A 144179-nucleotide genomic window follows, 5' to 3' on the forward strand; every position below is an offset into this window, starting at 1 on the left:
GAGGGAACGGGGGAGAGTGAAGGCTCTGGAAAACGGGGATTTGAGATGAGCGCTCCAGTTGGCTGCTATAACCAGAAGCTGCCAAGGATGACTGAGGAGAGATGTAGACAGGTCTGGAGTCTGGGCCACCAGCTGTGGTTCCTATGTGTTACTGTGCCAGCAATATCCACTTGGTTCATGGTAGCTTACAGGGAAGATGAAGATAATTATGTCAATAGTTAATTGTGCAGTAAGGGCTTTGCTAAGCATCCTCCATGCATCAGTTCATCTGACCCTCTTTATCCTGGGCAAGGGGGCTACTACTGTGATTCCCATTCATCAGGTGAGGACACTGGAGCACCTCTGTGCAACTAAGTAATGGAGCTGGATGACCTGCTTGATGCCAAAGTTCAGGCTGTTGAGTTCATCCTCTTGTGGCTCTGTGAGAGCCTCTGCAGACGCAAAGGATGCCCTTGACTGACTCTGCTTGCTCCAGACTTGCGTCTGCCTAGCTCAGTTCCACCCTTTCTTCTCTGGAGCAAAATTGGCCACAGATATTAAGTTTTAATGTGTGTGTGTAACTTTAAATTGTATGATGAAAAATATTAAGCAGAAATCAGGGAGGCAGGATTGTATAACACACCTCTATCCATGCACCCTTTGCTCTGCTTAAAAAATTATTAACTAGTGCCCAATCTTGTTTTTATGTAAGCTCTACACGCTTCCTCTCTCCTCCTTGTATTATTTTGAAGCAAACTCTAAATATTATTTCCTCTCTAAATGCTTCAGTATATATATCTTTAAGATACAGATTGTTTCTTAAAAATAAACAAAACACTTTGATCATATCCAAATATATTAATAACCATTCTTTATTATCTAATCTGCTCAAATTCCCTAACCTTATTATATAATTTTGAAAGTAATTTGTTTGTTTGAATCAGTATCAAAATATGGTCTATATATTGCAATTAATTTATAGGTATTTAAAGTCTCTTTTGACCTATTTTCTTCCCCTTGAGATTTACTTGTTAAAAAAAAAAACTGGGTTGTTTGTCTTAAAGAATTCCTCACCGTCTGCATTTTGCTGTTTGCATTTTAGTGGTGTGGTTAAACATGATGTTCCTTTGCCCCCTGGTTTTTCCTGTAAATTAGAAGTTAGATCTAGAATTCTGATCAGATTCAGGTTTTGGTTTTTGGCAGACATACTTCATACTTCATGGTACAGTGTACTGAATATTAGAAAGTCTGGTTGACTCTTCTGATGGTAGCAACCACCAATGATCGTTTTAATCAACAATACTTTTAACCCCATCATTCTTTCTCATTCATTTTCTGAATCTCTTTTTAAAGAAAAGCTTCTTCTCATCAACTATTTATCGTCCAAAGATAGAGTTTATATGGGAAAGACAAATTAATGATTGCATTTCTTTCCCTTTATTTTCTAGTTTTCAAAATAATGAGCTGGTTCTCCAGCATTCAATGTGGGACACCAGTGAGCTTATTTTGTTATGACTCTCGTTTTGCACGCATGGATTTGAAAGTATTGGATGGATTTCAACCCGTCACAGTTGTTCTCTCACTGAGATCAAATTCTCTTGCGGACAATGCTTTAAGTTCACTTCTGAGTCCTTCTGACATGACTGCATGATTTTCCATAGTTTCTTGCTGTCTGGTTTCATGATATAGTCCAGACTCATCTTGTATGGTTTCTCTTCCAAACTAGACAGTCCTTGTTTCTTTCAGTGGAGAATGACATTTAGACACCCACAATTTGGGTTTCAAGGTGTTCATTGCTATTGGGTTTACCATGGTTTCAAAGGCTTTTCAGTGAATGCATGTTGGGCATAACATACTTTTAAATGGAAAATACTTCTTGAGCTTTCACTGAAACTTGGATCTAAGAAATGACATTATTTTTACTCACCTTTTTTGATCTTATATCTGCATTTCCTATTTCTTTTGTTGAATAATATTCCAGTTCCCAAAGGCAAACACACGTGTTTTATACCAACTCAACTGTCCCAGAATAACGCCTTCACCAATGGCATGATTATTGAATATACTCTAAATTTTATTTTATTTTTTAAATTCGCTTAGGCTGGGTATATCCCACAGGGGATGAAGAGTCTGATTACTGTATCTTAAAATCACTTGACATAGTTCTATCTGTGTGATTGTGATTGTACCACTAGCTCAATACGTAGATGTATTTGCTGAATTTGTTTATTTTTTAATAAGGATTGCCTTTAAAATTGCAACTGAAAATTATAACTTAATACATAAATAACACCCACTGATCTATAAAATTATTTATAACATTGTGTTATAATTATATAAAATGTCTTCATGGTTCCAAATCAAATCAACAAGACAGCATGTTCTACATGGACCCCTAAGTTCTCCAGAATTATGAAGCTCCAGTTACCCACCGTGGAAACTTGCTTGAAAACCTACACTTACTGGCTGTTTTTTCTCCCCCATCTCACTTTCTCCTAGTCTTACTCATTTTCTGGGATTATCTTTCAAATAAACTGCCTGTACTCGAATCTTATCTCCTGGTCTGCTTCTGAGTGTTAGTCACTCAGTCGTGTCTGACTTTCTGTGACGCCATGGACTGTAGCCTTCCAGGCTCCTCTGTCCATGGGATTCTCCAGGCAAGAATACTGAAGTGAGTTGCCATTCCCCTCTCCAGGGGATCTTCTGGATGCAGGGATCAAACTTAGGTCTCCTGCATTGCAGGCAGATTCTTTACCATCTGGGTCACCAGGGAAGCCTCCCTTCTAGTGTAATCCAAATAAAAGTGCACACTTTTCTCTGGTTTTGATGTAAAAATGTGCCCTAAATGTTGATCATTCCATGTTCTGTAGATCAGCACGACAGCTGTTACTGAGATTCCTTCCATGTTGCTGATAGGGACTTGAGGAACTGAAGTCCAGGCAGTCTCACTGGAGGAGACGCCACTGGAGGCCAGACTGTGGATCTGATGCAGTTTTTGCATAATGATGGACACCTGTTCTTTGTATAATAGGGCAGTGGCTAAGAGACTTGCTTTTTGTGCCAGGTTGGTCTGGGTTTGGATCCTGACCCTGGTGGATATTGCTCTGTGAGCTTAAGTTGCTTCACAACTCTGAACTTTGGTTTCCTCATTGGTTCAGTGAGCATAATGGTAGCACCTACCCTACGAGGTACATCGATGTGAAGCACAAGAAATAAAGTGTATGGCACAGGCACACCTTCTGTAGATGTTAGCTCTTATCATCATCTTAAAATAAGAGGCTTCTCTAATTCCTTTCTTCCTGAGCACAGATCATCTCTTTTTCAGGATCAGAGTTCTTGGTTCTTTGACGAAGTCTTTGCACTATATATGTCCTAGACTCTCTCCATTTTGGTCTGCTGTAACCAGACCAAGCTGTAAATCTACCATTAAGATGGCTTTAGGATATAGAAGCCATCCTCCCAGTGTGATGCATCTCAGGGAACTCAGTTTTAATTGCCACTGATCAAATTTCCTCATTAGAAATTCGAGAGAAATTCCCCTATTTTGAATTTGCCTGGAGGTTCTCTGCCCCTCGAGATCAGGGGACTGTCTGTCTGCTTCCAGCTCCCCACTGGCCCTTCCTCATGCCCCTGTCTGCCTTCCCGATAGCACAAATCTATCCTGGGTATCCCAGTAGAACTTTCCACCGTTTCTGAATTCTAGGTAGTTTCTCAGAATTGACCATGTCATGGTTTTAAGTGTTTTCATCCTTTAGTCTGAGTGGAAAGTCTGTCTTAAGGACACATTTGAGAAAGAAAGTGTGACATGACCTCCTTCTCGGGAAGCAAGCTCATCTGGCAGGCAGATAAGATGAAGGAAGAAAAAGAAGAGTATTTACAAATCTAACAAGATGGAATGGAGTTTCCTTGCTTTGCCATAGTCTATCCTGCAGGTATTTTGAGGGTTGCATCCTTAGAGGGCTCTGTAGCTATCTGCAGGCCAGAGTTCTCAGACTGGGGAGAAGGTACCTCAGATACAAAGTGGGACCTCCTAGGGCTTCTGCAGACCCCACACCCCAAACAACACCCTCACATGCCAGAAGTGGAAGAAATCTAGAGTTTTAGCTAAAATAACTTCTCAGAGGCTGAGCAGGAGGCTTGAGAAATCATCCCCAGCAAGAAAGAGCTTTGCAATATGAAATAAATGCACAGTTGTTCCTGGGAGTGGGGGTTTTGGAAGTGAGAGTTTAGTTTGTAAGGGATGACAGTGGCCAGGCAGGACAAAGCCACTGGACATGTGTTTTATAAGATCTAAAGATTCTTTGGATAACAGATACAACACCCTAACACTCAGATAGATGAAAGGTGAACTCTTTGTTATTTATGGCTCCAAATAAGAAAAGAAGAGAAGGCTTCCATGTAGGGACACACGGGGGATTACACATGGGGGCAAAGTCACAGCAAGCTGGAGCTGTAGGCGGGGCTTATGCATGGCAAGCGGAGTGGATTTTGAAAGCTTCCTGGAGATTGGATCTGTTGAGTAATTACAGGGGCACCTGGGCTTAGGGACTGTCCCTAGCTAGTTGGGCATCTGACCCTGGACCCCAGTAAGAGACAGGGTTGGTGTAGTTCTTGTTACTGTTCAGTTGCTAAGTTGCGTTTGACTATTTGCAACCCTGTAAACTGCAGCACACTAGGTTTCCCTGTCCTTCACCTTCTTCCGGAGCCTGCTCAAACTCATGTCCACTGAGTCAGTGATGCCATCCAACCATCTCATCCTTTGTTGCTCCCTTCTTCTCCTGCCCTCAGTCTTTCCCAGCATCAGGTCTTCTCCAATGAGTTGGCTCTTCACACCAGGTGGTCAAAGTACTAGAGCTTCAGCTTCGGCATCAGTTCTTCCAATGAATATTCCGGGTTGATTTTAGGATTGACTGGTTTTATTTCTTTGCTGTCCAAGCAACTCTCAAGTGTCGTCTCCAGCACCAGAATTCTAAAGCATCAATTCTTTATTGCTCAGCCTTCTTTATGGTCCAACTCTCACATCAGTACATGACTACTGGAAAAACCATTGCTTTGACTATATGGAAATTTGTTGGCAAAGTAATGTCTCTGCTTTTTAATTCACTTCGTGTAGAGGCTTAGCAAACTACCCATGAGGGGGAATTGAAAGTTTTTAGCCATGATTTCAAAACTAGGTCAAGGCAACACTTGTGAAATATTATATTATAGCATGTCAATTGGATTCAGGGCAGACTTTCTGCCTCTGGAGAAACTTAAGTTCACGTTGGGCTAAAACCCAGTCATAAGCCTTGGACCAAATTTTAGGAGTTAAAACAAGGAAACCAAATATGTGACATGTGGGCCATTACCACCCTTGCCCTTGATCGGAACAGACATTGCTAATCAAACACGACTTTGAGCCTACTCAACATGGAATCCCTTTCAAATATCACCCCTGACAAGTAACAAAGTTGGCATGCAATTTGAAACCCACTAACCAGTCTTCATCAGAAGAAGATACTAGTTAAAGGGCAAGTAGATGTCTGGGTCTCATGTAATTTGAAATCGATGGATAGTGATATAATTTCAGTTCCCACCTGTTGGTGGGCTGAGTCCTTCTTCTTATTAGCTTTGCTTAGGTGCTGAATAAGAAAAGGCTGGGCCCCATCCCAGAAGTTGTATGGAGCCAGAAAAGTCAGGGTCTAAAACTCTTCAAGTACGATGTCTAACCAAAAGAAAGTTAGCTCTAGTGGTGGAAATGTGGGCTGAGAGACCAGAGGAGGAGGCCTTTTCAGAAGTCCATGCTCCCACCATACAGACAGGCTAAGACTCATCTACAAAGCATGCTCTGGTGTGAAGTTTAGGCCAGCGTCTCAAGGTAGGAGAGAGGATATTTGATCTTTTTGGAAAACACAGCTGCCCAACCTCAACTTCTCCTCTAAGCTATGCTACATCTGTATCCTTTCCTGAACTATTTTATTAAACATTTCATCCATATTTCTTTTCACCTCAGACTTCAGATTTTGGTTTTCTCTGGTATTTATAGCAACACCTGTGGTTTCTCAAAGTGCAGAAGGCATGTTTTAGGATGAAGATATTTTCACAGAGGCTGGCTGGATATCTGAGATCCACCAACAGGCAGTCAGTTGACTCAGGTGAAATGAAGCCAAAGGGAAACCAAGCTTTATTTTCTCAATTGCTTTTCTTGCAGTGAGAAAGGACACCACTGGTCAATTTCAACACATGTCTCTTCTCCTTTAGTTATCCAGAGGTGATCAGTAAATATTTGTTAAGCCCCTACTATGATCCAGACTGTGTATGAAGCACTGGGATTACAATGCAGGAACAAAAGTAAACGTGGCTCCCACTCTCCTAGAGATCTCTTAGGAGAGAGAGACGGGTGAGTTAAATAATTCCAGAACAACATGTAAACTTGAGTCTGTTATTTTGAGAGAGAGGTGCATGGGGTTAAGAAAAATAGAGGATTTGATGTAGGGAGGGAAGACATTCAGAAGTGAATGATGATGAAGACTGCAGGAGGATCTGAAGGAATCAGTGAAATGAAGAATTACGTAGCAGGGAAGAAACTCCAGGCAGGGGGCACAGCCTGTGCAAAGGTCGGATAATGGGAAAAAAAAAAAAAAGCATGAACATTAGGTGAAAACACAAAGGCTGAGTGGCTGGAGAAGACTGAACAAAGAGGGATGTGACAAGCAATGAGTTGGAACAGATAACCAAGGACTGTCAAGGCAGGACCTTGTAAGGTAATCAGATGGGAGTTTACTGAGAAGCTAGTAACACTTCACTTTGGAGCCTCTTGTTTGCATATTTTTCTTTTCCGCCAAAGTCCCGCTCCATGGATGTTGCTCATTCAAATAGTACTTTAGTTGTTGTACAGGAAAACTTTTGAAGAGTCCTAAAATTTCATAGATCATATAGAAAATAAACTGGATAGAAGAATTCTCAAATTTATCAACAATCCAAAAATTTTTGGTGGCATTTCTAAGAAATCAGTAAAGCTGAAAGAATAACCCAGTTTCACTGTACCATGAGAGGGTGAAAATAATGCAGAAAGTCTGAGTTCACTTTGTTTTTTTCCCACAGAACTTATTACATACTCATCAACATATGAAAAGGAGATCAAAGAATATGCAGCCAGCCAAAGTTAAGAATTATTGTAGTGTTGCATCTGTGTGCTATTTAATACAAAGCTTATGTTATTTTCCAGCATTTTGTAATGTTGGTGTTATCTGTCACTTTTTAAAAAATGTAGTGTGTTGTAACTTATTTTTATACTCTAAATAACATGCAAGTTTGTGCCTAATTCTGAACCCAAGATTTTGTCTTCTTAGCTGATCTGCTCACTATTAGTCATTGATCACTATTATCAACCTCCTTTCCAAATGCCAGGGTGACTGTGCAGGGTAAGTCTTTCTCAGGTCTTAAAATCACTTGTGTTGAATCATACCCACCCAGAGATGGTCTATCTGTTTTCAGCTCTCAGAGCTGGTGGGTTCAGTCATTTGGAGCAGAGGGGCTTGGGGAAGACAAAGGCTGAGATGCCGGGTCTCTTTGTCTGGCCATCCCTATTTCAGGATCTTTCCAGCACATTTTGCTTTAAGCCAATAAAGACCCCTGAATGGGGTCCAGGAATCAAGATTGGACTACAGATCTCAATTTGAAGTCTGGTTCTCTTACTTACCTTGTGGCCAAGTCTCTGAATGTGTCAATCTGACTAAAAGATGCTGGGATGTAGCTACGTGAAGACAGTGATTGACAGGAAGACAGCAACAGACTGCATTAAAGATATAAGATTTTCTTAATAGCAAGTGAAATGGAAGAATCTTTTTACTGAAGCAAGAAATACAGAGCAGGAATGATATGTAAGGTCCTTTTTTATTTTTGTAATGCGACATTTACAAAATTTAGTACATAAACATGCAGGTCCCTTTATTAGAGAAATTGTACCTACTGGTGAGTATGACCAGTGCTCAGGCATATGGGTAAATTCTTTAACAATCAGAACCAATAATTAGGATAGATACTATGCTCTACTTTCATTGTTTAGTGTCTGCTGCAGTTATAGTCTATGGTTGGAATGCTGGTTTGTACACATTTCAAGAAAATTAGAAGATATATGTGAACACCCTTCCTTCCACACCAGTCTCAATGATTTTCTTCATCATCAGGCATGCCGGCCCAGCAGAACTGAACACACAGGAGGTGGTGGGCGATAGTGAAAAGTCAAAGAGTTATTCGCTCAGTCTTGTCTGACTCTTTGCAACCCCCATGGGCTGTAGCCTGAGAAGCTACTCTTTCCATTAAATTCTCTAGGCAAGGATACTGGAGTAGGTTGCTATTCCTTTCTTCAGGGGAGCTTCCTGACCCAGGAATTGGACCCGGGTCTCCTGCATCACAGGCCAATTCTTTACCATCTGAGCCACCATGGAAGATAGCAGTGATTTAAATGGTCACTGTCTTCTAATGAACTTGACTTCACATGTGCTCAACCGATAAAGGCTGCTGTTGCTCACTGTGGCTCACCACTGCAGCTGTGGGATCTGGTAATACTTAGATAAGTGATGTAAAGATCGTAAGTTCCGGTTTGCAAATGAGCACCATCAGTCTTAGCTCTATAAACTCCTACTGTTTTCCTTGCACTGAGGGAAACTTTATGTTTCCAGCAATCCACTCACTCCATACTCTTCCGTCTCTTCAGCTTTCCTTACCTCCTCCTCCTCTCTCTCTCCTCACATAATGCTGAACAGACCTGGAGACTGAGACTGGGTTTGCTGTCCAGGAATGGAATGGATGAGAAAGTAGAAGACAGAGAGTTGAGACACTGATGGGTTCTGACTTTGCAGTAGGACTTTTATTTAATCTTCACTCCTGAGAGAAGAAGGTACTCTTCCATTACGGATGAGGAAACTAAGAGGGGGGAGCTGACGTGAACAAGTTTGGATAACCACTAGGTGGCTGGACCTGGGTCCTAACCCGAGTTTTCTGAGTCTATATCTTAAGCTCCTTCTTCAATGCTGTGATCATTTCGTCTTTTGGGACCAGATGCCCCTATAAGGACTCAATGCCGACATTTCCAAACACATGTGTGCACATGTACACACAGACACATGCATTCACACACGTCACAACCTTACATACAAGCATATACACAACCATAGGCACACTTATTCACATAACAGACAGACAGAAAGACACACACAATCGTACATTGTATACGACTTGACACTTCCAGGCCTCTGCTATCTGGTGTAAGGACCCTCTCTCTACACTACGAACAGGAGAGGTACCTGGCTTTTGCAGACTTGCACCTTTTCTTCAAGTACACGGAATTAACTAATTACTGCTTGTGAAGTCCTGGGGAAATACCAAGTGCTTGTTCAATCCTAAATATGGTTATTAGTGAAGTTTTGATTTTAGAGAACAGCTAGGGAGCCCTGGAATAAGCAAATAATGGTTGTTCAGGGCGGCTGGTAGATGACGGGTATGCCGCGGTGTATAATCAAATGCTGCATGGCTCTCAAAGGTGCTCCAGCTCATCGCTGCTACATCTGTCTTCACGGGGCATTCACATATTTTCAGAGAAAAGGATGATTACTGTGCTGTGCTGTGCTTAGTTGCTCAGGCATGTTTGATGCTTTGTGACCCCATGGACTGTAGCCTGCCAGCCTCCTCTGTAGAATTTTCCAGGCAAGAATACTGGAGCGGGTTGCATGCTCTCCCCCAGGGGATCTTCCCAACCCAGGGAATCTTCCCAACCCAGGGATCGAATCCAGTTCTTCTGCATTGCAGGCAGATTCTTTACCTTCTGAGCCACCAGGGAAGCCCAAGAATACTGGAGTGTGTAGCCTATCCTTTATCCAGGGGAACTTCCTGACCCAGGAATTGAACCAGGGTCTCCTGCATTGCAGGCAGATTCTTTATGAGCTGAGCAGCCAGGGACGCCCTATGCACTACTGATTGACTATTTTTCTGAAGACCCCTGGGCTTTACTTTTACAGGTCCATTTACCTTTTTTCTGTCCCTTCTCCTACTCCATTCCCTCATTCACAGCAAATAAGTCTACTTCTCCTTTGGGGAAATAGGGTCTCCATCTCAATTTATTACTGTCAGCCCTGAATGTTTCTATCACATGCTAGCTGTCCCTCCTGACGTTAGGTCTTAGAGGAACTGGCTTCCTGGGCATGTGACCTGGGCTGTCACAAAGGTCCCTTTGTTCAGATTTCTCCCCTTGTTTGGTTTAATTTTCTGCTGTCACCATCTTAAAATTCTTAATAATTAAAAATAAAAGTAGGGCTCTGCATTTTGCAGTGGGCCCCACAAATTACATAGCCAGTCTAACCTCTACCAACTGAGTGTTCGAGGGGAGTCCCTCAAGTTGTACCTATGAATGTTGGCATGTATATACCATTTGGTGCGGAACATTTCCATTTGGGTTTTGATTGGAATTAAACTTCGATTGACAGACTGCTTTGGAGGAGATCTCTGTACTTCTTTCCAGAAAGGTGGGGAAAACGTGAACATCTTTTAAAAAAATATTTTAAAATTTTTTATTTATTTAATTTTGGCTAGGCTGGGTCTTCATTGCTGCGTGGCTTTTCTCTCCTCATGAAGAGCACACCATTGGTCAGACAGGCAGATCTTGATTCCAATCTTCGCTCAACCACTTAGCAGCTGTGTGATCTTGGGAAAGACCAGTAACCTTTTAATCTTCAGTTTCTTGCTACACAACAGAGTGTTAATGCCTGCTCAGTTAGTTGCTCAGTCATGTCTGACTCTTTGTGACCCCATGAACTGTAGCTTGCCAGGCTTTTCAGTCTATGAGCCTTTTCAGGCAAGAATGTTGGAGTAGTTTGCCATTTCCTCCTCCAGGGGATCTTCCCAACTCAAGGATCAAACCCATGTCTCTTGCGTCTCCTGCACTGGCAGGAAGATTCTTTACTGCTGAGCCACCTGGGAATCCTGGGATGGGGTGGGAGGGACTGGCAACTCTGAGGGAGGAGGCAGAGGGACACTGAGGCTGGGGCAGCAAGGAGGACACAGGCTGATCCCCACAGGGCCAGCTTGGCTCTGCCTTCCCGGGAAGTGACTTCAAAGCCCTTCATCGGAAGTGAGTCAAGATGTGTCGGTCCCTGGAGGTGTCCCTGGCCCTCGGAAGGCCTCTGCCAGGGTTTGATGAAGCACCTCCCGTGGCAGGTCTCGTAATTAACTGTGGCCACGCAGTGTGTTCTTGCAGATGTAAATCATCGGCACATACTTTGGGGCTTATCTACTAATGAAAACTCCATGGCATTTCTGTAAGCATATTATGGTCAATTACAATTAATTCAGTTTGCATCGACTGCCTTTTTCCTTATGCAAAGATTGTGCAAATCAAGTGTGTTGAGCCGAGGGCTCCGAGGCCTGTAAAATCCATAAATGGTTAGTTCTCAGAGATGGTGCGGGGTGGGGGTGGGGGGGTGAACGGGTGTGGGGGGTGGGGACGGGGGTGGAATAAAACCGTGGGTTGTTTGAAATTTAAATCAGAGCAAGGCTGGTCAATAGAAACGGGTTTGCTGCACTCATATTAGTGGGACCAGGATGTGAGGGGCTAGGAGGATGTTTTCCTGCTGCCTGAAGTTATAGCCACAGACTGTCCCCTCTTCCAAGCAGTTTTCTCCTTCGGGCTCCACCTCTGCATTCCTGGCGCAGACTCTCCAAGTCCCCAGGGACTCAATTTCCTGTCTGAAGACTCATAACCTCGTGATTCATGAGGACATATTACTGCTGCTCAAGGAGACATGAGGTTTCCTCTTTTTCTTTCTCATGGTTCCCAGAGCAAAGTTAAGAAAACAGCAGGTGTGAAATTAATTTTTGAAATTCTACTTTCTGGACCTGCTGCATTTGTTGAGTATTAACTCTGTGCCAAGGATTGTGCTCAGGGCTTCATGGGTGCTTTCTGAAAAGGTATGCGCATATTACAGGAGCCTATGGGGTTCAGTTCAGTTCAGTTTAGTCGCTCAGTCGTGTCTGACTCTTCGCGACCCCGTGAATTGCAGCATGCCACTGGGGTAGACCTTCCCATTTTTCAAATTTTATAGCTGACGCTTAAAGAGGGAGGGACCTGTGTGTGTTATACACATAGGAAAAGTTTGGTTTGAATCTAGGTTTCTAATCACCATCTTATATGGTCCCTTGGATGGCTGAGTCCTGTAGAAAGTGATGCTTGGTGTTTATTGGTTTTGCCATTAAACTCATCTGTTGCCAATGCCTGAAGATGAGAGAATGTTCTTTCCTGGAGGGGAAGCTGAGCCTGTGTGGCTTTCCGTGAAAGTCTGGGAGATGGGCTGGCTGAGTTTTCCTAGGCAGAAATGTGAGTCATGTGAAGCTCTAGCTATGAGCACTGTTGGGAACTTCTCTGAGAGGTGCCTCTCCTTTGAAAGGTAACACACACCTCAGATATCCAGAGAACCTCAGAGGCTGCCTGAACAGGGGATATAGCTATAGCTCTTGTAGATGTTGTTGGCTTCTTGTTCAAATTCCCTGGTTCTTACCACTTACATGCGTGCCAGCCTGACTTCCAACTGCCAGCCCCCTCATTTCTTTACATAAGGCTTTTCTCTATCTGTGATGGTTCACTTGTCCAGCTGTGTCAGAAGTGCCAGGGAATTAATGTTCCTCAGAAGCATCCTTTAACAGAGAGTGATGGAATTTGGTGTACAAATACCCCATCATCCTAACCCTCAGGTGAGATGCTCTTCAGCACGTGGCCCCCAGCAGATTACACTGTGGTTGCCCATGGTGGGATCACTTCTTCCCTCTTTTACTGGTAATTTCTAGAATCAATTCCCAAGTAAAACAGTTGCACCTGAATCCTTATCTCAATGTCTGCTTTTGGAGAAATCAAATTAGGTTAGTTTTTAACATTAGGCATAAGCCTATTGCAAATAATATTTTATGACTTTATGAATGGTTTATTTTTTATTGCACTAGGAAACATAAATATAATCTCACGAACTTTATAGTTACTTTCAAAGTCCCCCTTGACTTTCTTCCCCATTGACTTTTCTGCCCAGAAATGACCATTGTCATCATTTTAATATTTCTCCTCCAGACACTTTCTATTCATTTACACACACGCACACACACACACACACACACACACACACACACACACACAATCCACTTTGCATATAGACCTGCAATGTACTTTTTTGTTTTGGAGTTCTTTCTCACTTCTTTAAATGCTGTATAACACCACACGATGAAGCTAACAGTTTACTTCACTTCTCTCTTGTGCTGTGTTGCACTTAGTCACTCAGTCGTGTCTGACTCTTTGTGACCCCACAAACTGTAGCCCACCAGGCTCCTTTGTCCATGGGGATTCTCCAAGCAAGAGTAATGGAGTGGGTTGCCATGCGCTCCTTCAGGAGATTTTCCCAACCCAGGGATCGAACCCAGGTCTCTCACGTTGCAGGTGGAATCTTTACCCTCTGAGCCACCAGGGAAGTCCAAGAATACTGGGGTGGGTAGTCTATCTTTCTCCAGGGTATCTTCCCTATTCAGGAATCTAACTGGGGTCTCCTGCATTGCAGGCAGATTCTTTATGAGCTTAGCAACCAGGGAAGCCCTTAACTTCTCCCCTATTGTGGATATTTGGGTTATTCCCAGTTCCAATGTGGCTTCAACTTTGGGGGACTTCTTTTGAGTGTGGACTGTCTTAATGAGGGTCCATTTCCTCAAATTAAGGGCTCTTCAGTCACTCTCTCATGAATCCTGAAATAGCCACAAGGCTGGTTATAAAATGAAGATATTATGAAAACCAGAAAGAATTTCTGGGGAATTCCAGACAATATAACATGACTCTTCCAAGTCCCAAGAGGACTCGAACCAGACTCTGAAGAGGTGGATTGGCACAGAATGCTGGAGAGAGAAGGGGAGGGGAGCAAGCAGGGGGCATAAGGACTGAGGAAGAGGAGTCTTTTCAATCCCAGACTCTTGAAGCTCCATTTGCTAATTTATTATAAGACCACAGAAAAATTGATCCCTCCTGCTCCGTCCAGATGTTGCTTTCTTGAGTTCTGGCCTTGCCCCCATGGCTCTTACCACATCAAGGAGATGGATAGAAATTAAAAAAGAAAAAAAAAAAGCTTTTGCTTTAGTAGGATTGAAATCCCCTCTCTTGTGCTTTTTTTTTTTTTTGCACCATTTTAGTCACAGAACTTATTCTGGGAAGCATATATTAGGCTGAAACCATATGAAAGTGACATTTTCATAGGTCAAAATGGTCATATACCTTCAGTTTCATGTGGTTCAACTGAATTTTTGGGGAGCAATTCAAATTTATTTTTTTAGGTGATGGGGTTGGGATGACAGTGTGACTGAAACCTCATGATTGACCCTGAGCCAGAATCTCCCAGCTTATCAAGTTCTTTTATCTCTTAATGCCTCAGTCTCTTCATTTCTAGAATGAATGTTAGAATGGTAGCTCACAGGACCAACATAAAGAAATTGAAATAATATATGTCAAAGATGTAAAATCCTGCTTCTCTCTTGGAAAATCTTTATAAAGGATAAATACCACTGTCATCAGCATTATTGAGCAATAGGATACCAGTGAAAAAAGGTAAAGGGACTTAATATTTATTGAGTAACCATTAACTAATCAACATTGGATCTACATTTTACACAAACTTCATTAAGAGAAAACAATACTGTGTGAGACTATGAATATCTGTGAATTTTTTCAAAGGTTAAAATGAATCTCAGAATTATTAATTTATCAAAGATGAAAAATACAGAGACGTATGAGTCATATGAGACATGGTGAATACATATGTTTAGTTGGAATTACAGAAGATCAAAGAAGACAAAATGGAGCAGAAGCAACATTTAAGTGATTAATAGCCAAAAAATTTCCAAATGCAATGAAAGACATTATGTAATTAACCAAGAAAGTGAACCCAAAGAAAACCACACTTGGTGCATCACAGTGAAACTGATGAAAATAAAAACTGAAGAGAAAAGAAAATTGTAAAAGCAATCCAAGGAGAAAAAGGCATATTGCCTTCAAAGATACAAAAATAATACTTAGAACTGATTTCTTAGAAGTTATGCAAGCAGGAAACAAGGAAAAATGACTTTCTTATAGTAAAGAAAATAACTGCCAACGTAAAATTCTATATACAGAAAAATATTATTTAAACTCAAAGGAGAAATAAATATATTTTCACATGAACAGAACTTAATATAATTTGTATCAGTATGAACTAAAGGAAATGCTAAAGGACTTTCTTTAGGCAGTAGGTTAAATACTTCTAGACAAAATCATGGAAATTATGAAAGAATGAAGAACACCAGGAGGAGGAGATATGTGGGCTCATCTAAATAAATATTGACTATAAAATAAATGGCAAAAGTGTTTTGTCACTGCAACATTAAAGCAGAAGGGAAATAGAGAGATACATAGAATTATTGTATTCTAAGGTTCTCATAATACCTGGGAAGAGATAAAAGTAGTAACTTCAATAAAATGAATAATTCAAAGATGTTATAATCTCTAGGATAACTTCTAAAAGAAGAGTAAAGGAAAGTTTAGCTAAAAATGCAATTGAGGGGAAAATGGGATAATACAAAATACTAGATTAGTCCCAAAGAAGGCACGAAAGGAGAGACAAGTGAACGTAAGATAGATGGGAAAACTGTAAAGTGTTGGAGTTAGGTCAAAGTATATCAGTAATTCTATTAAATGTGTATGGCATAAATTCTGCAATTAAAAGGGAAAATTTTAAAATAAAAGCATATGCAGCTTATAAAGTATTTGCTTCAAATATGAAGACACACAAGCTTTGAAAAGAAAGTGCAATAACGAACCAAAAATTAGCTAAAATCGTTATCCTTATATAAGACAAAACCTACTTTAAGAAAAGTAGTGCTACGAGATCTTAAGACAGACATTGCCTAAGGATGGAAGGGTCAAATCATTAGGATGATGTAACAATTTTAAGTTATATTTGCTTAACTAATATAATTTCAAGATATTTAAAACAGATACAACCATAATCATAGTGAGTGACTTTAATATAGTTTTCTCAGAATTGAGAGAAAAAACAGAAAAAAATTCTGTTATAGGCATACCTCGTTCTGTTGTGTTTCACTTTATTGCACTTGGCAGATGTTACATTTTTTCAAATGGAAAAATCCTGGATTGTGACAATCCTGCATCAAGCAAGTCTGTTGGCACCCTTTTTCCTACAGTATTTTCTCCCTTTGTGGATTTGTTTCACGGTTAGTTGCTCAGTCATGTCCCACTCTGTGACTGTTTGGACTGTAGCCTGTTAGGCTCCTCTGTCCATGGGATTTTTCAGGCAAGAATACTGGAGTGGGTTGCTATTTCCTTCTCCAGGGGATCTTCTGGACCTAGGAATCAAACCCACATCTCCTGTGTCTCCTGCATTACAGGCGGAGTCTTCACCCTCTGAGCCATCGGAAAGCTCTTATGTGTGCAGTAGTATTATGTCTAAAAAAACCAATTACATGCCTTATTATATACATACATATATATATATATATATATACTTTTGCTAAAAGATGCTAACCATCATCTGAATCTACTATTGTAAGAATTGCTAATTTTCACAATATTTTGAACTTTTAAAAATTATTATGTTTGTTATGGTGCACTGTGATCAGTGATCTTTGATGTTACTATTGTAATAATTTTGGAGGTGCCATGAACATTACTGTCTTATTTTAAGAAATTGCCTCAGCCACCCCAACTTTCAGCAACCATCACCCTCATCAGTCAACAGACATCACCACTGAGGCAAGACACTCCATCAGCAAAATGATTATAACCTACTGGAGGCTCAGATAATGGTTAGCATTTTTTAGCAAAAAAAATTTTTTTAAAATAATGTATGTGCACCGTTTTTTTTAGGCATAACACTATTGTACATGTAAGAGACCACAGTTAAGTGCAAGCATAACTTTTTTTTTTTAACTTTATTTTACTTTACAATACTGTATTGGTTTTGCCATACATCAACATGAATCCACCATGGGTGTACATGAGTTCCCAATCCTGAACCCCCCCTCCCACCTCCCTTCCCATACCATCTCTCTGGGTCATCCCAGTGCACCAGCCCCAAGCATCCTGTATCCTGCATCGAACCTAGACTGGTGATTTGTTTCTTACATGATATTATACATGTTTCAATGCCATTCTCCCAAATCATCCCACCCTCTCCCTCTCCCACAGAGTCCAAAAGACTGTTCTATACATCTGTGTCTCTTTTGCTGTCTCACATACAGGGTTATCATTACCATCTTTCTAAATTCCATATATATGTGTTAGTATACTGTATTGGTGTTTTTCTTTCTGGCTTACTTCACTCTGTATAATGGGCTCCAGTTTCATCCACCTCGTTAGAACTGATTCAAATGTATTCTTTTTAATGGCTGATTAATACTCCATTGTGTATATGTACCATAGCTTTCTTATCCATTCATCTGCTGATGGACATCTAGGTTGCTTCCATATCCTGGCTATTACAAACAATGCTGCGATGAACATTGGGGTACATGTGTCTCTTTCAGTTCTGGTTTCCTTGGTGTGTATGCCCAGAAGTGGGATTACTGGGTCAGAAGGCAGTTCTATTTCCAGTTTTTTAAGGAATCTCCACACTGTTCTCCATAGCGGCTGTACTAGTTTGCATTCCCACCGACAGTGTAAGAGGGTTCCCTTTTCTCCACACCCTCTCCAGCATTTATTGCTTGTAGACTTTTGGATCACAGCCATTCTGATTGGTGTGAAATGGTACTTCATTGTGGTCTTGATTTGCATTTCTCTGATAATGAGTGATGTTGAGCATCTTTTCATGTGTTTGTTAGCCATCTGTATGTCTTTTTTGGAGAAATGTCTACTTAGTTCTTTGGCCCATTTTTTTGATTGGATCATTTATTTTTCTGGAATTGAGCTGCATGAGTTGCTTGTATATTTTTGAGATTAGTTGTTTGTCAGTTGTTTCATTTGCTATTATTTTCTCCCATTCCGAAGGCTGTCTTTTCACCTTGCTTGTAGTTTCCTTTGTTGTGCAGAAGCTTTTAATTTTAATTAGATCCCATTTGTTTATTTTTGCTTTTATTTCCAGTATTCTGGGAGGTGGCTCATAGAGGATCCTGTTGTGATTTATGTCGGAGAGTGTTTTGCCTATGTTCTCCTCTAGGAGCTTTATAGTTTCTGGTCTTATGTTTAGATCTTTAATCCATTTGGAGTTTATTTTTGTGTGTGGTGTTAGAAAGTGATCTAGTTTCATTCTTTTACAAGTGGTTGACCAGTTTTCCCAGCACCACTTGTTAAAAAGATTGTCTTTACTCCATTGTATATTCTTGCCTCCTTTGTTGAAGATAAGGTGTCCATATGTGTGTGGATTTATCTCTGGGCTTTCTATTTTGTTCCATTGATCTATATTTCTGTCTTTGTGCCAGTACCATACTGTCTTGATGACTGTGGCTTTGTAGTAGAGCCTGAAGTCAGGCAGGTTGATTCCTCCAGTTCCATTCTTCTTTCTCAAGATTGCTTTGGCTATTCGAGGTTTTTTGTATTTCCATACAAATTGTGAAATTATTTGTTCTAGCTCTGAAAAATACCACTGGTAGCTTGATAGGGATTGCATTGAATCTGTAGATTGCTTTGGGTAGTATACTCATGTTCACTATATTGATTCTTCCAATCCATGAACATGGTATATTTCTCCATCTATTAGTGTCATCCTTGATTTCTTTCACCAGTGTTTTACAGTTTTCTATGTATAGGTCTTTAGTTTCTTTAGGTAGATATATTCCTAAGTATTTTATTCTTTTCATTGCAATGGTGAATGGAATTGTTTCCTTAATTTCTTTTTCTACTTTCTCATTATTAGTGTATAGGAAAGGCATAACTCTTTTTAAAGCATACTTTTTATATGCAATGGGAAACCAAAAAGTTGGTGAGACTTGCTTTATTTTGATATTCACTTTGCTAAACCTGTGATACCTAAGAGGTATACCTATAATGATGAAGAAGATGTGGTTAATATACATATCCTAATTTACATAAGCTAGCCTAGTTTTCTTAACTGACTAGACCTAATTGACTTGATTAAATAATAATTGAATATGAATAGAATGCTTTCTAACATCACACATGGACTATTTGGTAAAGTTCATTGTATATTGGGACAAAATCAAATTTCATCAAATTTAAAGCACTAAAACTATGGAGCACATGTCCTCTGACCAGAGTGAAATTGAACTAGAAATAAGTAACAAAATGAAAATGAGAAATGCTCAAATACTTAGGAATTAAACAATTGATTTCTAAAAAATCTGTGAATGAAAGAACAAATTATAGTGGAAATTATATATTATTCTGGAATGAATGATAGTAAAAATAAGATATATAAAACCATGGGGAATATACCTAAAGCTGTGGTAGAAGGAAATTTATAGTCCTATATCTACATAAGAGAAAGAGGAAAATTTAGAAGTTCATGATTTTAGTTTCCATATCAAAGGTTAGAAAAAAAATTAAACCCCAGGAATGTGCAATAGAGAAAATAATTAAAAAATAATAAATTAGAAAACAAATATACAATAGGAAAAAACTCCAAAATTGATTCTCTGAAAGACTAATAAAATAGATAAATCTCCAGCAAGGCTAATTAGACAAGAATTAGAAGGTGCAAATCATGATTTTATAGTGGGAAAGAGGATATTACTATGGATCATACAGATATAGAGAATAAAACACACAACTTTATGCTAGTATATATTTTTAAATGGGGAAGAAATATGAAAATTTCAAGAATGACATAAATAATCAAAGTTGACCAAGGAGAGACTATCTGAGTAGTCACATGTAAATAAAGATATTTAAATTGCAATTTAAAATCTTCCAACACACACAAAATCTTCAAGTGCTAATTAGTTTACCAATAAACTTAAAACTACTTATGGAAGAAATAATATCACTATAATACAAATACTTGCAAAAATTATAAACAGAAAAATATAGATACTATAAGATCAGTAAAACCTGACAAGAACATTATGCAAAGGGGAAGCTATAAAAAAATCATTCTGTATGGGTATAAAAATCCTAAACAAAATATTGGCAAATTAAATCAAGTCGTATATAAAGACCTTATATCTAGATAAAGTTGTATTTGTTTTAAGAATACAAGTAGATTTAACATTAAAAAACAATTATGTTATTTATCACACTGATGACATAAAAGAGAAAAAAATTTTGATCATCTCAATAGATGCAGTGAAAGCATTTGAAAAATTCAATACTTGATCATTATAAAAACTCTCAGCAATCTAAGAACAAAAGGAAATTCACAAAACCTGATAAATAATAGCTATAAAAATTCTTACAGCATATATCACATAATATTTGATAGTGGTACGTTGAAAGTTTTGTCCCTTCAATTGGTAATGAGCTGAGGATGGCCACTATTGCCATATCTAGACAAAATTGTGCTGGAGTTCCTATCCAAAGCAGTAAGTCAGGTAAAAGAAATAGGAGGAATAAAGATTTAGTGGAAAAAAAGGAAACTATCATTATATGTAAATGACATAGATGTATTGATACATGTAGAAAAATCAAAATACTATACAGAGATACTATAATATTTACTAATTAGATTTTGCATGACCTCTGAATAAAAAGTTAATAGTAAAAACCAATTATGTTTCTATCACTATGAACAAACAGAAAAGTAAAAAATTAAAGTGTTTACAATGTTTACAATGTCATCAGACCTCTCAAATATCCAAGTATAGGTCAAAAGATTTACAATACCTACCCATAGAAAACAATAAAACATGGTTCAGAAAAATGAAAGAAGTAAATAACCTAAGTGACTTAACATGCTTGAACACTGGAAGATTCAGTGGTGTAAAGACATAAATTAAAAAAACTGTCTATGGGTTTAATGCAATTTCACTCATAATCTTAGTGGGTTTTTTGGGTACGTCTGCATGGAATATGTGTGCATGTGAGAATGTGTGTATGCAGAATTAACAAGCTAATTCCAACATTTATTTGGAAATATAAAGGGTCCAGCATTCCCAAGTTAAATAATTGGCAATCAAACAAAGTTGGAAGACTTATACTCTCAACATGAAGATTTATTTTAATGCTACGGTAACTAAGACAGTATGGTATTGGGACAAGACAAAATGGAGAACAAATAGAGATCTATAAACAGATTCAAACATATATGTCCACTTGATTCATGACAATGGTGACACTGCATTGTAATGTGGAAAGGATGACCTTCAATAAATTATATTGGATATTCATATGGAAAAAAAATGAACCTGGTACTCTATCTCACATTATACACAAAAATCAATTTCATATGCATTATAGTTCTAAATGCAAAAATGATAAAACTTTATAAAGACAAATTTGAGAATATTTTCATGACTAGTAGTAAGTTCACATTTCTTAAGGAAGATAGAACACTGTCCATAAAATTTTTTTTTAAATTGATCTTCATTACAGTCAGACTTATGTTTATCAAAATACACCATCAAAAGAGTGAAAATGCAAGCAACAGTGTAAAAGATATTTAAAATACACGGATTCAACAATGGACTCTAAGCCAGAATATAGAAAGTGCTTCTAGAAATCAATAAGAAAATAAATTGACAACCCAAGAGGAAATAGAGCTTGAACATAAAATTTGAACAAACTTTTTACAAGAGAGGATATCTAAGTAGCCAATAATTGTATGAAAAGATGCTAATTTGTCAATGGCAAAATGCAAATTGAAATCACCATATCTCCACACTACTGCCAGAATGGCTGAAATGAGAAAGACAGACAGCTACCAAGTATTGGCGAAGATGTGGAGTATTTTAAACTTATACTCTTAGTAGATTCAATTAATCTCTCAGTTGTAATGATGAATGAGAAAAGGCAGACACAAAGGTTAGCATAAAAAAGGTAAAACTAATTGATGGCAAAGATGTAAAAGTGATTAAGCTGTAGACAGAGAAGGCAATGGCACCCCACTCCAGTACTCTTGCCTGGAAAATCCCATGGAAGGAGGAGCCTGGTAGGCTGCAGTCCATGGGATCCCTAAGAGTTGGACATGACAGAGCAACTTCACTTTCACTTTTCACTTTCATGCATTGGAGAAGGAAATGGCAACCCACTCCAGTGTTCTTGCCTGGAGAGTCCCAGGGATGGGGGAGCCTGGTGGGCTGCCGTCTATGGGGTCGCACAGACTCGGACACAGCTGAAGCGACTTAGCTGCAGCAGCAAGCTGTAGAGATGTTGGTTCTAGTCTGTTTCTTGATCTGGTGGTGACTCCATGGGTTTATGGAAGCTTTTTATTTGTGATCTCTGCACACTTTTATGTGTTTGTTATGCTATATTAATTATTTAAAATAAAGTTATCACTAAGTAAAGAACTTCAGACAGTTGAAGGAAAGGAATTCATCAGTTTCAAAAGGCTGAAATCTGGGACTTCCCTGGCTTGTCCAGTGGTTAAGAATCTATGTTTCCACTGCAGGGGGCACAGTGGGCATGGGTTCAATATCTGACTGGGGAACAAAGATCCTGCAAGCTGTGTGGTGTGGCCAAAAATAAAAAAAAATATTAAAATAAAAGGCTGAAATCTTTGTTGAAGAAATGCAGCCCAGGGGACATTCAACTGTGTGTCTGGGGAGGCAGCTGTTATCCCCAGACCTGTTGCCAATACTTTTCCATTATAACAAAACTCATCTGACTCACTTACAGCATTTTGAAGGCAACATCCTTGGAAGTTTGACAAGATCTCACTGCCTAGTTCTCCCAAGGCAACAGCATTATTTGGTACAGAAGGGAGGGACAAGGAGGGGGAAAATGGAGAGCTCTGCTTGCTAATCTAGTGCAGTGTTTCTCCAAGTTGAGTGCCCAACACAGCCTCCTGGAGGTTTCTTATCACACGGGTAGCTGGCCTCTGCTCTCAAAGTTTCTGACTCAGTAGAGGTTGTGAACTAAATATTTGTGACCCTCCCCTAAGGCCAAAATTTGTGTGTTGAAATCCTATCTCGCCACGGGATGATCTTATGAGGTGGAACTTAGGTGGTGTTAGTGGTAAAGAACCTGCCTGCCGATGCAGGAGATGCTAGAGATGCAGGTTTGATCCCTGGGTTGGGAAGATCCACCGCAGGAGGAAACGGCAACTCTCTCCAGTATTCTTGCCTGAAGAATTGTCCAGGCCTTGTCCATGGGGACATGGACAGAGGAGCCTGGGGGGCTATACAGTCCATAGGGTTGCAAAGAGTCGGACACAACTGAAGTGACTTAGCAGTAGCACTAGGTCATGAGTGGAGCTCTCAAAAATGGGATTAGTGCCCTTAAATGAAGAGGCAAGAGAACCTTCTCTCCCTCTCTGTCTGCTCTCTACATTGTGTAGACACAGTGAGAAGAAAGCCGTGTGCAAATCAGAAGAGAGCATCCCTAGACACAGGATCTGCTGGTGCCTTGATTTTGGTCTTCAAAGTCTCCAGAACTATGAGAAATAAATGTCTATTGTTTAAGCCATCCAGTCTCTGATGATATTCTGTTATAGCAGCCTGAACTGACTAAGGCAGGTCTGATCTGGCCTGCCAAGTTTGCATTTGTGCCAGTTCCCAGGGGATGTTGACACCAATGCTGCTGGTCCAGACACCACACTTGGAGACCCACTGATCTAGAGCACACAGAGTCCTTTACAGGAAGAGCCAGATATTATTACTGGTGGTGGAAACTGGGTCATTGTTCAGAGATATCCAGCCATGAGGCCCCAATTTCATTCATTTCATAGCTGGTTCTCCAGAAAGTCTCTTCCACCTCCAGAACTGGATTTTATGAGTTAATTACATGTGTTTTTAAAAGAGAGTTTCATTATAATGCCTCAATGCCTTGCTCTTATACCTGGTGAGTCACTGTGGGCAGAGAAACCTTTCATAAGTGAACATCCCTCCCTGCTCATGATTTCATTAGAAGTTTGGCATTTTGAATAGTTCAGCTGCAAACCCAGGGACATCTGAGCAGGTGACATAGTCTCTGTCTCTGGTGATGACTGTCCCCCATGGCAAGATGACTGTGACTTGATTTCTCTTTGTGTTAGAAAAACTGGCTTTATACTTGGCATAAGCACTAGTGTTGGGAGCAAGGGGTGAATGGGAATGGACAGGGAACAAAGAGGCTGCAGATCCAGCTGCCTGCTTCCCTGTCATGAGGTTTACTATGCAGTACATCATGTGTCTCAAAAAGATCAGCTGAGGCTGTTACATTTTCCATCCCCAAATGACTCTTTTGCTTTGCACATGCATTTCAAAGGCTTAGGGTTGTTTGCAAAACACTGTCGTAACCACAGAATTTCCCATCTTGCAGCTGGAGAGTCTTCTAGTCAAAAGGGTCTGGGACTTTCCAAGTGTGCAATGTCTTATCTTAGCAGTAGTCATCTCTCCTCTCTTGGGACTGACTTGCCATGAGACATTCTTAGCTTAAGATCAGCCATGGTGTCTTTGTTTGGCCTGGACACTGCCATTTTCTTTGGCACTCCAGTGTTACCAGATAAAGAATTATTTCCCCTGTTTACTCATCCATTCACAGCCATAAAAAAAGTCCTCTTTCCCAGAGACCTACTCTCTGTTGGTTCTCATCTAGAGGAAACTATTAGTGCTCCACTCCAACTTCAGTCTTTAAGTGTACTCTTACTGACTTTGAACTGCTAGGATCTGCTTCTCTGTGCCTAGGGTCTTTCCCTCCTAGAACCCTGAGCATTTGCTCTGCCTGTTTTAACAGCAGACCTGATGGACGTTCCAGAAACAGCTCTCAATCAGTGACTGTCAGGTACTGGTACACAAAGGCCCCAGACCATTTGCTTCTAGGGTGGGATAAGCTGTACTGTTTCCCAAATTTTCCCAAGGTAACCAGTTTAAAAATGCATTATTTATTTGTTTCCTTCCAAGCAAATGTGTATGCAACAGCTATTGAGTGACCATGGTTTGCCAGGTACTGTTCTAGACTCAGCATATGAAGGATGAGTGAAGTTGATGTGGTTCTTGCCATCTAGAGGGAGAAATGGATAATAAACAGCCTCACAAATATATGTATAATTTCAAAGTTGCACTCAGTCCTATTAGGACTCAAACAAGGTGCATGGTGGGTGGATTAAGTGATCAGTCTACATGAGGTGGTGGTGGAGGAAGGTCCCACTGGACAGGTGGTATTGAACCTGAGGTCTGAAGGATCCAAGAGGGTCAGCCATGTGAAGAGCTCAGGGAGCAGAGAGTGCGAAGGGATTAGAACAGGAAAGAATTGAGGATTTTCTTGAAATGGAAGGAGAGCTAAAAAAAGAAGAAAGAAGGGTGGTACTCAATTAAGTAGGGGAGACAGGTAGGGATTAGGGAGCATCCATGACCTTGAAGAGTGCCTAGGTGGATAGGCATGTGTGTGTATGTGCGCTTGTTTGCAGATGCCTTGTGAGCATGTGTGTGTAGCTGTTTTTTGTATTTCTGTACACCCAGTGGTATGTTATTGAATAGCAAGTATTTTCATCTTGCCTATGTCTTCACTCATGTGACTGCCTCTGTGTGTGTGTTTTTATTTTTAAGCACCATTCTGTTGATGTTTTCAAATGGAATTTCTGATATTTAGTTACAAATATATTTTCGTATATTTTAACCATGGTGACATCTGGAGCAGTGGGCCTGGTTATTTATGAGTATGTTTGTGAAACTATATGCATGAATGTATCATTGTGCATGAGAGCATGAACACTGGTGTGCATATTTGTGTGTGACTATATCTGTGTTGTGTTTTGTATATGTGAATGTGTAGCTGCCATGTGTGTGTGTGTTTTATGAGTATAGGATTGTATGGGTGTTTGTGTCTCTGTGTGAAGTTCTGGAAATAGTCTTGCCCTCAACCAGACCACAGAATCTTGGAATTTTTATAGCTCACATTTGCTAGCAAGATGCAAACTTTATTTGCAGTTACCGTAATGGCTGGTTTTATTTTATATTTTCAATATTTCTGGCCTTTTAAAATCTGGATTCTGAATACTTTATGTGAATGTGTGACTATGTGTGTGCATGTGTTTATTTCTCTTATTTCCAGTAAGTCAGCTTCAGCAAGGCCAAAATCCTTACCCCTGTCTTTATGAGTTAATATCTTTATTTAGAAGTGAGTTTCAGACCTGAAATAGAGTGATTTCCTTAGGCAGCATTTTTTTTTTTTCAGTTAATATCCTAGTTGTAAGAGGATACAGCAGCTTGATTATTGGAGTCCCATGGATGTTCTCCCAGACTGATGTCAGAGAACTGGAGACAATATCTCTCAGGGAAAGAGAATGGTGCTCAGCTTTTTGAATGGATGGTCCTTCAGTTGCTTGGTCCTGGGAATACATTCAAAATAATTCCTACATAATCATGAACAACAACTCTGGGCAATGACAAGGGCTCTGGATTAACTCTTCTTCATGCAGCTTCTCATGTGGGGGTGCCCTATTTGTTCTTCCAAGTAGAATTGTTGAGTGTGACAAGACTTATAAAGATCAGGCATTCTAGTCTGCACTACAGATTCTTATCTCATAAGCGGTCATTCATCTTCAATACAACTGTAATAGATCGACTATATTGGTGGCCCCAGTTAATGCCCTCCCTGTATCCATGCCCTTTTGAATTCTAATTTCGTAGTCCCCTCCCTTTCTGTCTCTGGGCTCAGCCATGTGACTTGGTTAGGCCCATGAGATGTTAGCTAACTTAATGCAAGCAGAAGTGTGAAGAAGCACTTATGAGTCTTTACTTCCTCTTTATTGTTTTCTGTGATTACCTTAAGAATAAGCCCATGCCATCCTGCTGGAGGATATGAGGCCACATGCAGGAGAGATGAGTTGCCCCAGCCTAGGCAATTTTAGACCAGCCATCCTTCAGCAAACTGACAGACTGAGGACAGACACATCTCACACTGGAGAGAGCCCAGTTAAGATCAACCCAGCCCAGCCCAGAATAGAACCATCCAGCCAACCCATAAACTCAAGAGAAATAATAAATGGTTGCTGTTTTAAGCCACTTGGTTTAGAGATGGCTTGTTATGCAGGTATAGCCAACTGATACAACAGCCAATGGTAGTTGCTTATTATCATTGGAAGAAGTCCATTTCATTGTATGTCAACTATGATTTGTTATAGAGGTAGGGTTGGAATCTGCTTCTTATAATTTCTGACTCTGCCCTTTGGGTGTCTGTGGAAGAAGCCCATTTCTTCTTCCACCATGACCTTCAAGAATGTGATGAAAATGATCACAGCAGATGACCGCAGCTGCCTCCAGTGTGGATTGCCCACTTCTTCTTTGGTCTACCTCTAATCCATTTGTGACAGAGCAGAAATGATCCTCTTAAACACAGTTATGTCACAGCTTGTTAAAAACCCTCCCATCAGTTCAGTTCAGTCGCTCAGTCATGTCCGACTCTTTGCAACCCCATGAATCGCAGCATGCCAGACCTCCCTGTCCATCACCGACTCCCAGAATTCACTCAGACTCGCGTCCATCGAGTCCATGATGCCATCCAGCCATCTCATCCTCGGTTGTCCCTTTCTCCTCCTGCCCCCAATCCCTCCCAGCATCAAAATCTTTTCCAATGAGTCAACTCTTCGCATGAGGTGGCCAAAGTACTGGAGTTTCAGCTTTAGCATCATTCCTTCCAAAGAAATCCCAGGGTTGATCTCCTTCAGAATGGACTGGTTGGATCTCCTTGCAGTCCAAGGGACTCTCAAGAGTCTTCTCCAACACCACAGTTCAAAAGCATCAATTCTTCGGCACTCAGCTTTCTTCACAGTCCAACTCTCACATCCATACATGACTACTGGAAACACCATAGCCTTGACTAGATGGACCTTAGTCGGCAAAGTACTGTCTCAGCTTTTGAATATACTATCTAGGTTGGTCATAACTTGTCTTCCGAGGAGTAAGCGTCTTTTAATTTCATGGCTGTAGTCACCATCTGCAGTGATTTTGGAGCCCCCCAAAATAAAGTCTGACACTGTTTCCACTGTTTCCCCATCTATTTCCCATGAAGTGATGGGACTGGATGCCATGATCTTAGTTTTCTGAATGTTGAGCTTTAAGCCAACTTTTTCACTCTCCTCTTTCACTTTCATCAAGAGGCTTCTTAGCTCCTCTTCACTTTCTGCCATAAGGGTGGTATCATCTGCATATCTGAGGTTATTGACATTTCTCCTGGCAATCTTGACTCCAGCTTATGTTTCTTCCAGTCCATAGTTTATAGCTTTTCATTATACTTAGGTTAAAATTTAGACTCCTCTCTATTACCCTGCAGTTTTCCGTCTCGGTTTACCCTCAGCTTCACCTTGACACACCTCTGCCTTTGCCCCTCTACTCTTGCCACTCAGCTTTCTTTAAGTTTCCTGATATAGCTCAGATTTTTCTCACTTGATGGTTCCATTTATCTATCTACAATCTATCTACTTATCTATAGAGTTTCAGCTATTGCAACCCTATCTGAGATGAATCCCAGTTTTTGGTGAATCCCATACAGTGTTTGGTGAATCCCATACAGTGTTTGGTGAGAGTTGGCAATTCTCTCTCAAAAGTCATTTAGCATTCAAGATAAATTCACATTGTTTAACTTCCAGTAAATAGACTTTAAATTATGTAAAACATAATTGATTGTGTAGTTCATGTATTGTTTTGAGTGCTTTATTTTTGAGAATAGAAAAAATATATAAGACCTTCAAAGGGTTTAATACTATTCTTGCCTTTATTAACCTTATTCTCCTCACAAGGCAGTAAGTTTTTCTGTTGTGAATTCTCTGACCATAGAGAGCTCTTGACAAGTCATCCTGGCTTTTGGGGAAAGCTTTCTAAAAAATGTGTTAGTTTAATACATAAGCACTTTTTAGTTCTCTTTCCCAAATTCTTTCACTACTTCAGCTCATTTGAGCAAGAAAATATTCCTATGAGGTAGATAGGGAAGACTTTATCATTCCTATTTTACAGATGATAAAACTAAATCAACTTGAAATCATATTGGTTGGACGCAAAATGAACTCACTATAGGCCAAGCATACCGAGAAAACTGTGAAGAAAAATGAGGCAGATTAACACTTTGACTCCATTCCCTGTCTCTTTCCAGTTAAATTACCTTGTTTTCCTTTCACTGCTACAAACTTGGCTTTGCTAGTGCAGACCTGACCTGAATCTGTCCATGTTTGGATCTGTCCACGCTTTTGCATAGAGGGATGGCCTTAATGTATTTGTGGAATCTACATGCTGTACACTGGAGGCCGTCTGGCAAATGCAAACACAGCAAATGGAAAATGCACTTCAGGTGCGGGTCAAAACTGTCCCAGCAAGATAAATAACTGCAGTGACGGGGATGCTGGCTGTCCAGATACATGCCGAACGTCTCTTTGAATTAAAAGCAGAGTGTTTGATGATTTCATGTCTTTCCCATCTGAAAATTTAATCTTCAGCGGGTGGAGGAAGTCATCTGGGTCACTGACTTTCTCAGCCAGATTCTCACCAGCAAAAAGGCATTATTTGGTTGAGTGGAAGTGATGGGAACCTTGGGAGAGGTGACAGAGTGAGGAGTTAAAACTGGGGACAGTCAGATGATGGGAAAGGGGAATTTAAAACAATTGAGAGAAAAAAAAAACAACACGTCAGCTTGAATCTGTGGGCTAAGGCTTCAAAATGCAGGGTGACAATGGCTGGAAAATCTCTCCAAAGGGCAATTCTGCCTGTGCAAATTTTTCCAGCAATGGAGACCATGGAGAAGTAACTGGAGAAACCAGTGTGGTTAGCCAGGGAACTCTGATGAATGCCAGTGCAGAAGAGACACCCAGAAAGATGGAAAGAAGGACTCAGGATCAAGAACAATATAGACGAGATGGCAGGGAAACAAGAAGACTGTCTCGGAGAGTCAGTTCAGCAGGATCTGAGGGTTAAAATTTGTCAAGGAAAGCATAACAGTCATCTTCCAAAAGGTGGTCTTTAGAAGATGCTCTTAAAAGCTCTAAAAGTCATTTTTCATGGAGGCAGTAGATCTTTGAAGGGATAAACTGGCTTTATGGTACTGATGGGGGATTGGAGAGAGAATTTAAGCCTGAACAATGTGGAAGACATCTTGATGGGGGGAAGAGGCACAAACCTCAAAATAGGAGAAGGAACTTGGAAAGAAGTCCCATGTCTTCCACCACCTCAGATCTCATGGTCTCCTCAAATACCCAGAGGACTTAGGAATGGGGTCCTTGAACATCACTAATGAACTTTGGAAGAATTCATGGAAAAAGGTAAGAGTAGTGGAAGACTGGAAAGAGCTAAGTGAAAGTGAGTGAAAGTAGCTCAGTCGTGTCTGACTCTGTGACCCCATGGACTATACAGTCCAGGGAATTCTCTAGGCCAGAAAGCTGGAGTGGGAAGCCTTTCCCTTCTTCAGGAGATCTTCCCAATCCAGGGATCGAACCCAAGTCTCCTACATTGCAGGCAGATTCTTTACCAGCTGAGCCACAAGGGAAGCCCAAGAATACTGGACTGGGGAGCCTATCCCTCCTCCAGTAGATCTTCCTGGACCAAGAATCAAACCAGGGTCTCCTGCATTGCAGGCAGATTTCTTTTTTACCAAATGAGCAATGAAGGAAGCCTGGAGACAGCTAAATGTCATCCCAAATTTCAACAGAGGAGGAGCAAGGTTTCCATGAACCTCCAGGAAATGAGTTTGTTGTTGATACCGAAAGATTTTAGACTAGATTATTAAAGGAGTTAATTTGTGAACACATGGAAGAGGAAAGTATGGTCACAGAGGCTCAGCTTGTGTTCCCTCAGAAGTTATAGCAGATCAGTTCTAACCTTTTCTTTTATAGTTACACACTGGTAGACTATGGAAGTGATTTTGTTCCTAGAATCTAGGAGGTCAGCTGGACATGTGAAAACACATCTTATAAAACCTCTTTGGACAAGATGGTTAAACATGGATTAGAAGACAATACAGCAATGATAATAGTGTTAACATTAATTTAGTGTTTGTGTGCTGTGCTTGTGTGCACAGTCACTCAGTCAACTCTTTGTGACCCCATGGACTGTCTTGCCTGCCAGGCTCCTCTGTCCATTGAATTTTCTAGGCAAGAGTACTAGAGTGGGTTGCCATGCCCTCCTCCAGGGGATCTTCCTGACTCAGGGATCAAACCCAGGCAGGTGGATTCTTTACCAGTGAGCCACCCAGGAGGCCTAGTGTTTACTGTAATATGTCAAACACTAAAGATTCAAGGCAGGAGGAGAAGGGGATGACAGAGGGTGAGATGGTTGGAGGGCATGACCAACTTGATGGACATGAGTTTGAGTAAGCTCTGGGAGGTGGTGATGAACAGGGAGGCCTGGCATGCTGCAGTCCATGGGGTCAAAAAGTGTTGGGCACGACTGAACAACTGAACTGAAACACTGTCAGGTTACTAAGCGTTTGGTAGTCTTCTATGTCAGTCAGAGCTTGCTAGGAAACAGAACTATCTATCTACCTACCTATCTATTTCCAGTCTCTATATGTGTATCTGCATCTAATCTACCTATCTATCTAAAGTATAAGAATTGTCTCCTGTGCATATGAGGCTGAGAAGGGCCACGATGCTCTGTCTGCAAGCTGAAGAACTAGGAAATCTGGTGGCATCATTCAGTCTGTGTTTGAAGACCTGAGGATCTTGTTGCTGATGGTGTAATCATGGTTTGAACTGGGAGCACAGTGTTTGAGAGCAGGAAGAGATGGGTGTCTCGGGTCAAGCAGAGAGAGTGAATTAGCCTTTCCTCCTCTGTTTCTGCTCAATTCACACCTTCAGTGGGTTGAATGATGCCCATCCATACAGATGAGGGTGCTTTACTCAGTCTACTGAGTCAAGTGCCAATCTCTTCTAGAAACATTCTCACAGACACACCCAGAAATAATGTTTCACCTGTTATCTGGACATCCCTTTTTCCCAGTTAAGTTGATACATGAAATACACACCATCACATCTGTGAACTACTGTCAGATACAAATAGAGTCATGTCAACTGGGAGAGCGATCTCCTGTGAGTCCCAGTGTCATGTCCTTGACCTTAATCCAATCAGCACCGTGATTCCTTCATCGAATGATTCTTCTTAGGAATGACATGAAGCTGGGAGAGAGGGAGAATAAACACTCCGGATGACAGTCAGAAATGGACAAAGAACTTGACAGGCAGGGATAATGGAATGAATCTAACGTGAAGGAAAGTTCCAGTAGTAACCACTCAGTTAGAAAAACTTCCTGCTTCACTGTAGAATAAAGAAGTGGGTGAACAGTTACTCAAATTAAGAAGCTAGAATTTCAGATGAAGACACAGTTTGTGTCAAAAAAATGGGATATTCCCCTGACAAAAATTGTTAATGAGAGTTCAGGTCATATTAATAGAAGTATAGTATCCATAATGTGGGAGGTGATAGTTCTCTGCTTAGCACTCATCATTTCTTACCTAGAGTATCTTGTTTGTGTTTTAGTGACAATACAAATAGTGATGGGGTTACACTTGTTTAATATCATTTCTCTGGTTTCCTTTGATAGTTTCATTATCATATTTACAAATCACATCCAAATTCCTTTCTGTGACACCTTTGAATCTTTCCCCTCTCCTCTCCACATCTACTACCTCAATTCATCCTGCTTCTCCCCTTATTCATTAAATTCTTTTGCTCCGAACAGGCTGAGTGTGTTCTCATCTTAATACCTTTTCAATTACTCTGTTCCCTACTTTGACACATTTTCCCCAGAAATTTCCCTGGTTCTATCCTTCATTTAATTCAAGTCTCTGCTTAATATCGTCTTCTGAAAAAAAAAGAAAGGTTTTTCTGACTTGTTTGTTTACAGAAGGACTCCATCATCTGTCTCTTTCCATGCTCTTTCACTTTTCACCAAAACACAGAGCACACTTACCATTACTCTGTATGTTTATGTGTTTATTATTGTCTGAGTCCCTCATTAGAACATATGCTGTAAGAAGTTGGAGACATAATGGTTTTAGCCACTCCTAGCACAGTGCCTAGTGTATTGAAGGCTCATAGTAGCTGCTCAATAAAAACATGTAATGAATGGTGAATAAATAATGAAATGAATGAACATCTGGTAGAACTCATGTTTCAAGGAACACATTTTGGCAAATGTTGTGTAAGGTGTTTAGCGCTTTCTACTTTGGACATAAGACAGAAGATAAAGCAGCAAAATAGAAAACGTCTGGGGAATTCTCTGATTTGCACCTATTGTGCTTGGCTTTAGTCCCTAACCCTTATCTTATATATTCCTAAAATCCCCCTCCCAGGAATTCTCTCTTACTTGGGCCCTGGAGGTAGGTCTTGCCCTTTCCTTTGGGACCCTCATAGGATGAAGACACTGTTATTTGCCATCTCTTATCATCTTGCAGCTCTTCTGAACTTGACATTGAAAGACCCATTTTCCCTAAACCTGCTTTTTCCTGTTCTGGGAAATTCCTCAGAAGTGAGTTCACTAGCTGATATTCCTTTGGGAAAAATGACAGATTACTCTCTATTTATTTTTTGTTAAGTAATGATCTTAAGTCTTCCAGTTTTATGATGTCAATAAGTTGCTTAAATGCACATTTAAAAAATCCAGCTCTTTGACTGTAGGAAGATGCCGTGTGTGTGTGTGTGTGTGTGTGTGTGTGTGTGTGTGTGTGTGTAAAATACAATATGTAACATAAAGTCTTAACAATAGCAAGGGTTGAGGATGTTTTTGCTGGCTTTCAGAATGGTTGGTGAAGGCTGTCTTGGTTAAAAAAGTGATGCAGGTATACTTAAGTTTCCCAGAGAGACCTGTTCATGAACGGATCTTCATTCCAGAGACATTCCTTTGTTGATGTAACAAACATTTACTGAATATTTCCATGTGCTTTCACACCCTGGCCTTACTATCCTGACTTGTGGCCTGTCCTCACACTTTCTCTTCATATCAGCTTGGAAAGAAAATTGTTTTATTTAGTATATACATTTCTCAACATACAAAAAATAAAATGCTGTGATTTTATTAAACGACCAGTAAGAAGTCCAACCACATAGTCCCTACCCCAGCTTAGTTCTTCATAATCACTGTGATGATTGCTATACAACCCTCAGAAAACCTGTAGCAAAAACTGAGATTGAAAATTGATTTCTGAAATGTTTGTCTTATGCCTTTTATTTAGGCAGTTACTTTATTAGTTTTGGCATTAAAAAATTATTTTGCTTTTTAATTTTTATTTTGTCATGTATATTTTTTATTGGAGTGTGGTTGGATTTACAGTGTTGTTAGTTTCAGGTGTACAGAAAAGTGATTCAGATACATGTGCACACACATATAAACACATATATGTTCTTTTAAATTATGTTATTATAAGATATTGAATATAGTTCCCTGTGCTATACAGGAGGTTCTTGTTATTTATCTATTTCATGTATAATAGTACGTATCTATTCATCCCAAACTCCTAATTTATCCCTCCCTCCTCCCAAGAAAGGGGCTGTTTTTAAAGAATCAGTTTTTCTTTGCTCACAGTCCCATTGAACACTGCCCAGAGAAGATATGATTTGCAATTATGTAAAAGTAATTACTGAACTCAGAAATTACTAAGCATCTTTTCTGTAATCCTCTGGTCTCATCCATTGGTGTTGTTTGGTTGATGAACATTTATTGTCAATCACCAGTAATTAATTTCCATGGATCTCTTGTCACTCATGGGTAGAGTTAGGAGCTGGAGTTAGATTGAGGGATTCAAATCCTAGTATGGTTGTTTCCTATGTGACCTTAATCAAGTTGCTTTCTGTCTATTTTTTTTTCCTCCAATTCCCTTATCTTTAAGAAGCAGGAAAATGATAAAACTTCTCTCGAAGGTATATTAGGAAAGCGGAAAGGGATAGAACATTGGAAGTACTTCGGAAGGGTAGTTGTAGTAATTGGTATGGCTCTTACCCTTTTGGAGCCATATGACATCACGTAGGGCTGATCAGAGGCAGTGGGAGATGATTTCTGATAGAAAAAGAAAAGGCCTTCATGGTACAATCACTTTGAAAGAAGTTTGGTGGTTTCTTACAAAACTAAAATACTCATCATACTGACCAGAGATCATGCTCCTTAGTATTTACGCAAAGGAGTTGAAAACGTACGTCCCCACAAACACCTGCACATGGATGTTTGTAGCAGTTTTCTTCCTAATTGCCAAAACTTGGAAGCAACCAAGATGTCCTTCAGTAGATAAGTGGATAAATACATTGGATGTAGTATATCCAGACAATTCACTGCTAAAGAGAAGTGACCTCTCAAGTCACGAAAAGACAGGGAGGAATCTTAAATGACTATCACTAGACTTCTGTGGTGGTCCAGTAGTTAAGAATACACCTTCCAATGCAGGGGGCATGGGTTCGATCCCTGGGATCTGGGAAGATCCCACATGGAGCAGGGCAACTGAGCTCACGCATCACAACTATAGAGCCTGCGCTCTAGAGCCTTCGAGAGCTCCAGCTACTGAAACTCATGAGTTTTAGGGCCTGTACTCTGTAACAAGAGAAGCCAGCACAGGGAGAAGCCCAGGCACCACAATGAAGAGCAGCCCCTACTCGCCGCAACTAGAGAAAGCCTGCTCACAGCAAGGAAGACTCAGTGCAGGCAAAAATAAATAAATAAATATATAACTAAAAAAATGACTATCACTAAGTGAAAGAAGTCAATTCAAAAGGGCTACATACTATACAGTTCCCACTAAATGACATTCTGAAAAAGGTAAATCTATGACAGCAAAAAGATGTGCGGTTGCCAGGGGTTGGGGGGGAGGAAGGTGAGTAGATGGAGCTCAGAGGATTTTTAGGGCAGTGAAAATACTCTGCATGATGTTTGCAGTGATGGATACATGTTATTATTACATTTTCCCAAACCCATAGAATACAGAACACCAAGAATGAACTATGAGGTAAACTAGGGACTTTGGGTGATTCTGATGGGTCCGCGTGTGTTCCGTTGTAACGAATGCACCACCATTGAAGGAATGTTGGTAATGGCAGAGGCTATGCATGTCTGGGGACAGAGGGTAAACACGAAAAGTCAGTACCCTCCACTCAATTTTGCTGTGAATCTAAAACTGCTCTCATAAGTTCTTAATTAAAAAAAAAAAAAAAAACCTTTTCAAGGTATTGTCAACTTATCCAGCAACAAAATCCATATGATCTGCTATTATTTCACTTGCGTGTGTGTGTGTTGAGGAGGTCATTTCCCAAGCTCCTCATTCTTCAAAGTCTTTATCCAACTTAATCCTGAAGGTATGTTGGTTCCATGCAACAAGGACACACTTGGTAATGAAGCCTCAAGGGATGGGAAGGAGTCCTACACATTCAGGGACCTGTTCATCCGTCTCTTCCTTCCTTCCTTCATAATTGCCTTCATGGTTGATGGATAACGACTTCGTGGCAGGTGGTGGAGTCCCCTCTTCCAGCTTCCACACGTGTATGTATGTATAGCTCACAGGCCATTTAACAGGGTGCATATCTGTCCCCCTACTCGGTACCCCAACCCTTCCAGATGTGCAGCTGTACTTGTCCCCATGGGCAAGAGGAACTATTCTAGAGTGTAAGCAAAGTCGTGATTGCAAAAGACTAAATGGGCAAGGAGATAGGACTGAAACAGGAGCCCGGAAGACCAGATTAGTCCCAGTTTCAAAGCCTGGTTCTTTCTCTTCATGGTTGTATAGACCTATTTGTACTGTCTCTCAGTTTCCCTGCCTTTAAAATGAGAGTCATCAACCTCTATCACATGAATACTATCTGAATCCAGTGAGAAAACAACACACGAGACAGTGACTGCAGGGTCTGGCACGGCCGAGATGTTCAGTAATGACTTCAGCACCTCTTCTTCTTGTAACGCTTTCTATTTGAGTTTTTTTTTTCCTGGCTGCACCACAAGGTTTGCAGGATCTTTAGTTCTCAGATTAGGAATGGAACCCAGACTCTTGGCAGTGAGGGTGCAGAGTCCTAACCACTGGTCCACCAGGGAACCCTCAATTCTTTATACTTGATTTAGGATGAGAGATGAGAAATGAGCCTCCCTGTGGCTCACCTGAGAGCAAAGTGGCTTTACTGCAGCTAATCTTCCAAGAAGACAGAAAGCTGTGTTCTCTGAGCCTCTGATCCTTGATTGTTTATTTAGGTTGGGGGAGAATTTGGTCAGGACATGGAGTCCTCTTGCTCACTTAGCATTTGAAAAACACTCACAGAGGGCACTGCTAGCTCTGGAAGAAGAACCTGGGGAGCAGGGAAAACACAAGGAGGAGCCCAAGACTCTAAGCCCGGCTATCCCAAGGCCACAAATTCCAGCTGCAGCCCTGTTCTTGGCTGGCCCCACCTGCCCATCTATAATTAAAGTCGTGTCTACAGTTAGGCAGATTATAAGGGGAGGGAAGAAGGATGTCAGCAAGTCATAATTTCCAGAATCAAAGCCCTTTCCTCCTCATCTTTTTTCCCTCCCTCTTCTGGATTTGGCAGCAGGATTCCTCAAAAGTAGGCCATGATGTCCTTTCCTCAAGTTCACTGCAAGTGGGCAAGGAGTGCCCCACAGGCTGCCAAGGCCTGGATTCTGGTTCTTGCAGGCATTGAGCAGGGAACTTTCCAGAACTTTCCTTGGACGCTCACCTCTGGCCAGGGAGGCAAACATTTGTCATGGAAGATTTTTCTTTCCTTTTTTTTCCCCCCTAAACAAGAGTTTGTAATAAATAAGGAATCCTTTGCAAATAGCCACATGTCTTGCCCAGTTTTATTTTTAATTGTAAAGGGCATGTGTGCTAATGCACAGTTGATGTAGGAAATAGGTTCAGATGTCAAGTTGGAAAGGTCTTTTGGGGAAGGGTCTTGGGATTTGAAGGTCTATTTGGAATCATCATCCCTTTGGTTACAGCCATCATGGAAAGAGAGCTTTTCAGACAGAGTGCGTGAAAAATATTGGATCTGGGTCGGGGGTCTATTGTCAATATTATTTTCATTAAAATAACCACGAGCCTGACCTAGCACTATGAGGCCACAGAAATGTTTCCTTAACAGAGGCTGCTGCCATCAAGAAAACGATAACCTTTAGGACACCCAAACAATGGGCCAATAGACAAGGCTGAGCCACCTTGAAGGTTCCTCTTTCGGTCAGGACACTCTGTGTGTTTGACATCATTAAGCTAGAGACATAAAAGCTATAAAGCAAGTTTCGAGAGAAATTTCAGACGATAAATAGATACCTGTGAATCATGGAGATTTCCTTCACTAAATTACAAGCCTAGCCTGAAAGTTGTATGTTGATCACTTCTCCCATATCCATGCTGATTGATTAGTGGCTGCCTGAAAGTGGTCATTTAGGGATGTCTGCTTTAGAGATGGAAGAGGGCAGGGATGGCTCCTGTGCTGTGTGTTCCAACCTGAGTGTGTCCCCAAGTGCAGTCTCTGGGACTTGCGGGGTCCCCATGACAACCAGGGATGACCTCACTCGTTGCCTTCCTCCTCTGCTTCTCTTCCTCCCCGCCTCCGCTCCCTCCTCCCTCTCCCCTCCCCATCCTGTCGTCCTCCTTCCTTTCTCCTCCCCCATGTCTTTCCTCCCCTTTCTTCTCTGTTCCCTTTCTCCCTTTCTTATCCTAGAAAGGAGACTCACTTTCTGCCAAACACCACTAAATCCTTTTACATTTATCATCTTATTTAATCCTTAAACAACCCTTAGATTGATAGTAATTCCGTTTCTAAAGACTGGAGAACAGGAGCACAGAGAGATCTGCCAAAATGACATAGCGTCAGAGCAGGAAGGGGCGCCAGGACTTTCTGAAGGTGTAGCTTCTGCCCGCCTTCACTGAGTCTGTGGTCCTGCCACTGTGCTCTCCACGGCCCCAAGGCTGCACCTCTCACGCTGCCCCATAGCTGTCAGCAGTGTTTTTGGTTCTTGAGTCATGAAAGATTGAGCTGGTTAATGAGAACTGTGGGAGTGGAGGTTTGTGATTATTATTTTTTAACTAAACAAAATTTCTCCTCTTGCATCTTCTTTGCTTCTATTTAAGCCGTGCTGCTAAAGGTAGCATTTTGACCAAATTAGCCCTCTGGTGGGAGCTTCCAAGAAGAATATTCTGGAGCAGCATCTGAGCATCTGACAATTCCCTGATCATCATGTTGGATGATGATGTTAACCAGCACCACTGGAGAGCAGATTCCCAAAGTTCAATTCCCCAGGGCAGAGTTGGGGTGGGCGGCTGGAAGAGAGTCGGTATTTTGGTTGATCTCTTCCAGACGCTGCTGGTTGGGTAGAGCAGCTGCCCTCACATGAGCTTGCTTTGCATCAGGGTAGATTTTGGGCCAGGAATGGACAGGCTCAGGGCTCTGTCAGATGAGGAGAAGGGCAGGTTGGCTGAGCTCAGTTCTCTAGAGACGTCATGGCAAGAGTGGTCCTATTCCTCCAGATTCTGTGTTGGCTCATGGCCTCACCCCTCCTGGCTAGCAGTTTGCTCTCCAATTGCCTCAGGTGAAGTTAAGTGACTGAGCGTTTCCCGTCAGGGCCAGAGGGAACGCATGTGCCCTCTGTTCCAATATTCTGATTTGTAAGGAGCACCATCTCAGTATCTGAGCCACGAGTCACGGTGCCAGTACACGTGTGTTCCCAGGTCTGCTTTCTCAGTTGGCAGGATGGCAACGTTCCTCTCCAGAGGCACAGTGTGAAGGGGCCAAACAGGACAAGGGGGCAGGAAAGATCTCAAGTAACTTACAAGATATACACTGCAGAGCCTGGTTGTTTGCTTGCTTGTATGTTTGTTTTGTTTTGATTTATAATCACATATCAATGATTCTTTTGCCGATATTCTAGCCCCAAGAAGCCAGATTAATAGAGAAGAAAGCTATCTTACTTTCTGGGTCTATTTCAGTGGTTCTTTGTTTTAAATGTATGTTGGTAATCTTCTAAGGGAGATTTGAAGAATATTGATGCCTGGGTCTCATCCCTAGAGATTCTGATATAATTGTTTAAGTTGAAGCTTTTATATCATGATTTAAAAGCTCCACAGGTGATTCCAAGGTTCAGCTAAACCTTGAGAACCCTTGGTTTATATGACACTTGATATTTGAGTGCAGGCAGAAAGTTTTAGAAGTCAAAACAATAGGGACTATCCTGGTGGCTCAGTGGTAAAGAATCCACCTGCCAAAGCAGGAGACACAAGCTCAATGCCTGGTCCGGGAAGATCCCACATGCAGCAGAGAAACTACACTCATGCGCCACAACTATTAAGCCTGTTCTCTAGAGCCTGGGAACCACAACTACTGAGCCCATGTGCCACAACCACCGAAACCCATGCAGCTGAAGTCTGTGCTCCGCAAAAGAGAAGTCATAGCAATGAGAAGCCCCAATACCGCAGCTAGAGAGTAGACCCCACTTGCCCCAACTAGAGAAAAAACCCATGCAGCCAGAAAGACCCAGCACAGCCAAAAATACATAAATGAATGAATGAATAAAATTATATAGAAGAGAAATCAAAACAGTAACCTAAATAGATAACTTTTCTTGCATATCCATATGCCAGACACTGTGGGAGGTACTTGGTCCCCATTTTCTCATTGACTTTTCAAAAACTGTATATCTGAGTCACCTGCAGGGCTTGTTAAAACACAGGGGTCTGATCCTCACCTCTGGGATTTCTGATTCAGTGGGTGTGACAGGCAGACATCACAATAGTCTTCCTTCCTGGTATTCTTGCTCTTGTGTCCCCTGGAGTGCGAACTGATCTTATTGATTGGCTTCTAAAGAATGGAATATGGGAAAAGAGATGGAGTACCATTTCTGCCATGAAGTTTTAAAAAATGCTGTGGATTCTGTCACTCTCTCTTGCTCTCTCCTACATCTCTCTTCCTGGTGGAAGACTTTGCTGTGTCATGAGGCAGTCCTAGGATGAGGTCCATATGGCAAGTGTGTCTAGATTTCTGACACACAGAAGCTGAGATACACTTGATTTTTTTAGCTGCTAAATTTTGGGGTCATTTGTTAAGCAGTGGCTCAGGGGATTTTCATTTCTAACACACTTCTAGGTGATGCTGAAGATGTCAATCAAGGGATTGTGCTTTGAGAATCACTGCCCTATAGCAATTTGATGAAAATACTATTATTCTACCCATTATACAGGTGGAGAAACTCTGCTGGAAGCTTTTTTTTTTAATATAAATTTATTTATTTATTTATTAACTAGTTTTTCTATTTATTTGAAGCACAGTAAAAAAAAATGGTACACTTTGGAAATTCAGTGGCACAGGTACACTGCTGTAACTTGAGGGACATTATACAGTTTAAAAAAAAAAAAAGGAAAAAACAGGAAAAAAATTCCCCTGTTGCAAACACTGCATTTCATAATTTTACCTGCCCCAACAAACCATTTACAAATATTAGGTCAATAAACTGCTAACATCCATAAAAAGGTTGCTTTCTTACTAAAATGCAAGACTTTAAAAGACTGGTTATCTAAACAAGAAAAGACAAAAACAAACTTGAATGAAAGCCTAGGGTCAGGGTCCTAGAGGAATGGGGCCTGGAACTCCAGCAGGATATGGTAGAGGGAGAGAAGAGTATGAAGGCCCAAACAAAACACTCCGATTTTAGATGTGATATCTAGGCTTTCAAATTTATTTATTTTAATTGGAGGTTAATTACTTTACAATATTGTATTGGTTTTGCCATATGTCAGCATGAATCCGCCACAGATATACATGTGTTCCCCATCCTGAACCCCCCTCCCACCTTCTTCCCCATACCATCCTTCTGGGTTGTCTCAGTGCACCAGCCCCAAGCATCCAGTATCATACATCGAACCTGGACTGGCGATTCATTTCATAGATGATATACAAAATGGAGTGTTACTCAGCCATTAAAAAGAACACATTTGAATCAGTTCTAATGAGGTGGATGAAACTGGAGCCTATTATACAGAGTGAAGTAAGCCAGAAAGCAAAACACCAATACAGTATACTAACACATATATATAGAATTTAGAAATATGGTAACAATAACCCTGTATGAGAGACAGCAAAAGAGACACAGATGTATAGAACAGTCTTTTGGACTCTGTGGGAGAGGGAGCGGGTGGGATGATTTGGGAGAATGGCATTGAAACATGTATAATATCATATAAGAAACGAATCACCAGTCCAGATTCGATGCAGGATACAGGATGCTTGGGAAGCTTTTTAAAAATAACCTGATGCAAGTCACATATATGAGTGGTAGTGGTGATGCTGGGATTCAAATGAAGAAAATCGAAGTCCCATACTGCGTGTCTGTATCTGTTATTCTATCTCTTCTTCTCACTGGGAAGTATGCCTGATGCCTGCTGTGTTGGTCATATTGATTGAATTGTACCTAATGGTGATGGATTGCCAATGGGGAACTTTGATTTTGGTCTTTGTTGGGGATTATGATTGAAGTGTCTTTTATCTAGGACACAAATGTTCTCCAAAATTAGGATTAAGGCTGGAAGTGAACCCAAGGACCACTTTATCTTTTGACAGAGAGGTTCTCAAACTTTAGCATGCTTCAGAATCACTTGGAAGTCTTGCTCTAATACAGAAGGGTGGGAACCGTCTCAAGAGTTTCTGACATAGCAAGGATGGGGTAGAATATGAAAATTTGCATTCTTAACAAGTTGCCAGCCAATGGATCCAAGGACCACCAAGAATCACACTTAGAGAAGCCTTGCCTAATCATTGGGCCACGATACTTACTGCATGTCGAAAGTCTTCAGGCTGAATCCTCTGAGCTGTTTAGTGCAGAGAAAAGAGTAGGCAAATGCAGAGCCCTGTCTCCCCCACCTACCACCCCCACAATGCATAATTTTACCCCACATGCCTTTCTGCTGTGGGTGGGACTTATGGTTGTAGGAACTGTGTTGCTAGGCTCTTTTCTACACCTTCTATGCATTCTAGGGTAGGCTCAGATTTCATTTAAATGATTGCTGGCAGAGGGTGGTCATACTCAGCCAACTGTTGCTTTGAGGGAGGTGTTGCTATTTGGATTAGGTCTTGAGAAACTGAAATGAGAACATTGGCATGTGACCGCTCAGGCTTGTCTCTCTGCATTACCTGTTAATACAGACAGGTTGGCCAGGTGGAGGTGATGGCTGTAGGCAAAGCCAAGATCAGCCAAGCCAACTACAGAACAAATGTTTCACACTGCAGATGCCAAGCAGCATTTCCCTTGCCAGTGGAATCTGTGTTTTTCTTTCTTTTTCCTCCAACTCTGATTATCCCTTTCACTCAATCTGCTGCTCTGTGGCCAGTTCTAGCCTGGCCAGGGTGGAGCTCAGGATACCAAAAATGTGATGGTTGAGCCTTGGCCATACTGGAATGTAGAACTGCTTCAAGGTATGGGGTGAGGAGATCTTACCTTCTTTGCACCAGCAGTGAACATGTGTAAGAGACACAGTTGCTGGACTAAACTGGGGGTGCCAACAAAAAGTTTGCCCCTCATACTATATCAACCATTCAGGAGAACCTAGAGTAGATATTAAGTTCTGTTTTTGAATGATCTTTAACAAATATACAGCCAGCCTTCTAAAGCACTAACAGGCCTGTGGTCATGTAGATTTGAGAGGGGACACTGTGGTAGAATGTATTATTTATTTACAATTTTTCAGGCCCTTCTAACCTTGTTATCCTTCCGTGGGGACAAAATATTCTCTTCATCCCATTAACTTTGGGTCTATCCAGTGTTCTTGCCTGGAGAATCCCAGGGACGGGGGAGCCTGGTGGGCTGCCGCCTATGGGGTCGCATAGAGTCGGACACGACTGAAGCGACTTAGCAGCAGCAGCGTGATGTGACTTACTTTGCCCAATGACCTGTTTACTCTGACTGCACAGAAGATTTTAGAACCATTGAAAATGTCCACTGTTCCTCTTACTCTGTCCCTCCACCATAAGACAAGCATTCGACAACCAGATGGAGATTGCTCCTTTAGCCTGATTCCTTAATGATCAAACTTGAAACTTACCCACAGTTTGGAACAGTCTCAGAGCCACAGCCAAGCCATAGCTAAAGTGTGAGGTCAGTGGCAAATATTTGTTTTCTAAGCTAAGACTTGAAGGTTGCTTTTTACATAGCAGAGCTTAGAAAAATCTGTCTTACACAGAGACACAGTCAGATCCTAGTTTAGAGTCTTCCCTGACTTCTCAAGGATCAAGTATTTCAAGTAGAGAGCTGAGCGTACTTTGTTTTATTAATTCAGAAACACTTACTGGAGTGATCTCTTTGAAATGTGATCTAAGTATAAAAAGTAAACAATTTTTAAATCTTCAAGGGTAAGTACAGGAGAATACTTATGTAACTTAGCAGTAGGAAAAGTTTTCAAAAAATAGGAATGATTGATAAATTGAGTAAGAGGAAATGAGAACTTTGTATAACAAAGATTACATAAGCAGAAAGAAAAATAGCCTAAGAAATGGAGAAGCTATTTTATATTTAATGTATATATAACATATAAAGGATTTCATATATAATGAAATCAGAATATGTAATGATATCATGTGCTGTGCTGTGCTTAGTTGCTCAGTTGTGTCTGACTCTTTCCGACCCCATGGACTGTAGCCTGCCAAGCTCCTCTGTCCATGAGGGTCTCCTGGCATAAATACTGGAGTGGGTTGCCATGCCCTTCTCCAGATCTTCCCAACCCAGGGATTGAACCCAGGTCTCCCACACTGCAGGTGGATTCTTTACCAGCTGAGCCACCAGGAAAGCCCAAAGTCGCTCAGTTGTGTCCAACTCTGTGACCCCATAAACCCCATACAGTCCATGGAATTCTCAAGGCCAAGATACTGGAGGGGATAGCCTTTCCCATCTCCAGGGATTCCTCCCAACCCAGGGATTGAACCCAGGTCTTCTGCATTGTGGGGGGGGATTCTTTAACAGCTGAGCCAGAAAGGAAGCCCAAGAATACTGGAGTGGGTAACCTATCCCTTTTCCAGAGGATCTTCCCGACCCAGGAATTGAACCAGGGTCTCCTGCATTGCATGAGGATTCTTTACCAACTGAGCTATCAGGAAAGCCCAATGATATAAATAGTTCCTGCAAGCCAACAAGAAGAAAAAGCAATAGGAAAAAGGGCAATGTCATCAGAAATTCATGGACGAGATAACAAGTGTGGCCCAAAACATGTACAATATGGTTAGTAATTAGAAGGATGTGAATGAGACCACAACAAGACATCATTTAACAACCATCAGACTCCCAAATTTAAAACTATGTCGGGTGTTGGTGAAAGTATCCTTTGTGCCAGTGACGAGAAATGCTCTGATACACACCTTGATCTTGAGGGACTTAGCACTGATTGCAGATAGCAGATGTATAAAGAGATGGCTATAAAACCTGTGGTCACTGAACTGATGGCATTTGTTACAGAGGAATCTGAGAAGGGATCTTGTTTCACTCAACCCATGGAAGTCTATCTAAACTCTACATAAAATGCACATGTATAAATAAACACACTTGTACAAATATGTATACAAATTGTACACAAATATGTGTACAAATAGGTGTCTGTGGATACATAGGTATATATGTACCTTTACACTTGCAAGTTGGAGAAGGCAATGGCATCCCACTCCAGTACTCTTGCCTGGAAACTCCCATGGACAGAGGAGCCTGGTAGGCTGCAGTCCATGGGGTCGCTAAGAGTTGGACTCGACTGAGCAACTTCACTTTCACTTTTCACTTTCATATATCGGAGAAGGAAATGGCAACCCACTTCAGTGTTCTTGCCTGGAGAATCCCAGGGACAGCGGAGCCCAATGGGCTGCTGTCTGTGGGGTCGCACAGAGTCGGACACGACTGAAGTGACTTAGCAGCAGCAGCAGCAGCAGCACATTTGCAAGTATGTGTGAATACGTATATATGTATTTGTACTAACAGCTCGCTCTTTTTTACTTAATTTTTACATTTCTATGTATATAGAAAGAAAGACTAACAGAATGACATAGAAAAGAGAGCCATCTGAAGTCTTAGCATTTTTAGTTACATTTTCATCTTTATTGTTTCTTTTATTACAATAATTTCCAAAATAGTCTGAATTTGCAGTTTTGATTTCTTACACAGGCTAATCATTACTTTGGAAGGTTTTATATTCTTCTGAAAGTTTTTTACATTTTGCCTTTAGGTCACATTTCCAAGTGACTGTTTTTTGAATTCACATTCTAGAAATGAATCTCTGGTTTTCCTCTGCTATGGTTGGAGAATAGACTGTAAGAGACTTTTCCTCTTTGGAACGTTTTGAGGTTTTCATCAAGGCCTAATTATGTAATCATATTTTTGTAAATGTTCTAGGAAAAGTTGTCCTGGAAGAGAAAGCTTTTTTTGGTTGTTTGATTTGAAGTACTGTATCTTCTCTAACACATGGTATCATCAGACTTTTAAAATTTGTGTAAATCTGATGGTTGCATAACAGTATCTCACTGTAGTTTATTTCACGTGTCTCTAACTGCTGAGAAATTGATCATCACTCAGATGCTTTTTTGGCTATTCTTACTTTCTCTTTCATGGCTTTCTGATTATAGTCTTTGCCCTTTTCTTACTGGTTTGTCTTTTAAAAAAATTGATTTAAAGGCATTCATTATATCTTCTGGATTTGATTTCCTATTAAATGAATTAGAAATAACTTCTGCATGTCTGCACCTTCTCTTTTTGCTTATATTCTTTTTTTTCATACAAAACTATACTTTAGTAAATTCATCAATCTTCCATGTTTTGTGCTTTTTATCTTTTGTTTAAGAAAATCTTTGTTACTGATTATAAAGGTATTTGCCTACAGCTTTCTTTTGAAGGTTTTAAACTTGCTTCTCACAACTAAGTTTTTTAATCCATAAAGAGCTGATGCTTACATATGGTGTGAGGTACGGAGTCTACTTCTTTTTTTTCTTTTTTTCCCGATTTGGATGGTGGCCAGTTGCTGCAATGTAATTAAAGAAATCTTCTCTTCTCTAAATTTGTAATGCCGCTATATATTGGTAAATTTTTCTTGGAGCATTTTCCTCAGTTCTGCCAGGTCAATTTATCTTTACCTGTAGCAATGCCACACTCTTTTTGTTCCTGTAGTTTCATAATAGGTTAGATAAATTACACAGCAAATCACCCATCAGTTTTTCTTCAAAATCATCTTGGTTTATATTGAATTTTTATTCTTTCATTTGCATTTTAACATTAGTTTATCAATCACCTGGGGATCTCTATTGTGACTTCATTAGAAAAATATATTTATAAATTAATTTAGGTGTCATCATTTCCTTTGCAAAAGTGAGGTCTTTTATGTATTGACATAGAATAGCTATCTCTGTATTTAGAATTCTTTTTTATGCCCTTAAAAATTTTTTATAATTTTCTTCATAAATGTTTTCTTTTCTGTCTTTCCTTTGCTACACTTATTCTTAGATATACCTTTTATAGGTCTTAATAATTATATTTTAAATTTTATTATAGTTTCTACTTTTATAGATGTGATGTTAATTTTAATATACTACTCTGGCAATAATGATAAATATTTTTAATAGTTGTAATACTTTTTTTTCCTATATTGCCTTATGTAATCAATGTTGTCTATCTGACTAGCAGGAAAGTTTATTTCTGTCTAATCCTTAAATGTTTTCTTGCTTTTCCTTGCATCCCTGCATTGACTAGAATGTAATGCTGTGTGGGTGCAATAATAGCATCCTTTTCCTCTGTCCTAACTTTAAAGAGAAGGCTGTTGGACTCACATCATTCCATACGATATGTGGTGGGCTTTTTAGAGCAAGATGTTACATACGCTGTACTGGGAAGCTATCCTTCTCTTCCCTCATCCCTACTTTGCTAGGACCATTTTTTTTTTTAATTGAGAAAGGCTATTAGATTTTATCCACTGCTTTTTGGGGACTCTTTTGAGATGCCTGTATGATTTACTTCTTTAACATGCTAATGAGGTGAATTTCATTAATGGATATTTCTAGCATTTAATTATGCTGGAGTTCCTGGCATAACTCCAACTTGATACACGCACATACATATACACACTTCTGTACCTGTTATATACTGCTGCGTTCAGTTTCCCAATGTTTTAAGAAGCTACTGTATATACAATCCACTATCTATATTTTTAATTCTAGAAGTTATATTCCAGAAAGGAATCAAGGAGTCTTTTTCAAATTTGCTTCATCTTTTTTGTATCCTCATCTTTTCTTTCATCACCATTTTCTTTAATCATCTGTAATATATTTAATTTACTCATCTCTTTCATAAAACTAGCTGGTACTTCCTATTTCTTTTGTTTCTTCGATCTGAGGAGTCACCACCATTGTGGTCCCAGTTCTTCATTTGGTCTGTGTTTTTTGCTTTCTAGCTCATCTTTAGCAATGGTTGAGAGTCTTCTGTCAGAATCCATCATGTCTTTGCAGTAGAAGTTTCCTTGCTGAATCTGCACAGTGATGCCTGAGCTTCAGAGTTTGAACAGCTTTTTGAGGATCTTGACCTTATGAAAGAAAGTGAAAGTGAAGTTGCTCAGTCGTGTCCGACTCTTTGCGACCCCATGAGACTGACTGTAGCCTACCAGGCTCCTCCGTCCATGGGATTTTCCAGGCAAGAATACTGGAGTCGGTTGCCATTTCCTTCTCCAGGGGATCTTCCCGACCCAGGGATTGAATCCGGGTCTTCCACATTGTAGGCAGATGCTTTACTGTCTGAGCCGCATAGCTAATTCTACCCCTTGGTTTGTCTTCAGTTGTGTATCCCCATCCTTCTGTGAACAGTGAAACTTCTGGGCACCTGAAACCTGTTTCCTAAACCTGAACCCCTTCTGGACCATTGCCACATCAGCTCATAGACCTCCCTCCCTTATCTTGGAACCATAGGGTTTCTTTTCTTTTCTTCAAGGATTTCTATGCATTAAAAAAAATCTTGCAATTTATCCAGGATTTCTATCCATTCATTGTAGGAAGAAATAGCTTTTCATCATTCTTAGTCTGTCATATTTTCAGAAGTTAAAAATCTTTTCATTTTATTTCAGATTTTGAAGTCATGTTGTTTATCTCTGCAGTTTTTCTAGATCTCATATCATCTTTGTGTCTGACTGCAATAGTTTCATAAATTCAATGTCCTTTTGATTTTTCTTATGAACAAAAATAATACTCTTTTTGCCTTGTTTATTAGTGATTTAATTTGATTCTTCTGAATACGCCTAATTTTTTGAATCAGAGTATATTTCCTTAGATTTAGCATCTTTTCACTCTTTATAAAACATTTTAGGAGAGTGCTCAACATATTGGCCACAGGTTGTCAGCAGTAGAATCATCTTGATTATTAAATTTTCCATGGCCTTCCTTTCATTAAACTGATTCAAGACCTTGGAAACAGAATCTTAGAATCTACAATTTAAATGAAAATTTTATACAACTGAAGAATTGCTATTGAAGAAGATCAGTGCTTGTCTAGCATTAGATCCTAGTTAAATAAGATATGATAGAGTTTTCTCATTTAGAGTCTCCTAAGTTTCTATATAGTCCTTTAGGTTGAAAGTTCAGAAATGTCTGGGTTGCTCTTACTTTCTGTTCCTGACTCAGACATCCAGAAGTTTCTGGTGATTCAGGAAGGAGCAAGAGCTAGAGACACGAGTGGGCCTGGTGGTTGCGCAGAAAAGGTCTTCATCAGTGGGACATACGATGTCTTCTCCATGTTGGCATGGCAACCAGAAATTGGCGAGAGTAGCATTCCACTCTCTGGTCTTACATACCAGTAGCTCTACTCTACATATGGCAGCTACCAGGGCCAGGAGAAGGTATAGAACCATCTAGAGCTGCAGTGGAGACAATCTTGCTAACCTCTTCTAGTGAGAAATTCCAAATGGAACACCCCTACTGCCTTTTGACTTGTCTTTTCTCTAGTTCGCAGCCCTATGAGTAGATTTCAGTTGAATATCTTCCATTCTCTCTCCAGATGGGCTGCCATATTATAGAGGAAATTGGAGCCTGGTTTCTTCTTGGCTCCCCTCCCATCTAGAATATTTCTGGGGCTGGTGCAGACTTTGCTTCATATTTACAATTTTTTGGGCATTTTATTGGGAATCTGAGAAGGCTTTATCAGATGCCTTTCTGTATGTGACTGAGTTTCTGGAAATATTTCCTTTGTTCTATAGAGTATGGGCAGGAGGAGGAGCTAGGAGAATTTTCAATATGAAGTCGAGTGATTTTTGCAGCTGAGTCTGACATCAATTAGAAAGATTTCTCTTATCTCTCATTATGACACCACCCTTATGGCAGAAAGTGAAGAAGAACTAAAGAGCCTCTTGATGAACGTGAAAGAGGAGAGTGAAAAAGTTGGCTTAAAGCTCAACTTTCAGAAAACTAAGATCATGGCATCCAGTCCCATCACTTCATGGCAAATAGATGGGGAAACAGTGTAAACAGTGGCTGACTTTATTTTTCTGGGCTCCAAAATCACTGCAGATGGTGATTGCCGCCATGAAATTAAAAGACACTCCTTGGAAGGAAAGTTATGACCAACCTAGACAGCATATTAAAAAGCAGAGACATTGCTTTGCCAACAAAGGTCTGTCTAGTCAAGGCTATGGTTTTTCCTGTGGTCATGTATGGATGTGAGAGTTGGACTATAAAGAAAACTGAGCACTGAAGAATTGATGCCTTTGAACTGTGGTGTTGGAGAAGACTCTTGAGAGTCCCTTGGAGTGCAAGGAGATCTAACCAGTCCATCCTAAAGGAGATCAGTCCTGGGTGTTCATTATGAGGATTGATGTTGAAGCTGAATCTCCAATACTTTGGCTACCTGATGCAAAGAGCTAACTCACTGGAAAAGACCCTGATGCTGGGAAAGATTGAGGGCAGGAGGAGAAGGGGACGACAGAGGATGAGATGGTTGGATGGCATCACTGACTCGAAGCACATGGGTTTGTGTGGACTCCAGGAGTTGGTGATGGACAGGGAGGCCTGGTGTGCTGTGGTTCATGGGGTCGCAAAGAGTCAGACACGGCTGGGCGACTGAACTGATGGCTTCTCAAATATTCACAAATCTAAAGTATGCAGGACTTCAATGGTGGTCAAGTGGTTGGGAGTCTGCCTGCCAATGCAGGGGACATGGGTTCGATCCCTAGTCCAGGAGGATTCCACATGCTGTGAGGGAACTGAGCTTGTGTGCCACAACTACTGAGGCCATACTCTGCAACAAAGAAGAGCCCCCACTTGCAGCAACTAGAGAAAGCCCTCACACAGCAATGAAGACCCAGCAAGGTCATAAATGAATGAATAAATAAAAATTTAAAAAGCTCTTAAAAAACCAAAGTATGCAAATCCTTTAAATTTTAGCCAAGTATAACTTAATGTATATAGAAATTCAGAAAACTTGAAAAGGCATTCAGTTAGTAAGTTTGTATTTATTTTCTAGGAAAGTAGTCAAGCATATTATAGTTTGGATCCAGTAAAATTTTCACATCATGACTAAAATAATAAAATTACTTTTATCTTGAAATAGAGGATATTAGCATTTCAAGAGACTCTAGAGAAAATTTCATCCATCTAGACGTCAAAAAATAAACACTGCAACTGGTTCAATTTCTCAAAGTTATCTATATTTTTACTTCTTTTTTCTCATGGCATCCACATTTCTGGACATTTTACTGTGAGTTGTCAAAAAGCCATTTGGCCTTTCAGCTCAAATCACAAATCCTCAGCTCTTACTTCCTTTCGGCTGCAATCTGAACACCTGCAATCGTGGCCAACTTCAAGCCAGAGTGAAAATGTTCTTTTCCTTTCATGCCTTTTGACGTTGTCCCAAATAACAGCCCTATGAGAGGGAAAATGTCAAGCTGAGGTGAACGGCGGCTCAGGTCTGATCTCTGAGCCATATTCCCTCGTACCAATGGGGGAACTTGGACAGCAGGCGTGATAACTCAGCCATTTCTAAAAGAGGAAAACGATAACAACCATAGGAGGGCCTGCCATGGAAAACAGCCCCGAGGGTGTGTGTGAACCAGTCAATCTGCTTCTGCTCAGGGGGATATCTTGGGTCTGGTTCAAAGACAGGCCTGCTCCGTGCCATGTGTCCTGCGAAAGTGAAAGTGGGTGGGAACTGGAGGCTGGTCTCAGTCTCCGTGTTTACTTAACAAGAGCCTGGCTTCCCAGAGAAACAAGCCGAGGCTCAGGGGTCCCAGGAGAGAGTCCCATGGACCTAAGTTGGTTGTGGCTTACGTTCAGGTCTTCTGTTTTCCTGGAGACTTTAGTTCATTTGCTCAGCCACAGTGGTCTCACAGAGGTGAGACCACCCATCTCTGCCCCCTGTTTGTACCCCATCCTTGCCATTCCTGTTGCCTCTGTACTTTCTTCATCAGCATGTTTACAAGGCTTTGAGATGGAGATAACCATGCTTATTTTGGAAAGGAAGAATGTCAGGCTTAGGTAAAGCCTTAGACCACCCTGCTTCTGAATCCTGAGTCTGGCTTAAAGTCCAGACCCAACAGCATGTGAAAAGATGCTCAGCATCACTAATCATCAGGGAAATTCCAATCAAAACCATAATCAGATATCACCTCAAAGCTGCTAGAATGACCAGCATCAAAAAGAACACAAAGAGCAAAAGTTGGTGAGGATGTGGAGAAAAGGGAACCCTTGTACACTGTGAGTAGGAATATAAATTGGTCCCCCCACTGTGGGAAACCATACAGAGGTTTCTCAAAAAAGTAAAAATAGAGTTACCATATGATCCAGCAATCCCACTCCTGGGTATATGTTCTCTCAAAACAAAAATACCAATGCAAAAAGATAAATGCACCCCAATGTTCAAGACTTCCAAGTGAAGTCTTTAGCCAGAGGAAGTCTGACACTTGCAAGGAAAAGCAGGAAGATACTGTGGCTGAAGTAGACTGAATGAAATGGAGAGTAGGAGAGGACAGGATATTGTTGGGGTGAACAGAGGGCATTGTCAGATGACAGAGATCTGGGGGGTCTTTATAGACCCACAGATGAAACATAAAAATACCCTTTGTTTGATGAAGGGCTGTTCAAATGTATGTGCTACAATGCGAAGAAAACACACAGCACCTGTTCTGGCATTTTGGTTCTAAAATCAGTCTCCATTATTGATGTTCACATCTTATTATTAGTTCTGAAGTCCTGGCTTACACAGAGCTTGTAGTTCCCAAATGGGACACCAGGGTTTGTGGTTGTCCATCCACCCCATTGTAGGCATGCTACCAAGTCTTGTCAGCATGTAATATACATTTTTGCTACAACTGGGTTTGTGGCTATCATGGCTATACATGGATTTTTAAGGCTGAATGGAATGATGATGACGTTTAATATCTTATGGTTAAGAGCTAGGAGTTACAACTTCATGCCAACCAGGAAAGACCTTGTTCTCCTGAAGTGCATGAGAATGTCACCTAGGGAGAAGGCCAGAGAGTGAATATTGCATTTCCAGGACAGTGCAGTAATGAAGGGAGAGAAAAGGCAATCCATGGAGTGTGAGTGCTTTTATAGATGTTTCAAGACAACTTTACAACATGGGAGTGACTCTGATATTTTTATGGTTGATGTTAAAATCCACTATTCAGAGATTTCAATCCTGCTAAGCACACTATGGACATTTCAAAGGATTCAAAGGGCATTCAAGGATTGGGAAACCTTGCTTGGGAACCTAGAGACCGTATGCCTGCACCTGCTGTGGGCGGATCACTTTTGGTACTGTGCAGTTTAGATCCATAAAGTGATGAGTTGGGTTTGACCTTTGCATTAAATGGATTATTTCCCTTTTATATTAGCTGGGTACTTGGTTTATAAAATATTCTACCTTTCATGATTCCATTTTATATCTTCCCCAAGCACTTGTGGGATAAGTAATATAGGGAATATTAACTTCATATCATAAGTGAGAAAAATGAGAAAACACAGATGGTGTGACTTGCCCAAGGTCACACTGCTATTTAGTGGCAACAGAGATGGGACATGAGTCCCAGTGACCCACAAATCCACCCTTCTTCTCTGCTCTAGACTGACTTCCAATTGATGACAACACCATAGAGGAAGACGGCTGGGCCGAACTGATTGCTTGCTTTCGTGTAGAAAAATAGCATTCCTATAGGTAGACACTTTGGATTTTAGCCAGTTAATAACCCCACACCTATGTGGAAGACCCAATGCTGCTCTAAAAATATATTCTCTTAATACAGTTGGATCACCTGGTATGTAGCTAAGGTTCATGCTCACCAATGTCCTAGAAGTTTCTCTAGTGTAAGGGTAAGCTGAACTGCAAGACCTGATGAAGTCCAGGAGGGGTGAGTGAAGGGTTGTGGTCAATATAAATACTTTACTTGGGGTTCTTTTATTTAATTATCATTAAGAAATGATCATTTCTGCCTTGTAGCTTTATTTTCTCAACTAGATTGACCTGTCAGAGGGCCATGTCTATTATTATTTTTTCAGTATTAGAAACCTCCCACCACTGTCTATTCTCTAGTGAGGCACTGTCCAGTAGAACTTTCTAGTATGATGGAAATGTTCTATATATGTACTTAGCAGTAGGTTAGCTAGCCACTAGCCACACGTGGCTACTGGGTAGTTAGCAGTGCAACTGAGGGGCTGATTTTTAAAATTTATTTAATTTTAATTCATGCAAATTTAAATAGTCATGTGTGGCTAGTGGTGGCCGTTGTGTGAACACAGGCAGCTCTAAGGACATTAAGATTTTGTGTATTTTGTTATTTTTTTGGCTATGTTGGGTCTTTGTGGCTGCTCGGGCTTTTCTCTAATTGTGGCCAGTGGGGGCTACTCTTTGTTGCGGTGTGTGGGCTTCTCATTGCGGTGTCTTCTCTTGTCTCTGAGCATAAGCCCCAGAGCGTGTGAGCTTCAGTAGTTGCCGCACGTGGGCTCAGTAGTTTCAGCCTGCGGGCTCCAGCTTCAGGCTCAATAGTTGTCGTACTTGGGCTTAGTTGCTCTGCAACATATAGAATCTTCCCAGGCCAGGGGTCAACCCAGAGTCCCCTGCACTGGCAGGTGGTTTCCTATCCACAGAGCCGCCAAGGAAGTCCTCGAGGCAAAGCTTTTAAGACTCTTGGGGAGTATACTGTCTTTTTAAAACCTGTTATTAATTTTTGGTTGAGCCAAGTCTTCATAGCTTCATGTGGGCTTTCTCTAGTTGGAGTGAACAAGTTTCTTATTGTGGAGGCTTCACTTGTTGCAGAACATGGGTTCTAGAGTACTGAGTACTTGTGGTGCACAGGCTCAGTTGCCCTAAGACATGTGGGATCTTTCCAGACCAGGGATGGAACCTGTGTGCCCTGCACTGGCAGGCAGATTCTTAACCACTGGACCACCAGAAAAGTCCTGTAACTTACTCTTATAGGTACTGGTGGCATTGGCAGCGGAGAGTCCTCTAGTGAATCCTCAGGAAGTTGCCGTCAGCCAAAGAAAGCCTCTTGGTCCAGGGTCATGTCACTTTTTGTGGAAACTTGCACCCAATGACCAATCAGTGCAGGCTGTAATGGTTTGTCCCTCTCACCCCAGTCTGGAACAGCTCTGAAAAGCGATCCCAGTTCCAAGACTCCTTATGGAACCGACTGATGCTTCTGTTGCAACTGCATCACAGTTCAATTTCTCCCCCGGCCAGTCTTGCTTCCTGTACCCCTTACAAGTCGATCTTGAGAGCACTCGCCAATAAACTGCATGTATGTGAATATCCATCTCAGAGGTGACTTCCTGGGAACTTGATCTGTGACACATCCGTGGTTCTGTGCATCTCGGATACAATCTGTTAAAAAAAATACATTAGAAAATTTTAATAGCTTTCAATTTTGTGTCACTGGACACGGTAACACAAAGAATAATAAGCAAACTCTTCTGAATGAAGGATTCATTTCTGCAAGTCAGTGGAAGAAAATATTTTATGAAAGATACCCTAGTCTGGATTTTGTCTCTTTCACTTCCTCCCAACCCTGCTACGTCCTTCCTTCAACAAACATGGATTGTGTATCTCCTGGACTCTAGACCCAAGTCAGGGTCTGGGAAAGATGGAAATTTTCAGAGGTGGAAACTCAGTATGATTTCTGAATTTTCATCTCTGAAAATGACTCATGTAGTGGCAGAATGAAAGGTTTAGCCATTTCGGTGCTTGGGTGCTTAGTCCAGCACCCAGATGGCTGTGTTTATGGTACCCTGGGACACTGGAAAAGCAGAGGAAGGAGGAAGTGTTTAGTGTTGGGGTCAAGAAACTATACCTTGTGAGCTATTTCAGCCCAATGCATATTTTTATATGAGTCACGGATTCAAAATGCTTTTTAAATTTTATCGGCTGAAAAATAATCAAAAATAATAGTATTTCATGTTACATAAAAATTATATGAAATTAAACCTTCAGTGTCCACAAATAATGATAGGCACTCAGCCATCCCATTTGTTGGCATATTGCCTATGGCTGCTATCACACTAAAATAGCACAGCAGAGTGGTTTCAACAGAGACTGTGAAACCCACAAAGCCTAAAACATTTACTCTGGCCCATTATAGGAAAAGTCTGCTGACTCCTGGATTAGTGTGATCAAGGAAGATCTTCCTATAAAGTATTGCAGTTGAATTGGGTTTTAAAGCATCCAGAGGAGTGTGCCAGGCAGGAAGGGGCCAGTTCAAGGTCATCCTGGCAGGAGAATTAGGATGTGCAAAGCTATAGAGGCTGGAAGTAGAAAGAGGAACAGTGCGTTTATAACTAATAAGAATCTCAATGTGTTTGGGACTTTGTGGTCAGTGGCCAGGATGATATTTTGAGGTCAATAGAAACTAAATATGAAATGCTTAGTTTTTAAAATCAAGTTATTATTTATAATTTTAAAAACATGTGAGAAAAAAAATGTCAAACAGCAGAGGACTGGTTATCATAGATTTAGCAATGGAGTACTATGTGACCATCAAAAATCAAGATTTAGAAGAGTATTTACTAAATGGGGAAATGTTCACAGTATATTTTTAGCAAAAAAGCATATTATCCCATTATATACTTATATATCTAGTATGACCTACATAGACATCTAAAATATATGCATAGATACAGACATAAAATATATGCTTTGTGTTATTAATATTTGGTTTCAAATCATATATATTCTAAATATACACATGCATGCTAACTATATATATTTAAATAATATATATATTATTATTTAAATATATATAATATATATATTTAAAATCAGTTCAGTTCAGTTCAGTCACTCAGTCGTGTCTGACTGTTTGTGACCCCATGAATCGCAGCACACCAGGCCTCCCTGTCCATCACCAACTCCCAGAGTTCACTCAGACTCACGTCCATCGAGTCCATGATGCCATCCAGTCATCTCATCCTCTGTCGTCCCCTTCTCCTCCTGCCCCCAATCCCTCCCAGCATCAGAGTTTTTTCTGCATCATTCCTTCCAAAGAACACCCAGGGCTGATCTCTTTCAGAATGGATTGGTTAAAATATGTATCATTAAAACCAAATTATAATAATATTATTAGGTAGAAAGTAATAAGTGATGGTGCTGAAGAAGACTCTTGAGAGCCCCTTGGACAGCAAGAAGATCAAGCCAGTCAATCCTAAAGGGAATCAACCCTGAATATTCTTTGGAAGGACTGATGCTGAAATTGAAGCTCCAATACTTTGGCCACCTGATGCAAAGAGCTGACTCACTGGAAAAAAAACCCTGATGCTGGGAAAGATTGAGGGCAGGAGGAGAAAGGGATGACAGGGGATGAGATGGTTGGATGTCATCACTGACTCAATGGACATGAGTTTGAGTAAGCTCCGGGAGACGGTGAAGGATAGGGAACCATGGTATGCTGCAGTTCATGAGGTCACAAAGCGTTGGACATGACTGAGTGACTGAACCATAAGAACAAAATCTCCTGAATTTTAAAAATTTTGTGCAAAGAATATATATTAGTTTTGCAACTTCAGAAAAAAAAAGCAGTGAAAAGAAAAATAAAACAATAAGGAATTTGCCCTTTATTTCCTACAGAATGGGGACTCATTGCAGGATGGGAAGCAGAGGGGTGGGTAGACTGATCCTTCTGAGTTTTGGGGAGATGATTCCAGAAGCCCATTGTTTAACTTAGCTAAGTTAAACAATGGTGCTTAGTTAAGCACCAAGGCTTAACTTAGGAGAGTGATGCAAGAATTCAAGTTCCTCTCTGAGTGCAGGACCCCAGAGTGTGAGGAGTTGAGGGAAAGTTTGTTGTGAAAGACTGGTGAGGGAGCAGGCCAGGATGTGGGGCAGGAAGAGGTGACGGAGGGAGAATGACTCAGAGGCGGAGGTGCTGTGTGTGGACAGGAAGCAAGACATGGCTGGGGGAGTGGGGTGATGGCTCGGAGATGTTGGGTTACTTTATGGGCTTTGCAGTGGGCAGAGCAGAGGAGTGACCGTGGAAACCCTGAACAATGGGGCCTTGGGAAATAAGGAGGTGGGATGCAGGGTGGGCCCAGGTTGGCAGTGGTCACGGTAATGAGGATAATATAATAACAATAGTGGAAGGTCAGAGGAGCTTCCTCTGAGACTGGCAAGATGAGGGAGGAGCTTGGTATCCTTCTCACTTTCATTATATGGGGTTGAAAGCAGTGGAAACCCAGCTTTGTTTGGTAGAAGCAGAGGTCAGCTGTTGCCAGAGGGGAAAAGGAGGTGGAGGCTGAGGTGGGATATTTTCCAAAGACAGGAACCAAGGTAAATACAGGAAATAAAATATAGGAAGAAAAATAAATATAGGAAATGGAAATTTCATGCTACTTGGGCTCAAACAAAGGGACACCACAATGACTTTGGTTGAGTTCCAATGATTCGTAGAGTTGGGTGGAATCATGGAGCAGCCTCTCCAGTCATGGGTCTATCTTTAACCCAGAGCCTGAGAATGAGCTGAGGGCTTAGAAGCCCCCTTCTGGCTCCCTGAACAAACTTGTGCACCTCCATTTTGGGAGACAGATGTAGGGAAAAATTTACTATTTTCATGATGAAGACTTGTCCATACAAAGCAATTCCATCAGAATCAATCCAAGACCAGAAAAGCTTGTCAAGAAACCAGGGGAAGCTGCTGTTTTGTGTCAGTTTGGTGATGGTGTCTGGCGGTGGTGGTGGTGGTGGTGGGCTGTGGACAGAAACTAGGATGGAGGGGCTCCTGAACAGGGACTTATGTGAAGGATAACATGGAGAGTCTAAGCCCTTTTTAACTTCTTTCTCATGGAGATGCATACATGATATTCTTATCAAGTGGTAGTAGATAATACTGTCTCACTGAATCCTCCCTAGCAACAATGTTATGCAGTCAAAACAAATATTAGCCCCATTTTACAGCTGGAGAAACTGAGACCAAGAGGAGGTAAAACTGTTTGAGTAAGTAAGTTGGAAAGCCAAATCGAAGCCAAAGTGATGGAACTTAAGGGAGACCCTGCTCTTTTGCGTCACTAGGGGAGCATGGCATGCTGGAGAGCGGCTGTCAGGTGAAGGTGATGGGACCCAGACACTCCTCAGACATCCAAGATGGGCAGCGGCCCTTTGGTAGGCTAGTTTGAAGAGCAGTGTCTAGAAATGTCACGAGGGTTTGCTAAAGTGGAGAAGAGAATCTCTCCCTTTTCTGTCATTTTCTGTATTTCAATATGGAGGAGGGTGGCTGGGCTGGGAGAAACGGGCCGGCTCTTGTGCTGTGTTGAGGAACAGAGTCAGAGTCGGATGTGGGAGGCGAGTGTGCACTGCGCGTGACTCTTTGATGGGCATGAGCTTTGCAGACTTGGTCTCTTTTGCTCCTCCCTCAGTGAACTGAGATAAGGGTTCCTATTGAAAAGTTCCATTTTACAGGAGATGAGACAGTGACTCAAAAAAGATATGTCATAGTCTAACAGCATGCAGGCAAATGATGGAGGTGGGATTCTAACCGAGGTTTGTCAAGCTCCAAGACTTTCCCCTAGCGATTATAAACACAGGCTCTTAAGCCAGACTATTTGGGTTCATATCCCTGATCTGCTAGCTGTGGGATTTTGCATAACTTTTCTGTGCATTAGTTTCCTTATCTAAAAAATTGGCATGCTGTTGGTGTCTACCTTATAAAGCTATATGAGAACTAAATAGATCAACAGTTTTCAGGTAAAGACCCAGGATATGTAACAATACATGACACGGTTATATTTAATGCTGTCACCACCAGCACCTCCATCAACATCATCATCATTATTTGATTGGGTTTCCTTCCTCCCATATTCAGGTTGTGCAGAAGCTGTGAGTGGATGGGGAAGGGAACCATCCAGGAAGACCTGAGTGAAGAATCCAACTTAGAGAAGGTCTGGGAAGCAGTGAGAAATAGCTCCTATCTGGTTCTTCTGACAATTATCTTTCTCCTACAGTTTCTTTTAAATACTTGTATTCACTTTTGGCTCTGCTGGGTCTTTGCCGCTGCACAGGCTTTTCTCTAGTTGCAGTAAGCAGGGGCTACTCTCCAGTTGCTTTGGCTCACGGGCTTAGTTGCTTCGTGGCATGTGGGATCTTTCGGGATCGAGGATTGAATCCACCTTTCTTGCACTAGCAAGCAGATTCTTAACTACTGAGCCACCAGGGAAGCCTTTCTGCATGGTTTCTTTCAAAGACTAAGAGGTTTCATTTCAGATTTCCCGAGTTTCCATACAATAGTGGTGACCTTTCTTTCATCTTTTACTTTGGGTGGAAAAGGAGAGTAATGAGATGAAGACCTTATTAGGAAATGAACACATCAAAATAACACAGGTTGGGACAGTACATTGGGAGAGTCTCAGAGATGCCCCAAGGAATGTGAAGGACCAGGCTGGAGCTATGCCCTAAACTCTAACACAGAGTCTCCAGCTGATCCTTTAGCAGAATTCAAGGTCCTTCTAGGGATGTTAGAGAGGAGGTGGGGTAGGGGGCTGTGTGAGAGAGGACTCCTAGACCATCTGAAAGGGGTCTTTGAAGTCATACTTTATATCCACTATGGAGCACCTATACATGTTCACGGCCAGCAACTCGGGATTGTTTTTCATTTTCTCTTAAGTGAACTGTACCTGTACCTCTTTCTATTTGGGCGGAACTGAGAGGTTGTGTGGTGACCTAATGATTCTTGGGAGGTTAAGAGTCACTCTTTTGATTTTTTTCTGAGGGAGAATATGTTATTAGGGCTCTGGGGGCTCCATGTGTCCATCCCTGCCAGCTCTCTGTTCGAGGACGCCCAGTTCTCTCTTTATGTTGACCCCCACTGGAGCTAGAGCTTTTGATACTAGAAATGGTGACAGATTGTGTCTAAGATATAAGCACCAAGACCAAAAAAGTGGGCTCCAGAGCTGGCCAGAGTGATGCAGGAACTTCAGTAACCTCCCACCTTTCTCATCCGGCTTTGAACTCCGTACTTCTCCAAACTCAGGACATCCTAAACCCATCTTCTCAGGAGAACCCAAGGGAGAAATGCTGGTCTCCCTCCAAGGCTGCTTGACTTCTTCTAGAACCCTCCAAAACCCAGAATCCAAGTCCCACTATAATGCATCAATTCAGGAAAGAATTGTGTGGTTTCTTTAAGAAGAAGCCAGCTCTGTGTGGAAACAAACAACTGCTGGGGGTTTTGAAGAGATTTGCTGTGATCAGCCTAGAAAAGTCAGACAATGGAAAACATTAAGTGCCCATAGGTGGCAGAACTCAGGTGAGTTCTGCAGAAAATAGGATGGGTGTAGAAACAGAAGGGAGGTAGTTCTGAATTTGACAAAAAGGCAATGAAAATCCTCCATCTGGACCCTGATCTTGCTATGAAAATATCCCCTCCTTTATTTCTACACACTCTGCCCACTCAGGACAAGGAGACTTCAGACATCTCAGGAAAATAGGAGAAATATTGGTTTTCTATTCTGGCACAGATGACTGATTGTATGAAGTTCAAAAAGATGGTTAAGTTCATAAAGGAAACAGAGGAACCTGGATGGGGAGGAGGAGAAGTTAGTGACCAATCTGCTAAAACCAGCTTTGGAAAGAATTTATGCTAAGAGAAATAATAAGAGATACGAGATTCCCAGTGCTAACTTTGAGTTCAAGATCTGGGCTGAAAGATAGTTACTTCCCATTGCTCTTGTGTTTATGCCATAAGAATATCTGTGATTTAACTTGATTAGGAAATCTTTATATACATGATTCCAGCAAGTAAAAAATAGACATTTATTGAGTGGTTACTAAGTGCCTTTCTGGAATAGACTTTCTCTCTGGACTCAGGAACAAAATTCTCAGGGCCTCTAGAGAGGTCATCAAATTATCAAGATCAGTGGTTCTCAAACTTTAACTTCTGGAAGAACCACCTGGAAAGCTTATTAAAATGCAGATTCTTGGACATCACCATCAGTAGGTGATCACAATTCAGTAGGTCTGGGCTGCGGCCTGAGAATTTGCATTCCTAATAACCTTCCAGGTGATTCCGCTGCTCTGGCTGGAGGACCACAGTTGGTGTAGCAGTGGCTTAGGTAGGTGGTTCAGAGAGCCAGGTTGTTGGTCTTTACATGCATCACAGTCAAAGACAGTGCAAAGCATTGAGAAGGCATTCTCATTAGGACTCCTATTTCTCAACGAACATTAAAGAAGATTGAATTCATGACCACAACACTGAGAGCAACAACTCCTGAAAGCAATTCTCTCAATCCTTGTAGCAGAGCTGGGATATTTCGTTTCATTCCTTCAACCCTCCCCAGAGAGCTCTGTCCTGCCCTCTTTCCCTCTCTCCCTTTTTCCTCCATCACTGATTCCCCAAATCCTAGGCTCTAGGCTGTCAAAGAGAAAATGCCTCCAGAGGGAGACATGCAGGGTGGAGCTGGTAAGGCAGATAACTCTCCAAGTTGATAAACCTGGTCTCTCTCAAACCTATGAATATTTCACATCTAAACTCTATGGGGGAAACTTCGCTAATCCAAAGTGACCTGCAACCACTCAAGAGAATGTTTCTTTTTTAAATAATTTAACTTTTTATGGTAGAAGAGCAAGGGCAGGGGTGTTCTGAGTAGCTCCATTAACTTATAGTTTTTCCTACAATACCACTGAAATTGGAAGTGTTGTCACTTTCAAAAGTCCACTGAATACAAACTTGTTGATTGTACTGTTCTATCTTATTTGAGTCTCTTCATCCAGGCTGATTTTTGCTCTTCATCAGAAAGAGGTATAGTTATATAGTATTATAGGCATGCGTGCATACATGCTAAGTCACTTCAGACGTGTCTGACTCTGTGCAATCTTTTGGACTGTCGCCCACCAGGCTCCTCTGTCCATGGGATTCTCCAGGCAAGAATACTGGAGTGGGTGGCCATGCCCTCCGCCAGGGGATCTTTGTGACCCAGGGACTGAACCCGTGTCTTGTATCTCCTGCATCGACAGCCAGGTTCTTTACCGCTAGCACTGCTTGGAAAATCCATCATATTATATACATTATATTATATATGTGCATTTTTAGAAACCTAAACATATGCTTTAGTTTTGGTGCTGGGGTTAAGAGGCAGAAATGGTACTAGAGCAGAGTCTGCGACTAAAAGAATTTAATAAAGTGGAACCCAAGTGAACACTTGTGTCAGAGGCTGCAGCCAACTGCTCAGAAGCATCAGCCTCAAAGTATCCACCAGTCTCCATGTCTCTTTTGTCTTAGTTTCACACCTGGACCTGGTGTCAGCTCCCCAGCTGCTCCCCAGGTCATGGCCAAAAGGACTCGGCCAGGCTGTGGGCACAACAGGTGCATGCTTCTCTACTGAGGGTCAGAGGCTGTCCAGCTCATCCTTGGCTGTCCGCCCAAGGATGCCTGGATCACTGCTGCCACGACTATGTCTGTCTGCGGGACCCAGGCCAGGTTCTGCTCATGGATGAAGCTTTTCTCTATATGACCTATATTCTGTAGGATATATACTTAAAATATATGTGTTCTATATGTAATACATGCATACTATGCATGCGTTCTCTAGAATACCTGTAGGAAGCTGAGTGTGTTTGAGTCTGGGTGGGCTGTGCTAAGTTGCTTCAGTTGTGCCCGACTCTTTGAGACCCAAGGACGGTAGCTCACCAGGCCCCTCTGTCCATGAGGATTCTCCAGGTAAGAAAACTGGAGGGGATTGCCATTGCCTCCTCCAGGGGATCTTCCAAACCTAGGGATCAAACCCGCCTCTGTTTTGTCTCCTGTATTGGCAAATGGGTTCTTTACTGCTGGCACCACCTGGGAAGCTCAGTGTTTGAATCTATATATAATAGATTAAGAATATGTATTATATGTTTAGCTTATATATAACATACAGTATGCATATTCAGTGCAACACGTGTCTTCGATATTGAGCACATGTATAATGAAAGAGTAAAACACACACAGCTTCCTATGCACCTGTGTCTTCCTGCCCAGACGTCTGACCACACACAGTAGAGCCTAAGGTGTTTAGATGCTCCTCTGGGAACTCTGTAACTAGTGATGCGCAGGCATTGGTAGAAAAATACCCCAGATCTGCCCCCTCAGTGGGGACAACACTTCTTTCCGGTGGGTCCCCAATGAGACTGAGTCCCAGCATCCACAGTGGTAACTGACATTATCACATCCTTCCACCTGCTTTCCTCCCTTCCCCACTTTCTCTCTGTGCTGCGTGTCTTGCCGAATAATCAACTCCCACCCCATCCTTTGGGTCTGCTCTTAGGGGAATTCAAATTGAGACAATACACCGCAGATAATCCCCACAGGTATCTGCCAAATTTGGCAAAAATCCATCCAGGCGTTATTTTTTTTTTTATCATGTGGTTCAGAGAGATGCTTCTCTTTATCTAGATCTGTCCATCACATTTGTATGAAGTTATCAGATTTATCTACATCTCTACTAAGTGTTCTTGCCATAAAATTATTGAAAAATAATTTCTCACTTCCTATTTTCAGTTATTTACAACTTTCAGGAGACTTTTGAATCTCATACATTTTCAGTTATTTTGTATGAAATCTCACTCTTTTTTCCCTTAAAAATTTTTATTTGGCTCAAGACTCTGCCTGTCCCATATGGTGAATGCGTGTAAAGTCCCACTGGTAGAAAGTGATTCTTTTTGAGTTGTTTTCCTGAAAATGTATTGTCAGAACATTTCTTTGGAGTATGTGCAATTCCTCTGGGGGTTAAGTGTAGGTGGTGAGCTGCTTAAAGAAATCCTACTTGGGACCCATCCTGGGCAGGGTTATTCTCTTATATTTGAGTACCTAGTTGATGCTAAATAAATGCTAATTAATAATAACCTAATAGGAAACTGGATTTAGGGCAAACAAATGCAATACACAATGACATCTTAGATTTTTCAAATAACATCCATCACATTTATTTTAGTCTTCTCAAACTCAAGCCAATATTTCACCTCAGTTCTGTAGCAAAGAGGAAGTTAGGTTTTGGTCCATTTTATTCCAGAATTCCTGGGCCAGGGTGGAGGTAGCTGTGTGCAGTGGGAAACATAGGATGTGATGGAAGGTTGCTCTGCAAGAATGGGGTCCTTTCTTCCCCAGAGAGGATATTCACTGGGATTTAGTGCGCCATCCAGGAAATTGTGTCATTCTAAGAGAAGATAAAGGTTTAATTTAATTAATAGGATGGATGAAGCCAAAGACTTCTTCGTTTATAACCTGGATTGGGGCCAAGACCAGAGTCAATAAGAAGAAGGCAAATGCGGTGTCAATATCTACTTCCCCTTAGTAACTTCATTTTAGTCCACCCTGATCCCCATATTTCCATAGAGACCATTTAGACTTGGTTATCCTGTGCCTTGCACTCACTTTCCCTCTCAGCCTTTCTTCCTGATTCTGGACCTGCCTGATCTTTCAGCTTCTGCATGTGTGTGGTCTGAACATATGGAATACCATTCAGCCATAAAATGAAGAAAATCCTGAGATACGTGAAAATATGGATGAATTGAGGCGACATCATTTTAAAGTGAAAAGCCAGCAGCAGCAGGACAACACTGCATCATTCCACTTCTATGAGGCATATAAAGTAGCCAAATATGGGGCTTCCCTGGCAGTCCAGTGGTTAATAAGACTCTGCATTTCTAATGCAGGGGACATGGGTTTGATCCCTGGTTGAGGAACTAAGATCCCACATGCTGCTCAGCATGTCCAAAAAGTTAAAATAAAAAGCCAAACACATACGAACAAAAGGTAAAATGGCGGTTGTCTGGAGCTGGGGAGGGAGATATAGGAAGTGGCTGTTTCCTGGGTATAAAGTTTCACTTATGCAAGATCTGTGTGTGTGTTCTCAGTCGCTCAGTCCTGTCTGACTCTTTGTAATCCCATGGATTGCATCCTGCCAGGCTCCTCTGTCAATGCGATTCTCCAGGCAAGAATATTGCCATTTCCCCCTCCTGGGGATCTTCCCCACCCAGGGATCGAACCCGCATCTCCTACATATCCTGTATAGGCAGAAGTATTCTTTACCGCTGCACCACTTGGGAAGTCCTTATGCAAGATGAGTAAGGTCTAAAGATGTACCCTACCACACTGTGCCTGTATTTAACAATATTGTACCGTACATGTAAATATCTGTGAAGAACATTGATCTCATGTTCAGGGTTCTTATCACAATAATTTAGCGGCTTCCTTGGTGGCTCAGACAGTAAAGAATCTGCCTGCAATGAGGAAGACCTGGGTTCGATCCCTGGGTTGGGAAAATCCCCTGGAGAAGGGCATGGCAATCCACTCCAGTATTCTTGTCTGGAGAATTCCATGGACAGAGGAGCCTGGAGGGCGGCAGTCCATGGGGTTGCAAAGAGTCAGACACGACTGAGTGAGTAAGAACAGCACACAGCACATCACAGTAATTAAAAATAAAAGAGAGCTCACTAAATTCTTTGCTGTGTTTCAATTCACTTCTCTAGGAATAGGGATTATGCCAACTCAGTGTCATTGTGAGAGCTAAGTGTGATGATGCTTATCCGATGTCTGGCACGTCCCTGTCAGTACATGAATATCAATTTTATATTCGTTAGAATGGCGTACGTAGCATAATGGTGAGCGTGGGCTTTGAAACCGGACTCCCTGAGTCTGAATTCTATCTTTCCCACTTGCTGGCTGTGTGATTTGGGGGAAAGTTATTGAGCTTCTCTGTGCCTCAGGTTCCCCACCAGTTAAACAGGGAGCAATAATACCATCTAATATAAAGGATTTCTATGAGAATCAAATAAGGCAGTGCCTGTAAAGTGCTTCATAAATGTTAGCCTTATTATTAGTAGTTTCCTAGGGATGTAAAGAGTCCCTCTTCGTTGTCAATTCAGTTTTGTTATTCTATGGTTCTTTCTTCCTGTGTGGAAAAATGAGTCTTCATTGCTAAACTTACTAAGGAAAGTGCTGATCTCCCAAAATAGCTATTGAGCAGTAATTTTCAAAATACATAGTAAACCCAAGCTAAACATGAAAGGCTCTTAAACTAGGTCATTGCCACAGGGCTGCTTAGAGAGGGTGCCGCTGGCGTGATTTATCTCTGGGGGGATTATTAATTAAACAGAAGAGGGTCTGTGTTTTTGAAAAATGCCTCTGCCACAAAAGAACTGTGCATGAAGAAACATAAAGGAACAGATGTGATCAAAGGGTATCTCTCTATCTTCCTATTTATCTATCTACCTATCTATTGTCTATCGATCTACCTGTTTGTCTATCTGTCTAAAAGATCATGCATTAAACAGATTATTTTTTCCCATCATTAACATGTTGGAAGTTTTCACAGATCTCTGTTTTGAGTTTGGACTACTTTGGCAGGCTTGCTGTATGAAATCATTTGCGCCTGTGAAATCACTGTGCCAATAAGGGATCAACATTTGTTTCTAAGGAGGAACCTCTGAAGGACACTATTTGTGTGTGTGGCACATGTATGCTGGTTCTAGATGTGTCTATTTAAAGATATGTGACCACTAGATATTTTTCCACCTAGGATATCTTTAGGGGAGCTTGCTAAGGATGGTTTTTTTTTTTTTTTTGGTAGGTAAAAAGTCTGTTGCTGGCTGTTGAATGTTTAAGTTGGGGTCATCTTCAAGAGCCCCCGCCACTTCCTTTTTTATTTCCTCCATAGCAACAGCCCCTTCTTTGCCATTGTGTTCTCAGGCTTTCTTTTTCCTCTGAATTCATTAATCTCAAACATGATTTCTCTTAATTTTATCTTCTGTTAAAGATGACAATATCTTTATTGATTTTTTCTTGTTATAAAAATAAGGCATAATTCTGGGAGTTTCTTATATATTTTCAGAATTAACCCCTTATCAGATAAATTCCATTCAGTTCAGTTCAGTTCAGTCTCTCAGTCGTGTCTGACTCTTTGCGACCCCATGAATCGCAGCACACCAGGCCTCCCTCTCCATCACCATCTCCTGGAGTTCACTTGGACCCACGTCCATCGAGTCCATGATGCCATCCAGCCATCTCATCCTCGGTAGTCCCCTTCTCCTCCTGCCCCCAATCCCTCCCAGCATCAGAGACTTTTCCAATGAGTCAACTCTTCGCATGAGGTGGCCAGAGTACTGGAGCTTCAGCTTTAGCATCATTCCTTCCAAAGAAGTCCCAGGGCTGTTCTCCTTCAGAATGGACTGGTTGGATCTCCTTGCAGTCCAAGGGACTCTCAAGAGTCTTCTCCAACATCACAGTTCAAATGCATCAATTCTTCAGCACTCAGCCTTCTTCACAGTCCAACTCTCACATCCATACATGACCACTGGAAAAACCATAGCCTTGACTAGACGGACCTTAGTCGGCAAAGTAACGTCTCTGCTTTTGAATATGCTATCTAGGTTGGTCGTAACTTTTCTTCCTAGGAGTAAGCATCTTTTAATTTCATGGCTGCAATCACCATCTGCAGTGTTTTCGGAGCCCCCCAAAATAAAGTCTGACACTGTTTCCACTGTTTCCCCATCTATTTCCCATGAAGTGATGGGACCAGTTGCCATGATCTTCGTTTTCTGAATGTTGAGCTTTAAGCCAACTTTCTCGCTCTCCTCTTTCACTTTCATCAAGAGGCTTCTTAGCTCCTCTTCACTTTCTACCATAAGAGTGGTGTCATCTGCATGTCTGAGGTTATTGATATTTCTCCCGGCAATCTTGACTCCAGCTTGTGTTTCTTCCAGTCCAGCGTTTCTCATGATGTACTCTGCATAGAAGTCAAATAAGCAGGGTGACAATAGACAGCCTTGATGTACTCCTTTTCCTATTTGGAACCAGTCTGTTGTTCCATGTCCAGTTCTAACTGTTGTTTCCTGACCTGCATACAGATTTCTCAAGAGGCAGGTCAGGTGGTCTGGTATTCCCATCTCTTTCAGAATTTTCCACAGTTTATTGCGATCCACACAGTCAAAGGCTTTGGCATAGTCAATAAAGCAGAAATAGATGTTTTTCTGGAACTCTCTTGCTTTTCCATGATCCAGCGGATGTTGGCAATTTGATCTCTGGTTCCTCTGCCTTTTCTAAAACCAGCTTGAACATCAGGAAGTTCATGGTTCATGTATTGCTGAAGCCTGGCTTGGAGAATTTTGAGCATTACTTTACTAGCATGTGAGATGAATGCAATTGTGCGGTAGTTTGAGCATTCTTTGGCATTGCCTTTCTTTGCGATTGGAATGAAAACTGACCTTTTCCAGTCCTGTGGCCACTGCTGAGTTTTCCAAATTTGCTGGCATATTGAGTGCAGCACTTTCACAGCATCATCTTTCAAGATTTGAAACAGCTCAACTGGAATTCCATCACCTCCACTAGCTTTGTTCATAGTGATGCTTTCTAAGGCCCACTTGACTTCACATTCCAAGATGTCTGGCTCTAGATTAGTGATCACATCATCATGATTATCTGGGTCATGAAGATCTTTTTGTACAGTTCTTCCATGTACTCTTGCCACCTCTTCTTAATATCTTCTGCTTCTGTTAGGTAGGTCCATACCGTTTCTGTCCTTTATTGAGCCCATCTTTGCATGAAATGTTCCCTTGGTATCTCTAATTTTCTTGAAGAGATCTCTAGTCTTTCCCATTCTGTTGTTTTCCTCTATTTCTTTGCATTGATCACTGAAGAAGGCTTTCTTATCTCTTCTTGCTATTCTTTGGAACTCTGCATTCAGATGCTTATATCTTTCCTGTTCTCCTTTGCTTTTCACCTCTCTTCTTTTCACAGCCATTTGTAAGGCCTCCCCAGACAGCCATTTTGCTTTTTTGCATTTCTTTTCCATGGGGATGGTCTTGATCCCTGTCTCCTGTACAATGTCACGAACCTCATTCCATAGTTCATCAGGCACTCTATCTATCAGATCTAGGCCCTTAAATCTGGTTCTCACTTCCACTGTATAATCATAAGGGATTTGATTTAGGTCATACCTGAACGGTCTAGTGGTTTTCCCTATTTTCTTTAATTTGAGTCTGAATTTGGCAATAAGGAGTTCATGATCTGAGCCACAGTCAGCTCCTGGTCTTGTTTTTGTTGCCCGTATAGAGCTTCTCCATCTTTGGCTGCAAAGAATATAATCAATCTGATTTCGGTGTTGACCGTCTGGTGATGTCCATGTGTAGAGTCTTCTCTTGTGTTGTTGGAAGAGGGTGTTTGCTATGACTAGTGCATTTTCTTGGCAAAACTCTATTAGTCTTTGCCCTGCTTCATTCTGCATTCCAAGGCCAAATTTGCTTGTTACTCCCAGTGTTTCCTGACTTCCTACTTTTGCATTGCAGTCCCCTATAATGAAAAGGACATCTTTTTTGGCTGTTAGTTTTAAAAGGTCTTGTAGGTCTTCATAAAACCATTCAGCTTCAGTTTCTTCAGCGTTACTGGTTGGGGCATAGTTGGATAACTGTGATATTGAATGGTTTGCCTTGGAGATGAACAGAGATCATTCTGTCGTTTTTGAGATTGCATCCAAGTACTGCATTTCGGACTCTTTGGTTGACCATGATGGCTACTCCATTTCTTCTGAGGGATTTCTGCCCGCAGTAGTAGATATAATGGGCATCTGAGTTAAATTCACCCATTCCAGTCCACCTTAGTCCGCTCATTCCTAGAATGTCGACGTGCGCCCTTGCCATCTCCTGTTTGACCACTTCCTTTCACTCTGTTTCCTTTGCCGTACATTTGATGTAGTCCTGCTTGTTTGTTTTTGCTGTTTGTACTAAATTAAGGACCTGAACAGCCATTTCTCTAAAGAGGACATACAAATGGCCAACAGGTAGATGACAAAATGCTCAATGTCACTATCATTAGGGAAATGTAAATCTAAACCACAATAAGATATCACCTCACACCTGTCAAGATGGTGATAATAAAAAAAAAAGAATCTAAAAAATGGTATAAATGAACATAGAAAACAAAATTAAGGTTACTAGAGGGGCTAGTGGGTGGAGTGAGGGAAGATGAATTAGGAGTTTGGGAATTTAGCTGCTGTTCAGTCACTAAGGCTTGTCTTTGCAACCCCATGCTCTGTAGACCCCCAGGCTCCTCTGTTCATAGGATACTGGAGTGGGTTGCCATTTCCTTCTTCAATATGTACACAGTACTATATGCCACCACCACCATCCATCTCAAAAGAAAACCCAATGTTTGAGTCTTGTTTTAATAACTTTTTTTAATTGGAGAAATGGTTAATTTACAATGTTGTATAAGTTTATGGTATACAGCAAAATGATTTAGATATAGATGCATATACAGATATTCTTTTTCAGAGCATTTTTCCATTATAGATTATTACAAGACATCGAATAGAGTTCCCTGCGCTATATAGTAAGTCATTGTTTATCTGTTCAATGTCTTGCAATAACCTTTGAAGGAAAAACAAATTCTGAAAAAAAATCTGTATCTACATCTATATCTAAATTATTTTGCTGTACACCATAAACTAATACAACCCTGTGAATTAACCATACCTCAGTAAAAAATGGTTATTGAAAAAAAAAAACCCAAACGTTATGTTTTGGAGAAATTTTTCTGGAACTGAATGGTGGTGATGGTTACACAACAATGTCAATGTGCTCGTGCCACTGAACTGTATATTTTTGAAAATAAAACAAAAGACAGGAAGTGCTGGTGAAGATATGGAGAAATCTTTGCATACTCGGTGGAGATACAAAATGGTACAGCTCCTACGGACAACAGTATGGTGGTCCCTCAAAAATTAAAAATAGAGCTATCATATGATACAACAGGGCTTCACTGGTAGCTCAGCTGGTAAAGAACTTGCCTGCAAAGCAGGAGACCCTGGTTCAATTACTCGGTTGGGAAGATCCCCTGGAGAAGGGATAGGTACCCACTCCAGTGTTCTTGGGCTTCCCTGGTGGCTCAGACAGCAAAGAATCTGCCTACAATTCAGGAGACCTGGGTTCAATCCCTCGGTTGGGAAGATCCTCTGGAGGAGGACATGGCAACCCACTCCAGTGTTCTTGCCTGGAGAATCCCCATGGACAGAGGAGCCTGGTGGACTGCAAAAGAGTCGGACATGACTGAGTGACTAAGCACAGCACAGCATGATATAGCAAACCCACTTCTGGGTAGTTATCCAAAAGACTTGAAATTAAGATCTTGAAAGGATATTAGTGCTCTTATAATCATTGTCAGACTATTCACACATAATAGCCAAGATGTGGAAACAACTTAATGCCCTTTGAGAGATGAATGGATAAAGAAAATATAGTTGATACACATAATGGAATACTACTCGGTCTTAAAAAGGCGGAAAATGGTGCAATATGAGGCAGCACAGGCAAATCTTGAGAATATTGTGCTAAATGAAAAAAGCCAGTTATAAGGATAAATATTGTATGATTCTACTTACATGAGGCATCTAAACCAGTCAAATCAAAGAATGGATTGGTGGTTGCCAGGGGTTGAAGGGAAGGGGAAATGCAAAGTTCCCAATCAACAAACGTCAAATTTAAGTTATGCAAGATGAATAGGCTCTACCTGTACCTGCTGTCAATAATCAAAACAGTTAAAACCTTTTTGGTGGTAGAACTCAAGTTTAAGACAATGAAGTACAATTGAAAGAGAACTAAAAACAAGGTATAATTGTAAAAATTTAATTGTGAATATGTAAAAACAATCACATCTAACAGCAGTCAGTACTGCTAATATTTTGGCATAAAGCCTTCCAGACTTTTCCTTTGTCTGTGTCCACACAAACCATTACATAAGCAGAATTTGGGAATTGCTATGGAGAAGGAAATGGCAATCCATTCCAGCGCTCTTGCCTGGAAAATCCCATGGACAGAGGAGCCTGATAGGTTACAGGCCATGGGGTTGCAAAGAGTCGGACACGACTGAGCAACTTCACTTTCACTTTCACTTACTCTCAGTTCATGGTTCAGTGTTACTACATCTCCCTGTCAGCATACATGGCTCTATCGCATTTATTTGAAAAGTTTCATGATGTGTTTGAATGCAATAATTTATTTGCCAGGCTTACAGGTAAATCTCCAGTTTTTATCCAATAAAGCTGTTATAAAACAACCTGTATGTGAACATCCACATACACACACCTTTGCACAATTGCCAGATCGTTTCCTTAGAATGAAGTCCTAGAAGGTTGGTGGCTGGAGTTAGATGGAGGAACACGTAATTTTGATTTATATATAGATAAATTGTGCTTCAGAAGGATTGTTCAAAGTCATTCATATTTCCACAGTAATTTCAGTTCAGTTCAGTCACTCAGTTGTGTCTGACTCTTTGTGACCCCATGAATTGCAGCATGCCAGGCCTCCCTGTTCATCACCATCTCCCAGAGTTCACTCAGACTCATGTCCATCAAGTCCGTGATGCCATCCAGCCATCTCATCCTCTGTCGTCCCCTTCTCCTCCTGCCCCCAAACCCTCCCAGCATCAGAGTCTTTTCCAATGAGTCAACTCTTCGCATGAGGTGGCCAAAGTACTGGAGCTTCAGCTTTAGCATCATTCCTTCCAAAGAAGTCCCAGGGTTGATCTCCTTCAGAATGGACTGGTTGGATCTCCTTGCAGTCCAAGGGACTCTCAAGAGTCTTCTCCAATATCACAGTTCAAAAGCATCAATTCTTCGGTACTCAGCCTTCTTCACAGTCCAACCCTCACATCCATACATGACCACAGGAAAAACCAAAGCCTTGACTAGATGGACCTTAGCTGGCAAAGTAATGTCTCTGCTTTTGAATATGCTATCTAGGTTGGTCATAACTTTTCTTCCAAGGAGTAAGCGTCTTTTAATTTCATGGCTGCAGTCACCATCTGCAGTGATTTTGGAGCCCCCCAAAATAAAATCTGACACTATGTCCACTGTTTCCCCATCTATTTCCCATGAAGTGATGGGACCGGATGCCATGATCTTCGTTTTCTGAATGTTGAGCTTTAAGCCAACTTTTTCGCTCTCTCTTTCACTTTCATCAAGAGGCTTTTGAGTTCCTCTTCACTTTCTGCCATAGGGTGGTGTCATCTGCATATCTGAGGTTATTGATATTTATCCCGGCAATCTTGATTCCAGCTTGTGTTTCTTTCAGTCCAGCGTTTCTCATGATGTACTCTGCATAGAAGTTAAATAAGTAAGGTGACAATATACAGCCTTGATGTACTCCTTTTCCTATTTGGAACCAGTCTGTTGTTCCATGTCCAGTTCTAACTGTTGTTTCCTGACCTGCATACAGATTTCTCAAGAGGCAGGTCAGGTGGTCTGTATTCCCATCTCCTGAAGAATTTTCCACAGTGTATTGTGATCCACACAGTCAAAGGCTTTGGCATAGTCAATGAAGCAGAAATAGATGTTTTTCTGGAACTCTCTTGCTTTTTCCATGATCCAGCGGATGTTGGCAATTTGATCTCTGGTTCCTCTGCCTTTTCTAAAACCAGCTTGAACACCAGGGAGTTCATGGTTCACGTATTTTTGAAGCCTGGCTTGGAGAATTTTGAGTATTACTTTACTAGCATGTGAGATGAGTGCAATTGTGCGGTAGTTTGAGCATTCTTTTGCATTGCCTTTCCTTGGAATTGGAATGAAAACTGACCTTTTCCAGTCCTGTGGCCACTGCACATTTCCCTGTATCCTTAACAATGTTGGATAACATTGATCTTTTTACTGTTTGACTACTTGAGGGCACAAAAAGGTATGCTGATGTTTAAATTTGCATTTCTTTGCCTATTACTGAGATGGAGCACCTTTTCCTTTGTGTATTCCCCTAGTATATGTCTTTGTGAATTGCCTGTTTGTGGTCTTTTTCCATGTTTTCTATTTGTTCATTTTAAAATTGCTTTGTATGATTTCTTTATTGTTTAAGAATATTAACTATTTTTCTGTCATATACCTTGACCATTGTTCCCTAAGTTTTATTTAATATTTTACATTTGGTTAACAGTGTTAGTTACTCAGTCATGTCAGACTCTTTGCGACCCCATGGACTGTGGACTGCCAGGCTCCTCTGTCCACAGGGTTTCCCATGCAAGAATACTAGAGTGGGTTGCCATTCCCTTCTATGGGATCTTCTTGAATGGGATCAAACCCCGGTCTCTTTGCATTGCAGGCAGATTCTTTACCATCTGAATCATAGTTAAAGAGAAAGAGGCTACAAATGGGCTTCCACTTACTAGGTCTTATCTTGTTCATGCTATGTCTGAATGCTCAACAAATCAGCAGCAGAAATGAATGCTGAACCCTTGTTATGACACAATTTTGACAGATTCCAAAAGACCACCTGGTGCAAGAGTGCTCCCATGGCCATGTGATCTACTGATCACAACACATACCACACCGTCCAGAATCAATAACTATATTGAGCCTCTTTCATCATAGAAGAGACAAGGGTTCATCCTCATTGGAAGAGTACTTACTGCGTCTAAAGGTTTACCTTTCTTGCCCACGGTGCTTCAGCCAGCACCATCATTCTGGATATTAGTGAATGTCTGTTCCACAGGCAAGATATTATCTCCCTCCTGAAGCTGAAGCTTAGAAAGGTTTCATAACTTTCCCAAGGTGACACGTCTAGAATGATTGAAAAGTGCAATTTAAACCCAAATCTAGGATCTCCCAAAAGCCCATTCTTGCTCTAGCCCAGCAGGGCCTGTGTATTAATATAATAGTTTCCTGCAGAAGACACCACATTGACTCAATTCTGGAGGACTTAGTTTGGCTTCTATGTAAAAGTGAATGCAGAGACAGTATCCCCTGAGACACTGGAGCACCTTGGGAAAAGCTTCCATGATTGTTTCATTCAAAGCAAAACAGAACAATAAACAGACATTTCCTTTTACTACATCAGATTATCCGAACATCAGGTGTGATACTGATGACTTTTTCTTCAGCTGCCCCAGACACTGGTGGATGATATGGAAAAAAATCTATACTAAACTCAGGCTCAGTGCAGCTCTTAAGGTTTTGATCTCCTTTTACTGTCTTTTTTTCAGTCCTCATCTGAAAAAAGAAGTTGCAGTTTAAACAACACCAGGTTGATATGTGTGCGGGTAGGTCTATCATCAAGTCTTACTTGTTCCCTCCTCCTAATCTCTGATGCCCATGTCTTAGAAATAGCCTTCTGTACTGGATTCTCTGTCTCACTCTTGTTGGGTCATCTACCTTGATTTCCCTCACCTTGTGATAGGCTTGTATTCAACACGGCTCTTCTGGTGGAAAGTAAGCTATCAGCCCACGCAAACAATTCCTCAAGTAGGCCTAGGGTCAGTAGGAATGAGCATCTTGAATGTCACCCAGACTCCTGTTCTGCGTCTCTCTTCTATGCTTCTTTCAGCCTATCAGCTTTATCCTTTCAGGATGGCTTCTTCCATCAGGCTGAAATCACTGCCCTTGGTAGTTCTCATGCCTCTCAACTTATACCTTTATTATTCTCAGCTTCAGTTTGAAAGCTTCAGGGATACGCTGATTGGGTAGGTTGGGGTTGGGGTGCCCACCCCTGGGCCAATGAAACACTGCCAAGAAGGTGGAGTACTATGATTGGCAGCTCCCCTGCAATCAGTGGAGGAGTAGCAGTTCTCCGAAAGAAGGAAGATGTTGGCAGCACAGAGGAGAGAATGTCGAGAAGGCAAAACAGTTACAGCCTAGTGACTTGACAATGAGCAAGTCAAACCAACAATGCTCCTACTAAATAATTACTTTTTTTTTTTTTCAAGGAAACGTTAATTTTGGAGCACAGTAATAGACGGTTGTGCTCACCTTTGCACTTTCCATGATGGTTAACACAGTGCCTTAAATTGAAGAGAGAAACAGAAAGAGGGGAAACAGAGCAGGCGATGAATTTCTCTGTTGAGATGATGACACATATTCGAGCCATCAATTCCTGACTGGGCATCTTCAGACGTTTCTTGGTTGTGCCTGCCTCCTCTTGCTCTGTCAGAAAAAAAAAAAAAGCAAATAGGATTTTTCACATGTTCCTTTAGCCTGTGGGTCTCCGGAGCTGCTTATGCACTGCATCATGGGTAAAATTTGAATTAAAGATAATTGTAAATATGGTATTGATATTAACTGATGTTTTCCCAACATTGCAATAATGCTTGTTTTGTTTGTTGGAGAGTTTATTACTTTTTGATCAATAGAATGTGAGATTTGTGGAGGAAATTAGCATAGTGAATAACAATTAGGCAAAAAAATCAATGGCAGTCAGACAAATACGGGACGTGGAAAAGTCCCGCAGGCACACCAACCTTCACACACGCGCGCATGCACATACACACACATTTTAAAAACTGTGATGCATCTCATTTACAATTCTAAAGCATGGGATGCGGGGTGAGGGGTATGTGTGGCTATTACAAACAGAAAAGGAACAGGTCCAGAGAAACTGTCTGTGGATTTTGTTTCCAGGAAACTCAAGAGACTTGCATGCTGAAAAACTTGAAACATCAATACCCACTAATTCTATTTGCTCTCTCTTTATTTTTGACTTAATTAAGAGTTACTGAATGCTTTCTCTTTGCTGGCTTTCTGGTGGTGCTGGGTGCTACGGGTAAGGGGTAAAGCAGATAGAGCTATGTGTTGTGCTGTGCTGTGCTTAGTCACTTGGTTGTGTCTGACTCTCTGCAACCCCATGGACTATAGCCCTCCAGGCTCCTCTGTCCATGGAGATTCTCCAGGCAAGAATACTGGAGTGGGTTGCCACGCCCTCCTCCAGGGCATCTTCCCAACCCAGGGATCAAACCCAGGTCTCCCATATTACAGACAGATTCTTTACCATCTGATCCACCAGGGAAGCTCAAGAATAATGGAGTGGGTAGCCTATCCCTTCTCCAGGGCAACTTCCAAACCCAGGGATCAAACTGGGGTCACCTCAATTGCAGGCAAATTGTTTACCAGTTGAGCTATCAGGGAAGCCCCAGATATATATAACTATAGTCCTCCCATGCTCTCACTTTTGTTCCTTTTCTTCCTTCAACATTATTCCATTGGTGGATAGAGCAAAGCATTTATAAACAAGTCATTGGATCAGAGCTAAATAAATTAGGATAGACTCCATTGGTCATCAGATCCAATTCAGTCTTAAACACAGGACAGAAATACCTGAAAGTACAGTGGATCTTCAATCCTTTGAACACTTCTGATTACAGGGAACTCATGATGCCCCCAGTGCAGACCACTGAAATATGGCACAGGTCTGATGATTAGAATGTACTTTCTAAGGATAAGGTAAAACTTGCTTCCACATATATTCTTTCATTGGTTCTGGTTGTACCTCTGGAGTTAGAAGGAACAAAAGAGGAAGGACACTGTGATTCGTTTATCGCTTTGTAAGAGGTTAGGCCACATCTTTTCTGCTTTAGGACAATTGGTCAAGATCAATTGTATCAGTTTTTGATTATCGCCAGTTGCCAGACACCAGGATAAGCACATTACATGCAAGTATCAGCTCCCTTGCTTTTGCGACAAACCTAGGAAGTAATTGCTATCATTAACCTTATAGTGGGTTAATGGAGAAAATAAGAACTGATGAGGTTAATTAATATGTCCTATAAAGTGTTAGAGCCAGGATTCAAATCTAGAAAATCTGATTTCAGAGCCCATGGTCGCAAATACTACACTCTATGAGCTTGTCCTTAGTACAGGGGGTAAAAATGTGTACTAAAGTCAAATGCATCTCAACATGTGAATTTGAATTGAAGTAGCCAGTTTTCCTTTGGCTATTGGATATGATGCGGACACCCTTGAAAGGAGCTATGTGGATGCATTTCCAAATTCCCCTCTTTCCTGCTTGGTAGACAGGAGAAGCCAAAGGAGTTTGGAGAATGGGAGGAAGAATTTCCACTTATTTAACAGATTTGTTTTTCTCCGAAGCTCAGAGAAATTCATGCCATGATTTACAGTTCTGTCCATCTTTTCTGTGGTCAAAAAGATGCCCCCACATTTCTGTGAAAGTCTCCTATCTGATGGGTGACTCTGTTGAAAGATTCGCAAAGGAGGACCCTCTCTTCCTATAGCCACATCCCTAGTAGCCATTCTGAATGAAAGGCTGCTTTAAGCTTCCTCAAGAAACACAACAGGTTCACTGTGAGCTCCTTGAGGCCATGTTTCCTTCTTGTCTCCTAAGCCTGCAGCAAATATAGATCAGAGAAGTTGCAAAGTATGTATTTGTTGGATTAAACACAATGATTGGCATACAATGCAGTTCTCAGTGTTTACATTTTATGGTACGTCTAAGAAGGATTCCCTGAGAACATTGGTAAAGTGTATTCACAGCACTGCTCAGTCTCCCTGTGGACTCCGACATCTGTACATCATGGTATTTGAGGATTCTAGGGGGTTCATTGCCATGTCTGAGAATCCTCACTATATATCATCCTATCAGATAATTCCTTATGGAATATCTCTGTAGCTGAGAATTTCCTTCCCCTGCATGCCTTTTTAGAAATCAATGTTTAGAATAATGGTCCTGCTTGGCTCTGAATTGGGCTGGTTAATAACCATTGCCAGGGAAATCAATCAAATCTATGATATCTTATTACTTACACTAATTTAATCACAGGGAACGGATCACTGTTCCAGTTCAAAGGGCAAAGAGAATGTGTGTGTGTGTGTGTGTGTGTGTGTGTGTGTGTGTGTGTGTGTGTGTGAAAGAGAGAGAGAGAGAACCTTAAGCAAAGAAGGTACTGAAACCCTAGAGGGAATGAATGACCTATTACTGTAAATCTGTTCGCTGCATTATTTTAGGCAATATTCAGTGGAACTTTAATTCATATCTGAAAGCCACTTTTATTCCAATCTCATTCTGAGAGTCTGTTGTGTTTTGAATAATCTTTGAGATCAATGAAAGCAATTGCTAATTCCCTAATCATATGAATTAACTGAGTGTGATCTTTAGTAAAATTGCCTGCGTGTGATTACTACAACCAACCAAGCTGGCTCAGTCTTAGGCAAAGGATTCAATTATAGATGGGCCAGGCCGAGGCTGAAAATGTAGAGAATCGATGACAGTGCAGTGTCTCCATGTACATCGCTTAGTCTGTGTCAGCCTCTTACACTCCCTCCCATCTCTAAGTTGGGAAGCAGCACCTTTCTATATGCCCTGATCTCAAATATACCAGCCTCCATGAAGCCTTTTCTTAGAGCCCAAACCAGGCAATGGTTTTTCCTTCTTTCAACTTCTAGTGCCACTGGAGTGGGCACTGGCTATCCGGTCTACCCCATGTCTCTCTATTGGGCAATGCCCTTCTTCTATTCCATGGGGCCTCTGGTGAAGTCTTTACCCAAGGGCTATGCTTCTTTGTCCCAGGTTGACCAGTAGAGAACCACCACCCCCACAATACCTACCCCTGGGAAAGAGACTGGTCCAGGATAAGCCAGGGCAAGAAGAATCACCCTTTGGTAATCATGCTGGGTTTGGGAGAGGAGATTGCAAACAATAAAGATCATGAGGCTGTAGCTTCTATCTTGGCTTCCTTTTTTTTCCGTACAGCTTTGCCTTAGCCTTTTGCTCCTGTTTCATGAAGTTTCCTATTCACTGATCATAGGTTCTAATGCAGAGATGACAAATTTTATCTCAGGTCCCAAGCCTGATTGATTGGCAGTGGAGAAGGAAACGGCAACTCACTCCAGTGTTCTTGCCTGGAGAATCCCAGGGACTGTGGAGCCTGGTGGGCTGCCGTCTATGGGGTTGCACAGAGTCAGACACGACTGAAGCGACTTAGCAGCAGCAGCAGCAGCAGCAGCTTTAGTACTATATTAAAGAAGAACCTAGAGTCAAGCCTGGGGTGAGGAAGAAAAGAGATCTGTGATCAATTAGTTATGTCTGACATGGGACAAGAGTGGCTGTAAACAAGCCAGGTGTTTGCCATCCTTAATCTGGTGACATGTTTTATTTCTTCCTAGTGATATGAGTCCTAAGTTGAGGCACCTCTTCTTTCTATCATATGTCACATTTGTCACCGGGAAAGCCAGAGTGGCCACCTTATGAACCAGATTGAGTAGAGTTCTGCCCTTCAGATTTTGACATGAATTCTTTGGATCCTCAAAGGTTGAAGTCAGTTAGCAGAATAAATGATGTTAAAGAGTATAAATCCAAGTGGGGCAGGAACATAAAGAATAGAAATAGAGAGCAACTAAAGCCATTCTGAAAAATTTAAGGAGCATGCAACAGAGCCTGGAAGGCCCAGGGTTCTATGCTCAGAGTTGCAGAAGAAGCAAATTTACTTAAACTAGCTTTTCAGTTTAAATTTCAATGTGATGGCATCATGGTCCATTGGGGATTTTATATGGACTTATGTGGCCAGGGCCCATGTATGAATATACCTCATTTTATCGCATTTTGCTTCATTATACTTTACAGATATTGCATTTTTAGCAAATTAAGGTTTGCAGTAATCCTGCATTGAGCAAATCTATCAGCTCCATGTTTCCAGAAGCTTTTGCTCACTTGGTGTTTCTTTGTCACATTTTGTCAATTCTCACAATATTCCAAAATTTTTCATTATTACTATTTTGTTATGGTGATCTGTGATCAGGGATCTGCAATGTTACTATTTCAAAAAATTATAACTTGCAGAAGGCTCTGTTGATGGTTAGCATTTTTTAGCAATAAACTATTTTAATGAATATATGCACATTAATTTTTTAAACATAATGCTGTTTCACACTCGATAGACCACAGTATAGTATAAACATAACTTTTATATGCACTGGAAAACCCCCAAAATGTGTGACTTGCTTTATTAGGATATTTACTTTATTATGGTGGTCTGAAAATGGACATGCAATCTCTGAGGTCTGTCTGATTTGCCTTCTTTGGTTTTGCAGCTCTGGTGTCTAAATACATAGTATGTGCTCAACACTGTTATGTTGAATGAGGGAATAAATCATCAAACTAATGTGCAAACTCTCCAGCTCATATCAGAAGTAAAAAATGATAGAATTGATATTTACAGAACATTATTTGAACTGAAGCAGTAGAATCTAGAAAACACTCAGTTTTTGAGAAATAGGAGCCAGATTGACAGGATTCAGTGGTGCGTAAGATGTTGGTAGAAGAAAAGGAGAAAAAGAACAAGAAGCCTCCCAGAGTTCTGACTGGATCAGCTGTGTAGGCGATGGTGATGTTCACTGAGATGCTCTTCTGGTACCCCTGTGTAGATACTAGCAGAAATGCTTCTTATACTCTATTTTTATTGGCTGATTATTTGCTTGTTTTCATCCCAACCCAGGAAGTGCACTGAGGGAGGCACTGAGCCTAACTTGTTTTAAACTGTTGCATTCCCAGTGCACACTATAGGGCTTACATATAGTAGGCTTGCAATAAATGAGTGCAAGCATAGATAGGCAATATATATCTAGTGATGATGACAACCACTTAGTATATAGGATGACAGTTCATTTCTAGTCATCAGGTAAGGGAACATGCTATCCTAAAACAACTTCCAGCCATGTATGATGGGAACCATGGCACAAACTGTTTCACGCAGCTCATTATGACTTTCTGGTCTACTGCAGACCCGCTGATCTTACCATGGTATTAAACTGTGAGTTTTGTATGAGCTTCAGTTACTGAGAGTCTCTATATGGAGTTTATGAGGCTTAACCCATGGCTGGTTCACAGTCAAAGGCCAATGTAGGTGAATAAAAGCTGCAACCAGCTTTCCATTATTCCTGATGGATTTCTCTGTAAGATGACAGAGTGGAACGATGATCAATAGTGAAACAGCCATTCTGGAAGGCCTTTGTGCCCAAGATATTGGTAAAAGGGAAGGCAGCCTGAAGTTTTGTTGGTACATTGGTTTGTGATTTGGGGGCAAATAGAGGAAAACTTTGGAGAAGGCAATGGCACCCCATTCCAGTACTCTGGCCTGGAAAATCCCATGGCCGGAAGAGCCTGGTGGGCTGCAGTCCATGGGGTCACTAAGAGTCGGGCACGACTGAACGGCTTCACTTTCACTTTTCACTTTCATGCCTTGGAGAAGGAAATGGCAACCCACTCCAGTGTTCCTGCCTGGAGAATCCCAGGGATGGGGGAGTCTGGTAGGCTGCCGTCTATGGGGTCTCACAGAGTTGGACACGACTGAAGCAACTTAGCAGCAGCAGCAGCAGCAGAAGAAAACTTTCCTGGAAAATAAGGCAGATTATTTGAATCTTTCCACTAGAAACTCAAACAGGAGATGGGAAAAGTGAACATTGACATTTCAGGAATCAGTGAACTAAAATGGACCGGAATGTGTGAATTTAACTCAGATGACCATTATATCTACTACTGTGGGCAAGAATCCCTTAGAAGAAATGGAGTAGGCATCATGGTCTACAAAAGAATCTGAAATGCAATACTTGGATGAAATCTCAAAAATGACAGAATGATCTCTGTCCATTTCCAAAGCAAACCATTCAATATTGCAGTAATCAAAGTCTATGCCCTGACCAGTAATACTCAAGAAGTTGAAGTTGAATGGTTCTATGAAGACCTACAAGACCTTTAAGATCTAACACTCAAAAAAACATGTCCTTTTCATTATAGAGGGCTGAAATGCAAAAGCAGGAAGTCAAGAGGGCAAATTTGGCCATGGAGTACAAAATGAAGCAGGTCAAAGGCTAACAGAATTTTACTAAGAGAACGCACTGGTCATAGCAAAGACCCTCTTCCAACAACACAAGAGAAGACTCTACACATGGACATCGCCAGATGGGCATTACCAAAATCAGATTAATTATATTCTTTGCAGCCAAAGATGGAGAAGCTCTATACGGTCAGCAAAAACAAGACTGGGAGCTGTCTGTGGCTCAGATCATGAACTCCTTATTGCCAAATTCAGACTTAAATTGAAGAAAGTAGGGAAAACCACTGGACCATTCAGGGATGACCTAAATCAAATCCGTTATGATTATACAGTGGAAGTGAGAAATGGATTCAAAAGATTAAATCTGATAGAGTGTCTGAAGAACTATGGATGGAGGTTCGTGACATTGTATAGGAGGAAGTAATCAAAACCATCCCCCCAAAAAAGAAAAACAAAAGGCAAAATGGTTGTCTGATGAGGCCTTACAAATAACTGAGAAAAGAAGAGAAACAAAAGGCAAAGGAGAAAAGGAAAGATATACCCATTTGAATGCAAAGTTCCAAAGAATATCAAAGAGAGGTAAAGCCTTCCTCAGTGATCAATGCAAAGAAATAGTGGAAAACAACAGAATGGGGAAGGCTAGAGAGCTCCTCAAGAAAATTAGAGATACCAAGGGAACATTTCATGAAAAGATGGGCTCAATAAAGGACAGAAATGGTATGGACCTAACAGAAGCAGAAGACATTAAGAAAAGGTGGGGGAGAATACACAGAAGAACTACACAAAAAACATCTTAATGACCCAGATAATCGTGATGGTGTGATCACTCACCTAGAGCCAGACACCCTGGAATGTGAAGTCAAGTGGGCCTTAGGAAGCATCACTATGACCAAAGCTAGTGGAGGTGATAGAATTCCAGCTGAGCTATTTCAAATCCTAAAAGATGATGCTGTTAAGGTGCTGCACTCAATATGCCAGCAAATTTGGAAAACTCAGCAGTGGCCACAGGACTGGAAAAGGTCAGTTTTTATTCCAATCCCAAGGAACATTCAAACTACCGCACATTGCACTCACCTCACATGCTATCAAAGTAATGCTTAAATTCTCTGAGAGGCTTCAACAATACGTAAACTGAGAACTTCTGGATGTTCAAGCTGGATTTAGAAAAGGCAGAGGAACCAGAGATCAAATTGCCAACTTCTGCTGGATCATAAAATAAACAAGAGAGTTCCAGAAAAACATCTACTTCTGCTCTATTGACTACACCAAAGCCTTTGACTGTGTGGATCACAATAAACTGTGGAAAATTCTTCAAGAGATGGGAATGCCAGATCACCTGACCTGCCTCCTGAGAAATCTGTATGCAGGTCAAGACACAACAGTTAGAACAGGACATGGAACAACGGACTGGTTCCAGATTGGGAAAGAGTATGTCAAGCTGTATATTGTCACCCTGCTTATTTAACTTATATGCAGAGTACATCATGCAAAATGTTGAGTTGGATGAAGCTCAAGCTGGAATCAAGATTGCCAGGAGAAATACCAATAACCTCAGATATGCAGATGACATCACCCTTACGGCAGAAAGTGAAGAAGAACTAAAGAGCCTCTTGGTAAAAGTGAAAGAGGAGAGTGAAAAAGTTGGCTTAAAACTCAACATTCATAAAACAAAGATCAATGCATCTGGTCCCATCACTTCATGGCTAATAGATGGGGAAACAATGGAAACACTGAGAGACTTAATTTTGAGAGGGCTCCAAAATCACTGCAGATGGTGACTGCAGCCATGAAATTAAAAGACTTGCTCCTTGGAAGAAAAGTTATGACCAACCTAGACAGCATATTAAAAAGCAGAGATATTATTTTGCCAACAAAGGTCTGTCTAGTCAAAGCTATGGTTTTTCCAGTAGTCATTTGTGGATGTGAGAGTTGGCCTATAAAGAAAGCTGAGGGCCGAAGAATTGAACTATGGTGTTGGAGAAGACTCTTGAGAGTCCCTTGGACTGCAGGGAGAACCAGCCAGTCAATCCTAAAGGAAACCAGTCCTGAATATTCATTGGAAGGACTGATGCTGTAGCTGAAACTCCAATACTTTGGCCATCTGATGTGAAGAACTGACTCACTGGAAAAGACCCTGATGCTGGGAAAGATTGAAGGTGGAAGGAGAAGGGGACGACAGAGGATGAGATGGTTGGGTGGCATCACCACCTCGATGGACATGAGTTTGATTAAGGTCCTGGAGTTGGTGATGGATAGAGAAGCCTGGCATGCTGCAGTCCATGGGGTCGCAAAGAGTCAGAGATGACTGAGCAACTGAACTGAACTGAACTAGAAAGTGGCACAAAGTTGAAGCTCAACAAATGGGTATTGTGATGTGAATCATATCAAAAAAGTTGGTTTAAAGGGAACATCTTGATGAGGACTGGAGCCCAGAAATCAGATGAGTTCTTGTGGAAAATGCTCTTCACCTGATATTTTACTAAATTTTAAGATTTGAAATTCAACAAGCTAAAGGATGAGGCAGGGCAGATTGAGAAGGAGCTCTGATTTATGACACAATGTTTTCCTCTTTATCTTGGATGACTTTTCAGCAGCACTGAAACAGGTAAATACTCTGTCCTAGAAAAACTCAGCCCAGATGATTTCCGCAAACTCTGTTGATGGTTGCAGTTTGTCTTCTTCAAATTTATATATGAAGTCCTAACCTCCAGTACCTCAGAATGGTACCTTATCCGGAAATGGGGTAGTTGCAGATGTAATGATGTAAGACAAAGCACCCCTTCTTCCAGTATGACTCATGCCCATGTGAAAAGCAGAGACTTAGGGACAGACACACACATACAGTGAGAATGCCATGTGAAGATAAAGGAAGAGATAGGGTGGTGTGTCTATAAGGCAAGGAATGCCAAGGATTGCCAGCAAATCACCAGATGCCAGGGGAAAGCCATAGGATAGATCCTTTTCTCACAGCCTTCAGAAGGAGCGTGCCGACACCCTGAGTTCAGATTTCCAGTTTTTGGAACTGTGAGACAATATGTACTTCTGTTGTTTCAGCCATGTGTACATTTTCATGGAAGCCCACATCTATGAATATAGCACCATGGTCCCTTGTTTCCCCCGGCTCCTTTGTCTCTCCTCACAACTCTTTGTGCATGCCTGTTCCACTTCTCCTCTTATATGTCAAGATTCCTAAGAGCTTCGTTCTAGGTCTTCTTACTCAACATACATCCCCAAGTGATTCACCCTCCCTACGCTATTTCCTCTACTGGCTCCCAAACCTCTTTCCTCTGCTTTAGATATATGTGTGCATATATGCAGACAAGCACATACACACACATATGCCTGCGTGCACTTGTACACACTTGTGAACTCCAAAGTTTGAGTCTTCTTTTTAAAAAATTATTTATTTATTTGGTTGTACCAAATAAATTAAAAAAATATTCACTTGTTTAGTTGTGGCATGCAGGATCTTTGATCTTTGGTATAGTTGCTATAAGTGAAGTTGCTCAATAGTGTCAGACTCTTTGCGACCCCACGGACGGTAGCCTACCAGGCTTCTCAGTCCATGGGATTTTCCAGGCAAGAGTACTGGAGTGGGTTGCCATTTGCTTCTCCAGGGGATCTTCCCAACCCAGGGATCGAACCCAGGTCTCCCGCATTGTAGGCAGATGCTTTACCATCTGAGCCGCCAGGGAAGACATAGTTGCCATATGTGGGATCTAATTCCCTGACCAGGGATCAAACCCAGGCAGCCTGCATTGGGGGCATGGAGTCTTAGCCACTGGACCACCACGGAAGTCTCTTGAGTCTGTTTTTTTTTTTTTTTAACATCTGCAGAGTTCAGATATTATTTGGTTTTTCCTCTTCTGACTAAATGAGCTGACATTTTCTTATCAATATGTTTTAAGGGAAAAGTAATTGCAATTACCCTTAAATGAGGGGACACCTGTTCTGATTGAACCAGCATCCACATCACCCATCTTGAGGGTCCCTTTGCAGACTGCCAGTCTCCTCTAGCAGCCCTTCTTTATGTGTGACCACCCTCATTGTAAACGGTTCTACCCTGCCCCATTTCTGTAGTGTGGCCCAGACAGGGATCTCAGATGCTCAGTCTCTGATGAGAGGGGACGCTTGGATCTTTGATTCTCAAACCTGAAAAGTTCAGCTTTCTCAGTGGAAGGTGAGTTCTATCATTTCTAAAGAAATGGAGGGCTGCCGTTCAACCTGGTGTTGAGCCTGTGGCAAGCCATTGGTAAGTCTGGATATATCAATTATTCCCTCCATTTCTAACAAGTTAGGAGAGGGTGGTGAAGTCAGCTATTAGCTGGGTCTCCATCATCAGGAGAAGTTTAGACACTGGCAGCTATTGGTGAAGCCTAGTGGTCTGGCTGGCAGGGATTTAAGAAAAGCAAAACATAGATTAGTAATGAAAACAATATATTTCTACACTTTTCAAAAATGGTGTTAAATGGACATAATGTAAAATTTGCCACCTTGACTGTTTTTTGGCTCACAGTTCAGTGGCATCAAGTATAGTCACACTGTCTTGCCACCATGAGGACCATCCATCCACAGACCTCTTTTCATCTTGCAAAACTGAAACTCTGTACCCATGAAACAATAATTCCCCTAATTCTCTTCTCCACAGTACCTGGAAACCACCATTCAATTTTCGGTCCCTATAATTTGACTACTCAGAGAACCTCATATAAATGGAATCATCCGGTCTCTGTTCTTTAGTGACTGGCTTATTTCACTTAGCATAATGTCCTCAAAGTTCCTGCCTGGTGCAGCACGTGTCAGAATTTTCTTCCGTTACAAAGCAGCATAATATTCCACTGTGTGCATACACCTCGTAGATTTTTCATCCACCCATTCACTGATACATGGGTTGCTTCCACTTCTTAAGCTACAGCGAATAATGCTGCTATGAATATAGACCTAACGCCTGTCTCCCCGAGTCACTGATTCCAGTCCTTTTGAGTACATATCTAGAAGAGGGGTTGCAGGATCATATAGCAAATGCATGTTTGAATTTTTGAGGAATGCCATGCTGTTTTTCACAGCAGCTGCACCACGTTCCATTCCCATCAACAGGGTGCACCAGGGTTCTAATTTCTTCACATCCTTGCTAACACCGGTTATTTTCTTTTTCCTTTTTGATAGTAGACATTCTATTGGATGTGAGGTGGCATCTTTTTTTTTTTTTTACATTTTGAAACATTTTCCAATATTTCTTTAGACTTAGAACCAGTTCTATATCCTTGGTTATAAAAAAGGTAAATTTGCCAAGCTAGCAGAAGCCAAGGTTTCGAGACGACTGTGTGCTGAGAATTTGAAATAGGTTCAGTGTCCTGCTGCAAATACCCCTCGGCACTTCTCTCTCAGGAAGTCCACACTGGAGCTCAGTCTTTCACTCAGAAAGCTGCTCTTCCAACACCCCCAACCCCATGACCCTGTGTTCTCTAAACTGATGAACTTCACTGCTATTCACGCAGTTGCTCCAGCCAGAAAGTTGAAGGCGTACCTCTTCCTCAGCTCCCAATACACATTCATCATCAAATCCCACCACTTTCACTTAAATATTTTCTCCCAGGACCTTGTTCTAGGCAGCAGCTTCCATAATGTAAGACACTTGAATCCCTAGCTAAAATGACTTCAGTAACCATCTAGAAGTGAAGTGAAGGGAAGTTGTTCAGTCGTGTCCGACTCTTTGCGACCCCATGGACTGTAGCCTATCAGGCTCCTCCGTCCATGGGATTTTCCAGGCAAGAGAGCTGGAGTAGATTGCCATTTCCTTCAGGGGATCTTCCTGACCCAGGGATCGAAACTGGGTCTCCCACATTGCAGGCAGACTCTTTACTGTCTGAGCCACCTATCTGCCCCTCAATTCCAACTGTCTCCCCTCATCTTTTCCAGTCTCCACTCTATAGCCAGGTGATCTTTGTAAAATAAAAAAAATTGATCTTGTCACACCCCCACCCCAGTGAAAACCCATCAGTGCCACCATGTCCTTGCCCTCAGAATGAAATGGAACATCCAGACTTTCTTCATCTGATCCCCACCTGCATGTCTTATTTATCTCCAGGTTTCTCCTCCTATCCAGGAATCAAGTGGGTGGAAAAGGCATTTTTGATTTATTGAATGACAAAGCCAGAAATTTGTTTCCTATTAATTACACAAATGCTCAGCATTTCCTGGCCTAGGTCTGACCCTGGGAGAGTCAGAATTGAAGACCTGTACCAGGATGCTGCTACATGATGGATGAAGGATGGGACGTGCTTCCCTAATCCAAGAAGGCCCCCAGTTCAGTTCAGTTTAGCCGCTCAGTCGTGTCCAACTCTTTGCGATCCCATGGACTGTGCCAGGCCTCCCTGTCCATCACCAACTCCCGGAATCCACCCAAACCCATGTCTATTGAGTCAGTGATGCCATCCAACCATCTTGTTCTCTGTCGTCCCCTTCTCCTCCTGCCCTCAACCTTTCCCAGCATCAGGGTCTTTTCCAATGAGTCAGCTCTTCGCATCAGGTGGCCAAAGTATTGGAGTTTCAGCTTCAAAATCAGTCCTTCCAATGAACACTCAGGATTGATCTCCTTTAGGATGGATCTCCTTGCCCCAGCATCACCCAATAAACAAACTGGATATTTCATTAGTGTCTCTAAGATTTTCTGAAGACATAAAATTTAGATAATCAAATTTTCTTGCTCATGGTAAGCATATAAATAAAGCTTGTTTATAGATATGAGAGAAATGTGTTCTTTTCAGGTGGAGGGATGGTGGTAGATTACCAGACAGCAAAATCAGGTTCAATTAGATAGTGGCTCTCAGTCCAAGCTGTACACTGGAATCAGTTGGGAATCTTGACAATGTGAGTGCTCCACCCTAGAATAAAATTCTCTGTGACTGGGGCTAGGAATTAGGATTTTTTTTTAAGTTTCTCTGGTGATTGTAATATAGAAGAATGGCTAAAAACCACTGATTTAGCTCAAAGGAGAAATAAATTCACCAGACACTTAATTTATGGAGACAACTGACTTAACAGCTAACTGGACAGTGAATTTCTTTAAACTGAATTGGGAGTAGCTTTGGAATTAGATACTGTTGGCTAAATCATAGGTAACTTGACTTTGGGATAGCTAACTGCATTTTTGTCTGTGCCCCGGGAAGGGAAAAAACATGAAAACTGATCTTATCCCATGTCTAGACATTGGTTACAATGATTGCCTTGAGTATCCAGGCTTTTGAGGCAGGCAGATTAACATACAGTGTTTAACTGGAAACCTGCATATCTATTGAGAGAACCTCCAAGTATACAGCCCCTCAGGGAAATTCATCCCAGGTAGACACAGGGACTGGAGGAGGAAGTGGCACCCACCCCAGTATTCTTGCCTGGGAAATCCCATGGACAGAGGAGCCTGGCGGGGCTGCAGTCCATGGGGTCGCAAACAGTCTGACCCGACTGAGCGCAAGTGTGCCCCTGCACACACACACACACACACACACAGGGGAAGGCTGTCTTGGGGGTGTAGAGACAAAGAGGATAAGTTGGATTTAGGCATTCAGACTTCGAAAAGCAATCAGAAGAGTAGTCCCTGAAGCTCCCACCTCTTCTGAATCAAAAGGAGAAATACAGTAAATCCTCTCCATTCAGACCTTCAAGTTGCGCACTTTCAAAGATGTAAACACTGAATGTCAAATCGTGTAAGTTAGTTTACACGTCTAGCATAGACTGTCATGTGTGTGCGTCCTCTGTAAGAGGTTGTGCTTTGGTGTACTGTGCGGTGTAGCAATGTATAGAGTACAGTCGAATGGTATCTTTATTTCAAGCCCAGGATGTCCCTAAGAAAGCATAAAAGCATGGATGAAGTCAGCAACCCTTCTGGTCTGCTCAATCAATGTCAGCCCCTATATGCCATCTATTGTATTATACTACTCTATTTTTCAAGGTACTATGCTGTAGGATTAAATATGTCTTCTTTATTTTTTTGTGTTTGGTTTTTATGTATTATTTGTATGAAGTGTTATAAACCTATTATAGTACAGTGCTATATAGCTGATTGTCTTAGTCAGGTATCTAGACTAACTTTGCTGGACTTAAAGAACAAATTGGACTTAAAGAACTTGCTCTCGGAATGGAACTCACTCATATGCGAGGAACATAACTGCAACGGATGGGAGGAAATGGCCTTGGCTGTTTGGTCAGCACATCTTGTTGTGTTCTGCCCAGTGGTGAGCTCTTTTGATGGATGTCATCAATGAAAACCACTCTGGGACATCAGTAGCCCTGATTGGTGCTGTGGACCACCAGCAAGGAGGTGGTCCTTGAGGGCTTTGCTGTGGGATGAAGTGATTCATGGCCCTGCAACTGGGTGCAAAAGGGGAGCCACAGGCAAAAGCTGATCAAAGCAGCACAGAGAGGATCTTAACCTGCTACAGAAGGAACTCAAATTTTCCTAGCCACTCAGACACCATAGCTTTTAAAAAATATCTGCTGGATCTGAGAGTCATGACCATCTTTTGCCCTGGTTTCAAATTTAAGATGCAACCCACTCCAGTATTCTTGCTTGGAGAATCTCATGGACAGAGGAGCCTGGCGGGCTATATGGTCCATGGGGTTGCAAGAGTTGGACATGACTTAGCGACTGAAACCATCATGTTGGGAACTGAACTTGTTTCATTATTTTAATTACCTGACTTATAGTAAAGAGATATGGTCAAGGAAGTGCTCCTCAATAAAGGAAAGGGTCATATTGCTGTCAAAACATGAACCTGTGTATCTGTGACCTTGTTTATCTGACTGGGGTTCTGCCATTTCCAGGCCTATCTGAATGGGTTACTTCAAGCTCCTCATTGGCTGCATAAGCTAACCCAGCCTTGGGAAGTGTAGTCAGAGAGCTGTTAAATAAGGCTGAAACTGAGCCTTTTACCTGGAGGCTTCTTTGCAGGGAAGACAAGTGAAGGCAGAAGCTTGCTGCTAAGGAGACCCTCCCTGAGGATATATGATGGTGGCTATCTGTAGGATGACAATGGAAGGATTGTCACTGCCCCTTCTCCCTCCCATTGCCCCTGAGACCTCAACTCTGCAGCCAGGTCCTCCATGCTTCTGCCTTGCTCTTTTCATGCTGTGTTTCCTCTGTGCAGGTAGATGAGGTGACAGAAGGCAGATGCATGGAGCATGCAAGAGGTCATGAAGGTGGGGACCAGAAAGTATCCAGCACTAGTGGTCTGATGGCCTGGTGTATTTGGATGGAGGCCAGAGAGCTATCCAAAGTGCTCACCAAGGAGGCAGACTGCCCAGACTCAAATCTCTCTCCTGCTACCATGCAATCTTGACTTTCATTTACCTGTCTGTATAATGGGGTGATGATTATAATGCTTGACTTTATAGGGCTATTTGAGTATGAAATGAAGTATCTTTTAAAGTACTTAGCTTAGTTTCAGGCATATAATAAGTGCTCAGTGTAAGTTATGTTTGGACTTTGGGAAGATTAATAGAAAATTCAGCACATATGACTTCCTAAGATGGATGGTCATTCATTCTTTCATTCATTTGACAAATATTTGTACAACACAGCAACAATGTTAGCTCTTATGCCAGGTACTCACAAATGAATTATAGAAGGCTTCTCCTTCTGGGAGTGGAGAGGGCTTCTCTGTTGTTTATGTCCCAGGAATAGACAATCAAAAAGAAAACAGAACTATTTACCAGCCCAAGTACACATGGTTCAGTTCAGCTCAGTTCAGTCGCTCAGTCGTGTCCGACTCTTTGCGACCCCATGAATCACAGCACGCCAGGCCTCCCTGTTCATCACCATCTCCCAGAGTTCACTCAGACTCACGTCCATCGAGTTTGTGATGCCATCCAGCCATCTCATCCTCTGTCGTCCCCTTCTCCTCCTGCCCTCAATCCCTCCCAGCATCAGAGTCTTTTCCAATGAGTCAACTCTTTGCATGAGGTGTCCAAAGTACTGGAGTTTCAGCTTTAGCATCAATCCTTCCAAAGATATCCCAGGGCTGATCTCCTTCAGAATGGACTGGTTGGATCTCCTTGCAGTCCAAGGGACTCTCAAGAGTCTTCTCCAACACCACAGTTCAAAAGCATCAATTCTTCGGCGCTCAGCCTTCTTCACAGTCCAACTCTCACATCCATACATGATCACAGGAAAAACCATAGCCTTGACTAGACGGACCTTAGTCGGCAAAGTAACGTCTCTGCTTTTGAATATACTATCTAGGTTGGTCATAACTTTTCTTCCTAGGAGTAAGCATCTTTTAATTTCATGGCTGCAGTCACCATCTGCAGTGATTTTGGAGCCCCCCCCCCCAAAATAGAGTCTGACACTGTTTCCACTGTTTCCCATCTATTTCCCATGAAGTGATGGGACCGGATGCCATGATCTTCATTTTCTGAATGTTGAGCTTTAAGCCAACTTTCTCGCTCTCCTCTTTCACTTTCATCAAGAGGCTTTTTAGTTCCTCTTCACTTTCTGCCATAAGGGTGGTGTCATCTGCATATCTGAGGTTATTGATATTTCTCCTGGCAATCTTGATTCCAGCTTGTATTTCTTCCAGTCCAGCGTTTCTCATGATGTACTCTGCATAGAAGTTAAATAAGTAAGGTGACAATATACAGCCTTGATGTACTCCTTTTCCTATTTGGAACCAGTCTGTTGCTCCATGTTCAGTTCTAACTGTTGCTTCCTGACCTGCATACAGATTTCTCAAGAGGCAGGTTAAGTGGTCTGGTATTCCCATCTCCTGAAGAATTTTCCACAGTGTATTGTGATCCACACAGTCAAAGGCTTTGGCATAGTCAATGAAGCAGAAATAGATGTTTTTCTGGAACTCTCTTGCTTTTTCCATGATCCAGCGGATGTTGGCAATTTGATCTCTGGTTCCTCTGCCTTTTCTAAAACCAGCTTGAACATCAGGGATTTCACGGTTCAAGTATTGCTGAAGCCTGGCTTGGAGAATTTTGAGCATTACTTTACTAGCATGTGAGATGAGTGTAATTGTGCGGTAGTTTGAGCATTCTTTGGCATTGCCTTTCTTTGGAATTGGGATGAAAACTGACCTTTTCTAGTCCTGTGGCCACTGCTGAGTTTTCCAAATTTGCTGGCATATTGAGTGCAACACTTTCTTCTTGTATCCAGGAAGAATCAAGCCATGGGGGCCAGAGCTTCTCTGGGATCTGGTATCATGATAGTCACATGATTAGGATGCAGGCCCAGGTGGGTGGGGAGGATGGAAGAACAAGACTTGAGGCCTTTCTGTTTCCTTCAGTTTAGGTGTGAGTCTTATAATATCATTTCCACAAAAATAAACAGGTAAATAAACAAACCCAATCCACTGAACTCAAGTTCCCCATTCAGTCTCAGATAAGTGGGAAATACGAGCCAGCTGTCTCCTTTCACAGACTTTCAGGGCAGGAAATTGCTCATCTCTCATTGCAACAAGCAATGAGCTTCTTCAGGCCCCAAAGAAGCTCCCACTGTTGAGTGATGCTGATTTTGGATGGAAGGCCTCCTGGGGCTTGGGCCAAGGGCTCTGAACAGCAAGTGGCTTCCTGGGGGCAGGACTGCTGCGTTCTCAGTGTGCTTTAGATTAGAGTTCATTATCGAATCTCTGCTCTGCCGAAGTGGGCTGAATGTTGGCGATAATTTAATTCAGTTTTATCATTTTGCAGGGAAAATCCCTTAAAACCAAGGAGGATCTAGTTCTTCTTACTCTCTGTGTGGTTCTGTTCCTCTCTCAGCCAAAATCTCTTCTCTCTACTCATAGTACATAGATCCTCTCCACCAATAGCCTGTACGGGTTCAGCCTGATCCATTTATGGGATGATTCATGCCCTAAGAACTTTGTACCAAATGCAAAATCTAACCTATTTGAACTAGTCAATACATTAGATGATTTCATGAATAGTTGCAGGCTGTCACATGAGGGATACCAAAATGTGTTTTTCAAGTTATGGAAAACATATTACTATATCATTTATGTCAAGCTGAAGTCCAGATCATAACCATCATTGTCGTCTTCATCATCGCTGCAGTAGGTAATGACCAGCAACATCAGCGTCACCTGTGGCCAGTAGGAAGTGCAAAATGTCAGAGCTCATCCTAATCTTAATAAATCAGAAACCCTCACTGTTTTATTATTATTATTTCTGGGAGTCAGACCCAGAAATCTGTGTTTTCACAAGCCCTACAGTTGATTCTGGCATATGCCAAAGCTTGAGAACCATTGTGCTAGACTGTGCCAAGGGCTTTTGAGGCTTTATCTCAGTTATTCTTCATAGTAATCCTCGAAAAGCGGCCTTTTTAGCTTCACTTTGAGAAAACTGAGACCTAGCAAGGTTAAGTATCTTGCCCAAGGTCACACAGCTTGTCAGGGCGGTAGCTAGACTCCGGTCTGCGTTTTCTGGTTGCAGCAGATCACATTCTCAACGAAGTCAGTATCTACATTTCTGCTTATCCTAACAACTTCTCTGAACTGCAAAAAAAAGTGTAGTAAATTCTTTAACAACCCATCCACCACCTACGTCATGGAACTGCAATTGATTTTTACTCGGCTTCATCTCCTTTAGTCCAGAACTAGCCTGTGGGGGTTGAGGTGGTGGCAAGACTTCAAACTCTGCCTTGTCTTCCCTTGAAGTGAAGCCAGAGATGACTTCCTGGGCCGGATCTGCAGCCAGCGAGGTTTGTGGTGGAGAAAAGAGTGTGTCGAGGAGGATAAGGCGGGGACCAGCTGCAAAATACTTGCTGAGTAGGGATAAGGTGATGAAGAAAGGCCAAAAGGGAGAAGAAGCGAAGGAGCAAAGCCTGCTACTCTATAAAATAAATACAATGATGTATATTTCACTGATGAGCAAATGAAAACCCAGGGAAGTTACATGACATGTGTGATATCACTATCAGGGCAATAGAGGATCGGAATGTGAATTTGGTGGTTTGGACTCTAAACCCAGTGTTGATTCTGTTAGAATGCCATTGGAGCAACTGCCTACAGCAATATCAGGCTACAAACCCCATGGGCAGGGGTTCCTGTCTTGAGATTCATACTGACATTCAGGGAATGTCAACTGCCTGGACCCACTGAAACGCAAAGTTATGGTGTTTTGTGTGTGTGTGTGTGTGTGTGTGTGTGTGTGTGTGTGTGTGTGTGTGTGTTTATGAGATACATCTATAGGGACACACACATATATATGTATATATATGTACACATATATATGACTTCCCTGGTGACTCAGACAGTAAAGCTTCTGCCTACAATACAGGAGACCCAGGTTTGATCCCTGGGTGGGGAAGATTCCCTGGAGAAGGAAATGGTATCCCACTCCAGTACTCTTGCCTGGAAAATCTGAAGGACAGAAGAGCATGGTAGCCTACAGTCCATGGGGTCACAAAGAGTTGGACATGACTCAGCGACTTCATTTTCTTTTTACTTTATACATATGTATATATAGTTAATTTTTATCTTCCTTGTGCCTATTTTTAAAATAAATTTCTTTGTTCCTATTACATGCATGTGTATGTATGTATGAGAGAGAGATTTTAGAAGGGAATGACTTTCAGTATGGGCTCTGTGACATATTGCATTTTCCAAACATGGTTGGTTGCGTACACACACACAGACACACACACACACACATACACACACACACACACACACACTTCCCCGGAGAGATTGGGTTTATGTTCCCCACAGCCTCTTGAATCTGGGCAGGGGTTTGTGGAAATTTTGACCAATAGATAATGGTGCAAATGATATCCTGTGACTTCCAAGGCTAGGTTGTAAAGAGAATGCAACTCCTGGCCCCTGGGAACCCAACCTTGGTGCTGTGAGAATGCTTAAACCAGCCCACTTGGAGGGACCAAGGAGACAATAAGCTGAGTTTCCCCAGTTGATGTCCATCATCAAAGACCAGACATGTGAGTGAGTAAGACTTCAGAGGGTCCCAGCCACCAGCTTCTGGTCTGAGACCCTCAAGACTGTGGAGCAGTGCCAAGCTGTCCTTGGAATTCTGACCCACGGAATCTAAGAGCATGATAAATGATTGCTTTAGGTCTGCCGGCGGCCATGAAACGCTGACCAGACTTATGGAACTTCTTAGGGTTCCCCGAAGCCATTGGTTCCCCAAAATCATGTCTAAACAGTGGGATGCTTGGCCATGAAGGAGCTTCACAAGTTCACAGAAAAAAAAAAAAGAGGTGAAAAAGTGGGGTATAACCGGTAAGGCTTTCTTTCTTAAAGGTAAATTCATTAAGGTTTTAGAACTGGATCTCCCTGCCTTTATTTTTCCCCTAAAATTTATATCCCTCCTACTTTTTGGTGCTAAAAATGTCTTAAAAAAATGGAATAATGAACATAGCTTATTTTGTTGTTTCTTCTGCTGTTGTATTAAATTCCTTACTAGGCAAAATAAAAAGTTGGTCACTGAATGCTAGTCCCCTGATTCTTAAAAAAAAAAAAAAAATTCTGGTACTTGAAATAAAAGTCTGGGAGCCACTGACCCACATAATGAAATCCAGGCCACTTAGCATGGCATTAAACACTGGATGCTGTATTGGATGAAGCCTATTCTAATTGTATGATAATTGGACCTACCTTCAATGTGATTCAACACTGTGTCCCTCAGGTAAGTTATGAACCTCTGATAAAATTAGAAGCTGAGTGAAGTATTATTACTTTGGGAAAACATGTTTAGAGACACAAACTATTGACTCAGTTTAAATTTTTTAGACACAGTCAAATTGAAGTGAGGTGTTGCTAGTTCACAAATAAATAATACAAATGATTTATCCATTTACGTGTACACGGAGCACAGGTTTGACTCGCCTGTGGAGTCAGTCATTCTCACAGTTGTGGAAGTGCTGTACCCCCACACCAAGGGATGCATGCACACACTGACACCCACGGCATCCAGAACCATGCAGAACCGAACCGAATGATCCAGCACAGTCACTAAGCTGAGTTGTGCTTCCCAGCAGTGCAGTTTTCCATCAGTCTCTGCAAATCCACTTCCAGAAGCTCTTTTCCCCAAAGTCCTTGGAATAAATTTGTGGCCTAACATAAAAAAGAATGAAATAACGCCATTTGCAGAAGCGTGGATAGACCTAGAGAATGTCATACTGAGTGAAGTGAGTCAGACAGTGGAGAAATGTCATTGACATCCCTTTTATGTGGAATCTAAAAAGAAACGATACAAATGAACTTACTTTCAAAATGGAAACAGACTCTCCGAATTCAAGAATGAGCTTATACTGGCTGAAGGAAGGATGGGGTAAGGGATAGTTAGGGAGTTGGAAAGGGACACGTACACACTGCTGTATTTAAAATGGATAGCCAACAAGGACCTACTATATAGCACATGGAACTCTGGTTAATGTTATGCGGCGGGCTGGATGGGATGGGGGTTTGGGAGAGAAGGGATACATGAGTACGTATAGCTGAGTCCCTTTGCTGTTCACCTGAAATTATCACAACATTGTTTATTAATTGGTTATAAAGTCAAAGTCAAAGTGTTAGCCACTCAGTCATGTCTGACTCTTTGTGACCCCATGGACTGTAGCCTGCCAGGCTCCTCTGTCCATGGGATTTCCTAGGCAAGAATACTGGAGTGGGTTGCCATTCTTTTCTCCAGGAGATCTTCCTGACCAAGGGATCTAACCTGGGTCTCCTGCATTGCCAGTGGATTCTTTACTGACTGAGCTACCGGGGAAGCCATTAATTGGCTATACCCCAACACAGAGTGTTATTAAAAGTTAAAAGAAATTTTAGTCTGATTTGGTCCTGAGAAAGGACCAAAATGGACCTTGTTCATTTAGCTCATCCATCCGCTTTGACACCTTCCCCTTGAATCTGCCCATGAATAGCTGCCCATCCCTAGGACCAAGGTGGAAATCAGCTCAGGACCTCTGGTGGAGGAATCATTAGCTTTTTTCCCTGGATGTGAGGCCACCTAGATTCGCTTCTATTACTCAGCTGCCCAGCTACCAAGCCCAGGATAATACTTCATTTTGGTTTGTTGACCTCTGTCTCTTCCACTTGCCTGGAGTTTGGCAATTCAAAGAGTGATAAATAAACATCGGATTCATAATCACAGCATGCATGATTAGGAGGACTTTCTGAACATTTCAATTCAATTTGCATTTAAGGCTAGTTAACCTGAGGGGCAGGCATGTTAATTTTCACACAATACAGATTGATTACTGGCTTCTCTAATTTTTCTTCCTTCAGATGACAAGCCCTGGCAGCCTGGAATTTGTCAATTTAGGATAGCACCCAAGGAGCACAACTCACCGACTTTGGGAAGAAAAAAATTAACTTGGAATAAATACATTACTTCCGTGCAGAGCAAGAACATAAAATTACACCCCAAGGAAAGACTCAGCCTATAACCTACTGCACTCCTGAGATATCTTGGTGCTTCTATTAAATTTATTAATGAGAGTTGGGAGGTCTTAGCGGTAAGGCTAGCCCATCACTTCCATCCGGCCCTATTGTTTAATAGGATCAGTGGACACTTAGCAGCGTGGATGATTAATTAGAGAGAGGCTTTATGGGGATAAAAGTTGGGACTGGGGAAGCAGGTGGAGATGTTTTCCCTTGAACTCACAATCCTTCATTTATCTTCCAAGTGGTGAAGTTTTATTACTCAAAGTACACAAGGATCTGATGCTTGCTCTTGGAAATGTCTAGGAATCTGGGGATGTCTCTGTGATCTCCATGTAAAAGCTTGGAGATTCTATCGAGATGTATGGTTTCTGCTGGTCCATGCTTAACAGTGGAACTGCAAAAGGCAAGTCTTAGAGATGTTTGCTGTAAGTTACTTGTATTTCTCAAGGGAAGAACTCCAGCTCTTCGTATCTTAGTAACTGGCTTGTTCTATGATGTACAGCATGCTTCGGAATTCGGCTGCCTCCGATCTCAGTTGCTGCACATGGGATCTTCATTGTGTCATGTGGGATCTTTTGCTGTGGTCCACAGACTTTCTAGTTGTGACCTTCAGGTTCAGTAGTTGTGGCGCTCTGGCTTAGCTTCCCTACAGCAAGTGGGATCTTAATTCTCTGACCAGGGATCACCACATCCCCTGCATTGCAAGGTGGATCCTTAACTGCTGGACCACCAGGGAAGTCCCAGGAAATGCTCATTAAGTGAACGGGATTTTGGACTGTTTGGGAGGCGATGAGTTCCTTGCCATTGCTTGGATAAGAGTGGTAGAGGCTATTTTATTGCAGGAAGAATAACCTGAGCAGACTCTATAATATTTATTTCCTCGCTGCTTTTCCCCATCTCATCAAGCTCATCATCTTTCATCTAGTCTTTAAACAGACTCTTTACTATTCTCCCCACCCACTGAAGCTCATTTCCCTCCTCACCTCCTTGATTTTTACAAAATGATGTCAACGCTCTTCTGAGTGTGACTATCTGTGGCACTTGGGGGCATCTTTAAAGGGCACCATCGGGTAGCTTCATCCTAAGCATTTACTAATGAGTATGATCGAGTGATCATGGCCCTTGGTTTCCTTCACAGTCTCTGGGGAGAAGTAATACTCAAAAAACACTGCTTGCTTGGAGGCTCTGCAATCCACCTCTTTTTTTCAAATAGTCTAAAATATTTTCTTGGAACAAACTAGGCCAAGAGAAAGCTGGATATCTGGACACTCTGCTGGTTCCCAGTACATCTGACACTAGGTGGTCTTTGAAAGTCTGTAGTAAGGTTCTTGTATGAAGCAAATCTGTGAAGCTTATAGTTATATTCCTTTTAATGATGCTATAAAATGGTGTTTATTATATCATGCATTGTCTTCTTTATGAGGACTCCTGGGAGAAATTTTCATCTGGTCCCAGTGCCGTGAAGGGTTGGATGATTAGCAAACAGTAGGGCCTATAGCTTTATGAGCTACATAAACTTTCATCTGTGTTTAGCTGGTGTGTGTGTATGTGTGTGTTTAGTTCAGGTTTGCTTGCATTTAGTTGCTCTGTGTGTGTGTGTGTGCACTTCTTTCAGTAAATTCCTCAAGCAATGCAAAGACAAGAATCTCATAGGAAAGGAACTCCTATTCATCCTTTAAGATTTGTCTTAAGCAAATGTCTTTGAGGTGGTAGAAACTGTTGCCTCTGGTTCCCCAGATCATTTTGTTCTTTAGATTCATTGACTGTGTGGTTTGGGGATTTGTGTGTCCATAGCTGTCACCCTTACTTATCTGAGAGCTTACAACAAACGAAGAGAAGTTCTTCGTTGTAGCACCCAGAACCTAGCGCACAGCCAAAGACACTGTCACTCAGACGTTTACCTAGGCTTCCTGGTCTGTGTCAACTAGGACACTCCCAAGTGTGTGTTGTCTCTGTGCGATTTTATAGTAGAGGGTTCGAAGAGGCTTGGGTTTTCTTGGACAGAGATGAGTCCACCTCTTATTAAAGGCCTTGCCATTCTGTTTCCTCTTTCTGCCACCCAGAATTCAGAAATGTCTTCTCTTAATGGTGTGTGTGTGTGCATGTGTGTGTGTGTGTGTGTTAGACAGAGAGAGAGGGAGCGAGAGAGAGAGAGAGAATTTGATTAATTGAGATCTACCTCAGTTATTCTCAGTTACTGAACAGGAATAAGATCAAGTGTCTTTTGACTCTTAGCTGTGATCACAAAAACAAGATACTTCTGCTCTGCAGAACAAGGTACCCTTTTGTATACTTTTCTTAATAACTCTATGACCAGGTCATTTGGATTTTGGAGCAGGTCTGTTGAAGATAAAAGCCATGCTTCTGAGGTTGGCTTTCTAAAACACAGCTGTTTCCCATGGTTTTTTTTTTTTTTTCTTTTTGCTGATTTGCTTTGGACTCCATCCTTCTTCAACCACTTCCTTTTTCCTTTCTAGGAGCAATAGAAGTTCAGACACGGTCTGAGTGTGGGTGACTTTAACAGAACATCAGCAGAAACCTGAGTGTTTTCCTCCTTCATGGTGATGGAAAGTGAGGACACCCATGGTTTCCGGCCCTCCCTCTGCATCTATGATGCATCGCCATGCACTGGGTCCTCAGCATCTCCAGAACGTGGGTGGTCAGCCAGCTTTCAACATCATCACAGAGGGGCAATGGAAAGACATGGGCATCACGGGCTGGTCTCATGCCAAGGGGCTCCCTGTTCAGTTGTGATCTCCTCCAGACTTCTTGAGCCTCTGGGGTGTGAAAAAATGGGAAAGAGAAAAGTGAAGAGCCCCGAGAGGAAAAGACTGGATTTCATATCAACATATTAAAGGGAGCCCAAGAATTGAATTTGGAAATTTGAAAAACTTTATTTTATTATTTTTTAATATAAATTTATTTATTTTAATTGGAGGTTAATTACTTTACAATATTGTTTTGGTTTTGCCATACATCAACATGAATCCACCACAGGTATACACGTGTTCCCCACCCTGAACCCCCCTGCCTCCTCCCTCCCCGTACCATCCCTCTGGGTTGTCTCAGTGCACCAGCCCCAAGCATCCAGTATCAGGCATCGAACCTGGACTGGCTATTCATTTCATATATGATATTATACATGGTTATGACTTTTGGGCTTCTAAACATGAACTGGTTCTTTTTCTTTTATTGTTTTTTAAACTTGGGTAATTTTTATGAAGTGAATGTTTGTCCCTCCACCTCCACCCCATAGTGTGGTTCAGTTGCTAAGTTGTGTCTGATTCTTTTGACTCCATGGACTGTAATCTGTCAGGCTTCTCTGTCTGCAGGATTTTCTAGGCAAGAATGCTGGAGTCAGTTGCCATTTCCTTCTCCAGAGGATCTTCCTGATCCGGAGATTGAACTTGGGTCTCCTGCATTGCAGGCAGTCTCCTACATTGCAGGCAGATTTTTTACCAAATGAACCACCAGGGAAGCCCAACAGCCAATTTGTATACTTAACCTTAGTCCCACTGTGGGTGTATTTGAAGATGAGGACTTTACAAAAGTAATCAAGATTAAATGAGGTCATAAGGGTGGAATCGTGGTCCCAAGAGATTATTGTCCTTTTAAGAAGAGCCCAGAGAGACCTGGCTTTTCCTGCATACAGAGAGGTCATCTATGTATGATGAGGTGGAAGTCATCTGCAAGCCAGGGAATGAGGACTCAGAACGAAACCTGTCTTGCTGGCAAGATCTTGGTCTTGGACTCCCCAGCCTTGAGAACTGTAAGAAAGAATTTTCAGTTCTTTAAACCACTTTGTCTGTGGCACTTTATTATGGCAGACCATGCAAACGAATATAGTAATCTCTGAATGTGCCATTTACAAGGAAGTAAAATGCCTCCAAGTTTGGTAGCCAGAAAGATCAGGGTGTCAGTACTGTTTGCACGGTTTGTTTGCTGTGAATTTCAAGTGAGTTTCCTTGCCTCTAAGTTTGTATCCTGTAGTTCATAAAATGGAGATTATAATGCAATTCTCAGTATAAAGATGACATAAAATATTAGATTAAAATGCAAGCCTAAATGTGGGGTGACTGTAATGAACTGTCTAGCAGATACTGTTTATCAAATATCAGCTTGACAACAGTAGTCCCCCACTGCATGTCCATATCTCTTTATCACTGGCGGTAAAAAATCTGTTTCTTTGGGTATCCCCGATCCCTCCCTTTTATTTAAACTTTTAAGTTTGAGTTAATTCTATATTTGCATGTGATTACAAGAAAGAATACAGAGAGAACCCATGTACTCTTCATTCCATTTCCTCAGTGATAATATATTGCATGCCTACGGTTTATTGTTGTTGTTCAGTTGTCTGACTCTTTGTGACTGCATGGACTGTGGCATGCCAGGCTCCTCTGTGCATGGGATTTCCCAGATGAGAATACAGGAGTGGGTTGCTATTTCCTTTCCCAGGATGAGAAGGAAGTCACTTGAAAGCCAAGAAATGAGGACTCAAAAGGAAGTGGGTTACTCTTTCCTTCTCCAGGGGATCTTCCTGACCCAGGAATTGAACCCTCATCTCCTGCTTGGCAGGTGGATTCTTTACCACGGAGCCGCCTGAGAAGCCTAAAACTATGGTACAATATCACAACTAGGATTTTGACAGAGATATGATCCACTGATCTTTTTCAGACTTCCTCCACTTTATTTATACTCCTGTGTGTTTATTTAGTTCTACAGTTTTATCAGATGCGTAGGTTTGTGGATCCACCACACACATAGTCAAGATATAGACGTCAATCAGCACAAGGCTCTTGTTGCTTTTATAACCACATAGATGTCCTTCTGCCCCAACCCACCTTGTATTCCATCCTTAACCCTAAGTGACCGCCAATCTGTCCTTTTCCCTGTGAGTCCTTCATTTTAAGAATGTCATACGAATAGGATCATATAGTTTATAACCATTATGATTTTTTTGTACTTAGCACGGTTCTCTGTAAATTCATCCAAATTGTTGCGTGTGTCAGTAATTCATACTTTTTTAAAATTGATGAGTAGTCCATGCTTTTGATCTACTACTGTTTTTAACCATTTACCCACTGACAGTTATCTGGTTTGTTTCCAGTTTTTCTATCATGAAAAAAAAGCCTGTTATAAATAGTCATATACAGATTTTTGTGTGAAAGTGAATTTTCACTTCTCTGGGATAAATGTTCAAGAGTTCAATTGCTAGGGTATAAAATAATTTCGTGTTTAATTTAAGATCTAGTACCAAAATATATTTTAGAGTGGCTGCAGCACTATACATTTCTACCAGCCAACTGTGAGTAATCCAGTTTCTCTGCATCCTTGCCAGCATCTAATCTTGTAACATTAAAAAAAAAAACAAAACAAAACAACTTTGCACATTCTCATAGGTGTGTGGTAATATCCTATCATTTTAGTTTGCATTTCCATAATGGTTAATGAAGTTGAACATCTTTTAATATGCTTATTTGTCATCTTATGAACTTTGACATATTTGTACGTGTCTTTGGCCAATTTTCTTTTTGACTGTTGTTTTGTACTCTTTTGAGAATATATATTCCAGACGTTAATCCTTTGTCGTCTGTGGTTTTTCAAATATTTTTTCTCAGTCTGTAGCTTATCTTTTCACCCTCTTAAGAGCACGTTTCTGTTGTTTGATTTGTTCTAAATCAAATCTGCTATGATTATACACTGGAGGTGACGAATAGATTCAAGGGATTAGATCTGGTAAACAGACTGCCTGAAGAACTATGGACGGAGGTTTGTAACACTGTACAGGAGGCAGTGATCAAAACCATCCCAGAAAAAAAGAGATGCAAGAAGGCAAAGTGGTTGTGTGAGGAGGCTTTGCAAAGAGCTGAGGAAAGAAGAGAAGCAAAAGGCAATGGAGAAAGGGAAAAGTATACCCAACTGAATACAGAGTTCAAGAGAACAGCAAGGGGAGACAAGAAGGTCTTCTTCAATGAACAATGCAAAGAAATAAAGGAAAACAACAGAAGGGGGAGGACCAGAGATCTCTTCAAGAAAATTGGGGATACAAAAGGAACATTTCATGCGAAGATGAGCACAATAAAGGACAGAAATAGTAAAGACCTAACAGAAGCAGAAGTGATCAAGAAAGGTGAAAAGAATACACAGAAAATGAGACTGTTTGTTGCTCAGTCATGTCTGACTCTTTGCCACCCCATGAGCTATAGACTGCCAGGCTCCTCTGTCCTTGGGATTTCCCAGCAAGAATACTGGAGTGGGTTGCCATTTCCTTCTCCAGGGGATCTTCCTGACCCAGGGATCAAACCCAGGTCTCCCACATTGCAGGCATATTTTTGCTGTCTGAGCCACTAAGGAATACACAGAAGAATTGTACAAAAAAGGTCTTAAAGACCTGGACAACCATGATGGTGTGATCATCCTGGAGTGTGAAGTCAAGTGGGCCTAAGGAAGCATTGCTGCCAATAGAGCTTGTGGATGTGATGGAGTACCAGCTGAATTATTTAAAATCCTAAAAGATGGTGCTTCTAAAGTTCTGCACTCAATAAGTCTGCAAATTTGGAAAACCCAGCAGTGGCCACAGGACTGGAAAAGGTCAATCTCCATCCTAATTCCCAAGAAGGGCAGTATTAGAGAGTGTTCAAACTACCAGACAGTTGTGTTCTCTTCCCATGCTAGTAAGGTTATGCTCAAAATCCTTCAAGCTAGGCTTCAGCAGTATTGAACTGATAGCTTCCAGATGTACAAGCTGAGTTTAGAAAAGGCAGAGGAATCAGAGATCAAATTGACAACATTCACTGGATCATAGAGAAAACAAGGAAATTCCAGAAAAACATCTTATTCTATTTCCTTGACTTACACTAAAGCCTATGACTGTGTGGGTCACAAAAAACTGCAAAATTCTTAAAGCAATGGTAATTCCAGGCCATCTTACTTGTCTCCTGAGAAACCTATATTTGGGTCAAGAAGAAACAGTTAGAACCTTATATGGAATGAACTGATTGGTTCAAAATTGGGAAAGGAGTACAACAAAGCTGTATATTGTCACCCTATTTATTTAACTTACATGCAGAGTACATCACGTGAAATGCTGGACTGGATGAGTAACAAGCTGGAATCAAGTTTGCTGGGAAAAATAACAATCTGATGTATGCAGATGATACCACTCTAACTAGAGTCTCTTGATGAAGGTGAAAGAGGAGAGTGAAAAGGCCAGCTTAAAACTCAATATAAAAAAAAAACTAAGATCATGGTAGCCCCATTCCTTCATGGCAAATAGAAGGGGAAAAAGTGGAAGCTGTGACAGATTTTCTCTTCTTGGGCTCTAAAATTACTTTGGATGGTAACTGCAGCCATGAAATTAAAAGATGCTTGCTTCTTGGAAGAAAAGCTATGACAAACATAGTCATCATATTAAAAAGCAAAGACATCACTTTTCCAACAAAGGTCAGTCTAATCAAAGCTATGGTTTTTCAAGTGGTCATGTATGGATGAGAGAGTTGGACCGTAAAGAAGGCTGAGTGCCGAAGAATTCGTGCTGTTGAACTGTGGTGCTGGAGAAGACTCTTGAGAGTCCCTTGGACAGCAAGGAGATCCAACCTGTCAATCCTATAGGAGATCAACTCTGAATATTCATTCAAAGGACTGATGCTGAAGCTGAAGCTCCAATACTTCAGCCACTTGATGTGAAGAGCTGACTCACTGGAAAAGACCCTGATGCTGGGAAAGACTGAAGGCAGAAGGCGAAGAGGGCGACAGAGGATGAGATGGTTGGATTGCATCACCAACTCAATGAACATAAGTTTGAGCAAACTTTGGGAGAAAGTGAAGGACATGGAAGCCTGGCGTGCTGCAGTTATGGGATCACAAAGAGTCAGACACGACTTGGCAAATGAACAATAACAACAGCCTACTTCACAGAGCAACATTTTTAATTTTGATGAAGTCCAATTTATGATTTCTCTTCCTTTTTATTGATTATGATTTTGGTGTTGAAGCTGTAGCTCTGGACCTTCCACTTATTTTTGTAAATAAAACATGCCTTTTTATTTGTTTGCACATTATATTTGACTGCTTTTATATTAAGACAGCAGAGTGGAGTATTTGGTATAGAGATCACATAGCCTGCAGAACCTAAAACATTTGCTAAGTGGTTGTTTAACAAAAAATTCGCCAACATCTAATTTAGTGGGTAGTAATTATTTCACAATTTTAAAAAACTACTTTATAGACAATAGCCAATTGGAACATATGTAGGTCATAATTTTAATTAAAGTCTCAATTATACCTATATTTTCTGGATTAAAAATACATTAACTTATATAGTCAATGGGAACTTGAATAGAACCTGTACCCTACTGTTATGTGAAAATCATATACATCTTCATTATGTTGAAAAGATTAATTAACTCCTTAAGAGAAGAACTTGGAAGAAAGAGAAAACCAGTTTGATCTAGGGAATCCTGCAGCTTCCCCAGTGGCTCAGTGGATAAAGAATCCACCTGCAATGCAGAAGACACAAGGGACGTGGGTTTGATCCTTGGGTCAGGGAGATCTCTTGGAGGAGGAAATGGCAACCCACTGCAGTATTCTTACCTGCAGAATCCCATGGACAGAGGAGCCTGGTGAACTCCAGTCCAGGGGGTTGCAAAGGGTCGGACATGACTAAAGCGACTGAGCACGGTACAGGGAATTTTAGGCAGCTTTTCTCCTCCCAGTTTTTTGTATTAAAAAAATGATTAAAATAAAGCCTAAAAATAAAATAAAAAAGCTATCATGCAGTTAAAATTATCATTTTAAAGTAGCGTCATCTGTTCAAGACTTCAGGAATTCAAGTCCTCTCTGAGTGCGGTCCTGTCTCTAGGGAAAATCCCACGGGTGGTTAGAGTCTCCTGCCTGTGCAGTTCTTGAGATGAAGACACGCACTGATTGAAGAGTATAATGAAGTCCTCTCTCTCCTCCCCTTCCAGCCACTCCAGGCAGAGCCAAAGCATTTCTGGCTGTAGGGCTAAGGTTTATTAGCAATGCAAAATGAATATCCAAGGGTAGGCTTTTTAATAGAGCTGTTCTTAGCTGTCAAAAGTGGATTTATATCAGCCCATTGATTCCTTGCTGAAGACATGCAGAGCTTGTATTTCTGATGAGCTTGGGACTATCTGATTATGGTTAGTAGTTTTATTCTGTTGTAGCCATTCTCTTCTCCAGGGGACCTTCCCAATCCAGGGATCGACCCCGGGTATCTTGCATTGCAGGCAAATTCTTAACGTCTGAACCACCAGGGAAGGCCATTGTATATACCTTGTTTCCTGTGCACACCCACATACACACACACATACACACACACACTAGGGGGTGTCAAACAAAATTTTTGTGGATTGAATATGTCCCTCAGGCTGAAAGTTTACACCTTTATCCTAGGAAGTAGATTGGAATGAAAATTTCAGTATGACTACCTAGCAGACAGTCTACATCTTTAAACCAGATGCAGTGTTTTTTTTTTTTTTGCTATGAAATCTGTTGAACAGCCTACAAACCATGGTTGGGCCATGACACTGAGTCCATGCTGATTAGGGCTTTTTTTTTTTTTTGTATCGTGTGTGATATGTAGATACATGACTGCAACTATGTATTGGGAGTTCACATAATTTGGGAATTCGAAGGCGCCTGAACAGCCATCTTCAGAACTCCACCCTGGGTGTGCCTTTGTGCCATAACGTCTTGGATAAAGGGCTTCCCTGGTGGCTCAGTGGTAAAGAATCTGCCTGTAATGCAGGAACCACAGGAGATGTAGGTTCATTCCTGGGTAGGGAATTGAACCCACATCCCTGAGCTACAATCTACAGGGCTGCAAAGAGCTGGTCACAACTGAAGCCATTTAGCATGTATACCTCTTGGATAAATGGAAGCCCAGTGATGAAGAATGCGCATCTAATACAGGGAAACTCAACACCATGTAAGGTGGTTCAGTTCATTACAAAGCACTTCACTTATCTAAGAGGTTTTCATTATGTTAAACAAATCCAATTTCCCTGTTAAGCATTCTTATTGACCCTTTGGATTTCTGTAACAGTATCTGATTCCTCTCCTGCTTGATGGTCCTAATTATTTCAATAACAATACTAAAGATGCCAAGTCTTATGAACTCCCTGCAAAACAGCGACAGTTCCTTCATGATTTCCAGACACTTCATTTACCTCAAACTGATGCTGAGTGTTAGCAACAGCTATTTTGAAATGTAAATGGAATGTTCTGGAGTCTTATGGCTGGCACAGGTGCTAATAGCAAAGGAGTAAACAGTCACCCAGCTGCAGACTATGTCGATGAAGCCCAGGTTTGAAGGTTGCTCAGCTCCTTCATCATGTAATCATGGGATGGTCTCACAGCTAGCATGTTACCACCAGCTTAAGTGCCTTAGCAGTTTTACTCACATTTTTCTTAGCTGTGCTTTCCTGTTTTGTCCGTTCACAACTGACAGACTTAGGTGCAGTAATTTACATTTCTATCTTCTGTTTATTTCAACTGTTTTATTTTTAAAATAAATCTATTTGTTTATTTTTTTTGGCTGCAGTGGGTCTTTGTTGCGGTGCATGGACTTTTTCTAGTTGCAGCGAGAGCGGGCTGCTTTCTAATTGTGGTGCATGGCCTTCTCGATGCAGTGGGTTCCTTGTTCCCAGGCTCTAGGGCTCATAGTTTCTGTGGTTGCACAACGCAGGCTCAGTAGTTGTGGTGCATGGTTCTTCCAGCATGTACAGCATGTGGGATCTTCCTGGACCAGGGATCGAATTCGTGTCCCCTATATTGACAGGCAGATTCTTAATCACTGAACCACCAGGAAAGTCCTTATCATCTGGTTTTACTTAGATCTGATTATTAGTATTAGATCTGATCCATTCTTCTAATGCGTTTAAGTATTCATTTAACTCGTGTGTTCATTCATTTGTTCAACAAAGATATGCCAAGCACCTATTCTTTTGCCTAAAGCTGAAAATACAATAGTGGAGGTACTTGGAGATTAATTCTAATTATTCACCATTTTCACTGTTTCTTCAAGTATTGTATCATCTGTAAATTAATGTGACATATTACAGTATAGAAGGATGTTGAGTTTGAGTCTCTTAATCTAATTCACCACATTAACATGCTCTAACAGAGAAAATAATATTTTATACAAATAAATGTAGAAATAAAATTTTATAAAGTTATTCCCCTTTCTTTTGTGTTAAGATAAAATAGAATACCTTCTTAGAAATGAGAACAAACATCATAGTCAATGTAGCTAGCATAAAACTATTTTCTTTAAGGTTATGAGAAATATATGGGTACCTATTCTTGTCACATTGCCCAACACCATCTTGGAAGCTTCAACCAGTGCAATAAAACAATGTTAAGAAATAAAGGTATAGGGATTAAAAAAGAAGACAAAAAGTCATTATTTTTAAAGAATATGATTGCTCACATGACACTGAGATAATCTACTTATACTTATTACAACTAATAAAGATTAGCAATGTTGCTGCATATAGAAGCAATGTATAAAAATTTTAAAACTTCGTTATGTCTTAATTAGAAAATGTAATATAAAATGCATAGTATTTTTATCAGCAAACGAAAACTACAAACAATTTAGGAATACAAAGTGAAATACCTTAGGAAAACATTTTAATACTTTACTGAATGTCACAGAAAAAAATCTAAGGAGATATTTATTATGTTCATGAATAGTAAGATCCATAGTAAAGATGTCATTTCCAAAGAACACCATACCTCTGGGGAAAACACAGAATTGGAAACATAAGGATTGGACAGTGGTTTTAGCCAGTTAAATGTAGCATCAAAGTCTCAATAAATTAGCAGTTGGGGAACTTTGCTAGTGTAGTGGTCCAGTGGTTAAGAATCTGCCTGCCACCACATGGGACACAAGTTCGATCCCTGGTCCAGGAAGATCCCACATGCTGCAGAGCAACAAACCCTGTGCGCTGCAACTACTGAGCCTGTGTGCCCTGGAGCCTATGGGCCCCAAGAAGAGAAGTCAGCGCGCTGAGAAGCTCACGCGCCACAACAAAGTGTAACCTCTGCATGCCACAAGTAGAGAAAGCCCACACACGGCAACGAAGATGCAGCATGGTAATAAATCAATAAACAATCATTAAAAAAAAAGAACTTTCTTAAAAAAAAAGAAAAAAGAAATTAGCAGTTGGGACCTCAGGTAATGATAACTGGCGTGAGAAGGTGGCCAAAGTTTAGTGGATAAAGGGAAGAGAGTTAGTGTATAAAATTCTACTTTCTAGTAGGCAAATAAAGGAACTAAAAGTAATCACCAGGCTCCTCTGTCCATGGGGATTCTCCAGGCAAGAATATTGGCATGGGTTGCCATGCCCTCCTCCAGGGGAATCTTCCCAATCCAGGGATTGAACCCAGTTCTCCCACACTGCAGGCACATTCTTTACTGTCTGAGCCACGAAGGAAGCCAAAGATTACTGGAGTGGGTAGCTTATCCCTTCTCCAGGGGATCTTCCTGACCCAGGAATTAAACTGGGGTCTCCTTCATTGCAAGTGGATTCCTTACCAGCTGAGCTTCCAGGGAAGGTACCCAAATAATCTCACTTTTATGGACTGTGTAAATATGAGTGGAAAAAGAAAAGCTACTACTCTGGTGGTCCCATTGCAAATAAGTTGAAAGTTGAAAAGTTAACTTGCTCAGTCGTGTCCAACATTTTGCGACCCTGTTGACTGCAGCCCACCAGGCTCCTACGTCCATGGGATTCTCCAGGCAAGAATACTGGAGTGGGTTGCCATTTCCTTTTCCAGGGGATCTTCCCGACCTAGGGATTGAACCCAGGTCTCCCGCATTTCAGGCAGACACTTGAACCTCTGAGCCACCAGGGAAGCCCCCATTGCAAATAGTTGGGGACCTAATAGGGTATGGACAGCATTCTCAGATGGGATGGTTGTGGAGAGCTTAAAGAAGGATGTGAGAGGGCAAAGAATGGGTTTGGAGAATGACCAGTTCACTGTAGCAGCTCTCCATCAAGCTTTTATGGTAGTGAGTCCACTTTCAGCGTCCATTCAATGAGAATCAACACTGAGGAATAGATGATTTCAGTGCTTTAATCCAATTGTGACCAGACCAGAACAGAGCCTTCTGGAAAAGGGTCTTGGTGTCTGTTGCAGAACTGTCTTAGAGAAAGCAGGATTTCATCTGAGAATAAGTCCTAAATAGATGTGAGGGCATGAACATTTGCTTTGCTTGTATAGCTGTGTACTCTGAGCAACCAAGTTCAAGCTTTTGAAGTCTCCTTTTACTGCATACCAGCATAGCCAGGTAACTCCAGTTAGTAGGAGTTACCGAGTTGGACTTGTGCTTTGCCTTCATTCCATTCTCCTTCCTACTGCCACATCAACCACTGGGTGCAACAGAGCTTCCTGCATTAATTGTCTTCATTTGCTTCTCAGCTCCATCATTAAACAAATATTTATTGAGTGCCTGCTGTGTGCTAGACACGAGGTGGGCACAGTGGGAATTCAGCAATGAATAAGACAGTCCTTGCCCTTGAGACCTTCCAGTTCAGAAGAAAAAGAAAACAGGTTCATGAAAAGCTACAACACAAGGCTGAATTTATCTTCTCTCCCTCCCTCCCTCCCTCTTTTTTTTTTCCTTTTTGTTCCAAGTTGCTTCTCTCTATGGACAACATGGTTGTGTTCATCATCTTGTGCTTGATGTCTTGATTCTCTTGGCAAACTTTACAGTAGAGGGACTATGATTTTATTTTCCAGGGAACCTGAGGCAGGAGAGAGTTTAAATAACAGCATATTGGTGTTTAGCAGCAGATCTCTTCCTTAATGACAACTTGCTTTTGCTGAGAGGAGGATGGGAGTCAGAATGTGGGCTTACTTCCTGGTGTCACACTGAGTTGCTTCCTGCTGAGAGAGGTGCCATTACACAACCAGAGAGCTGTGCGCTTCTATACAGTGTGATCAGTGTACTTCTCTGCACTTGCAGTTTCTCTTAGCTTGAGGAAACATGGCTTATGGCATTGAACACTTACAGGTCAAGACTCATGCAGTGACCTTAGAGGTTCCAATTTTGATTTCAGCCACACCTTCTGGGGGCTTCCCAGGTGGTTCAGTAGCAAAGAACCTGCCTGCAATGCAGGAGATGCTGATTTGATCCCTGGGTTTGGAAGACCCCCTGGAGAAGGACGTGACAACCCACTCCAGTATTCTTGCCTGGGAAATCCCATAGATGGAGGGGCCTGGTGGGCTACAGTCCATGGGGTTGCAAAAGAATTGGACATGACTTAGTGACTAAACAAAAATATCAACACATACCTTCATAGCAATGGGATACATCCATTTAGAAAGAAAGGAAGTATGAAGGGAAAGAATATTTTGGGGGAAGAGATGGGGTACTTTTGCAGAAAGCTCTGTCTGCCTTGAAAGAAAGTGAAGTCGCTCAGTCGTGTCTGACTCTGTGACCCCATGGACTGTAGCCTGCCAGACTCCTCTGTCCGTGGGATTCTCCAGGCAAGAATACTGGAGTGGGCTGCCATGTCCTTCTCCAGGGGATCTTCCTGACCCAAAGATAGAACCTGGGTCTCCCGCACTGCAGGCAGACTTTACCATCTGAGCCACCAGGGAAGTCGCGTTACCATAAACCTGAATACTTGTGTATCTTGGTTAAGAATGTGTCTCCTATAAGACTGGCCCCTGAATCTCCACCTGCTTATAACCTTTCCTCTTGGTCCGGTCCAGGATACCCTAAAACTGGTCCTCAAAACAGCCCTGAATGGAATTTGGAAGAAAAAAATAAAAAACTGTGGTCCAAACAGTTTTGGAGAGACTGCACACCCTCTCCCCTTTTAAGCATGCTAGGGTTGCTGTATTGAAGCCTCTGAAAAGTCTTATAATACCAAGAAGAAAGGAAAAAACACATTAGACTCACTTTATTTGCTCATATATTCCCCGTCCTTTTAGGGAAAATCATTATACACTGGGTTGTAAGGCATAGAGGAAGCTGTCAATATGTTATAGGAACAAAAACATGGTCTTGAGTGAGTGTCTAAGACGGGTCACCAAGTGAGGATCCTTGGCTTCATGCCAGAAAGAATCCAAGAGTGAGCCATAGTCAAGTGAAAGCAGAGTTTATTTAGAGAGATACATATTTCATAGGCAGAGTACGGTCCATCTCAAAAGGAAGGACAGTCTTGGGAGGAGCCATCTCCACAGACAGAGTGTGGGCATCTCAGGAGGCAAGAGGCCCCAAAATATGGGGTGATTACTTATGGGCTGGGCAATTTCATAGGTTAATTCCATAGGCTAATGAGGACTATTTTAACTATTTTGGAGAAGGGGAGAAGGTCTCCAGGAATTGGGCCACTGCCCACCTTTTGGCCTTTTTTGTTGACTTCAGAACTGTCATGGTGCCTGTGAGTGTGTCATTTAGCTAATGTATTACAATGAGCAGATAATGAGGTTCAAGGTCCTCTGGAAGTCAAATCCTTCAGCAAGTTGGACCTAGTTGGTTCTGACCAGTTTATGTTGTGTCCTCAGTGACTATCCTCCTTTTAAAGGTTTTGTCCTGCTCCCTTCCTGTCTCAAATGGATATTCATTGCTGTTGACTATTGAAGATCTGCTGAGAACCCTAAAGCTTTCAGGAATAGGTGTTCTGGAATCTACCTTCATTGATTCTGCCCATCACAGCTGGTGTTCAATCTATGAGCTTCTGGGACACACGCCCAGCAGCAGCTCTTCAAGGAATACCCTAAAATGCTGGTGCTGGGTGCGATGCTGCAGCCAGACGCAGCAGGCAGGAAGCGGGCTTAGGGCAGTGCCTTAAAAGGGGTGGTTTCCATGGACATCACCCAGGCCCCAGATCCCAGAGGCACGCAAAGGCATCTGCATCTATTTTTCCACTCTGCTTGCTCCTTCAAGCCCAAACTGGGGTCTGGGGATTCCCATCTGGGCTCTGCTGCTAATGGGTTATATGACTTTAGGGCAGTTACTTAACCTTGGGGTCCTGTTTCCTCAGCTGTAAAATGAGGGGTTGCATTGGCTGGTCCCAGTGGGCCTGCCAGCCCTGGGTGAATTTTGCAAGCTCAAAATTGTGTGTTCCCTCTTCATACCTCAATGCCCTCATCTGACACACAAGAGCAATGTGTTTTTGTTGTTCAGTGGCTCAGTCATGTTCAACTCTTTGCGACCCCATGGACTGTAGCACACCAGGCTTCCCTGTCCTTCACTGTCTCCTGGAGTTTGCTCAAACTCATGTCCATTGAGTCAATGATGCCATCCAACCATCTCGTTCTCTGTCACCTTTGTCTCCTCCTGCCTTCAGTCTTTTCAAGCATCAGGAGCTTTTCCAATGAGTCGACTCTTTGCCTCAGGTGGCCAGAGTATTAGAGCTTCAGCTTCAGCATCAGTCCTTCCAATGAATATTCAGGGTTGATTTCAAAATGGGGTGGTCTGTAGCATGGATGAATGCAGGACAGCTTCAGCTGGAGTTCCAGTTCTTGCCTGCACTGACCCCTTGTTTCAATCCTAAGCTGAAGCTTGCTTATTGTCAAACATCTGAAAGAAGTGCACAAAATCAAAGATCCAAGCGAGAAACTGGCCACATGGGAGCTGGTGCCTTAAGCAACTGGTAAAATGTGAAGAATCAGGAGGCTGCCAGGAAAAGTGAAAGAGCGAGGTCTGGTTTGATTCCTGGCACCAGCCACTTAACCTCACTTGATCTCCGTTTCTTCGTCATTAACTCCTAGTTCGCCGGGTCATCCTGAGGATTGAAAGAGCAAAGCAATGAAGGAAGATGAATTGAATTACAGCCCTGCTTGGCTGTTCACTCACTGTGATTTTGAGTAAGACAGGGAAAGAGACACAGATGTGTATAACAGACTTTTGGACTCAGAGGGAGAGGGAGAGGGTGGGATGATTTGGGAGAATGACATTCTAACATGTATACTATCATGTGAATTGAATCGCCAGTCTATGTCTGACACAGGATGCAGCATGCTTGGGGCTGGTGCATGGGGATGACCCAGAAAGATGTTATGGGGAGGGAGGTGGGAGGGGGGTTCATGTTTGGGAATGCATGTAAGAATTAAAGATTTTAAAATTTAAAAAAAAAAAAAAAAGTTTCTTACCTAACCTGGGCCTGTGTTTCCCCTCTTAGGGTTTTGTGAGGCTCAAAGAGATAATACAAAGTCCTTTGCATGTTGTAAGCAGCCTATAAATATGTTAGTGAGCACTAGCAATATTACCACAGTACTCTATTTGCTACTCTTGCTATTGTTGGTGATAGCAAATGATCAGTAAATATTGGTTTTCTCCATTCATCTTTATTCTGTTCTATGCTTCTCCAGCTTCCTAGAGTGTTGGACATCATTTTTTAGTTTTTTTTTTTTGTTGTTGTTGCTGTTTATAAGAGGATGGATGTTGACCAGATGCTCAAGGGAGATCTCAACATTAACAAAACAGAACAAAAACATAACCTGATTTCTTGAGTCATTTAAAAGTTTCTTCTCTAAACAAACTCATTTCTAGGATCATGGTTGGTCCCATGGAACTTGGTGTTTATTTGCCTGTGTGTTTTAGTCTCAGCAGGAAAACCAGGGAGGGAGACGTAAAGTCAAGGCACTTCCTCCCTACACTGGTCTTAAGCCCACAGCACAGCGGGCTGGGCTCCCGGGGTGGGGGGCGCAGGCAGAGGGGCCCCCAGCTCTGGAGTGGAGAGGAGGTGGGAGGCTACAACAGCCTCTTCTGCCCCAGTGAGCAGGCGTGTTCCGCCCATGTCTCTCAGTGAAGACCTGCCAGGTGACAACTGACACATTGTGTGGAAATAAGCGGTGGCAGTGGCTGCTGTTTCTAATGGCAGCGTGGGTAGGGGGGCGGGCCAGCCCCAGCAGAGTGACGGCTGTGGTACCCAACATTGTTAGCGCACAGTTCCTGGTGCCAGCCCACATTTGTGCACCCTGTCACCGCAGGGTGACAAGCCCAAACACAGAGGGCCTCCCTTTCTTATGCTAATGCTCCGTGATGACAGCTTCACCAGGTGTGACAGCCACCGCTGGCGGTCTCCACCTTCACTGCTGGCTTTCCCCCTCCAGACCCCAGTCCTGGATTCAGGATGGAGTCAGTTCAGGACAGACACCCCTTCTTCAAGCCGCGAGGGTCTCGGGCTCACAAATAGCTGACCCTCTGCAGCCTGGATCTGGATTTGTCTCACCCACGAGGCCATCTTGTCCCTGTCCTCTCAGTCTTCATCTCCTGACCCCTGGCTCTCTAATTACCTTAACCTCAAACCTTCTGCTCTTAAACACACCAGAACCTTCCTTGTTTCTGGCTTTCCCGCTTGCTGTTGCATCTGCCTGGAGACCTGTGACCCTTGCTCTTTCCTTGGCTGATTCATCTCCTGTCCTTCAGGACTCTGGTTAATGTTACCTCCTTCCCTGATCGTCCTAGCCCATGTCAGTAGCCCTTCATTCTCTCCTTCACATCACTCTGCTTATTTCCTAGATAATATTGATTTCAGTCTTCAGTTATCTTGTCTGCTAATGCATTCACTTGCTGATCTGTCACTTCCACTGGAATATCTCCTTAAATGTAGAGATTTCTTTGGCTTGTTCACAGCTCCATGCCAGAGTCAGGTCCCAGTGCCTGGGACAGAGCACTGACTCAAGGAACACAAGTTGAGTGAATAAATGACTGAAGATCTGCACCAATGAAAATGTTCCCATCAGTAATTGAGGCTCACCAAGCAACACTTCTCAAATGGGGAGACCTGACGTCAAGGATACACATACACCATCTTAGAAAAGTTCCCCAAGAATGGAACTGGAGGAATCAACTTGCCTGACTTCAGGCTCTACTACAAAGCCACAGTCATCAAGACAGTATGGTACTGGCACAAAGACAGACATATAGATCAATGGAACAAAATAGAAAGCCCAGAGATAAATCCACACACATATGGACACCTTATCTTTGACAAAGGAGGCAAGAATATACAATGGAGTAAAGACAATCTCTTTAACAAGTGGTGCTGGGAAAACTGGTCAACCACTTGTAAAAGAATGAAACTAGATCACTTTCTAACACCACACACAAAAATAAACTCAAAATGGATTAAAGATCTAAATGTAAGATCAGAAACTATAAAACTCCTAGAGGAGAACATAGGCAAAACACTCTCAGACATAAATCACAGCAGGATCCTCTATGATCCACCTCCCAGAATTCTGGAAATAAAAGCAAAAATAAACAAATGGGATCTAATTAAAATTAAAAGCTTCTGCACAACAAAGGAAAATATAAGCAAGGTGAAAAGACAGCCTTCTGAATGGGAGAAAAGAATAGCAAATGAAGCAACCGACAAACAACTAATCTCAAAAATATACAAGCAACTTATGCAGCTCAATTCCAGAAAAATAAACGACCCAATCAAAACATGGGCCAAACAACTAAATAGACATTTCTCCAAAGAAGACATACGGATGGCTAACAAACACATGAAAAGATGCTCAACATCACTCATTATTAGAGAAATGCAAATCAAAACCACAATGAGGTACCACTTCACACCAGTCAGAATGGCTGCAATCCAAAAATCTGCAAGCAATAAATGCTGGAGAGGGTGTGGAGAAAAGGGAACCCTCCTACACTGTTGGTGGGAATGCAAACTAGTACAGCCACTATGGAGAACAGTGTGGAGATTCCTTTAAAAATTGCAAATAGAACTACCTTATGACCCAGCAGTCCCACTGCTGGGCATACACACCGAGGAAACCAGAATTGAAAGAGACACATGTACCCCAATGTTCATCACAGCACTGTTTATAATAGCCAGGACATGGAAACAACCTAGATGTCCATCAGCAGATGAATGGATAAGAAAGCTGTGGTACATATACACAATGGAGTATTACTCAGCCGTAAAAAAGAAATCATTTGAATCAGTTCTGATGAGATGGATGAAACTGGAGCCGATTATACAGAGTGAAGTAAGACAGAAAGAAAAACACCAATACAGTATACTAACACATATATATGGAATTTAGGAAGAGGGCAATGACGACCCTGTATGCAAGACAGGAAAAAAGACACAGATGTGTATAACGGACTTTTGGACTCAGAGGGAGAGGGAGAGGGTAGGATGATTTGGGAGAATAGCACTCTAACATGTATACTATCATGTAAGAATTGAATCGCCAGTCTATGTCTGACGCAGGATGCAGCATGCTTGGGGCTGGTGCATGGGGATGACCCAGAGAGATGTTATGGGGAGGGAGGTGGGAGGGGGGTTCATGTCTGGGAACACATGTAAGAATTAAAGATTTTAAAATTTAAAAAATTATGATATATAATTCAAGACTAGATGTTTTATACATATATATCTGGCTCAAGTTCAATATTGAATCCTTGCCTTTAATTTCTAAGTAAAGTTAGCCTATTTATCATTCAAAAAAAAAAAAAAAAAAAAAGAAAAGAAAAGTCCCCCAAGTAATTCCACTGCGCTACTTTAAGAGCAGATAAATTCTCCTGCCAATGACTCTTCTTGCACCGCCCCCTTTTGCTTTCCTAAGTCTTCTCTATCTGATCCTTTAGTCCTATTCTCAGCCAGCTCAGGAGACAGCTGCTGCTGCTGCTGCTAAGTCGCTTCAGTCGTGTCCGACTCTGTGCATCCCCATAGATGGCAGCCCACCAGGCTCCCCCGTCCCTGGGATTCTCCAGGCAAGAACACTGGAGTGGGTTGCCATTTCCTTCTCCAATGCATGAAAGTGAAAAGTGAAAGGGAAGTCGCTCAGTTGTATCTGACTCTTCGAGACCGCATGGGCTGCAGCCTACCAGGCTCCTCCATCCATGGGATTTCCCAGGCAAGAGTACTGGAGTGGGGTGCTGTTGCCTTCTCTGCAAGAGACAGCTAGTTAAATGTTTAACATTTGCTCCCTGAAGCTGCTTGAGCCTGAGGGCTCTAAGTAAAAATGGTTTAAAAATCTTGTTTTCTTTTTGAAAACTTGCAAGGATCTCTCTATATCTTTGAAGTTTGGGAATTTCACAAGACACATTGAGTGCATGTCTTTTTCCCTTAGTTCTGCCTAAGGCTCCCTGAACTCTTTCCAGCTGAAGACTAGACCAGACACATGATCCGCTCCACAGTTTTCTTCAGTTATGTGATTATTACTCTTCTCCCATCCATCTTCAGTTGTTCTTTTGGCTCTCCTGCTAATTACTGTGAAGACCCCCTGATCCATCCTCTAGGTCTCTCCCCGTTTCATTCTTGAATCTCCTTTTCAAAATTCTCTTACGCATTTTTGCATTTGTCCTTGCACTGATTTGTAAGATATTTCTTCCAAGTGGTCTTTCCAAACATGAATTTTGATTTCAGGAGTGACTCTCCATTTTCTCAAACCTTCCATTGAATTTTTCAATTTTGAGACATTTTCCTCTATAAAGCCTTTGTCTGTCTTCAGTGACATCTCTCTGAAAGAGAATGTTCCTTCCCTGCTAAAGTTTTGTCTTTTCCCCCCTGCTTCTTCCAATTATTCTCCCTCATGGGAGCCACATCTTCCAATTCTCTCAAATTACTGAGTGTCATTGAGATTACATTTTAATTTTTTTCTCAGGTAAAAATTTATTATGATATACATAGGTATAATCCCCATAAGTATTGACGTCTTCAATGCTTTTTAAAGATGTAAATAATCTTGAACCAAAAAGTTTAATGGATTTTGATATACTCATTTACTCAAGAAATATTCTGAATACCTGTTGTATGTCAGGCCCTGATTATTATGGATTGGGGAGAACAGCAGAGAATGTGACAAAGCCATCGTTTTTCTAGACATTCCAGCTGGGGAGGAAGATAATAAAAGGTTAACAATTTAAAATAGAAAATAATTTCAGGTGGTGAAAAATGCAACAAAGAAAACAAAGCTCACAAGGGAAAGTGAATGACAGGGTTTGCAATTTTGGATGTGGGAAGTGGGAGGCCTCTTTGGGGAGGGCATATGGGATCAGAAGCTTGAATAAACCTAATTTTCGGTGCCATTTCTTCCTGGGTGGTCAGAGATTCAAAGTTTGCATAGACTCATGGTGGCCTGTTAGCACATGACAGAGGTTCCCAGTGGGTGTGGAAAATAGTATGATCTTTGTCATTCATGAAAGACATTACCACTTTAAATAGATTCACCCTATGTTTAGTTCAAAATGTTTATTGTAATTATAATAATACCCCATTATTGAATATTGAATATCTAATCTTTACCATGTGCTAGGGACTGTGTATATTATACAGTACATAAATTTCTCATCGAACCCTTACAATGACACAATAAGCTGAGGGCTATTCGTGTTTCCACTTTACATACCAGTATTATGAAACCTAGAAATGTAAAGCTCATTGGCAACATGGTTAGTTAGTAGCAGAACCAAGATTTGAATCCTGGTTTTCCTGTTTCCAAAATTAGTGCTTTTGGCTATGAGGCAAATGTGCTAGGCCTGGGGATATAAAAATATATGCACATTTCCTTCATTGAAGAAACTCATTATCTCATGCCATAATGGAAAATGATCACATCACGTGATGAATGCTGAAGTTAAGAAAAGTGTAGAACATAATGGGAGACAAGAGGAGGGTGATTTAATCTCACAAACAGGCTGATACATAAAGAAGGCTTCTAGAAAGAGGAGATTCTGAACTTGATCTCAAAAGATGTGGAGGTAACCAAGGGGTGGAAAAAAAAGATATTTTTGGTAAAGAAAAGAGCATGAACAAAGGTGCTGAGGTATGAATATTGTAGAGGATCCAGAGAACTCCGAGAAGTTCAGTATTGCTGGAGCATGAAAGATGGGGCAACCCAAGCAAGAGGCGGTGCGTTCTGAAGATGTGTGAAAATGGAGGGTTGCACCCCATGTTAAGAAGTTTGGAGTAAGTTCTATTAAAATAATCAGTTGAATGCATTTAAACAAAGATCTAGGTAAGACTTAGGCAAAATGCTCTGATGATCATTTTGAAGGTGAATTTGAGGCAGAAAGACAGGACTGGGGGCTGATCAGTTAGGAAAGAACTGTAGTGGTCCAGGGAAGAGATGATGATAGTCTCCTCTAAGGTAATGGTGAAAAGAACGGAGAAGAGGAGGAAGCTTGAGAGATGTGGAGGAAAAATCATTAGCATGCAGAGCCTGATTGGATGTTGAAATTGAATCCTCAGATTTTGGCTCAAATGATTGGTAAATATAGGTTTCATCAGCTGATCTGGAGAACTGAGGAGGAGTAGTACAAGAGAGAAGGTTGGGCAGAATGCGATGCAACCGTGCATTTGTGGTGCTTTTGAGACACCAATTGGCATGTGTTGGGTGTCTGCAGCTTACCACAGAGATCTGTGCTGCAGATAGGGATCTGGGACTCTCAGAAACTCACCAAACACTAAAACAATAAGAATGAATGAGATCATCCAGAGCAGCTTGTAGAAGAGTGATGGGAAAACAAAATAGATTAGAGAGGGCATAACATTCAAGCATATTCCAGCAATACAGCTAATGTTTATAAAACAAGTTACAGAAACTATGACTAACAAGATCGCCCTTTTTGGTGGGACTAAACAGAAAATGTTATGAGAAAGATTGTTATGAAAGAAAGAAAGGAAGCAAGTGAATAAGCAACAACAATGAGAATCCTTGGGTGGAGGCAGAAAAGTCATGGGTCCAGGAGAGATCTATGGAGAAGAGATGACCAGGAAGTGGACAGGGGCTAGATTGCTGATCCTTCCAGGAATGTTTACATTTTAAAGATGAATATGTTCTTCATTCAAACCATATCAGTCCAAGTATCTGATAAAGACAAGCTTGGAATCACTAAAGTAACACTCTCAGGGGCTTACTGTTAATGATTTTACCTGAAGGTCAACCTTGCCTATCCCTGGGCCAAAGTCCCAGAGTCATAGAGCTTCTGGGAAATCTAAATCAAAAGGTGAGAATCAAAGTTAACTTTTAAAATCAGATTGTCCTGTTGCTTTCCAGTTCCTTGGGAAGCTACATGAACAAAGACATTGATACGTCTGAATTTAGTTGTCTTTCTCTGCCATTGGAAGTTTCATCTAGGCATCGGAAAGCTGTGGAAGACACAGTATTCCACGGAGATGGTTTCTTTTTTGGCATTATGATTGGAACCCAGTACTTCTTTGTTACTTGGTAAACTTAGGGTGGCAAAAATAACATCAATGTGACAGGTTAGATGGGAGCTTTTCTAAAATATCAGTGATAAGGACTGGCTCTTGAAAGAGAAATAATCTTCATTTCACATGGCAACCTAATGACAGATGAGGACAGATGTGACAATCCTCGTTCTGGAATTCTGCTTCAATCAATCAATCAGCAACTATTTATTGATCTCCTATTTTCATGAAGAACACAGACTCAGAAATCAGATGCCTGGGTTCAAGACCCAGTTTTTCTGTGTACTAATGTCTTATCCTTGGGAGAATGCCAAAACCTCTCTGAGCCTCAATTTCTTCCTTTAGGGAATGAGGAAAAGAATTATATTTAGCCCAATGGGTTGTTATGGGGACCAGTCAAGATGTGAGTCAGTAAGTGTTAGGTACTACTGTTGTCATTGCATTTGATATTTTTGCTGTTGTTATTATTGTTGCTATGATCATTACCACTTCTTGGTGACCCCCAGGTTATTGTAGAGTTTCCTTCTTTTCAGGATGATTTTATGGTGTTTCCCAGAAATGGGTGATTTTCAAAGAAATGTCCAAAGTGCTGCCCTGAGCGTGTTAAGTCTATCTGGTGTACTCAACGTTTATAGTTTTACAACTTCTCAGTGGAGCCTGTGGCAAGAAAGGAAAGAAAACAATGACAGGCAGGGAAGCGAAGCCAGCTGACAGGCAGGCAGGAGAGATAGGAGGCATGGAAGGGAGGAGCTTATAGTGCAAAGGAGGTACCATCCATTTGCCTCAATTGTTGCAAGATTCACTCACTTAACAAATGTTTATAGAATGCTTACTGTGTGTCAGGCATTCTTCTAGGTTCTGGAAATGCCATAATAACTAAAAAATACAAAGTCACAGCCTTCATGAATCTTATATTCTATGGACTATGGGAGGGGAAAGGTAATAAAATATCAAACACATAATTTCAGTTAATGGTAAATGCTACAATATGAAGAAGACAGTGCTGGTTGAGTTGCTAGAGACTGGCTTAGGGTCTGTGATGGAGCTTCCTTTGGGTCCTGTGGTCAGGAAGGGCATTTCTGATTGCTGAAGAGAGGGCAGACTTGTTTGTGGGATGGTTCTCAGTCAGCACTGACATTTCTCTTCATGTGATGGATCTATTGGCCCATTCCCTTGCCTACTTCCTCTCCTCCAGACAACAATTTCTCCAGGGAAATTTGGGAGCCAGACTTGTGTGTGCATTGCTCAGCTAACTTCCTTACCTCTTTTAGGGCAGAATGAAGTAGCTGCAAAGAATACCTATCTACTATGCTCAGCATACCAGACCACCTGACCTGCCTCTTGAGAAACCTGTATGCAGGTCAGGAAGCAACAGTTAGAACTGGACATGGAACAACAGACTGGTTCCAAATAGGAAAAGGAGTATGTCAAGCCTATATATTGTCAGCCTGCTTATTTAACTTATTTGCAGAGTACATCATGAGAAACGCTGGACTGGAAGAAGCACAAGCTGGAATCAAGATTGCTGGGGAAAATAACAATAACCTCAGTATTCAGATGACACCACTCGTATGGCAGAAAGTGAAGAGGAACTAAAAAGCCTCTTGATGAAAGTGAAAGAGGAGAGTGAAAAAGTTGACTTAAAGCTCAACATTCAGAAAACGAAGATCATGGCATCTGGTCCCATCACTTCATGGGAAATAGATGGGGAAACAGTGGAAGCAATGTCAGACTTTATTTTTTTGGGCTCCCAAATCGCTGCAGATGGTGACTGCAGCCATGAAATTAAAAGACACTTCCTCCTTGGAAGGAAAGTTATGACCAACCTAGATAGCATATTCAAAAGCAGGGACATTACTTTGCCAACAAATGTCCATCTAGTCAAGGCTATAATTTTTCCAGTAGTCATGTATGGATGTGAGAGCTGGACTGTGAGCGCCGAAGAATTGATGCTTTTGAACTGTGGTGTTGGAGAAGACTCTTGAGAGTCCCTTGGACTGTAAGGAGATCCAACCAGTCCATTTTAAAGGAGATCAGTCCTGGGTGTTCATTGGAAGGACTGATGCTAAAGCTGAAACTCCAATGCTTTGGCCACATGTGAAGAGTTGATTCATTGGAAAAGACTCTGATGCTGGGAGGGATTGGGGGCAGGAGGAGAAGGGGACAACAGAGGATGAGATGGCTAGATGGCATCACCAACTTGATATATGTGAGTTTGAGTGAACTCTGGGAGAGTTGGTGATGGACAGGGAGGCCTGGTGTGCTGCGATTCATGGGGTCGCAAAGAGTCAGACATGACCGAGCGACTGAACTGAACTGAACTGAATGCTTTGTTTTCTGTGATTGTGGTTTTCAGTCTGTCTGCCTTCTGATGTAGAAGGATAAGTGGCTTATGGAAGCTTCTTGATGGGAGAGACTGGGTTTTGTTCTGATGGGTGGGGCCATGCTCAGTAAATCTTTAATCCAATTTTTTCCTGTTGAAGGTGGGGCTATGTTCCCTCCCTGTTATTTGACCAGAGGCCAAGCTATGGTGGAGATAATGAAGATAATGATGATCTCCTTCAAAAGTTCCCATACAGGCACTGCTACACTCAGTGCCCTCAGCCCTGCAGCAGGCCACCACCAACCCATGCCTCCAGTAGAGTCTCCTGGACACTCAGGGGCAAGCCTGGGTCAGTCTCTTGTGGGGTCACTGCTCCTTTCTCCTGGGTCTTGGTGCACACAGGGTTCTGTTTGTGCCCTCTAGGAGTCTGTTTCCCCAGTCCTGTGTAAGTTCTAGCCACTCTATGGTCGGACACGACTGAGCAACTGAACTGATACTGACGCTTCTTAGTACTTTAAGGTTGTTTTTTATGTTGTTGTTGTGTTGTCTTTTTAAAATTTTTATTTATTTATTTTCGGCTGCACTGGGTTTTCCTTGCTACCTGCAGGCTTTCTCTAGTTGCAGTGTGTGTGCTTCTCATTGCAGTGGCGTCTCATGCTGTAGAGCACGGGCTCTGGGCACACGGGCTCAGCAGTTGTGGCACAGGGTCTCAGTTGCCTTGGAGCATGTGCGATCCTTCCAGACCAGGGTTTGAACCCTCATTCCCTGCATTGGTAGGCAGACTCCCAACCTCTGGACCATGAGGGAAGATCCTGTGCTTTAAATTTCACAAGGGCAGAACTCTCATGTTCTTTCTCCAGTCCTTGGCTTCAGTATTAGGAAGTCCTCATGCCTTTGTATACCAGATCTCATGCTCAAAAGCAGTGATTCTGCAGGTGTGGTCCATGGGTCAGTGGCATCAACCTCACCTCAGCACTTGTTAGAAATGCAGACACTGAGGCCCCATCCCAGACGATCTGAATCAAAAGCTGTGAGGATAGGGCCCAAGCCTCTGTGGTTGAACAACTGCTCCAGGTGATCCTCATGAGATTTCAAATTTGGAACTGGCTCAAGGGCAGTGTGACTTTCTGTGGCACATGGTGCTCTGCCATTAAGAAGGTTTGCAATCAATTTGGCAGGTCAGAATCCAAGAGCCTAGATCAGCGACCAAGAGCCTGAACTTGAATGTCAGAGGTTTCGCTGTTCTTTTGTCTATCTCAGCATTCCCCAGCCTCAGAGTACTAACGGCATTTCAGTTCAGTTCAGTTCAGTTCAGTTCATTCAGTCACTCAGTTGTGTCCGACTCTTTGCGACCCCATGAATTGCAGCACGCCAGGCCCCTCTGTCCATCACCAACTCCCGGAGTTCACTCAGACTCACGTCCATTGAGTCCATGATGCCATCCAGCCATCTCATCGTCTGTTGTCCCCTTCTCTTCCTGCCCCCAATCCCTCCCAGCATCAGAGTCTTTTCCAATGAGTCAAGTCTTTGCATGAGGTGGCCAGGGTACTGGAGTTTCAGCTTTAGCATCATTCCTTCCAAAGAAATCCCAGGGCTGATCTCCTTCAGAATGGACCAGTTGGACTGGTTAATTCTTTGTTGCCGTGACTGGTTTCATGCACTGTAGGCTGTTAAGCAACGTCATTTGTTTTTACTTCCTAGATGCCAACAATGCTCCCCCCTACCCCAAGTTGTGACAAACTGTCTCTGTTGTTGTTGTCACGTCTGAATTTATGTGACCCCATGGACTACATTGTGCCAGGCTCCTTCATCCTCCACTATCTCCCAGAGTTTGCTTAAACATATGTCCATTGAATTGATGATGCTAGCCATCTCATCCTCTGTCTCCCCCTACTCCTCCTGCCCTCAACCTTTCCCAGCATCAGGGTCTTTTCCAATGAGTTGGTTCTTCACATCAGGTGGCCAAAGTATAGGAGCTTCAGCTTCAGCATCAGTCCTTCCAATGAATATTCAGGGTTGGCTTCCTTTAGGATTGACTGGTTTGATTTCCCGGCAGTCCAAGACAGTATCAAATATCCCCTTGGATGCAAGATCATCGCTGGGGGAGGACTTCTGATCTATTTGCATTAGTTGAAAGAGTTTATCTTACTGACTATTCTCAATGTTCACAAAGTAAATGGTCTCCTATTAAACAAACAACAACAAGGGCCACCTCAAATATGTTTGGAAGGACTCAGTGTAAACACTGGAAAATCTTTAGAATCATATGTGTCTTATCAAAGTTGTCATGTGAGTTAGGTATTATTATTAATATTTTAGTTATTATTGTAAATGAATAAGACATAGAACGTGAAAGGTCTATTATGAGTCAGTTATTGTTAATATTACCATTTGTTTGAATTATTAGTCTCCATATCTCATGAATTGTCTATACGGAAATGAGTTGTTGTTAATCTATTGTCACGCCTTTCCTCTCTTGAAAGACCTGAAATTGCCTGGATTTTACACATGCACTTTCTCCCTTTAAGGAGAAAGGATCATAAAGGATTAAATTCTCATCAGTTTTGCTTTAGCACATATTTCTTCCACTTAGAAAAATGTAGTGAGCCTGCTATTAAATTCATGTATTTTCCTCACTCTCCTGAAGGGATGGTCAGACACATCTGGGTAGCTTCTTTTCTCCACCCTCCAAATCTCAGCAACATACTCTGCACAACCTGTTTTTTATAAAGGAAAGCAGGTTCTATCCTTACCCCTACCCCATCCCATGAACATTGTGGTCCACATATGAATAAAGAGACCCTTTTCAAATAAACTCCTTGGAGTGTGCCAGGATCACAGCTGCTACTCATGTCCTTAACTCTGTAACAGCAAACATCTGAGTCAAGAGGGAAAGAGTCAGTAAACCATCCGGATGTTTTGTTGATGCTTGGCCATGCATTTAGAAGTTGTGCAATGTCTGGATGACAACCTAGGATTCTGGCTTTCTATGGGGCTGTTTGGTATTGTGTAGACACAGGCCTTATCTTAACATGGCCATAATTTACGAGTTCAGGACTTAAAATTCAATCCAAATCTTTTGGAGACTGGATCCACTCACTCCTGAAAAAACGTAAGTATGTGTTTTTAAAGCAATAAGACTTGGAAAGTTTATTAAAAAGTCTCAAAAGACATTTGGACATCAAATAACTCTTAAAAACTCAATGTTTTTGTGATTTAAATGAATAAGAAACATATGGATTAAATTTCCTTTAAATTGCTCGCAAGATTAAAAATCGGGGGGAAAAAGTGCTCAGGGCCAAATGTGTTTTGGGTTTTCCAGTCCCAAGTGTGGTTGAAACGGAGCTTGAGTCATGAATAGCACCCACACTGCTGCTGGGGTACCCCCTCCTCAAATCTGTTTGAGGACTAGAGTTTTATTCACAGAGCATTTGCTCTCACTCAGCCAAGCAACCGCACAGACCACTGAACACAACCGTAATAACAAACATCAACAATTAAAATATCTGCTAATTTGCAGCTAGCCAAAAACAAATAGCGCACTTCAAAGTCAAGCTAAAGATGGCTCTTTTTAACATTCTGCAGAATCTGAAAGTGATTAAAAGAGAAATTACGTCTGAGAAAGGAGTGGCTTCAAGTGTTATTTAAAAGTGGGCAGGGATGGGCCTTCCAACAGCCAAGCCAGCTTGAGCAGCAACCCAGCTCTGGGCTTGTCATCCTTGGGCTTAGATACCAACTTAAATTCATCTCTGAGGGTTCTAAACTAAGCCAGAGGGCTCTAAACTAAGCCAGAGAAGACCAACTTGGCAGTCATGGTGTGGATGGGCCTGGAAACTTAGTTCTCCACCATAGGGGGTCTTCATTTGGTTTCTGCAACACACCTAACACCTACTCTTGCCAACCTAACTGGCAAGAATCAGTTTAATCTTGTTGGTGACCAAAATATACCTTAAAATGTAAAATGTATGCCTTAATCTGATTGCCTTTTTCATATCAGTTTTTTTTTTTTTGGTTGGGGGTCAAATTATTATTACTCTTTTAGAAAATCCTTTGTCTTTTTTTTTAAAGGCACAGTGATTTTTATTTTGTAATTATTTTTAGTTAATTTATTTTTGGACAGGCCAAATTTGGTATTGCAGGGGATGCGAGATCCTAGTACTCAGACCAAACCCATGCCCCCTACAATGGAAGCACAGTCTTAACCACAGGGAAGTCTGCGGGAGTCAAATTATTTGACCTTCTATTTCTGCTTCTTCAGATAAAAATAACAGACCCCTTTTTCTTAGTTTATCATTCTTTATCTAGACCCTGGAGGCAAAAAGATCTCTGAAGGAAGGATTGCGAAGTCTGTCTGACCTTGCCTTCTTTTCCCAATTGACTCTCCTGAAGAAAATTTCCACCCTACTTCCTCTCTACCCCTTCTTGCTCCCTGTCCCCAGCTATAATCTTATGGCTTATATTTAGGAATTTTATTACAGTTAGGGGTGCATTTATTATCTTCCTTTATTAAGTTTCCCATCAGATCTCTGATGTTTCGGAAAGTCACTTATTTGTTCAGCAAATATTTGCTAAGCTCATACTATGTGCCAGGTACTTTTCTTTTGGCAAATCAGACATTTTACTTATTTATTCATTTGTCTGTGCCACAGCGCATGTGGGATCTTAGTTCCCTGACTAGGTTCAAACCCTTGCCTCCTTCATTGGAAGCACAGAGTCTCTACTACTGGACTGCCAGGTAAGTCCTGCCAGGTACATATTTGTTGGAGATACATCTGTAAAGAGAACAATTAACAATAGATGAATAAATAAATAGATATTCTAGAGAAAGAGTCATCACGAAGGACTGAGTGCAGAGCTAGTCCTTATTTTGGTGTTACAGGTGGTGAGTGAATTGAGTGAGGCTGATTCAAGGCAGTTAAATGGCAATCAGTTGATTGAGGGACATATTTTATACTAAGGTGTGAATGACTGATAGCACAAGTTAATAACAAAATTTCTTCCTTTTCTTAACCCTAAGAAAAATATCTTTTCCCAAACAAACCTCCAATTGGTGATCTTCAACCAGCACTGGGAAGTCTTTTTGGTAAGAAAACATCAGTTTCTTATCTTGTGCTCTCCAAGTGGCAAGGCTGGCCCTGCTTTCTCCGCACTATTCTACTGTAACTTATAGATGGTGACTCCATTTGGTCTTAGCCTTCAGCTTTGTAGAGGGCTTTCATTAAGAGTCATTTTAGGCAACCTTCTCTAGATCTTCCTCTGTCTTGCTTTTTTCCATATGTGTTCAAATTTTTGTATAAAGGTACAGCAGGTAGTTTTTTGAACTGTGGTGTTGGAGAAGACTCTTGAGAGTCCTTTGGACTGCAATGAGATCCAACCAGTCCATTCTAAAGGAGATCAGTCCTGGGTGTTCTTTGGAAGGAATGATACTAAAGCTGAAGCTCCAGTACTTTGGACACCTCATGCGAAGAGATGACTCACTGGAAAAGACTCTGATGCTGGGAGAGATTGGGGGCAGGAGGAGAAGGGGACGGCCCAGGATGAGATGGCTGGATGGCATCATGGACTCGATGGACGTGAGTCTGGCTGAACTCCGGGAGATGGTGATGGACAGGGAGGCCTGGCGTGCTGCGATTCATGGGGTCGCAAAGAGTCGGACAGGACTGAGCGACTGAACTGAACTGATCAAGAAAAAGAACATTTCTATTACCCCAGAAAAAATTTTTCATACCCCTTTCAGTCATATCTACAACCTATCCCCAAAATAGGCAACCATAGTTCTGATTACTATTGTTATAGACCAGTTGACCTGTTCTTGAACTTCATGCAAATGAAATTGTATGGTAGGTACATTTTATGACATCTTTTGTTAAAAATACTATTTATGAGATTAATCTACCCTCCCTGTATTTTGTGTTTGTCCAGTACCTAACAACACGATAAAGAAGAATGTGAAAGGTAAATCAAGAATACAGTCTAAGCTCATTGAGCGGCTTGGAGACAAAGCATGGTACCGATTTGGTAAATATCCAGATCAAGATTTAGAAACATTTGATTAAGGGGATAGATGCTTCTCATTTTTATCTCCATGAATCAAGCCTTGTAGAAGTAGCAGCAGTATTAATGTGTCATTGCAATAACTATAATGCCATGACCATGGGTGTATTTAAAAAACATAACATAAATAAACATAAAAACATAAAAAACATAACATAAAAAAATAACATAAATAAACATAAAAACATAAAAAACATAACATAAATAAACATATTTATGTCTAAATAACATAACCCAGGTGGAGAACTACTATCCTGTTAAGAGTGTGAGAAAGGAACGTGAACTTACTGTTCTTTTGGCAGGTTGCAATTTCTACCTGCTTCTTTATGCTATGAATATCTCACTGTGATTTTAGTACTTATAATTCATGTTTTATAGACTATACCTTCTAAAAGTCAGCTGACAATTCTATGCTTTGAAGAAGCAGTGATCTGTGCCAGGTGAAGAAAAAACAGGGCTGTGTTGGCTACTCCACTGAGGACAATTCCTTAAGGCTTGATAAAGGTAGTTTTGACTTTTTATGATTTTTCTCTGAATTAGTTGGAAGGCTGTGCTGTGATAGCAGATATAGAATGAATGGAGATGCACTGCTTGTTCAGATTACAAGTCCAATCAAGAGATACACCTTGCTCAGATTCTCAAGCTGACAGTTTACTGTGTTTGGATTGGCTAGCCTCTGAGGTCTCCAAAGGAGGGTATGAAAAAAACAGATGCTTTTAAGGACCAGACCTGGGAGTGACTTTCATCAGACCTCAAACTTTGCTGCATCTTAGACTCATCAGGGGAACTTTAAATTTTTTTCAATATCCAGGCTGCGCCCAATACCAATTAAATCAGAATTTCAGGTTGAGATTCATGTATCAGTATGTTTTAAATTTCTCTAGATGATTCCAATGTGTAGCTGAATGTAAGACTCAGCAGCTTATGTCACTGCTGCTCACACTGCATTGGCCAGCTGTATGTATATATATTTATCTCCTGCTTCTTGAGCCTCCCTCCACCCCCATCCCGCCCCTCCAGGTCATCACAGAGCAGTGAGCTGAGTTCCCGGTGCTATATAGCAGTTTCCCACTAGCTATCTATTTTACACATGGCAGTGTGTATATGTCAGGGTGATTCTCTTGGTTAGAGTTTTAACCAAGGGACCAATGAGTTATTTTAACTTGGATCAGTTATGATGCAGGGTAAGTGTGGATGAGATCAGGCCAATGAGAAAAGTCTCTGAGGTCATTTGGGACAAGACGGTGGTGGCCTGGATTAAGGTGGCACAAGAATAGATGTTTGAGGGAAATTTAAGAGCCTGAACACAGGGATTATAGATCTGAATCATGAATTGCACAGTGGGGATGAGATAAGTTTAGTAGGATTCATAAGTTTCTTGTGTAATCAACCAAATACTGAAGGGGGGAGTCACGAGGGCAGTTATCAGAGGGAGTGTGAATGACAGTGAAGTGAAGAAATGGAGTGGTATGCTAAGGTACCACTTTCAAGAAGTACGTTTCAGAATGGTGTGATGTAGGGAGAACGGGGACGCTGACTTGTCTGGTTATTAATAGCATAGTATTTGCTTTGCACTTGACTGTTGTCCTTTGTGTCTTCCTTGGGGAGCCATTCAACAGGAGAACGTGAATGTTAATTTAGAATACCTATGCATCCCTTTGTACTTGAGACTTCTGGCTTATCGAACTGTCTGCCTGTCTGCCTATCTAAGAATCCATATCATGTAAAGAAGAGTAAAGGGCTCAGCATACTTAATATAGGAAATAAAAAAACCCAAAACACCCTCTTAACTGAGTTGGCTTGGTCCTGGCTAAAAGGCATTGGCTCAGGAAAATTCTCTTGTAAACCTTTGCTTTCCATTCTGGTCCAGGAAAATGTTGTCTTACGTGCCTCAACATTTTGAATGGAAATTTGGAAATATTGACCCAGGGAGTAGTCTACCAATGTTTTTGAAATCTGCCTCACCCTGTGACCTTACCACTAGATCAAAAGACAATGAATCTTTCTTCTCAATGCTTACTAAATAATCTGGTATATAGTAACTGTTTTAATGATTTTTGGCTGTGACCTACATCGGTAATGACTTTTAAGTTCTTTCTTCCCTGCAATGGCTATTTCCCAGGGTTCTCTGAGTGGCTGGTGGACAAGTCAATGCAAGAATGTTCTCAGACTGGTTCAGTCTGCTTCTGATCTTCCAAGGCTTAAATTTTCTCCACTAATAGTTTTTTTTTGTAACTGAGATGTAATTCACTTACCGTGAAACTCAACCCTTTAAGACATGCAATTCCACGATGCTGTTCTGTGAGCCTTCTGTAACCTTCGAAAGGTTATTCAACTATCGAATTTCATTATCTAAATCCAGAATATCTTCATCACCCCAAGAAGGTCCCCAAATCCATTAGGAGTCCCTCATTAGTCCTACCTCCTACATGGTGGCAACAACTAATCTGCTTTTTATCTCTATGGATTTACTTCTTCTAAACACTTCTATATGGAATCATACCTTCTGTAGCCTTTCATGTCTGGCTTCTTTCACTTAACAGTGTGTTCAGGGTTCACTCATGTTGCATGGTATATCAGTACTTCATTCCTTTTTAAGGCAGAATGATATTCTGTTGTATGGATATACCACATTTTATTTATCCACTGTCAGTTGATGGGTTTTTAGGTTGTTTGCACATTTTGGCTATTATAAAAAATGTTTCATTGTTGTCACAGTTTTAAGAATAGTTGGCGAGTAGACAGATACCCTTTAAGTTACAGAAGCCTCACAGAACAGCTGGGTTAACCAAACTCTGAGTCTCATTTCCTTTTGGTTTCCTTCACAAACCTACAGATGCCTTGCTTCTAGGTAGAAAAGACTATCAATGCAGAAAAATCTTGCTAAAATATAGTGAACTTTTCTTTTTTAATTAATTCAAAGCAAGGGGAAAACTAGAACAAATCCAGTCACAGTGTAGCTCATTTTGTGGAGAGCTGTAATAAAAAATCTCTAAATTTCTAGGTTTCCCTCAGTAGAAACAGGTGGTCAGGAATCTGCCCAATTTTAGTGGGAACACGTGTTTTCTTTTTTAAGCAGGAAGCAGGAAGAGGGGAAAGAAAAATTGTTGATTGCACCAGTGACTTACATGACACTTCAGTTGCCCCAGTTGATTCAGTTTCTAGTATTTTCAGACTCTTGAACTTAAGTCCTTCTGATAATGCCAAAGGCTCCCCATTCTGAGATGATACATTTTTGGATGGATCTCTCTTGGACACTTCCCTGGTGGCTCAGACGGTAAAGCGTCCGCCTACAATGTGGGAGACCCGGGTTCAGTCCCTGGGTCGGGAAGGTCTCCTGGAGAAGGAAATGGCAACCCACTCCAGTATCTTGCCTGGAAAATCCCAGGGACGGAGGAGTCTGGTGGGCTACAGTCCATGGGGCCGCAAAGAGTAGGACACGACTGAGCGACTTCACTTTCACTTTTCTCTTAGACACAGATTATTCATATTTGTGTATTAGTTGCTAAGTTGGGTCCAACTCTTTGCAATCCCATGGACTATAGCCCACCAGGCTCTTCGTCCACGGGGATTGTCCAGGCAAGAATACTGGAGTGGATTGCCATTCCTTCTCCGGAGTATCTTCCCGACCTGGGGAATCAAACCCTGCCCTGACCCAGGGATTAAACCCTGGTCTCCTATGTTGCAGGCAGATTCTTTACCCTCTGAGCTACAGGAATCCACCTGCAATGTGGGAGACCTGGGTTTGATCCCGGGGCTGGGTAGATCCCCTGGAGAAGGGAACAGCTACCCACTCCAGTATTCTGGCCTGGAGAATTCCATGGACTGTATAGTACATGGGGTCATAAAGAGTTGGACACAACTAAGCGACTTTCACTTTCAAGAGGACCTTATATTCATGTTTAGGTCTTCCCAACCCTGACCACGACTTTCCCTAAGCCAGCCCAAGTTAGTGTCTCATCTCTGTCCCTTGTCCTGGGCCAAAATAAAAGATTTTGTGTTTTTTGGCTAGGTACATTCCTTGAGACTTGATCTCAGTCATGGTATCTTATCTTTCCCTGAGGCTGCAGCTTCCAAACTGCTTCAGGAGGCAGGCCATCATGGATAAGTACAGAGACTAGTGAGTGGACATCAGGTTGCATGCTTGGAGCCCAAAGAGCATGTACCACTTTTGCACATTCCAATGTTTGAGGGTGCACAATTGCACGAGCAAACAGAGCTGCCCACAACTGGCTAATTGCAGAGGCAATCATCACCCTGGCTCCTTCCAAATGAGCAGAGAGCAGCTAATTGTGCTCACAATTGGCTGATTGAGCTCACAGTCAGTAAATTGCTGCTGTAACTGTTTGTGCATACAATTTTGCACCTGGGAGTAACTGCGGGCGATGGGGTCTAACACACTTTGAAAGAACATTAAACAGTACAGCATCCAAGACATCCAATCCCATCCAGCCAGCCTGGAGAATTTGAGCTGGGGAGGGGAGACACACATCTTAAATTGGAGTTGGGGTATCTCAGACTCTGAAGCTAAGCCCCAGGGTACACATTACAACTTAGCGCTCTGCTCCTACCACTTCATATATCTCTGGCTTCACACTCAGAGCTCACTGCTAAGCCAGCAAAACATCTCAGTCACAGGAAGGGTCAGAGAGTGTCGTGCTTAGAATAGGAGTTCTGAACTCAGGATACCTTGGTTCAAGTTTGAGCTTTTCCACTTCTCTGCTGGGGAGCCCTGGGAAGCTTCAAATTTTTTTTATCTGTAAAATGGTGGTGGCGGCAATAAAAGGTCATAGGCTTGCTGTGCAGATTAAATAAAATAATGCCTGAAAATTGCAACTACATAGATTTACTCAAAGAATGTTTTATTTGTTTACTTTTTGATTCACAATATCAATCAAAATTTGGACATCACTTGCTACCCCATGGAGTGCCTTACACTCTGATTTTTATGACAATTGCTGACACACTGGTGTTAGCATTAAAGGGATTTTTGTTTTTCTCCATGCTAGCTACAGGACTCAGGCCAAGTTGCTTAATTTCTGTAAGCCACAGTTTACCAGTCTGCAAAATGGGGATAAACATGTCTTCATAGGTAGATAGGCAGCCCTGTCTCATGGGGCTGTTGTGAGGATTAAACAAGGCAATGTAAGTGAGTGGTTGCTTCCTAAGCATTTTATAAGTGCTAGCTCCTGCTGTTTTAATTACTATTATGAGGTGCTGGAGAAGGTACTTGGGAGCCCCTTGGACAGCAAGGAGACCAAACCAGTCAATCCTAATGGAAAACAACCCTGAATATTCATTGGAAGGACTGAAGCTGAAGCTCCAATACTTTGGCTACCTGACTCGAAGAGCCGACTCATTGGAAAAGACACTGGTGCTGGGAAAGATGGAAAACAAAAGAAGAAGGAGGCAGCAGGATGAGATGGTTAGATAACATCACCAACTCAATGGACATGAATTTGAGCAAACTCCGGGAGACAGTGCAGGACAGAGGAGCCTGGTGTGCTGAGTCCCTGGAGTTGCAAAGGGTCGGATACAACTTACTGAATAACAACAATAAAGCTCTGTGAAAGGAGAATGGCACCGGGGCTGGCATTCGGGGGACTTTCAGCCAATACTACTATGTAACTCATGCCCACAGTGTGTCAAGCTCCTACCCGCTGCCCTGACTGGATGGACTGTCTCAGAGAAAGGAGGTATGTGAGTTCTGTGGCCGACTGTCATGCTTGGGCCCTTCCCAGATCTATGTGAGGAGACAAGTAAGGTTTGAACCCAGAGAGATACAGGGCCCTGATCCTTGTGTGTGCCTTGCCCTGGCTCATTTCTTGGTCCCTGATAGAGATGATTTTATAGGGTTCTTACTCTCAGCAAGAGAAAAGAGATAAGGACAAGCTTTGGCAGGATCCGGAAATTAATCCAGGGGAGGCAGACATTGTGTCTCTAAATGTAATTGAATCTCCCTGGTGTCTGGTGGGGGCGGGGGATGGAGCGCAGACCTTCTGACTTTAATGTCTGCGGGGGTGGGGTGTGGGACATGGGACCGGGGAGGGGAGGGGAGGGAAGGGACGGGGAGAGGGCTGCACTGCTGGGGGATGAGCCAGCTCCCTGGACACAGCTTCTTTCTCTTTCCTCTTCAGGACTGCCACCACTCATCCTGTCTCTTTGGATGTTCCTGGCACCTGACACAGCTACAGTCTGGGGGACACGCTCCCCCTCCTTTGCTGCCCAAGGATGCTAGCTCATGGGTCTCTTGATGGTAAACTGGACTTTACTGCTGATCCATAGGGATGCAGGCAAAGGTGAGGGGCCAAGATTTTAGAATCCCAGCAGATTCTCTAGCATCGCTTTAAATGTTTTCTTTTAAATTTATTTTATTTGTATTAGTATTAGTAGTATTTTAACTGCACTGGGTCTTCGCTGCTGCACAAGCTTTTCTCTAGTTGCAGCACGTGGGGGATACTCTCTAGTTACGGTGCGCAGGCTTCTCATTGGAGTGGCTTCTCTTGTTGCAGAGAACGGGCTCTAGAGCACGGGCTTAGTAGTTGGGGTGTACAGGCTTAGTTGCCCTGCAGCATGTGGGATCTCCCCAAATCAGAGATTGACCTAGTGTCCCCTGCATTGCAAGGCAGATTCTTAGCTACTGGACTACCAGGGAAGCCCTCACCTTGCTTTTTGTTTCCAACTCATATGTGGTGTGTCAGTTTGCTAAGACCACCAGAGCAAAGTACTACAGACTGAGTGCCTTAAATGACAGATATTTATTTCTCACCTTCCTGAAGGGCTAGAAGTCAATGTATTAATATCTGCAGATTGGGTTTCTCCTGAGGCCTCTCTCCCTGGTTTGCATATGGTGACCGCTGGCTGTAAGATCACATTGTCTCTCTGGGCAAGCTCATCTCTTGTGTTTCTTTGTGTGTACAAATTTCCTTTTCTTATGAGGACACCAGTCAGATTGGTTTAAGGCCCACTCTGAAGACTTCATTTTAATTTAACCATCCCTTTCACCTGTATTTCCAAATATGGTTATATTCTCAGGTGCTGGGTACAAGGGCTTCATCATATGAATTTGGGAGGAACACAGTTATGCCCATAAATACTTGAGTGGTAAGTTCCTCCAGTTGTGTCTAACTCTGTGACCGTATGGACTGTAGCTTGCCAGGCTCCTCTGTCCATGGAATTCTCCAGGCAAGAATACTGGAGTGGGTTGCCATTTGCCATTTGTCCTCCAGGGGATCTTCCTGACCCAGGGATTGAACCCGTATCTCTTAGTCTCCTGCATTGGCAGGCAGATTCTTTACCACTAGCGCCACCTGGGAAGCCCTATACAAGTACATGGGATTCTCAGAATTCCCAAGAAATGTTCTTTCCTTAGAGATAAAATCAATTGCACTCAGATCCCAACTCGGCCAATGGTGGTTGTGTGACCTCCTTACACAAGGCATGTACTGCTACTGCTAAATCACTTCAGTCGTGTCTGACTCTGTGCGACCCCATAGACGGCAGCCCACCAGGCTCCCCCATCCCTGAGATTCTCCAGGCAAGAACACTGGAGTGGGTTGCCATTTCCTTCTCCAATGCATGAGAGTGAAAAGTGAAAGTGAAGTCGCTCAGTCGTGTCTGACTCTTAGCGACGCCATGGACTGCAGCCCACCAGGCTCCTCCATCCATGGGATTTTCCAGGCAAGAGTACTGGAGTGGGGTTCCATTGCCTTCTCCGACAAGGCATGTAACTCAGCTTCATAATTAGGGTGACCACAGGTCTCAATTTGCCAGGAATATTTTGTTTATATCTGTTGTCCCAACATAATTATAAGAGAACCCTCTTTCGTTCTTAAATGAAATTCTGGTTTGAATGATAAATTGTGTGATCTCTCTTCATTACTTTCAGGTCTGAATCACAAGATGTTCAGGGTTTTCAGGAGATGCTAGAGAAGTACCTCTAAAACCACCTGGTACTTAGTAAATGTGACTGTCCCTTTTGCCTGCAACTTCCTATTTTCCAATCCCAATTCCCCTGGTCAGGAAGGCTCCTTTTGCTTGTGGAACTCTTTGCTCAGGATGCAGCCTGAGATGATGTCAAGGTAGACCAGTAAGCATGGACCATTGTTTATCCAAGCCCCCCCCTGCCACATGAAACTGGCATTTTAAGGGCCTCCAGACTGGGTGAAAGCCAAGTTAAAGGGTCTCTTCTACCCTAGAAAAATTTTCATCTCTATCATCAGTATTGGCAGTACAAGTACACTTGATTGGATTAAGATTTCTTGACTACAAGCAACAGAAACAGCATCTTGATTAAATGGAAGGAAGTGAAGAAAGAACCTAATTATAAAAGTAGTTTGCAGAATCAAAGGAAAAATTAAGCCACCAAGCCTCAGGAAGAAGAGGGCCCAGAGTGGTTTCTGTGATTGTTGGTACAAGAGTGAATGAATGGACACCTTTTTGATAAATTAAAAATATACAGAAACATAATGTAATGTAATGTAATATATACACAGAAGTAATAAATAAACATTAATCTCTCTCCCAATCCAGTTTTGATAATAGTATTCATTTGCTATATTTGCTATTTGCTTTTGGTGGAGTTTTTATTATTATTTTATTCCTATTTTGTTTGGTTGAATAAACAAACAAAACCAACTTAATTTCCCAGGCTCTAGTCCAATTCTCTCTACTGTTCAGAGGTAAACAATGGTGTGAGCTTGTGCCTCCTTGCAGGGTTCCTGATTTACGTGCGTTTCTAAGACCAACATGGCAGACAAGTCCCTCTCTTGGCCCTACTGTCTGTGTAACTCATGTCCCTAGAGCCAGGTTCTTGGGACTGTGCTTCTGATGGGCATGATCTCCGTCACATGCCTACTCTCAGGGCCCCTCATAACTTATGGACCTGGAGTGATTATGCCTTTGAGGGCTGCATTTTCCATCAGAAAAAAATTGAGAGTTCTATGTTACTACTGTATTGTTCTAAGGACAAATATACTACAGTCTGGTTTATATCCTTTTTTTTTTTTCTCTTGATTTCCATAGAGATCATAACATTCCCTGGTCTCCCAAAGGTATTCTGGGCAGTAGACTCAGTACCTATTGTGACTTATGGAAATAAGTTGGCCACGCCCATTCTTGAGGTCATTCAGGGAAAAGGCAAGGCCTGTGGTTGGCATTCCCCATAGAATCACATTAAATGCTGCTTCCCTGACATAGTGATGCTGAGCAGATAAAATCAGGGGACTTCCATGGAAGCCCTCTAGGGTTCTCAGGGGCTGGAGCCGAAGGTCTAGGTGCAGACACAGCCCTGTTGTGTCACAGGCCCAAGCTTATTCCGAGAAATTCCTCCACCTTCCTCCCTTGAGCAGACTCTAGGCTGGGTCAGGCTCCTGGAGGGGGTACATCTTCCCTCTTGTGACTTTCAGACATCCTTGATCCCATGTGGTGGCACTGAGGATTTTTTTCTAGAGCTTTCACTGGGAAAGCCTCTCCTCTCTGCCCACCTGTGTTAAGTTTCTTCACTTGCTCATTTAAGGAATAAGAACTGCTGTTCTGTGCTATTTCCCAGACACTCTGTGATGTCTCTTAGAGCTCAGAGATTGATGAGGTCACACCTGGACCCTGAAAGGCATCACAGTGTCAAGTGGAAACAGACCACTTCTTGAAGTACATGTGGCACGATGTAGTGAGGACATGGGGTAGCTAGAGGCCATCCTTGATTCTCCCGATTACAGAGGCGATCTAACCCCTCCTGCTCCTTCTGGCTTAACTCATCTTTGGGAGGTCATATTCACTAGGACCCACTTGACTTCTTTTTTATCAAGTAATAAACCCTATCTTATCAATTCTATGCTGTGCATATTTTAAAAGCCATTTACCAAATCTGAAAACAGGTTATGATTGATTGCCTCTTAGAAACACTTTTGGCCAGGTAACAGTTGGGACATAGCTGTCATTGCCTTCACATCCATGAACCTGGTCTGAAAACTCTGTTGAAACTTTCTGATAAGATCAGGAGAGTGTCTGCAAGTCACTGGCAGAGTGGGGGTGGTCAGTAACCTGGAAGAAGACCCCAGAGACTGTAGCTCTTAACCAGTAGTATTGCATATAATTTTTTATGTATGCCAAGAGCCATAAAAATAAATCTGAAAGAGCTTTTTAATAATTAGAAAATAAAATTTCGAAGGCATCAGGGAATACTGTGCCATGATTTAATTGGTGGCATTTTTTTCTTTCTTAATAGTGCATAAAATAATGATGTCTTTAATCAATGATGACTTAGATTTGATAAAATAAGTCATAACTACAAACCTCATAGGGGCTCCAAGGGGATCACTGTATTTTTTTTAACACATAGCATAGTGTCTGGTCCTTAGTGGTCCATATGTATATATAGGCTATCTGACATAGTTATTTAAAATATATACACAAAAGAATGAAAGGAGGGAAGACAATACTCTAGTAATAGGCTTAGACTATCTTTCTATTTCTTATGACTTTAATTGCAGATAACACCAGGAGTTTTCCTGAAAGCAGGGGCTGGCCAACTTTTCCTGTAAAGGACCAGGAACCTAAATAGTATATATTTTAGGTTTTGTGGGCCATATAGTTTCTGTTATAACTGCTCAACTCTGCTGTTTTAGCATGAAAACAGCCATAGGCAATATGCTATGGCAAACAAGCAAACAAGCAGCTGTGTGCCAATAAAACTTTATTTACAAAAACAAGCAACTGACAGGGTTTCACCCATGGGCCACACTTTACCAGCTGCTGTGTGTGTGCATGTGTATTTTTGTGTGTGTGCGTGCGTGAGTGCTCAGTTGCTCAGTCATGTCTCACTCTTTGCAACCTCAGATTGCAGGCAGACTGTAGCCTGCCAGACTCCTTTGTCTATGGGATTTCCTAGGCAAGAATATTGGAGTGGGTGGCTGGTTCCTATTCCAGGTGATCTTCCTGACCCAGGGATGGAACCCATGTCTCTTATGTCTCCTGCATTGGCAGATAGGTTCTTTACTGAGCTACCTGAGAAGCCCACCAACTTCTCTAAAGCAGTGGTTTTCAACCGTGAGTGTGTACAATAAGGTTAAAATTCAGATTCCTGAGTCCTCCTCCTGATGGTTCTAATAAAAATAGTGATTTTTTAAAAAGAGACACTTCTAAAATATTTTGATGAATTAGTTACCCTTGGGAGGTACCTGCAACTCTTCTAGAAAAACTGTTCCTGGAATATAGGGCAAGAGCCTCAACAAGCAGAGGTCAGAATTTCTTGATATCCTATTTACCCTGGCATAAGTACTTTCCC

The sequence above is a fragment of the Ovis aries genome, chromosome 13 (genome assembly GCF_016772045.2).
Source record: "Ovis aries strain OAR_USU_Benz2616 breed Rambouillet chromosome 13, ARS-UI_Ramb_v3.0, whole genome shotgun sequence".
NCBI classification, from domain to species: domain Eukaryota; kingdom Metazoa; phylum Chordata; class Mammalia; order Artiodactyla; family Bovidae; genus Ovis; species Ovis aries.